The sequence below is a fragment of the Melozone crissalis genome, unplaced genomic scaffold, assembly GCF_028551555.1.
Source record: "Melozone crissalis strain CALT ecotype California unplaced genomic scaffold, PUWL_Pcris_2 ptg000006l_1, whole genome shotgun sequence".
Lineage (NCBI taxonomy): Eukaryota > Metazoa > Chordata > Aves > Passeriformes > Passerellidae > Melozone > Melozone crissalis.
In genome coordinates, this window is record NW_026535784.1 from 159,453 (window position 1) to 299,765 (window position 140,313).

Consider the following 140,313-nt stretch of genomic DNA (forward strand, 5'->3'; position numbering starts at 1 on the left):
CAGGAGACACAGGGACAGGTGAGGGGACATTGGAAGGGGGGGCAGGGGGTGTGCAGGTAGGAGGGGGTGGGGGACCAGGGTTGGGGACAACAACGGGCAGGCAAAGGGGGAAAGGACAGGGCTTGGGGACAGGGGCTGTGTGAGGAGTTGGGGACAGAACAGGATTTGGGGACAGGATCTGTACCTGGGATTTGGGGACAGGGGCTGTGTGCAGGATTTGGGGACCTGACAGGGACTGGGAACAGGGGTTGGGGACAGGATTTGGGGAGAGGACAGGATTTGGAGACAGGGGTTGTGCCAGGATTTAGGGATGGAATTTGGGGACAGGACAGGATTTGGGGATGGAATTTGGGGACAGGACAGGATTTGGGGACAGGGGCAGTGTGCAAGATTGGGGGATGGGATTTGGGGACAGGGGCTGTGCTGTGATTTGGAGACAGGACAACGTTTGGGGACAGGGGTGTGTGCATGGGCTGGGGACAGGATTTGGGGACCAGGACAGGATTTGGGGACAGGGGCTTTGGAAGGATTTGGGGATGGGATTTGGGGACAGGGGCTGCGCTGGGATTTGGTGACAGGACAGGATTTGGGACAGGCCCCTACAGGTGCCCAGGCAGGCGCTGCTCGGGTGGGAGGGGACAGAGGGACAGGGCAGCAGTGGCCGTGCCCGGGGGTGTCCCCAGCCTCACCTGCTCCTCGGCGCTGGTGACAGAGGCCAGGTGCGCGTGTGTCACCGCGCAGGCGGCCTCGGCCGCGGCCCAGGGCTGCCGCTGCACCGAGAACAGGTAAAGCTTGCCCCGGTGGTAGCGCCAGCCCAGCGCCAGCGCCTGCAGCCACCGCCCTGTGTGGGACACGGCCATACCAGTGTCACACCCCGTGTCACACCCCTGTCACCGCCCTTGTCACCTCCCCGAGCACGGCGCCCCACAGCCCTGCGCGGGGACACGGCCACCCCCGCCACACTCTGTGTCACACCTCTGTCACGCCCCTTGTCACATCCCCCTTGTCACACACCTCTGTCACTGCCCTTGTCACCTCCCCGAGCCTGGCGGCCCACCGCCCTGCGCGGGGACACGGCAACACCCCGTGTCACACCCCTGTCACACCCCCCGTCACTGCCCTGCCGCAGCAGTGTCACACCTCTGTCACTGCCCTTGTCACCTCCCCGAGCTCGGTGCCCCAGAGCCCTATGCAGGGACACGGCCACACCCCTGCCACACCCCGTGTCACACCCCTGTCACCGCCTTGTCACCTCCCCGAGCCCCGGCAGCCTACTGCCCTACGCGGGGACACGGCCACACCCCTTGTCATACCCCTGTGTCACATCTCTGTCACCGCCCTTGTCACCTCCCGAGCCCGGCACCCCACAGCCTATGCAGGGACATGGCGACACCCTTGTCACCACCTTGTCACACCCCGTGTCACCGCTTTTGTCACCTCCCCGGTCACCCACCGAGCCGGTCCTGCCGCCGCTGTGCCGCTGAAGGGGTGTCACCTGTGGGGACACGGGGACAGCGACAGGACTTGGTGCTGGGGACAGGGACAAGGGCTGGGGACAGAGTTTGGGGAAGGGGACATGGGCTGGGACAGGGTTGGGACAGGAGCTGGGAACAGAGTTTGGGGACAGGGGACAAGGTTTGGGGACAGGGACAAGGGAGGGCTGGGGACAGACTGTGAGGACAGCGACTGGGGCAGGATATGGGGACAGGTTAGAGACAAGGGATGGAGACAAGATTTGGGGACAGGGGCTGTGAACAGCATTTGGGGACAGGACAGGATTTGGGGACAAGTCAGAGTTTGGGGACAGGACGGGGGTTGGGGACAAGGGCTGTGCATGGCATCTGGGGACAGCGGGGGCAGCACGGGGGCTGCAGGCAGGGTCTGGGGACAGCTTGGGGACAGTGCCACTCTCGGGGGTCCCTCACCGTCGGGGTCGGGTCCCAGGGGGTCGGTGACCGCCGCCAGCTCCGCCCGCGCCGCCCGCAGCTCCCCCCGGCTCTGCACGTCTGGGGAGGGGGGACAGGGTGTGACAGGACCCCCGACCTGCCCGGGGTCCCTGTCCCCTCCTGACTCTGTCCAGGGTCCCTGTCCCCTCCCGACCCTGCCCGGGACCCCCAATCCCTGCCCGGCACCCCCAGCTCATCCCGACCCCTGCCCAGGACCCCCGACCCAGACACCCCCCCCTCCCCGAAGCTCGGTCTGGCGGTGCCCATTTTGGGGTGGTGACAGCGCCGGGAGGGGACACGCGACCCCTGCCCGGGGACCCCCGGCCACCCCCGGCCCGTGCCCAGAGCCCTCTGCCCGCTCCCAGCCCCAGCCCCATCCCTGCCCCTTCCCAGCCTCCTTCCCACCCCCAACCCCTCTCCCACACTTTCCCAGCTTCTTCCCAATCCCAGTCCCAATCCCAGTCCCAATCCCTCCCTACTCTCATCCCCTCTCCAGCCCCCTGCCCTTTCCCAGTCCCATTCCCCTTTCCCTTCCCAGCCCCCTCCCCATCCCGCTCCTGACTCCCAGCCCCTCTCCCAAACCTTTCTCAGCCCCCTCCCCACTCCCAGCCCTTCTCCAACCTTTCCCAAGTCCCCAGCTCTTGTCCAGCCCCTCCTCAAACCCCAGCCCCTCTCCCAACCCTTTCCCACCCCCTGCCCACTCCCAGCCCCTCTCCCAACCCTTCTCCCAATCCCCGTCCTCTCCCAGTCCCTCTCTAAACCCCTGCCCGCTCTCGTCCCCACTCCCCAACCCCTCCACAGACTCCAGCCCCTTTCCCAACCCCTTTCCCACTCCCAGCTCCTCCCCAAACCCCAGCCCCTTCCTGGCCCCTCTCCCAGTCCCTTTCCCACCCCTTTTCGCAACCCCTCTCCCAGCCCCTCCCCATTCCCAGCCCCTTCCCCAACCCCTCCCCAGCCTCTTGTAACCCCATTCCCATCCGCTCCCAACCCCTCCCCAAACCCCTCTCCCAGCCCCACTGCCAGTCCCTGTCCCAAAGCCCAGCCCCTTTCTAACCCCTTTCTCGCTTCCATCCCCTCCCAGCCCCTTTCCCAAACCCCTCTCCCAACCCTTCCCCAAACCCCAGCTCCTTTCCCAAAGCCTCTCTCACTCCCATCCCTCCCCAGCCCCTCCCCATTCACAGCCCCATTTTCCAACCCCTCTCCCAAACCCCGGCCCCTTCCTAACCCCACTTCCAGCCCCTTCCAGTCTTTTTCCCAGCCCCTCCCCAACCCCTCTTCCACTTCCATCCCCTCCCAACCCCTCCCCAAACCCCAGCCCCTCCCTAACCCCAGTCCCTGTCCCAAGCCCCAGCCCCTTCCTAGCCCCTCTCCCAACCCCTCCTCAAACCCCAGCGTCTTCCAGGCCCTCCCCAGCCCCTCTCCCACTTCCATCCCCTCCCAGCCCCTTCCCCAACCCCTCCCCAGCCTCTTCCAGCCCCATTCCCATCCGCTCCCAGCCCCTTTCCAAAACCGCAGCCCCTTTCTAACCCTTCTCCCACTTCCATCCCCTCCTAGTTCCTCTCCACCCCCTTTCCCACTCCCAGCCCCTCTCTCACTTCCATCCCCTCCCACTCCGTCTCCAACCCCTCCGCAAACCGCAGCCCCTTTCTAACCCCATTCCCAGCCCCTCCCCAAACCCCAGCCCCTTCCCAACCCCTCTCCCACTTCCACTCCCTCCCAATCCCTTTACCAACCCCTCCCCAAACCCTCCCCCAAACCGCAGCCCCTTCCTAACCCCATTCCCAGCCCCAATCCCTTTCCCACCTCATTCCCAGCCCCTTTCCAAACCCCAATCCCTTTCCCAATCCCTCCCCAAACCCCAATCCCATTCCCAGTCCCTTCCCAGCCCTTCTCCCACCCTTCCCTCCTGTCCCCCCTTCCCCGGCTGTCCCCATGGCTGTCCCCACTCACAGAGGGTGCCCAGCGCCGCCAGCCCCGCCGCCAGCAGCAGCAGCGCGGCCGTGCCCAGCGCCCGGCGACACGCGCGACACCGCGGCGACAGCGCCGGCGACAGCTGGGGGTCCCCGCGGGCCCGGGCGGGCGGGTACCGCACCTCCAGCGTCTCGTACAGGTCGGGGCTGCTGGCCATGGCCCCGGGGACACGCTGGGGACACGCTGGGGACAGGGACGGTGCTGGCCCCGCTTCCTGCCCCGTGCCAGCCAGGGAAGAGGAACCGCGCTGGTGCCACCCGGGCGGCGTCACGCGTGTCCCCACGCCCACGGGGGACAGGCAGGGGATGAGGGCGCTGGACCCTGTGGCCAGCCCTGACTGTGTCCCTGTGTGTCCCTGACCCTGTCCCCATCCTTGTCCCTGTCCCCAGTCCTGATTCTGTCATTGGGCTGGTCCCTGTCCCTGGCTCTGTCCTGATCCTGTCCCCATCTTTGTCCCTGGCTCTGTCCTTGTCTGTGTCCCTGTCTGATCCTGTCCCCATCCGTGTCCCTGTCCCCAGTCCTGATTCTGCCACTGGGCTGGTCCCTGTCCCTGACTCTGCCCCTGATCCTGATCATGTCACTATCCTTGTCCCTTGTCTTGTCCCCATCCTTGTCCCTGATCCTGTTCCCATCCGTGTCCCTGACTCTGTCCCTGACCTGTCGCTGCACTTGTCCCTGTGTCTGTCCCTATCCTTGTCCCTGATCCTGTCCCTATTCTTGTCCCCAATCCTGTCCCTGTCCCTGACTCTGTCCCTTACCTGTCACTGCACTTGTCCCTGTGTCTGTCCCTATCCTTGTCCCCGACTCTGTCCCTGATCCTGATTGTGTCCCTGTCCTTGTCCCCAATCCTGTCTCTGATCCTGTCTTTGCCCCTGACTCTGTCCCTGTCTGATCCTGTCCCCACCCTTGTCCCTGTCTTTGTCCCCAGTCCTGGTTCTGCCACTGAACTTGTCCCTGATCCTGTCTCTGATCTTGTCCCTGTCCCCGACTCTGTCCCTGATCCTGTCCCCATCCTTGTCCTGATCCTGGCCCTGTCACTTCTCCCTGTCCCTGATCCTGAACTTGCCCCAGTCCTTCTGTCCCCAGCCCCATCCCCGTGTCCCTAAATCCCTGTGTCCCTGTCCCTGTGAAAACCATCCCAAAATTGGGAAATGTCCCCCACACTGGCCAAATTCACCCCAAAACTGGATCCAGTCACCCCAAACTGGGTCTGGTCACCCCAAACTGTGAAAACCATCCCAAAGCTGGGAAATTTCCCCTACACTGGACAAATCCACCCCAAAACCGGGCAAATCCACCCCAAAACCGGGCAAATCCACCCCAAAACTGGGAAAATTCCCCCAAACTGGGAAAATTCATTCCCAAATGGGGAAAATTCACCCCAAACTGGATCCAGTCACCCCAAACTGGGAAAATCCATCCCAAACCTGGGACATTTCCCCCAAAACTGGGCAAATCCACCCCAAAACTGGGCAAATTCACCCCAAACTGGATCCAGTCACCTCAAACTGGGTCTGGTCACCCCAAACTGTGAAAATCTATCCCAGAACTGAGAAATTCACCCCAAAACTGGACAAATTCACCCCAAAACTGACCAAATCCACCCCAAAACTGGGCAAGTCCAGCCCAAACTGGATCCGGTCACCCCCAAACTGGGAAATTTCATCCCCAAATGGGGCAAATTCACCCCAAACTGGATCCAGTCACCCCCAAACTGGGAGATTTCCCCCACACTGGCAAAATCCACCCCAAACTTGACCAAATTCACCCCAAACCATACGAATCCTCCCCAGCCCGGGGTATTTGGGTCTGGGGTCGCCCTGGGCACACCCAGGCCCCCATTTGGGGTCCCCTGATGGGAATTTCATCCCCCCCACCCCGAGTCACCCTCTGTCCCCACCCCTCTCTTGCTCAATTCCCGTTTCCTTCCCCATTCCCCGTCCCGGATATTGGGGAACCTCCGGCCTGAGTCACACCTGGGGTGTCACCAAAACCCCTCCGAGGTCCCCACGGGGAATTCCCAAGGGGAAGGACAAAAAGTCCCAGAGTTTCAGCCCAAACCTGAGGGTTTTGGGGTTTTTAAAATTTTTAAAAAGCTTTTTTAAAAATTTAAAAAAAACAATTTTTAAAAATTTTTTCCCACCCCAAACCATTCTGGGATGAGGGGGTTGATGGAAACCTCATCCCAATGATCCTGGGATCTCCATGGGATTGGTTTGGGGTGACTTTTCCTGGTTTGGGGGTGAATTTTCCCAGTTTGGGACGACTGGTTCCAGGTTTTTGGTGACTGGATCCAGTTTTGGGGTGAATTTTTCCAGTTTTGAGGTGAATTTTCCCAGTTTGAGGGAATTTTCCAAGTTTGGGATTACCAGTTCCAGTTTTTTGGTGACTAGATCCAGGTTTGGGGTGAATTTGCCCAGCTTGGAGTGACCAGTTACAGTTTTTGGGTTTCCTTGCCCCATTCTTGGGTGTCTGCCCCCAGTTTGGGGTGAATTTGTCCAGTTTTGGGGTGCTCAGACACATTTTGGGGTGACTGGGCCAAGTTTTGGGGTGAATTTCCCCAGTTTGGGGGTAACTGTATCCATTTTTGGGGTGAAATTTCCCGGTTTTGGGATTAATTTTCCCAGTTTTTGGATGATTTTTCTCAGTTTTGAGAGACTGAACCCAGACTGGGCTAAATTTTCCCAGTTTTGCTGTGAATTTGTCGAGTTTTGGGGTGACCAGACCCAGTTTGGGGTGACTGGATCCAACTTTTGGGATGTCAGTGCCCAACTTTGGGGTGAATTTGCCCACTTTGGGGTTTCTGTGCCAAGTTTGGAGTGAATTCACCCAGTTTTGGGCAAATTCACCCAGTTTGGAGCAAATTTGGAGAGTTCTGGGATTCACTGTCCAGTTTTGGGGTGAATTCTCCCATTTTTGGGATATCAGTGCCCAGTTTGGGGTTTTCTGTGCCCTTTTCTGAGGCACAGAACTTTTCCCATTTTTGGGGTGTCTGTGCCCAGTTTTGGGGTGTCAGTGCCCATTTTTAGGGTTCCAGCGCCCAGATTGGCATGAATTTATCCAGTCTGGGGTTTTCTGTGTCCATTTCTGGGACACAGAACTTCTCTCATTTTTGGGGTGTCAGCGCCCATTTTTGGGGTGTCAGCTTCCAGACTGGGGTGAATTTACCCAGTCTGGGGTTTTCTGTGCCCATTTCCGCGGCACAGAACTTCTCCTATTTTTGGGGTGTCTGTGCACACTTTTGAGGTTTCAAAGTTCATTTTGGGGTTTCAGTGCCCATTTTGGGCTTATCTGTGCCCATTTTTGGCGTGGCTGTGCCCATTTTTGGGGTTCCAGCACCCAGACTGGGTTGAATTCGCCCACTTTGGGGTTTTTAACCCCATTTTGGGGTGACCCCTGCCCGTACCCTGTCCTCACCCAACGTGGCCGCCGCGGGGCTCTGACGTCACACCGGGTGTGCCCCTGACGTCACCACGTGGACGTGACCCTGACGTCACCACCCACGCACAGGGCGCCCCCTACCGGGCCACCCGGTCAGTGCCGGGGTGTCCCCGCGGTCCCCCGGAGGTGGCAGCGGACAGGGGGGGTGGCACTGTCCCCTCAGCCCTCGGGGTCACCTCTGCCACCCCCAGCGGGGTTTGGTGGCCTTGAGGTGGCCCTGGGAACGTGGGGAATGAGCCCCCACCCCATTCCCGATGGGAATCCTGTGGGATCAAGCCGGGCCCCCCAGGGACCCCGAATCCCTCCCCCGTTGCTGTTTGGGATCCTCCGGTGTCCCCCCAGCCCCGCTGTCCCCATTGGGGACATTTAGGGCACAGATCCCAAAGGAGCCCATGCCGGGAATCCCAATGGGAATGGGAGTGGGGAGAGGAGGGGACGGTCCTGGGGGAGCGGGGTGGGATGGACAGTGGGGTAGACAGATGAACACTGGGATGGAGGGATGGACACTGGGAATCATAAATGGACACTGGGATGGACAAATGGACACTGGGATGGCTACATGGACGCTGGGATGGAGGGATGGACACTGGGATGGAAGGAGGGATGGACACTGGGATGGTAAGACAGAGAGATGGACAGTGGCATAGACAGGGTCGTGGACTGATGGACAATGGGATGGATGGACGGATGGATGGATGGATGGATGATGGATGATGGATGGATGGACACCAGGATAGGCAGGGGCAAGGAGAGGAGAATGTTGGGATGGACAGGGTCATGGATGGATGGACAAATGGACACTGGGATGGAGAGATGGACATTGGGATGGAAGGATGGATGGACATTGGGATGGACAGGGTCATGGATGGATGGACGCTGTAACAGGTGAATGGATGGACATGGCAGATGGACACTGGAATGCACGGAGGGATGGATGGATGGATGGATGGACGGACACTGGGATGGACAGGGGGATGGGTGGATGGACAGATGGACATAAAGAGGGGTAGGGGCATGGACAAAAGGACACGGGGATATATGAACACTAGGATGGACAAATGGATGGATGGATGGATGGATGGACGGACGGATGGATGGATGGATGGATGGATGGATGGATGCTGAGATCAGTGCAGCTGTTGTTGGATGGACACCAGGGTGGACAAGACCATGGACAGATGGACACTGGGATGGATGGGGACAGAGATGGATGGACATTGGGATGGACACAGGGACAGACAGAGGGACACAGGGATGGACAGATGGACATTGGGATGGACACAGGGATGAACAGAGGGACACTGGGATGGATGGGGACAGAGATGGACACAGGGACACTGGTATGGACGCAGGGACATTGAGATGGACAGAGGGACACAGGGATGGACGAGGACATTGACACCTGGGGGACCCCTGGGACCTTTTTGGGATCCTCCAGGGGTGTCTCTGGGGATTCATTGGGGTCACTTTGTGCCATCCCCAGCACCCCTTTGGGGACACACTGGGGTCACTTTGTATCATCTCTGGCATCCCTTTGGGGTCCCCCCAGGGTGTCTCGGGGGACACATTGGGGTCACTTTGTGCAATCTCTGGTACCCCTTTGGCGACACACTGGAGTCACTTTGTGCCATCCCTGGCACTTGTTTGGGGTCCCCCCAGGGTGTCCCTGGGGACACATTGAGGTCACTTTGTGCCACCTCTGGTACCCCTTTGGGGACACACTGGGGTCACTTTGTGCCATCCCCAGCACCCATTTGGGGACACATTGAGGTCACTTTGCTCTGTCCCTGGCACCCATTTGGGGTCACTCTGGGGTGTCCCTGGGGACACATTGGGGTCACTTTTTCCCACCTCTGGCACCCCTTTGGGGACACATTGGGGTCACTTTGTACCATCCCCAGCACCCCTTTGGGGACACATTGGGGTCACTTTGTGCCATCCCCAGCACCCGTTTGGGGACACCCTGGGGAGTCCTTGGGGCTGGTTTGAGGTGTCCCTGGGGTATCCCTGGGGACACATTGGGGTCACTTTGTGCCACCCACGGCACCCCTTTGGGTTCCCCCCAGGGTGCCCGGGGGGACACATCGGAGTCACTTCTCGCCGTCCCCGGGCCCCATTTGGGATTTCCCCGGGGGTCTCTGGCGGGGGTCTCCCCTCGGGGTGCCCGGTGCCCCCCTGGCGGAGGGCGCGGGGAGGGACCGCTCCTCCCCGGAATGATGTCAGCCTGGCCGGCCGCGGCCCCCGCCTCCCCCGGCGGCTCCGGCCCTGCCTCCCCGGGGAGGCGGCGGCGGCGGCGGCGGCGGTGCCGGGATGGCCCGGGCCGGTGGGGCGGCGGCGGCGGCGGCGGCGGCGGCGGCGGGGCGGCGGCAGCGAGCCGGGCTGCTGCTGCTCATGGTGCTGCTGCCCGAGCCGGGCGGCCGGGGCCGGGCCGGGGGGCGGCGGAGGCGGCGGGGAGAGGGCGGTGATGGCGTTGCGGGGACCCCCGGGCCGCCCCCCGGCCGCCCGCTGCTGCTGCTGCTGCCGCTGCCGCCGCCGCTGCCTCCGCCCCCCCGCGCCGCCGCCGCCGCCGCCCGCCCGGTAATAACGGAACCGAGCCCCCGCCCCCGGCCGGGCCCCCCCGGCCGCCTGCACTCCTCCCCTGCGCCTCGGCCCTGCCTCCCTGCGAGCCTCCATCCCTCCCTCCCTCCGGTGCCGCGCTCCATCCCTCCCTCCCCCGAGCCTCCCTCCATCCCTCCCTCCCTCCGCCGAGCCTTCCTCCAGCCCTCCTCTCCCTCCTTCCTTCCATCCCTCCACTCCTCCTCCAGCCCTCCCTCTCTCCATCCTTCTACTCCTCCTCCGGGCCTCCCTCCATCCATCCCTCCACTCCTCCTCCGAGCCTCCCTCCCCATCCCTCCCTCCACTCCTCCCTCCCCATCCCTCCCTCTCCCCCCGCGCCTCCCCCCGCCCCTTCCCCTCCCCTCGCTTGGCTCCGGGGCTCCTCCAGCTCCAACTTCTCGGGCTCTGCCCCCTCCCGCCCCCTCCTCCCTCCTTCCCTCCCTCTCCCCTTCCCTCCCTCCCCTCCCATCCCTCCCTCCGCAGATGCCGCTTCCCCGGCGGCCGGGACGGCGGCCCCCGGCACCTGCCCGGTGCTGATCCCGGGGGTGTCCGGGGGTCCCCCTGAGCCCCCCGGTGATGTTCTCGGTGCAGGAGGCGCTGCCCCGCGGCGGGGTCCCCATGAAGGAGGAGCCGCTGAGCGCGGGGCTCCCCGCCGGCCGCTGGCTGCAGGGGGGCACCGGCATCCTGGACGCCAGCACGGCGGCGCAGAGGTAAGGGACAGCCTGGGGACAGCTCGGGGACAGCCTGGGGACAGTTTTGGGGCAGCCTGGGGACAGTTTTGGGGCAGTTTTGGGGCAGCCCGGTGGCTCCGGGGGCTGCGGGATGGACGCAAGCCCAGCTCCGCGGGCATCCCGGGGTCCGCGGGAATTCCAAGGGCTGTGGGCATTCCAGGGGTATTCCAGGGGCAGTGGGCATCCCGGTTTTCATGGGCATCCCGGGGGTCTGGGCATTCCACGGCTCTGGGCATCCTGAGCTCCTCGGGTTTCCCAGCTTCCATGGGCGTTCCAGGGGCTGTGGGCATCCCGGTTTTCATGGGTATCCCGGTTTTCATGGGCATCCCAGTTTTTATGGGTATCCCGGTGTTTCTGGGCATTCCAGGGCTTTGGGCATCCTGAGCTCCTCGGGTTTCCCAGCTTCCGTGGGCATTCCGTGGGTGTGGGTATCCCAGGGCTGTGGATGTGCCAGGCTCTGTGGGCATCCCAAATTTCCACGGACATCCCGGGCTATGCTGGCATCCCAAATTCCAGAGGCATCCTGGGCTCTGGGAGTGTCCTGGGATCCATGGGAATGGGAATTCCAGGTCCTGTGGGCATCCTGGGCATCAGCTGTGGGCATTCCAGGATATTCCAGGGACTGTGAGAATCCTGGGCTTTGGGAGTGTCCTGGGATCCATGGGAATGGGAATTCCAGGTCCTGTGGGCATCCTGGGCATCTGCTGTGGGCATTCCAGGGTATTCCATGCCCCATGGGCATCCTGGGCACTGTGGGCATCCCAGGTTCCATGGGCATTCCGGTGTCCTGGGTCTCACAGGCATCCCAGGGTGTGCCCCCCCCCATTTTTCCTGGCATTCCTTGGGCCTCTGGATCCCCTATCCCGGTGCCCTGGGCATCCTGGGTTTCAGCTGCCAGGGGTTTGTGCCAATGGGATTGGGGTCTGTGCCCATCCGTGCCTTTTCCTGCGAATTCGAATCCCATTCCCTGCCCTTTTGGGGGACTCAGGTCCCATTCCCTGCCTCTTCCGGGGGGTTCAATTCCCATTCCTGCCTTTTCCAGGGGGCTCAAATCCCATTCCTTCCCTTTTTGGGGGACTCAAATCCCATTCCTTGCCCTCCTGGTGGATCGAATACCATCCCTGCCCTTTTGGGGGTTCAAATCCCATTCTGTGCCCTACTGGGAACTCAAATCCCATTCCTGCCTTTTCCAGGGAACTCAAATCCCATTCCTGCCTTTTCTGGGGGGCTCAAATCCCATTCCTGCCCTCCTGGGAAGTCAAATCCCATTCCTGCCTTTTCCTGGGAACTCAAATCCCATTCCCTGCCTTTTCCAGGGGGCTCAAATCCCATTCCCTGACCCTTTGTGGGCTCAAATCCCATTCCCTGCCCTCCTGGAAACTCAAATCCCATTCCTGCCTTTTCTGAGGGGCTCAGATCCCATTCTTCACCCTTTTGGGGAAGCTCAAATCCCATTCCTGCCTTTTCCAGGGGGCTCAAATCCATTCCCTGACCCTTTGGGGGCTCAAAGCCCATTCCCTGCCCTCCTGGGAACTCAAATCCCATTCTTTCCCCTTTTTGGGGGTTCAAATCCCATTCCCTGCCCTCCCTCAGTGTCCCCTCTCCCCTGTCCCTCTCTCCCTCAGTGCCACCCCTGTCCCCTGTCCTGCTGTCCCCTCTGCCAGCTTTGGGGTGTCTCTAAGGGGTCATGGTGGCTCCCTGGGGTCCCCCCAAAACTTTGGGAGGCTGGAAAACCTCAGGGAATCCCCCAAACCCCAAAGGGACGCCAAAGCGCGGCCACCCCCGGGGGGTGACAATGTGACACAGCTGAGGGACAGCAGTGCCAGGTCCTGTGTCCCCAAAACCTCCCTGGGACAGAGAGACACACCCGGGGCTGGCAGTGGTGACAAGGACGTGTCACCGAGCGGGCAGTGCCACCCTGGTGGCAGCTGGGCGTGTGCCACCGTGCTGGCAGTGCCACTCGTGGGGACACTGTCTTTGAGGGGAGGTGTCACCCTCACCCCATGGCCACCGCAGTGTCCCCATGGCCACCGCAGTGTCCCCAAGGGGGTGGCACCGAGTTCCTGCTCCGTGGGGTGGCACCGGGACCCTCTAAACCTCCTGTCCCGCAGTGTCCCCAAAGGTTTGGCACCGTGTCCGGGGTGTCCCCGCTGTGGGGTCCCCAGAGCCCCCCCGGAGCCGCTTTGGGGCCGGCGCCGCTTTCCTGGAAGCGCCGGGGCCGCGGCTGCTTGGAAATGCTTGATTGCCTTTAATAATTAATTAACGCGGCGGGCGGGGCCGGCAGCGCGGGGGGGACACGGCGGGGGACAGCGGGGGACAGCGGCGACAGCCAGAGCCACCCCCGCTGTCACCGCGGCCCTTTTGGGGGAATCTGTGGGGTTGGGAGGAGCCGCGGGCGCCGCTGTCCCGTTGTAAAGGGGGGACAGTGAGGGGACAGAGGTGTCCCCGCGGGGGTGGGAAACTGAGGGCGAAGCCACCGGTGCGGGGAGGGGACAAGGGACACGCTGTGGTGTCCACGGCAGGTGTGGGGACATGATGTGACCCATTTGGGGTGGCCGTGCACAGGAATTGTCACCTCGCCAGGTGTGGCCCCGCTGGTGTCCCTGGGGACAATTTGGGACCCCTGTGGGTGACTCTGGGGACACTTTGGGACCCCGTGGATGACCCTGGGGACACTTTGGAACAGCTGAGGGAGCTGTCCTCGGGAAATGTCCCCAGAGTGTCGCCAAGGGGCTGGGTTGGCGTGTGGCTGTGGCAGGGGTGACACTGGGGATCCGCTCTGCTGCCACCGGGGGGACACCGAGGGGACAGGGCCACCAGCGGGGTGGGGACACAGTGACAGGGACTGTGCTGGAGCCATCGTCCCTGATGTGGCTCTGCTGTCACCGTGCTGTCACCGCGGGTGTCGGGGCAGGGACAGCAGCGGCGAGCCCAGAGGCGGCACTGAGGGGTGGCCTGGGCGGGGAGGGCTCAGGGATGTCCCCTCTGTCCCCTTCTGTCCCTCGTGTCCCCGGTGACAGGGGCAGGGTGTCCCCAAGTGTGTCCCCTGCCCTGGACAGGGAGGGGGTGCTGGGTGTCACCCTCGTGGGGTGCTGGGGACGGGCTGGTGGCCTTGTGGACAGACTGGTGGCCCTGGGGACGGGGTCCTGTTGGCCTTGGGGACAGACTGGTGGCCTTGGGGACAGGGTCCTGGGGGTCTTGAGGAGAGGCTGGTCGACCTGAGGACAAGCTGGTAGCCTTGGGGATGGGGTCCTGGTGGCCTTGGGGACAAGCTGGTGGCCTTAGGGACAGGGTTCTTGTAGCCTTGGGGACAGGCTGGTTGCCCTGGGGACAGGGTGCTGTAAGTTTTGGGGGGTCCCAGGCCAGGGTGCTGGGGGTCCCAAGGACTGGATTTTAGGGTTTTGGGACTTTGGAGTTTTGGGATTTTGGGATTCTGGGAAGGGGTGCTGGGAGTCCCATGGAGGAGGGTCTGGGGGTCCCGGTGCTCTTTTGGAGTGTCCCAATATTGGGGTGCTGGGGGTCCCCGGGATGGGGCGCTGGTGTCCCATGGAGGAGATTTGGGGGGTCCCTGGGACGGGGTTTAGGCGGTCCCCAGGATGGGGTGTTTGGGTTCTGGTGTCCCACGGAGGGGGTTTGGGGGGTCCCAGTGCTGAATTTCTGAGTGTCCTGGAAATGGGGTGCTGGGGGTTTCTGGTAATGGGGGTCCCTAGAATTGGGATGGGAATCCTGGTCATGGGGTTTTGGGGTTCCTGGTAATGGGGTGCTGGGGGTGTTGGTGTCCCATGGAGGAGGTTTTGGGGTTCCTGGTGCTGGGGGGCCCCGAGATGGGGTAGTGGGGGTCCCCAGGATTTGGGTTATCAGGGATGGGGATCCCCAGGATGGGGTGCTGGGGGTGCTGGGGTCCCATGGAGGAGGCTTTGGGGTTCCTGGGAATGGCGTTTTGGGGGTCCCCCGGGATGGCGGACTGGGGATCCCAGTCCTGGTAATGGGATGCTGGGGGTCCTTGGGGCTGAGTTTCCACATGTCCTCATGTTGGGGTGCTGGGGGTCCCCAGGATTTGGGTTCTCGGGGATGGGGATCCCCAGGATGGGGAGCTGGGGGTGCTGGTGTCCCATGGAGGAGGTTTTGGGGTTCCTGGTTCTGGGAGTCTGCGGAATGGGGTGCTGGGGGTCCCGGTAGTGGAGGTCCTCAGAATTGGGGTTCTTGGGGATGGGAATCCTGGTGATGGGGTGATGGGGGTGTTGGTGTTCCGTGGAGGAGGTTTTGGGGTTCCCGGTACTGGGAGTCCCCAGAATTTGGGTTCTCGGGGATGGGGATCCTGGAGATGGGGTGCTGGAGGTCCCCGGGATGGGGCACTGAGGGTCCCAGTCCTGGGGGTCCCCCGGACAGGGTTTTGGGGGTTCCCGGTGCTGGGCGTCCCCAGGATGGGGAGTTGGGGGTGTGGGTGTCCCTTGGAGGAGGTTTTGGGGTTCCTGGTACTGGGGGTCCCCTAGATGGGGTTTTGGGGGTTCCCGGTGCTGGGCGTCTCCAGGATGGGGATCTGGGGGTGTGGGTGTCCCATGGAGGAGGTTCTGGGGTTCCTGGGAATGGAGTGCTGGGGGTCCCTGGGGCTGAGTTTCCAGGTGTCCTCATGTTGGGGTGCTGTGGCTCTCCAGGATTGGGGTTATCAGGGATGGGGATGCCCAGGATGGGGATCTGGGCGTGTTGGTGTCCCATGGAGGAGGTTTTGGGGTTCCTGGTTCTGGGAGTCCCCGGAATGGGGTGCTTGGGGTCCCGGTACTGGGGTTGCCCAGGATTGGGATTTTCAGGGATTGGGATCCTGGGGATGGGGTGCTGGGGGTGCTGGTGTCCCTTGGAGGAGGTTTTGGGGTTCTTGGTAATGGGGTGCTGGGGGTATTGGTGTCCCATGGAGGAGGTTTTGGGGCTCCCAGCACTGGGGGTCCCCAGAATTTGGGTTCTCGGGGATGGGGATCCCCAGGATGGGGAGCTGGGGGTGCTGGTGTCCCATGGAGGAGGTTTTGGGGTTCCTGGTTCTGGGAGTCCGCGGAATGGGGTGCTGGGGGTCCCGGTAGTGGAGGTCCCCAGAATTGGGGTTCTTGGGGATGGGGATCCTGGGGATGGGGTGCTGGGGGTCCCCGAGATGGGGCACTGAGGGTCCCAGTCCTGGGGGTCCCCAGGTTGGGGTGTTGGAGGTTCCCAGTGCTGGGGGTGCCAGTGTCCCATGGAGGAGGTTTTGGGGTTCACGGTGCTGGGGGTCCCCAGAATTTGGGTTCTCGGGAATGGGGATCCTGGAGATGGGGTGCTGGAGGTCCCCGAGATGTGGCACTGAGGGTCCCAGCGCTGGGGGTCCCCTGGATGGGGTTTGGGGGTTCCCGGTGCTGGGGGAGCTGGGGGTGCCGGTGTCCCACAGAGAAGGTTTTGGGGTTCCTGGGAATGGGGTGCTGGGAGCCCTCGGGATGGGGGACTGGGGATCCCAGTCCTGGTAATGGGGTGCTGGGGGTCCCCGTGTTGGGGGTTCCCAGGATTGGGGTTTTTAGGGATGGGGATCCCCAGGACGGGGAGCTGGGGGGTCCCTGGGGTGGGGTCCTGAGGGTCCCAGTGCTGGGGGGTCCCCAGGTCTGAGGTCCTGGGGATGGAGTGCTGCAGGTCCCAGTCCTGAGGGTCCCCCAGACGGGGTTTTGGGGGTTCCCGGTGCTGGGGATCCCAGGACTGGGGTTCTTAAGGATGGAGATCCCGGGGATGGGATGCTGGGGGGTCTCCGAGAGGGGGTCCTGGGGTTCCAGTCCTGGGGGACCCCCCGACGGGGTTTGGGGGGTTCTGGTGCCTGGGATCCCCAGAACTGGGGTTCATGGGGATGGGGATCCCCAGGACTGCGTTTTTGGAGTTTGGGGGTTCCGGTGTTGGGGATCCCCAGGACTGAGGTTCTCGGGGTTTGGAGGTTCTGGTGCTGGGGGTCGCCGGGATGAGGCGCTGAGGGTCCCAGTCCTGGGGGATCCCCGGATGTGGTTTGGGGGGTTCCGGTGCTGGGGATCTCCAGGACTGAGGTTCATGGGGATGGGGATCCCCAGGACTGGGGTTCCCAGGGTCTGGAGTTCCTGAGGTCTGGGGCTCTCGGGGTTTGGGGTTCCCAGGGTTTGCAGTTCCCAGGGTTTGGGGTTTTTGGTGTTTGGGGTTCTTGGTGTTTGGGGCTTGGGGTTCTCGGGATTTGGGGGTTTGGGGTTCTCGGGGTTTGGGATTCTCGGGGGTTTGGGGTTCTCGGGGTTTGGGATTCTCGGGGGTTTGAGGTTCCTGGGGTTTGGGGTTCCCGGGGTTTGGGATTCTTGGGGGTTTGGGGTTCTTGGGTTTTGGGGGTTCCCGGTGCTGCAGTTCTCAGGGTTTGGGCTTCCCGGGGTTTGGGGTTCCTGGGGTTTGGGGTTCCTGCTGGGGGGGGTAGCTGTGCTGCCGGGGCTGTGGCTGTGGCACTGTCGCGGCTGTCCCCACACCGTGTCACTGTCGCGGCTGTCCCCACACCGTGTCGCTGTCGCAGCGGGGTGTCGCTGGCCCGCGCTCACTTCGAGAAGCAGCCCCCGGCCAACCTGCGCAAGTCCAACTTCTTCCACTTCGTGCTGGCCATGTACGACCGCCAGGGCCAGCCCGTGGAGGTGGAGCGCACCTGCTTCATCGACTTCGTGGAGAAGGAGCGGGTGAGAAACCCCAAAAAACCCCAAAACTGCCCCAAAAACCCCCAAACTGTCCCAAAAACCCCCGCGTGGCTGCAGTCACGGTGAGGTCGGAGTGCAACCCCAAATCGTGGCACGAGTGACCCCAGAACGGGGTGGGAGGGACATGGAGTGACCAGGAGGGGACATTGAGTGACCCTGGCTGTGAATTTTGTCCCCAAAACCCCTCAAGGAGCAGAACGGGGAGAAAACCAACAACGGGATCCATTACCGGCTGCAGCTGCTCTACAGCAACGGTGGGTGAGAGGGTTTGGGGGGATCCGGGGGGGATTTGGGGTGTCCCCAAGGGGAGGTGACAAGCGGGGTGACCCCTCTGGTGTCCCCGCAGGGCTGCGGACCGAGCAGGATTTGTACGTCCGCCTCATTGACTCCATGTCCAAGCAGGTACCGAGACCCCAAAAATCCTCCCCAAATCCTCCCCAAAACTCCCCCCCAAAAAAATCCCCCCCCCAAAAAAATCCCCCCCCAAAAAAAAGATCCCCCCCAAAAAATCCTCCCCAAAAAATCCTCCCCAAAAGTGCCCCCAAAAAGCCCCCCGAAAAGCCCCCCGAAAGTGCCCCAAAAATCCCCCCAAAAATCCTCCCCAAAAATCCTCCCCAAAGTCCCCCCCAAAATCCCCCCCTTAAAATCCCCCCAAAATCCCCCAAAAGTCCCCCCCAAAAATCCCTCCAAAATCCCCGCAAAAATCACTCCAAAAAATCCCCCCCAAAAAATCTGCCCAAAAATCCCTCCAAAATCCCCCCCAAAATCCTCTCTAAATGTCCCCCCCAAAATCCGCTCCAAAAAATCCCCCAAAAAATCCCCCAGAAATCCCCCCAAAATCTCCAAAAAGGCCCCCAAAAATCACTTCCAAAACTCCCCCAAAATTCCCCCAAAGTGCCCCCAAAACTCCCCCCAAAAATCCCCCAAGATCCCCCCCCCAAACTCCCCCAAAATCCCTCGAAAATCCCCCAAAAGTCCCCCAAATCACCCCCCAAATCACCCCCCAAATCCCCCAAAAATCCCCCCGGCCCCACCCGCGGGTGACATCTGGATGTCCCCGCCGCCACATCTGGCCGGGGGCGGGGACTCCCCGGTGCCACCCCGGTGTCGCGGCTGTCCCCTCGGTGTCCCCTCCAGGCCATCATTTACGAGGGGCAGGACAAGAACCCCGAGATGTGCCGGGTGCTGCTGACGCACGAGATCATGTGCAGGTGACAGCCCGGGGGTGACAGGGGTGTCCCCAAGGTCCCTTCGGTGCCAGCTCGTGGTCACCGACCCCTGGTGCTAATTAACGAGCCGAGGCAGCGCCGCTAATTAACCCCGCGACAGGGGACAGGCCACCCCCGGTGTCCCCTCGGGGTCGGGGACTGCGGGTGGCCCTGCTGTGCCACCTGGAGGTGACAGGGACGGGTCCCCAACCCCTTCAGAGCCACCCAGGGTGATGCAGATGGGTCCCCAAGCCCTCCAGAGCCATTAAAGGGTGACAGGGATGGGTCCCCAACCCCTTCAGAGCCACCCAAGCATGACAGGGACGGGTCCCCAAGGCCTTCAGAGCCACCCAGAGAGGACACGGAGCCCCCAGGACCCCCAGAACTGTCCCCAACCCCATAAAGGGGTGGCAAAGTGCCACCCCTGAGTGTCCCCCCTGCTGTGTCCCCTCCCCACTGTCCCCTCTGTCCCCCACCCCTGAGTGACGGGGCGGTCCCAGGGTGGGACACGGGGACCTGGCGCGCCCCCCCCCCGGGGTTTGGGGGTCCCTTTGTCCTCGCTGTCCCCTGATGTCACCTGCTGTCCCCTGATGTCACCTGCTGTCCCCGTGTCCAGCCGCTGCTGTGACAAGAAGAGCTGCGGGAACCGCAACGAGACCCCCTCGGACCCCGTCATCATCGACAGGTGCTGGGGACACTGGGGACATTGGGGGACATCAGGGGACACTGGGGGACTTTGGGGGACACTGGGGACATCGGGAGACCTCATGGTGACCGGGCAGCACCGGCGGTGTCCCCAAGCTTGGGGACATGATGCTGATGAGCCAAGGGACAGCAGAGGGCACTCCGGGTGCCCCCAGGGGGTGACAGCGGTGACAGATGTCCCCAGCCGTCACATCAATAATGGAGGTGGCACTGGTGCGTTGGGGACATCTCAGGGTGGCTGTGTCCCTGTCCCTGAGGTCCCTCTGTCCCTGTCCCCACCGGGGTCCTCCTGCCTGTCCCGGTGTCACCTCCCTGGTGCCACCAAGCCAAGCGTGGGGTTGTCACCTGTCCCCTTGTCACTGCCGTTGTCCCCGTGTCCCCTGTCCCGCAGGTGTCCTGGGGCTGTCCCCATCATGGCGCTTTTGGGGGTGGCGTCCCCTTGGGAGGTGACACCCCGATGGTTGGTGGCCATGTCCCAAATGTCCCCTCCTCAGCCGCAGGACTTTTGGGGGGTCCCCCAGTCTGCCCCCAAGGACTTTCGGGGTGTCCCCAACCCCCTGTCCCCATCCATGGGCCTTTTAGGGGGTCACCCAGTGCCAGGAGAGTCCCCAACCTGTCCCCCCCCCTCCCCAGAACTTTTGGGGTGTCCCCAAACCCACCCCAGGACGTTTGGGGTGTCCCTGGTCCCCCTTCACAGCATTTTGGGATGTCCCCAATCCCCTGTCCCCATCCCCAGCACTTTTGGGGGCGTTACCCACTTCCAGGGGTGTCCCCAGCTTGTCCCCAACCTGCCCCAAAACTTTTGGGGTGTCCCCAACTCCCTCTCTGCATCCCCAGCACTTTTGTGTCAGCTGTGTCCCCAACCTGTCCCACTCATCCCCAGAACTTTTGGGGTGTCCCCAACCCGCCCCAGAACTTTTGGGGTGTCTCCATTCACAGCACTTTCAGGGTGCCCCCTGTCCCCATCTCCATCACTTTTGGGGGGTCACCCACTTGCAGGCGTGTCCCCAACCCACCCCAGGACTTTAGGGAAATCCTCTCTCCTCATCCTCATCACTTTTGGGGTGTCCCCAACCCACCCCTGGACTTTCGGGGTGTCCCCAACCCCTCTCCCCATCCCCATCCCTTTCGGGGGTCATGCAGTTCCAGGCGTGTCCCCATCCTGTGCCCCCCGTCCCCGTCACTTTTGGGGTGTCCCCAGCCTGCTCCAGGACTTTCTGGATGTCCCCATTCCCATCACTTTTGGTTTGTCCTCTGTCCCCATCCCTGTCACTTTTGGGGTGTCCTCTCTCCCCACTCACATCACTTTTGGGGTGTCCCTGACTGCATCACTTTTGGGGTGTCCCCTTTCCCCATTCACAACACTTATGGGGTGTCCCCATCACTTTCGGGGTGTCCTCTGTCCTCATCCCCATCACTTTTAGGGTGTCCCCATTCACAACACTTTTGGGGCGTTCCCAACCCACCCCAGGACTTTCTGGATGTCACAATTCCCAGCACTTTTGGGGTGTCTCCTGTCCCCATCCCTGTCACTTTTGGGATGTCCTCTGTTCACATCCCTGTCACTTTTGGGGTGTCCCCAAATCCCCTGTCCTCATTCTTGTCACTTTTGGGATGTCCCCGACCCACCCCAGGACTTTTGAAGTGTCTCCATTCTGATCATTTTGTGGTGTCCCCCATCCCCTGTCCCCATCACTTTTAGGGTGTCCTCTGTCCCCATCCTCATCACTTTCGGGGTGTCCCCAACCCACCTCAGGAATTTTGGGGTGTCCCCATCCCCATCACTTTGGGGTGTCCCCTCTCCCCATTCCCATGACTTTTGAGGTGTCCCAATCCCCATCAGTTTTAGGGTGTCCCCAGTCCCCTGTCCCCATCTCTGTCACTTTTGGGGTGTCGCCAGCCCCCAATCCCCAATCTTATCACTTTTGGAGTGTCTCCAATCCCCTGTCCCCATCCCCATCACTTTTGGGGTGTCCCCTGTCCCCATTCCTGTCACTTTTGGGGTGTCCCCATTCCCAGTACTTTTTGGTGTCCCCAACCTTCCCCAGGACTTTTGGGGTGTCCCCTGTCCCAAATCACAAGACTTTTGGGGTGTCCCCAACCCACCTCAGGACTTTTGGGGTGTCTTCATCTCCATCACTTTCGGGGTGTCTCCTGTCCCCATCCCTGTCACTTTTGGGGTGTCCCTTCTCCCCATTCCCATCCCTTTTGGGGGGTCATGCAGTTCCAGGCTTGTCCCCAACCTGTCCTCCCCATCACTATCAGGGTGTCCCCTGTCCCCATCCCCATCACTTTTGGGGTGTCCCCAACCCACCCCAGGAATTTTGGGGTGTCCCCATTCCCATCCCTTTTGAGGTGTCCCCAACCCGCCTCAGGACTTTTGGGGTGTCTCCATTCACAGCACTTTCAGGGTGTCCCCTGTCCCCATCTCCATCACTTCTGGTGGGTTGGGGACACTTGCAGAAGTGTCCCCAACCCACCCCAGGATTTATAGAGTGTCCCTTGTCCCCATCCTCATCACTTTTGGGGTGTCCCCATCCCTTCTGGAGTGTCCTCTGTCCCCATCCCCATCACTTTTGGGGTGTCCCCACCCCTATCACTTTTGGGGTGTGGCCAACCCCCTGTCCCCATTCCCATCACTTTTGGGATGTCCCCTCTCCCCATCCCCATTACTTTTGGGGTGTCCCCAATTCCCTGTCCCTATCTCTGTCACTTTTGAGGTGTCCTCAATCCTCTGTCCCCATCCCCATCACTTTTGGAGTGTCCCTTGTCGCCATCCCCATCACTTTCGAGGTGTCCCCATGTCCCCATCCCCGTCACTTTTGGGGTGTCCCCAATCCCCATCCCCATCACTTTTGGGATGTCCCCTCTCCCCATCCCCGTCACTTTCGGGGTGTCCCCATCCCCATCAGTTTCGAGGTGTCCCCTGTCCCTATCCCCATCACTTCCGGGGTGTCTCCCATCCTCTGTTCCTGTTCCTGTAATATTTGGGGTGTCCCCATTCCCATCACTTTGGGGTGTCCCCTCTCCCCATTCCCGTCACTTTTGGGGTGTCCCCATCCCCGTCCCTTCCAGGGGGTCACGCAGGGCCAGCCGTGTCCCCATCCGTGTCCCCATCCCTGTCGCGAACCCCCCCTGTCCCCCGTGTCCCCGTGTCCCCCCCCGGGCCAGCCCTGCTGGTTTGAGAGCGCGCTAAGTGCCCCTCTCGCGGCGTTAATCAAATTACCCGGCTGCGAAAATTGACGCTTCTCATTAATTAGCCACGATTATGCTAATTGCGCATTCAAATTTATGCGCCGCGAGCACAAGGTGCTCGGCAGCGGCGCCGGGCATTTGCATATTCAATGGTAATTAGCGATGCTAATTAATGCGCCGGCCCCGTATTTTTAACTCGCGGGGGTTCAGCCCCAGCCCCCCTACCTGGGGCTGGGATTTGGGGGGTTTAGGGGGGATTTTGTGGGGTTTTTTCGGGGGTTTGGTGTTCCCCCGCGGCTGCGATGTGCTGGGCGTGGCGGGACCGTTTTTGGGGCGTTTTTGGGGCGTTTTCGGGGCGTTTTTGGGGTGTTTCCCGGCATTTTCCAGCTTCTTCCTTGCCCTGATTACCACCCGCGGGGCGGGAATGGGATTATGGGAATGTGGGGAATGGGGGGAGCCCCCCCTTTTCCTGTGTTGTTCCATAAGGTGGGACCCCCTTTCTGTGGGGTTGGGACCTCCTCAGTGTGAGATCCCTTTTTATGGGGTCTCCCCTTTTCCATGGGGTCCTAAAAATGAGACCCCTTTTTGTGGGATCCTCTTTTTATGGGATCTCCCTTTTTGTGGGATCTCTCTTTTTTTGGGACTCCCTTTTTATGGGATCCCCCTTAACATGGGGAGCCCCTCGCTGTGGGGGGTCCCCCTTTTCCACTGGTCCTCTAAATGAGACCCCTTTTTGCGCGATTCCCCCTTTTTGCGAGATTTCCCCTTTTTGCGGGATTCCCCCTTTTTGCAGGATCCCCCTTTTTTGGGATCCCTCTTTTCCATGGGGAGCACCTCGCTGTGGGAACCCCCATTTCATGGGATCTGCTTTTTGTGGGATCCCCCTTTCCATGGGAAACCCTTTTTTTTGTGGGATCCCCATTCCCTGGGACCCCCTTTCCATGGGATCCTCCCCTCCCTGGCAGTTCCTTTTTATGGGATGCCCTCTCCATGAGATCCCTTTTTGTGGGATCCCCTCACCCATGGGATCCCCTGATTTGTGGGATCCCCTTTTTCCTGAGATCCCCTCATCCATGGGACCCCTTTATTGTGGGATCTCTTTCCTTGGGACCCCCTCTCTGTAGGATTAACTTTCCCTGGAAACCCCTTTCTGTGGGACCCCTTTTCTATGGGATCCCCATTCCCTGGGATCCCCCTTTCCATGTAACCACTTTTTTGTGGGATCCTTTTCCCTCATGACCCCTTTTTTGTGGGATCTCCTTTTTTGTGGGATCCCCTTTTTTCAGGATCCTCTTTTTATGGGATCCCTGGGATCCTTTTCCCCCTGGGATTCTTTTTTCCTGGGATCCCCTTTTTGTGGGATCCCCTCTCCCTGAGACCCATTTTCCATGGGATCCCCTTTTTTGGGGACCTGCTTTTTGTGGGATCCCCTTTCCATGTAACCCCTTTTTGTGGGATCCCCATTTTTGTGCGATCCCCATTTTTGTGCGATCCCCATTTTCTGGGACCCCTTTTTGTGAGATCCCCTTTCCATGTAACCCCTTTTTGTGGGATCCCCTTTTTTGTGGGATCCCCTTTTTATGGGATCCCATTTCCATGGAACTCTTTTTTTGTGGGATCCCCATTCCCTGGGACCCCCTTTTTTATGGGATCCCCTTTCCATGTAATGCCTTTTTGTGGAATCCCCCTTTTTGTGGGATCCCCGTTCCCTGGGATTCCCCTCCGTGTCCCCCCAGCCTCACCTGGGGCTGACCCCACTTGGGGTCCCCCAGATGTCCCCAAACCCCGTGTGACCCCAAGGACAGGCCCGCAGGTCCCCAATGTTCCCAGGGACCCCGGTGTCACCCCCAGCGGGATGGGGACACTGGGATGGGGACGGGGACACTGGGATGGGGACAATAATGGGGTGGTGACAAGAAAGGACAGCAGAACAGGGACAGAATAGGACATTGGGATGGGGACACCAGGATTTGGGACAGGATGGGGACAGAATGGGGACACCAAGATGTGGATGGGGACGGGAACACTGGGATGGCAATGGGGACACCAGGATGGGGACACTGGGATGGGGACCATGATGAGGTGGTGAAAAGAAGGGACAGCAGAACGAGGACAGAACGGGACATTGGGATGGGGACAGAATGGGGGCACCAAGATGTGGATGGGGACACTGGGATGGGGACAGGATGGGGACACTGGGATGGGGATGGGAACACCAGGATGGGGACACCGGGATCGTAATGGGGACACCAAGAATTGGATGGGGACAATAATGGGGTGGTGACAAGAAGGGACAGCAGAACGAGGACAGAATGGAACATCGGGATGGGGACACCAGGACTGGGGACGCCATGGGGACAGGGTGGAGACAGAATGGGGACACTGGGATGGAGACAATAATGGGGTGGTGACAAGAAGGGACATTGGGATGGGGACAACAGACAGGAACACTGGGATTGGAGACACCATGGGGACACTGGGATGGGGACACCGAGATTTGGGGACACCATGGAGACACATTTGTCCCCCTCTTTTTTTCACCCCGTTTCAGGTTTTTCCTCAAGTTTTTCCTCAAGTGCAACCAGAACTGCCTGAAAAACGCCGGGAACCCGCGGGACATGCGGCGCTTCCAGGTGACACTTGAGGACATCACCAAGAGGGTGGAGGGGACACTAAAAAGGGGTGTAGGAGACCCCAAAAGGATTTCCCAAAGGGGCCGAGGGGAATCTTTTTGGGGTCGCCTGCACCTCAACCCCCCTTTTAGGGATTGAAATTTGGGGTGTTTTATAGGGTGGCGGTAGATTTTTTAGGGTGGTGGGAAATTTGGGATTTTCAAAGGGGTCGCGGCAAACTGGGGACTCAATTCCACTCAACCCCTTATGGAAATCCTTTTTGGGATCACCTACACCCCTTTTTGGGGTCAAAATTTAGGGGTTTTTGGGTGGTTTATAGGGTGGTGGTAAATTTGGGATTTTCAAATTAATCAAGAGGAATTGAGTCCCCAAACTCGCTCGACCCTTTGGGGAATCCTTTTGGAGTTGCCTGAATCCCTTTTTGGGATCTCCTCCTTGATGTCCCCAAGTGTCACCTGGAAGTGTCACCTTTTATAGATCGGTGGTGGATTTGGGATTTCCTAAAGGGGTCAAGGCAAACTGGGGACTCAATTCCCCTCAACCCCTTTAGGAAATCTTTTTTGGGTTCACCTGAACCCCTTTTTGGGGTGTCCTCCACCCTATTTGTGATGTCCCCAAGTGTCACCTCCAAGTGTCACCCTTTATAGGGTGGCAGTGGATTTTTTAGGGTGGTGGCGGTTTTTTTTAGGGGTTCGAGGGGAATTGGAGACTTGATTCCCCAAATTTCTTGAAGTTGAGACTTGAAATCCCAAATTTTCTGCTACCCTAAAATTCCCACTGCTGTTCTATAAAAAACTCCAAATCCGGCCTGAAAACCCCAAAAATCTCAAAAATTTTGACCCCAAAAAGGGGTACAAGTGACCCCAAAAAGAATCCCCAAAAGGGTTGAGGGGAATTGAGCCCCCAATTCCCCTTGACCCCTTTGAAAATCCCAAATCTGCCGCCACCCTAAAAATTCCATTGCCGCCCTATAAAAACCACAAAATTTGACCCCAAAAAGGGGTGCAGGTGACCCCCGAAAAGAATCCCCAAAGGGGTTGAGAGGAATTCCCCGTTCAGGGGGAATCGAGTCCCAAATTCCCTTCAAACCCCTTTGAAAAACCCCAAATCCGCCTCTACCCTAAAAATCCCACCGCCTCCCTATAAAAAACCCCAAATTTTGACCCCCAAAAGGGGTGCAAATGACCCTAAAAAAGTTTCCTAAGGGATTGAGGGGAATCGAGTCCCCAATTCCCCTCAGCCCCTTTAAAAAATCCCAAATCCGCTGCCACCCTAAAAATCTACCGCCACCCTATAAAAATCCCCAAATTTTGACCTCTAAAAGGGGGTTTGAGATGCAGGGGACCCCAAAAGGATTTCCTAAAGGGGTCGAGGGGAACTGGGGCCTCGATTCCCCCCAAATGGGGGGAATCGAGCCCCCAATTTCCCTCTACCCCTTTGAAAATCTTAAATTTCCTGCTACCCTAAAAATTCCCTTGCCGCCCTATAAAAACCCCATATTTCAACCCCTAAAAGAGGGGTTTAAGTGCAGGTGACTCCAAAAGGATTTCCTAAAGGGGTTGAAGGGAATCAAGTCCCAAATTCCCTTTGACCCCTTTGATAAATCCCAAATTTCCCGCCACCCTAAAAATTCCATCACCACCCTATGCAAAACCCCAAATTTCAACGCCTAAAAGGGGAGTTGAGGTGCAGGCGACCCCAAAAAGATTCCCCAAAGCGGCTGATTTGGGATTTTCCCATCTGGGGGGGAATCGAGCCCCCAATTCCCCTCGACCCCTTTGAAAATCCCAAATCAGCTGCTACCCTAAAAATCCCATGATGATCACCCTATAAAAAACCCCAAATCCGGCCTGAAAACCCCAAAATTCTCCGCTCCCCCCACAACCCCCCCCCCCCCCCCCCCCCCCCCACCGGTCGCAGCTGGGTCCTGGCCCCCCCCGAGGTTCATCAGGGCTCGCTAACGAGATGTTAATTATGACATTTCGGTGATTAACGACCCCATTTGCATCGCGGCATCGGCGGCGGGAGAGCGGCGGGAAAAGGGAAAAGGAGGGGGAGGATTTGTGGGGTTTGTGGGGTTTGTGGGATTAGGGGGGGACGGGAATGGGGGGGGGGTTCCCTTTTAGGGGATGGGGGATTGGGGGTGGTCCTAAAAGGGGTTTAGGGTGCGCTGGAGGGGTCCTGAGGGGGGTTCAGGGGGGTTTGGGGGATTAGGGGGTGTGGAGGTGGCCCCAAAAAAGGGGTTTTGGGGTCCTCTGGGGGGAATTAGGAGGAGTGGGGGTGACCCTAAAAGGGGTTTGGGGTCCCCTGGGGGGAATTTGGGGGGGCTGGAGGTGACCGTAAAAGGGGTTTGGGGTCCCTTTGTGGGGCCAGGGTGGGTTGGGGGTGGCTCTAAGCGGGTTTGGGGTTCCCTGTGGGGAATTTGGGGGATTGAGGGTGGCCCCAAAAGGGGTTTAGGGTCTCCTGGAGGGACTGGGTCAGGAAGATCTGCAGGAATTTGGGGGGTTGGGGGTGGCCCTAAAAAGAATTTGGGTTTCCCTGGGGGAAATTTGAGAGAGTGGAGGTGACCCTAAAAGGGATTTGGGGGGGGGTTCTGAGAGGACATCAAGGGAGTTTTGGGTCTCCTGGGGGATTTGGGGGACTGGGGGTAGCCCTAAAAGGGATTTGAGGTCCCCTGAGGGGAATTTGAAGGAGTGGTTGTGACCCTAAAAGGGATTTGGGGGAGGTCTCTGAGGGGGGGGCCCTAGAAGGGGTTTGGGGGGTAACCCTTAGGGGGCGGCCCTAAAAGTGGTTTGGGCTTCTCTGAGGGGAATTTGGGGGAGTGGGGGTGACCCTAAAAGGGGTTTGGGGTCCTCTGGGGAATTTGAGGGAGTGGGAGTGACCCTAAAAGGGGTTTGGCGTCACTTGGAGGGAATTTGGGGGCCTGGAGGTGACCCTAAAAGGGATTTGGGGGTTCCCTGGGAAGAATTTGGGGCACTGGGGGTCACCCCAAAAGGGGTTTGGGGTCCCCTGGGGGGAATTTGAGGAAGTGGGGGTGACCCTAAAAAGGATTTGCGGGGGGTCCCTTACGGGGTGGCCCTAAAGGGGTTTGGGGTCCTCTGGGGGGAATTTGGGGGGTTGGGTGTGGCCTTAAAAGGTGTTTGGGATTTACTGGAGGAGCTGGGGCAGGGAAGACCTGGAGGAATTTGGGAGATGACCCTGAAAGGGGTTTGGGGGGTCCTGAGGGGGCTTCAGGGGGGTTTGGGGTGCCCTCGGGAATTTAGGGGCACTGGGAGTGGCTCTAAAAGGGATTTGGGGGAGGTCTCTGAGGGGGTGGCCCTAAAAGGGGTTTGGGTTTCCCTGAGGGGAATTTGGGGGAGTGGGAGTGACCCTAAAAGGGATTTGGGGTCTCCTGGAGGGGCTGGGGCAGGGAAGACCTGGGGGAATTTGGGGAGTTGGGGGTGACCCTAAAAGGAGTTTGGGGTCCCCTGGGGGGGAATTTGGGTAACTCAAGGTGACCCTAAAAGGGGTTTGGTGTCCCCTTGGCGGGGCTGGGGTGAGGTTGGGGATGGCCCTAAAAGGGGTTTGGGGTCCCCTGGGTGTCCCCTGGGGGAAGGAGCTCGGCAGTCTGGGGGTCCCCTGGGGGAGCTGGTGACCCCAGGCTGTGCGGGCCACCCTCGGGCCACCACTGGGACACTGTGGGGACACCACAGCTGCCACCTCCTGTGGTGTGACAGGACTGTGATTGGGATGGGGACAGCACAGGGACACCACATACAGTGTCCCTGCAGTGTGACAGGGCTGTGACAGGGGAGGGGACGTCATGGGGACACTACAGGGACAGCACAGGGGGACACCACAGACAGCATCCTTGCAGTGTGACAGGGCTGTGACAGGGGAGAGGACATCATGGGAACAGCACATACAGCATCCCTGTGGTGTGACAGGGGTGGGGACACCATGGGGACATCATGGGGACAGCACAGGGACACCACATACAGCATCCTTGTTGTATGACAGAGATGGGGACACTGTGGGGACATTGTGGGGACACCACACACAGCGTCCCCGCGCTGTGACAGGGGAGGGGACACCCCTGGGACACTAAAGGGACACCACACCCAGTGCCCCTGCAGTGTCCCCAGCCAGGCCACCACGGGGTGAGCGTGTCCCTTGTCCCCGCAGGTGGTGGTGTCCACCACGGTGCACGTGGACGGCCACGTCCTGGCCGTGTCCGACAACATGTTCGTGCACAACAACTCCAAGCACGGCCGGCGCGCCCGGCGCCTCGACCCCTCCGAAGGTCAGGGGACACCTGGGGACATCTTGGGGACATGTGTTGGGACCCTGCCAGCATGGCCTGGCACCCCCCTGGGTGATCCCTGCTGTCCCCACCATGCTGTCCCCAATGTTTGTGCCCATCCATGGTTGGGTGTCCATGGGTTCCTCCCCGTCGGTGTCACCGTGGCCACCTTGGGGACATCTTGAGGATATCTTGGGGACATGTTTTGGGACCCTGCCAATGTGGCTGGCATCCCCAGGGTGATCCCTTTGTCCCCACCTGCTGTCCCCAAATGTCTGGTGGGCCCATCCATGGGTGTCTGTCCCCATCCATGTCACTGTGGCCACCTTGGGGACATCTTGGGGACAAGTTTTGGGACTCTGCCAGCGTGACCTGGCACCCCCGGGACGATATCTGTGTCCCCACCCTGCTGTCCCCACCCTGCTGTCCCCAGTGTCTTTGCCTGTCCATGGTTGGGTGTCCATGGGGTGCCTCCCCACCTGTGTCACCATGGCCATCTTGGGGACATCCTGGGGACATGCCATGGGACCCTGCCAGTGTGGCCTGGCATCCCCCAGGCGATCCATTTGTCCCCACCCTGCTGTCCCCAATATCTGGTGGACCTATCCATGGGTGTCTCTCTTTGTCCCCACCTGTGTCACCATGGCCACCTTGGGGACATCTTGGGGACAAGTTTTGGGAGCCCCCAGCCTGACCTGGCACCCCCAGGTGATCCCTGTGTCCCCACCCTGCTGTCCCCAAGTGTCCGTGCCCATCCATGCTGGGTGTCCGTGGGTGCCTCTGTCCCCACTCGTGTCACCATGGTCACACGTGCGTGTCCCCAGCCATGTCCATGTGGCCACCTGTGATTGTCCCCATCTGTGTCCATACATCTGTCCCTGGTCACGTCCCTGTGGCCACTTGTGTGTCCCCAGCCATACCCATGTCCCTGTGTCCCCATATCTGTCCCAATCCATATCCCCATGCCCCCATGGCCTCCTGTGTCTGTCCCAGTCCATGCCCTCATGTCCCCATCCATGTCCATGTCCCCATGTCTGTCCATGTCCATGTCCCCATACCTGTCCCTGTGTCCCCATACCTGTCCCTGTGTCCCCATGCCTGCCCCACATCTGTCACGATCCACACCCATGTCCCCATCTATATCTGTGTGCCCATTCTGGTCCCCATGTCCCCACATCTGTCCCACTCCATGTCCCCATACCTGTCCCTGTGTCCTCATGTCTGTCCCACTCCATGTCCATGTCCCCATTCCTGTCCCCTCTTCCCTGTCCCCCTCCACCCCTCTGTCCCCACCATCTCTGTCCTTGTCCCCTCTACCCCATTTCTATCCCTGTCCCTCCCCACCCCTCTGTCCCTGTCCCCATGTCCCCGTGCCTGTCCCCTCTTCCCTGTCCCCCTCCACCCCTCTGTCCCCACCATCGCTGTCCCTGTTCTGCCACCCCTCTGTCCCCACCTTCTCTGTCCCTGTCCCCTCCACCCCGTTGCTGTCCCTGTCCCCCCCACCCCTCTGTCCCTGTCCCCTCCACCCGATCTCTGTACTTGTCCCCTCTATCCCTGTCCTCCCCACCCCTCTGTCCCTGTCCCCATGCCTGTCCCCATGTCTGTCCCACTCCATGTCCATGTCCCCGTGCCTGTCCCCTTCACCCCTCTGTCCCTGCCATCGCTGTCCCTGTCTTGCCACTCCTCTGTCCCTGTCCCTGTCCCACCCCTCCCTCCCTGCCATAGCTGTCCCTGCCATCGCTGTCCCTGTCCCCCTCACCTCTCAGTCCCCACCATCCCTGTCCCCTTCACCCCTCTGTCCCTGTCCCCTCCACCCCATCACTGTCCCTGTGCCCCCCACCCCTCTGTCCCCACCATTGCTGTCCCTGTCCCCCTCCTCTCTGTCCCTGTCCCCCCACCACGGCTGTCGCTGTCCCCTCCAGCAGCCACCCCCTGCATCAAGGCCATCAGCCCCAGCGAGGGCTGGACCACGGGCGGTGCCACCGTCATTGTCATCGGGGACAACTTCTTCGATGGCCTGCAGGTGCTCTTTGGCACCGTGCTGGTGTGGAGCGAGGTACGGCCGGGGTGGCGTGGGGACACCTGGGGACACCCTGGGGACACTGCTGAGGCCGTGTCCCCCCGCAGCTCATCACCCCCCACGCCATCCGCGTGCAGACGCCCCCCCGGCACATCCCGGGGGTCGTGGAGGTGACATTGTCCTACAAGGCCAAGCACTTCTGCAAGGGCGCCCCGGGACGCTTCGTCTACACCGGTGAGGGACACAGGGACATGGGGACATTGGGGATGGGGAGGTGACATTGTCCTACAAGGCCAAGCACTTCTGCAAGGGCACCCCGGGATGTTTCGTCTACACCGGTGAGGGACAATGGGGACAGGGACAGCGGGGATGGGTGGGGACAGCGGGGATGGGGAGGGGACATTGGGATGGGGACATTGGGACTGTGGTGGGGACATCAGGACTGGACTGGGGACAGTGGAACTGGGGACATCGGGATTGGGACTGGGACATCAGGACTGGGGTGGGGCCATTGGGGCGGGGCCATTGGGACTGGGGTGGGGCCATTGGGACTGGGGGCATTGGGGCTGGGGTGGGGATATAGGGCTTGGGGAGGGGACATTAGGACTGGGGACATTGGGGCTGGGGTGGGGACATTAGGACTGGAGACATTGGGATTGGGGACATCAGGATTGGGATGGGGACACCTGGGCTTGAGATAGGGACACCCATGAATGGGATAAAGACCCAATCCTAGGAGCCCAACTGGTATTGGCATAGAGACCACTGGGAATGGGATGGATTCACCTGGGGCTGGGATGGGGACATCAGGATTGGAATGGGGACACCCGGGAATGGGATAGAGACTGCTGGGGTTGGGATGGGGACACCTGGGTTGGGAATTGGGACACCTGGGAATGGGATGGGGACACCTGGGAATGGGATAGAGTCTTGGGATTGAGACCTGGGAAGGGGACACATAACCCCAAAAAGGGGTGGAGAACCCTGGGACTGGGATTGGGATGGAAAGTCCTGGGTTGGTGACACCTGGAATTGGGATGGGGACACCTGGGACTGTGTCACGGACTCGTGGGATGGGGACGCAAACCCCAGGAAAGGAACACAGACCCCGGGAAGGGGACGGAGCCCCTGTGACAGTGACACAGACAGCCAGGACAGTGCCCTGGACCTTGGGACAATGTTCCAGCCCATGGGACACTGTGACAGTGGCGGCGATGTCCCCTGTCCCCAGCCCTGAACGAGCCCACCATCGATTACGGGTTCCAGCGGCTGCAGAAGGTGATCCCGCGGCACCCCGGGGACCCTGAGCGCCTGCCCAAGGTAGGGGACAGTGACAGTGACACCCCGGGAGGACAAGAGGGACACCCTGGGGACACAGGGACTCCCTGGCAGTGCCCCAGGGGCAAAGGGCAGGGAGGGGGTGACAGTTGTTGTGTGCCCTGGGTATGGCAGGGGTTTGGGAAATGGGGGGGTCATTGGGGACACAAAATGGGGACATGGGGGAGTCGCTGGGGACACAAAATTGGGGCGTCAGGGGTGGTGACTGGGGGGACATGGTGGGGACACGGGGGGACCATGGGAGGGCCAAGGGAGTGGTCACTGGAGGCACAGAATGGAGACACAGGGGGGCTCATTGGGGACACAGAATGGGGGCATCAGGGGTGGTGACCAGGGGGACACAGTGGAGTCGTTGGGGGCACAGAATGGGGGCACGGGGTGACCATGGTGGGGACAAGGGGGTGGTCTTTGGGGGCACAGAATGGGAACATGGGGGAGTCATTGGGGACACAGAATGGGAACACAGTGGGGTCGTTGGGGACACAGAATGGGGACACGGGGTGACCATAGAGGGGACAAGGGGGTGGTCATTGGGGACATAGAATGAGGGGGGCAGGAGGGACACAGGGGGGTCTTTGAGGACACAGAATAAGGACATGGGGGGACCATGAGGGGACACAGGGGCATCATTGGAGATACAGAATGGGGACACAGGGGACCGTAGGGGGTGGGCTGGGGGTGCAGCACCCCCTGACCCCCCGGTCCCCTCCCCTGTCCCCTCGCTGTCCCCAGGAGGTGCTGCTGAAGCGCGCAGCCGACCTGGTGGAGGCGCTCTATGGGGTCCCCCACAGCAACCAGGTGTGTGGGGACCCCTCTGGGACCCCCTTGGGGACCCTCTGGGACACCCCTGAGACCCCCTCCCCCTGGGACCCCCCTCAAGTCACCCCCCGGTCACACCTGGAGGGTCCTGGTCCCCTCCCCAGCCCTGGGAGGTGACACCAGCTGGGACAGTCCCAGACACCCCCGGCCCATCCCGGTCACCCCAGGCTCTGTGGGTGGTGGGGTGACACCGAGGGGTGGCACTGTAGGGTGACAGCAAGGGGTGACACTATGCTGGAGGGTGGCTCTGCAGGGAGACATCAATGGGTGGCACTGTGGGGTGACACCAAGAGGTGACACTGCGGGGCACCATCGGGGGGTGACAATGAGAGGTGACACTTGAGGGTGACGCTGTGCTGGAGGGTGACACTGTGGGGTGGCACAGAGAGGTGACACTGATGGGTGACACCAAGGGCTTACTCTGTGGGATGACACTGAGGTGACACTGAGGGGTGGCACTGCGGGGTGACACCAAGGAGTTACTCTGTGGGGTGGCACCATGCTGGAGGGTGACACTGTAGGGTGACACTGTGAGGTGACACTGCAAAGTGGCACTGTAGGGTGCCACCCAGAGGTGCCACCAAGCAGTGCCACCCTCCCTGGGTGGTGACACCGCTGCCGTGTCCCCAGGACGTGCTGCTGAAGCGGGCGGCCGACGTGGCTGAGGCGCTCTACAGTGTCCCCAGGGCCCCCGCGCATGTCACTGTCCCCTCCTTCGGCGGGGGACAGCTTGGCCTCGCCATGGGCGACTCCCCGCAGAGCTCCGAACAAGGTGCGCGGTGGCCTCGGGGTGGCGGGAGGGCTTTTGTCACCTCCCCGGATGGTGGCACCTGTCGCTGTCCCCTCAGGGCTCCCCGTAATGTGTGAGGTGGCCTTGAGGTGACCTCGGGGTGGCAGGAAGGTTTTTGTCCCCTCCCTGGGTGGTGCCACCTGTCTCTGTCCCCTCTGAGCTCTGTCCAAGGTGCGCGGTGACCTCGGGGTGGGGAGGGAGGTCCGGAGAGTCTCTGTCCCCTCTTCAGGAGGTGCCACCGTGTCATTGTCCCCTCAGGGCTCCCCATAAGGTGCACGATGGCCTCGGGGGTTGTGTCCCCTGTGCAGGCGGTGGCACCGTGTCCCTGTCCCCTCAGGTCTCCGCATAAAGTGTGGGATGGCCTCGAGGTGACCTCGGGGTGGTGGGAAGGTTTTTGTCCCCTCCCCATCAAATGCCACCCGTCTGTGTCCCTTCAGGTCTCCCCATAACGTGCGTGGTGGCCTTGGGGCATTGTGTCCCCTGTGCAAGCAGTGCCACCGTGTCGCTGTCCCCTCAGGGCTGTGACCAAGGTGCGAGGTGGCCTTGGGATCACCTCGGGGTGGCAGGAAGGGTTTTGTCACCTCCCCGGTGGGTGTCACCTGTCCCTGTCCCCTCAGAGCTCTGTCCAAGGTGCAAGGTGGCCTTGAGCTGGCCTCGGGGTGGCAGGAGGGCTTTTGTCCCCTCCCCGGGTGGTGCCACCCATTGCTGTCCCCTCTGGGCTCTGAGCAAGGTGCACGATGGCCTCGGGGGTGTTGTGTCCCCTCCCCGGCAGGTGCCACCTGTGGCTGTCCCCTCAGTGCTCCCTATAAAGTGTGCGATGGCCTTGAGGTGGCCTCGAGGTGGCGGGAGGGCTTCTGTCCCCTCTCTGGGAGGTGCCACCTGTTGCTGTCCCCTCAGTGCTCCCCATAAAGTGTGCAATGGCCTCGAGGTCACCTCAGGGTGGCGGGAAGGTTTTTGTCCCCTCCCCGGGTGGTGCCACCTGTCCCTGTCCCCTCAGAGCTCCCCATAAGGTGTGCACTGGCCTCGGGGCGTTGTGTCCCCTGTGCAGGCGGTGCCACCGTGTGGCTTTTCCTCAGGGCTCTGACCAAGGTGCGGGATGGCGTCGAGGTGGCCTCGGGGTGGCGGGAAGGTTTTTGTCCCCTCCCTGGCAGGTGCCACCCATCCCTGTCCCCTCAGAGCTCTGTCCAAGGTGCGCGGTGGCCTCGGGGGGTTGTGTCCCCTGTGCAAGCAGTGCCACCGTGTCCCTGTCCCCTCAGGGCTGTGACCAAGGTGTGAGGCGGCCTCGGGGCCACCTCCGGGTGGCGGGAAGGCTTTTGTCACCTCCCTGGGTGATGCCACCTGTTGGTCCCCTCAGTGCTCCCCATAAGGTTTGCGATGGCCTCGGGGTGGCAGGAGGGCTTTTGTCCCCTCCCTGGCAGGTGCCACCATGTCGCTGTTCCCTCAGGGCTCCCTTTCAAGTGTGCGATGACCTCGAGGTGGCCTCGGGGTGGCAGGAAGGTTTTTGTCCCCTCCCCAGTTGATGCCACTCGTCTGTGTCCCTTTAGGGCTCCCCATAAGGTGCGCGGTGGCCTCGCGGGGTTGTGTCCCCTGTGCAGGCGGTGGCACCGTGTCGCGGTGTCCCAGGGGCGTGGTGAGGGCGGTCCGGAGAGCCCTTGTCCCCTCACCAGGAGGTGCCACCGTGTCGCTGTCCCCGCAGGGCTGTCACCAAACCCCGGGGCGGGGTGGGGGCAGTCTGGAGAGTCTCTGTCCCCTCACCAGGAGGTGCCACCGTGTCGCTGTCCCTGCAGTGTCAGGGTTCCCCATTAGGTGCGCGGTGGCCTCGGGGCGTTGTGTCCCCTCGGCTGGCGGTGCCACCGTGTCGCTGTCCCCGCAGGGTTCTCGCGCAGCCCCGGGACGCCCCCGGCGCGGGGGTTCGGCCCCCCGGGCTCGGCCCCCCAGCCCGGCTTTGCCGGGGCCACCGGCGGCTTCGGCGGGGCCACCATGGCCGGCCTGGGCGTGCCCGGGTCCCCCCCGAGCTTCCTGAACGGCTCCACCGCCACCTCCCCCTACGCCAGTGAGTGACACACCTGGGGACACCCGTGGGGGTGGGGGACACGGGTTCAGGGGGGTCCCCAAAGCCATGTGACAGCCCTGGGGGGGTCCTGAAGTCACGGCCTCAGAGTCACTGTGTGGTCCCTGTGAGTCATGGGCCAGCCCTGTGGGGTCCCCAAAGCCGTGTGACAACACTGGAGTGTCCCCAAAGCCATCACTGAGAGCGGGAGAGGGAGTGGGGACATGGTCAGGTGAGGTGGGACAGCGCTGTCCTTGTCCCTGTCCCCATCCTGGCCCATCGTTGTCATTGTCCCTGTCTCTGCCTCTCTCCCTGTTCCTGTTCCCATCCCTGTGCCTGTCCCTGTCCCCTTCCCTGTCCTGTCCCCTTCCCTGTCCTGTTCCCATCTCGGGCCCCATCCTGGCCCTGTCCTTGTCCCTGTCTCTGCCTCGCTCCCTGTCCCCATCCCTGTCCCCACCCCCATCCCTGTCCCTGTCCCCATCCCTGTCCTTGTCCCCTTCTCTGCCCCCATCCTTGTCCCCATCCTGGCCCTGTCCTGTCCCCATTCCTGTCCTGTCCCTGTCCTCACCCTGTCCCCATCCTGTCCCTGTCTCTGCCTCTCTCCCTGTCCCCATCCCTGGCCCTATCCTGTCCCTGTCCCCATCCCTGTCCCCATCCCTGGCCCTATCCTGTCCCTGTCCCCATCCGTGTCCCCGTCCCACCCCCTCGCGGTGTCCCGTGTCCCCATCTGAGCCGTGTGTATGGCTTTCCCCTCAGTCCTGCCTGCCAGTCCCCCTCTGGGCTCCTCATCCGTCGCTGTCACCTCGGGCGGGGGCACTGCCACCTCTCCGGGTGGCTTCTCCTTCTCCCCGGTGACGATGATCTCGGCCGTGAAGCAGAAGAGCGCCTTCGCCCCCGTGCTGCGCCCGCCGGGGTCCCCCCCGCCCGCCTGCGCCAGCACCCTGCAAGGTCAGCCTGTTCCCAGGGCCACCAAGGCCACCGCGGTCCCTGGCACCCAGCCCTGGGTGGCTCCTGCCACATTGAGGGTCCCCAGTGTCACCACGCTGTTGGTGTCCTGTGCCTGGGTGTGGTTGGGGCTGCTCTGTGCCACCCGTGTCTCTCTCTGTCCCCAGTGTCCCCACTGTCCCTTGCACCCTGCTGGGTCTCTGGTCAGGGCTCTGCTCTGTGCCACCCCTGTCTCTCTCTGTCCCCAGTGTCCCCAGGGTCCCTGACACCCCTTCCCAGCCCCATGGAGTGTCCTTGGTGTCTACCGTGTCCTTGCACCTTTCTGGGTGTCTGGTCAGGGCTTTGCCCTGTGCCAGCCTTGTCCGTCTTTGTCCCCATTGTCCCCAAGGTCCTTGATATCTGTACCCTGCCCCATGGAGGGTCCCCAGTGTCACCACACTGCTGATGTCCTGTGCCTGTGTATGACTGGGGCTGCCCTGTGCCACCCTTGTCCCTCTCTGTCCCCAATGTCCCCAGGTGGTCCTTACCCCATGGAGGGTCCCTGGTGTCACCATGTCCCTTGCACCTTTCTGGGTCTCTGGTCAGGATTCTGCTCTGTGCCACCCTTGTCCCTGTCCACCTGTGTCCCCACTGTCCCCAGGGTCCCTGACATCTGTCCCCAGCCCCAGGGAGGGTCCCCAGTATCACCGTGCCCCTTGCACCATTCTGGGTCTCTGGTCAGGGCTCTGCTCTGTGCCACCCTTGTCCCTCTCTGTCCCCATTGTCCCCAGGGTCCCTGACATCTGTCCCCAGCCCCATGGAGGGTCCTTGGTGTCACCACACTGCTGATGTCCTGTACATGGGCATAGTTGGGGCTGCCCTGTGCCGCCTGTGTCCCCAGGGTCCCTGACATCTGTCCCCAGCCCCATGGAGGGTCCCCAATATCACCACACTGCTGATGTCCTATGCCTGGGCATGGCTGGGACTGCCCTGTGCCACCCTTGTCCCTCTCTGTCCCCAGCATCCCCAAGGTCCCTGACACGTGCCCCTGGGTGGCCCTGTCCCACAGAGTGACCTCGGGGTCACTGTAATCCTTGGACCTGCTCAATGTCCCTCCCATGAGCGTGGCTGGAGCTGCCCTGTTCCACCCTGGGGCCTGTCCCCCCGTGTCCCCAGTGTCCCCAAGGTCCCCTGTGTCCCCAACACCCACCCCAAGTCCCCCTGCTCAATGGAGGGTCCTTGATGTCCCTGCCCATGTGATGCCCACGCCTAGGATTGTCCCATGCCACCTGCATCCCTGTCCCCAAGGTCCCGCTGTGTCCCCAAGGTCCCCAGTGTCCCCAACACCCACCCCGAGTCCCCCTACCCCACAGAGAGTCCCCAGTGTCACCGCACTTCCTTCCTGGTGTCCCTGTCCATGTGACACCCATACTTGGGGTTGTCCAATGCCACCCGTGTCCCTGTCCCACTGTGTCCCCAAGGTCCCCAGTGTCCTCAACACCCACCCTGAGTCCCCCTGCCTCACGGAGGGTCCCCGATGTCACTGCACTCCCTTCCTGATGTCCCTGCCCTGTGCCACCCGCATCCCTGTCCCGCTCTGTCTCTCCAGTGTCCCCAATGTCCCCCGGCTGACGCTGTCCCCACCCTGTCCAGACCCAGCTTTCGAGGACTCGGACAAATTCCACGCTCCGGCGCGGCCGCTCCAGGGATTGGCCTATTCCTAAGGATGGCGTCTCCGGAGGGGCTCCGGATCCCCCATCCCGCCGGGACAAGGACTGGGAACATCCCTGTCCCCTCCCCTTGGAGCTGGGCGGAGCCGCCAGGCCCAGAGGGATGAGGGGACCCGGCCCCCCGATGTCCCCACCCCGGGTGGCCCCGGCCTGCCCCAGCTGAGAGGGGACTTGGGGAAATCCTGGAATGAGCCAAAATTCCTGGGTTTGGCCTCGGGAAGAGGCGGAGAGAGCTGAGAATGGGGCAGAGGAGGGAGAGGGGTGGAGGCGCCGGGATGGGCGGGAGGGGTGGTCCAGAATGGGAAGGATGATCCAGAAAAGGATGGATGATCCAAAGTGGGATGGAAGCTCTGGAAAAGGATGAATGATCCAAGGTGGGATGGATGCTCTGGGTTGAGATGGACACTCCAGGATGGGATGGAAGCTCCAGGTCGGGATGGATGTTCTAAGGTGGGATGAATCATCCAAGGTGGGATGGATGCTTCAGGTGGAATGGATGATCCAGGATGGGATGGATGCTCTGGAATGAGATGGGTGTTCCAAGGTAGGACGGATGTTCCGAGGTGGGATGGATCATCCAAGGTGGGATGGATGCTCTCAGATGAGATGGACACTCCGGGATGGGATGGAAGCTCTGGAAAGGGATGGATGTTCCAAGGTGGGATGGATGTTCCAAGGTAGGATGGAAGCTCTGGAAAAGGATGGATGATCCAAGGTAAGATGGAAGCTCCAGGATGGGTTGGATGATCCAAGGTAGGATGGATGATCCTGGTGGGATGGAAGCTCCAGGTCAGGATGGATCATCCAAGGTGGGATGGATGCTTCAGGTGGGATGGATGTTCCAATGGGGAATGGATGCTCTGGAAAAGGATGGATGATCCAAGGTGGGATGGATTCTCTGTGTTGAGATGGATGCTCCAGGTTGGGATGCATGATCCAAGGCAGGATGGATGATCCAGGTGGGATGGATGTTCCAACATAGGATGGATACTCCAGAAAAGGATGCTCCAGGTGGGATGGAAGCTTAAGGATGGGTTGGATGTTCCAAGGTGGGATGGATGATCCAAAGTGAGGTGGATGATCCAGGATGGGATGGATACCCCAGGATGGAAGGGATGTTCCAGGTGGGATGGATGATCCTAGTGGAATAGATGTTCTAATGATGGGTGGATGCTCCAGAAAAGGATAATCCAAGGTGGGATGGATGCTTCAGGTTTGAAGGGATGTTCTAGGTGGGATGGAAAGTCCAAGGTGGGATGGAAGCTCTGGAAAAAGATGGATGATCCAAAGTGGGATGGATGCCCTGGAATAGGGTGGATATTGAGGATTAGAGGGATGATCCAAGAGAAGATGGATGCTCCTGGGCAGGGGGGATGGTCTGGAGTGGGATGGATGGATGGATGGATGGATGGATGGATGGATGGATGGATGGATGGATCCTCCAAGCCAGGAGGGCTGATGTGGGACAGGATGGACGCTCCCAGGACAGATGGATGCTCCAAGGTGGGATGGATGCTCCGGGTGGGAATATCCTGGATCCCCCAGGACGGGATGGATGCTCCGGTGGGACCTGGCTCCTCCTGCCTTTCCCTGCTCTCTCCCCACTCCAATCCAGAGCCTCACCCACAATTCCAGAATCCGATCCTGGATCTCTGCCTGTCCAGGATCAGGATCCTGATGCCACCTGGGGCATGGGGACACCGCTGTCCCCTGCCATTAATTATTGCCATTACTATCGATATTAATTACCAGAACTGTTTTGACCACGGGGAGGGGGGAGGTCCCTGGGTGTCGGTGTCCCCTCCCCCAGCCGGGAATTTTGTACATAAAACGGGAAGGATTCCCAACATTCCCCCTTTATCCCCGCTCGGGGGTGGCTCGTGTCCCTCCCCTCCGTGTCTGTCCCCTCTCGGTGTCACCGCGTGTCCCCCCCACGCCGGGCTGGGGGGGTGACCCTTGGGGACAATGTTCCCCCCACTCGCGGAGGTGGCGCAGGGCATGGCCGGGGGCCCGAATGGGAATTAAAGACCTCGTGGAAAAGCTGCGACTCCCGGGATTTGTCACCCTCCGGGATGGTGACACCGGTGTCACCCCGCTGTCCCCACCCCTTGGGGACGCGGCGGGGATGTCCCCACGCCCGGCCCCGGCTCATTCCCAGCGCTGGAATCCCGGGAATGCTGCAGGCCCCAGCCCCCCAGGCCAGCCCCGGTCCCCTCCAGCTGCGGTGTCACCTCTTGTCACCTCCCCCCGCCCCCGCGCGCCGGGATGAGCGCAGGAGGAGCTGGAATTAATTGCGTTAATCAAGAAAGGTTAATGAGGAGGCGGCGGTGCCAGCGCGGGGAGCGGGGGGGGGGGGGGGGGTGGCACAGCTGGCACCGGCACGGGGATGGCGACACCGGGCGGGGACACCGAGCGGCGACACGGGGCTGGGAACACCACGTGACCCCCATGGGGACAGCTAGGGACCCCCGTGGGGACGGGGGTGACACCGTGACCAGCCTGGGGTGGTGGCACCGTGAGTGAGCACGTGTGGCAGGGGTGGTGGGGACAGTCATGGGTGTTGGGGGCACATGCAGGTGTTGGGGACAGTCACAGGTGATGGGGACATGCACAGGTGTTGCGGACAGGCACGTGGCACAGGTTGGGGACAGTCACAGGTGTTGGGGACAGTCACAGGTGTTGGGGACAGGCACGTGGTACAGGTGGTGGGGACACACAGAGGTGATGGGGACAGGCAGGTGGCACATGCCATGGGGACACTCTCAGGTGTTGGGGACATGCACAGGTGGTAGAGACACACGTGGCACTTCCCATGGAGACAGTGACAGGTGGTGAGTTCATGCACAGGTGTTGAGGACTTGATGTGGGGACAGTCACCGATGGTGGAGACACACACAAATGTTGGAGACAGTCACAGGTGGTGGGGACAGGCATGTGGCACATGCCATGGTGACACTCCCAGGTGTTGGGACATGCATAGGTGGTGGGGACACACACAGGTATTGGGGACACATAGATGGCACACAGGGACATGTAGCACATGCTGTGGGGACACTCACAGGTGTTGGGGACACGCACAGGTGTTCGGGACACACGTGTGGCACTTCCCATGGGGGCATTGACAGGCGGTGAGTTCATGCACAGGTGTTGGGGACATGAGATGGGGACAGGCACATGGCACAGGTGGCTCGGACACATTCAGGTGTTGGGGACACACAAGTGGCCCATGCCATGGGGACACTCCCAGGTGTTGGGGACATGCACAAATGGTGGGGACATGTGGTGGGGACACTCATATGGCACAGGTGGTGGGGACACACAGAGGTGATGGGGACAGGCAGGTGGCACATGCCATGGGGACAGTGACAGGTGGTGAGTTCATGCACAGGTGTTGGGAACATGAGATGGGGACAGGTGATGGTGGCACAGGTGGTGAGGACACACAGATGGCACACGGGGACACACATGTGGTACTGTGGGGACACTTCCAGGTGGTGGGGACACATATGGCACTTGTCATGGGGACACTCAGGTGGTGGGAACCTGCCTGGGTGTTGGGGACACATGTGTGACATGCTGCAGGGACACACAGGGGTTGGGGACACTCACAGGTGTGACACATGTGACACGCTGGGGACACGCTCAGGTGTCGGGGACATGCACATGTTGTGGGGACACACAGGTGGCAGGGACGTGGTGGGGACATGCACAGGTGTTGGGGACATACGTGGCACTCGCTGTGGGGTTGTGCAGAGGTGTTGGGGACACATGTGGAACATGTTGGGGACACACATGTAGCACTTCCCTTGGGGACATTGGCAGGTGGTGAGTTCACGCCCAGGTGTTGGGGACACACATGTGACACACTGTGGGGACAGTCACAGGTGCTGGGGACATGCATATGACACAGGGGTTTGGGGACATGCAGTGGGGACATGCATGTGGCACAGATATGGGGATACGTACGTGGCACTGGTTATGGGGACAATCCTGTGGTGGCACCAGTTGTGGGGACACTCACAAGGGCTGGGGACACTCACGTGGCACAGGGGCTGGGGACATGCACCTGTGGCCCCTCCCATTCCCATGGGTGCCCTCGGCTTTGATCTCTCCCAAATCCCGAATTTCCCCCAAATCCCAAATTTCCCCTAAATCCCGAATTTCCCCCAAATCCCCAGGTCCCAATCCTGGCTCTGCAGGGTTTGAGGTCGCAGCTGATCCTGGGATTTGGGGCTGGGAAAAATGGGAAGGGACAAAGCCAAGAGGGAAAACTGGAATGGGATAAACCCAAAGAGGGAAAAGTGGCAATGGGATAAACACAAAGAGGGGAAAGCAGGAATGAGGGGATGGGACTGGGGGGGAGTATCAGGGAAAAGGGGGATCCCAGATTCTGGATCCTATCCTGGTTTGGGGCAGGATCGGGGATCCCAGACTCCAGATCCCATCCTGGTTTGAAGTGGGACTGGAGATCCCAGATCCCATCCCGGTTTGGGGCAGGATCAGGGATCTCACATTCCATCCCAGTTTGGGGTGAGACTGGGGATCCCGGATCCCATTCTGGTTTGGATTGAGATCAGGGATTCCAGATCCCAGATCCCATCCTGGTTTTGGCAGGATCAGAGATTCCAGATCCCATCCCGGTTTAGGGTGAGATTGGGGATCCTAGATCCCGAATTCTGGATCCCATCCTGGTTTGGGGTGAGACTGGGGATCCCAGATCCCATCCCGGTTTGGGGCAGAATCGGGGATCCCAGGCCCCAGTCCTGGTTTGGGGTGGGATTTGGGATCCCAGATCCTGGATCCTATCCCAGTTTGGGGTGGGATTGGGGATCCCAGACCCCATATCCCATCCCATTTTGGGCCGGGATCAGGGATCCCAGACTCCAGATCCCAGATCCCATCCCATTTTGGAGTGAGATCAGGGATCCCAGATCCCAACTCAGTTTGGGGCGGGATTTGGGATCCTAGATCCTGGATCCCATCCCGATTTGGGGTGAGATCAGGGATCCCAGATCCCAACCCCATCCCAGTTTGGGGCAGGACTGGGGATCCCAGATTCTGGATCTCAATTCCATCCTGGTTTGGGGTGAGATTGAGGACTCCAGGTGCCAATCCCATCCCAGTTTGGGGCGGGATCTCCCGGGGCTGCTTTCTGGGAAAGGCCGGGGCTGGAAAGAATTCCCAAAAATAGCCGGGGGCGGGGCCAGTCCCAGCTGTTCCCGCTGGGAATGCGAATCCCATAACGGGAGTGGGGACCCCAAAATCCCCCTGGGGATACAAAAAGGGAAGTGGGAACCCCAAATTCCCATTTCAGGGAAAACTGGGGAGGTGGGGATCCCAAAATTCCCTCCTTAGGCATAAGGGGGGGTTGAGGACCCCAAAATCCTTCCCTGTGTCCCCAAAGTGGGGGGGGAGACCCAAAAATTCCCTCCTTGGGGATAATGGGGGAGTGAGGACCCCAAAATTTCCCCCCTTTGGGACAATGGGAAAGTGGGGACCCCAAAATTCCCTCCTGGGGACAATTTAGGACAAAGTAGGGACCCCAAAATCCCCCTGATGTCCCCAAAGGAAGGGTGGGGACCCAAAAATTCCCTCCTTGGTGACAGTGAGGGGGTGGGGACCCCAAAATTCCCTCTTGGGGAAATGGAGGGGGTGGGGACCCCAAAATCCCTCCCGATGGCCCCAAAGAGAGGGTGGGGACCCCAAAATTCCCTCTTGGGGACAATTTAGGGCTATAGGGGTCCCAAAATCCCTCTCGATGTTCCCAAAGGGGGGTGGGGACCCCAAAATTCCAGCCTTGGGGACAATGGGAAAGTAGGGACCCCAAAATTCCCTCTTGGAGTCACTGAGGGAGTGGGCACCGCAAAATCACTCCCAGTGTCCCCAAAGGGGGAGGGGGAACCCCAAAATTTCTGCCTTTGGGGCAGTGGGAAAGTGGGGACCTCAAAATTCCCTTTTTGGGACAATTTGTGGCTGCTTTGTCCCCAAAACCCCCGCGATGTCCCCAAGGGGGGGGGGGTGGCGCCGCAGCCCCGCCCTTCCCCCACCCCCGGGGCCGGGTCCCTTTAAGGGGGCGGAGCTTTGGAGGGGGGAGGGGGGGGATCCCGGGAATTTTTTTTTTTTTTTTTGGAAGCGGGGGGATGCAGAGGGGTGGGGGAGGGGACGATGCTCCGCGTCTTCGTCCTGCGGGCCGAAAATGTCCTCACAGGCGACAGCGACATCAGCGACACCTACTGCTCCTCCACGTTCCAAGGTGGGGAAAGAAACCCCTCGGGATTTGGGGTGGATTTGGGGGATCTTGGGGGGAATTTTGGGGGGAGGTTCGGCCACGCCCTGCTGGGTCCTAAATGGGATGAGGTTGGAAGAGCCGCGGGTGCCCCCCTGTCCCCGTTGTCGCCGCCACCTCTTTGGTGTCCCCTCCCCGTTCCGAAATGTGAAGATCCAGAGGGGAAAAAAGTCGGGATTTTGGGATTTTTTGGGGGGATTTTGGCGGCCCTCAATGTTGGGATGGGGCTGGAAGCGCTGCCAGTCCCCCCTGTCCCCGTTGTCACTGCCACCCCTTTGGTGTCCCCTCCCCGTTCCAGCGTCAGAAACTCTGGGGGGGGGGGGGCGGTGGGGGGAATCGGGATTTAGGGGAATTTTGGGGTTTTTTTGGGATAAATGTGAGGGAATTTTGGCCCGAGAAGTCGGGATGGGGTTGGAAGAGCCGCGGGTCCGCGCTGTCCCCTCTGTGGTGTCGCCACCCCGCTGGTGACACTTGGGGACCCCCCTAAAGCCACCCCCGGTCCCCGCCGCGGATATTTTGGGATTTTGCGTACGATGGGGGGGGGAGGGGACGATCCCAAATTTGGGAATTGTCCCTTCCCGGGGTCCTTTCCCCACTGGGGACAAAAGTGACACTGAGGGGACAAAGGACAGAGTGACGTCACGGATTGGTTGGGATTTTAAATTTTTTTTTTAATGGGAAAAAGCGGCTTTTTGGGATTTCTTGGGTGTTCGTGGATGAGGGAGCGGTCCCGGTTTTCCATGGGATTCTCCCGGTTGTGGGTGTGGCATTCCCAGATTTTGGGGTTTTGGTGTTCCCAGGAATTCCCAAATCCCAGCATCCTCAGGCCTTGTAGGATCCTGAAATTCCCAGGGATTTTTTTCCTATCCCTGAGGTTCCCAGCATTCCCAAATCCCAGTCCTGGGATATCCTTGGGGTTTCCAGAATTCCTGGATCTCGATGTTTTGATTTCTCATCCCTGGGAACTGTGGGATCTCTGAATCCCAGGGATTTGTGCCCCATCCCTGGAGTTCCCAGCATTCCCAAATCCCAGGGTTTGAGGGATCCATGGGGTTTCCAGAATTTCTGAATCCCAGGATTTTATTCCTGGTCCCTGGGGTTTCCAGCATTCCTGAATTCCCAAGGATTTAATTCCCCATCCCTGGGAATTGCAGCATTCCCTGGATCCTGGTGCTGGGTCATCCTCAGGCCTTGGAGCATCCCTGAATCCCAGGGATTCATTCCCCATTTTTGGGGTTCCTGCATTCCCAGATCCCAGTGCCAGGTTATCCCTGGGGTTTCCAGAGTTCCTGGATCCCAATTTATCATCCCTGGGAATTGTGGGATCCCCAAATCCCAGGGATTCATTCCCCATCTCTGGGAATTGCAGCATTCCCAAATCCTGATGCTGGGTCATCCTCAGGTTTTATAGGATCCTTGAATCCCAGGGATTTATTCCCCATCCCTGAGGTTCCCAGCATTCCCAAATCCCGGGGTTTGAGCATCTCTGGGGTTTCCCGAATTTCTGAATTCCCAAGGATTTAATTCTCCATCCCTGGGAATTGCAGTATTCCCAAATTCCTGTGCTGGGTCATCCTCAGGCCTTGGAGCATCCCTGAATCCCAGGGATTTATTCCCAACTCCCGCCCTCCCCATCTCCCCCCAATCCCAGCTCTCTTCCCACGATCCCGGTTTTTTCCCAGCCCCTCCAGGGGCGTTCCCGTGCCGGGATGGGCCGGACCGGGAAAAGGGGGTGGGAATGGGATAAGGGAGAGCGGATCCCGACCCCGGCTTTCCCCATCCCGGCTTTCCCCATCCCGGCTTTCCCGATCCCGGCCATGCTCCGCTGCCTGCTCCAAAGGGCTTCCCAACTTCCCAACCTGGAAAAGCGGGATAAACAAAGCGATCCCGTGGCCAGCCTGACATTCCGAGGTGAGGGAATCCCGATTTTGTTTTTTTTTTTTTTTTGGGAAGGAAGGGAGGGTTTGGAATGTTTTTAGCAGCTCTCAGGAAAATTTGGGATCTGGGAAGCTCCTAAATCCTCGGAAAATCTTTTGCTTTGCGCCTTTTATCCCCCTGATCTCAAAGTTTTTAAATCCACGCTGGAATATCCCTGGGAATTCCATCCCTTGAAATCCTTGAATTCTGCACTGGGATGGATATGAATAATCCCACATGGAGCAGGGGTTATCCCATTCCCGAGGGATGGATTTCCTGGGAAAACTGAGGGGTTTGCACTCCCAAAATTCCCTCTGGAGGACGGCGCTGCCCTGGCATTTTCCTGGAGTTCGAAAAAATGGGAGAAAAAAAATCCAGTTTTAAACAAAAATTAGGGAAAAGGGCGATCAGCTCCCGATCCAGGTTTTCCATTTGCTGCTGATCCCATTCCCACCGGGATCCCGCTGGAGAATCCCGGGAGCTCCATCTTCAACCAAATCCCGATCCAGGGCAATTCCAGGGGACTGAATCCCGGGAAATACCAGGAACGAGATGGGAATGAATCTCTGGATGAGGAAAACCAGCGGGATGAGTTTTCCATATTCCCAGAGCCGGGAAGTTCGGCTCTTCCACAGTCCCAAATAGGGAAGGGGTCGCTGGACGGTGTGAAAAGAGCGGAAAACCGGGAATATTTGGAATATCCTGGAGTCTCCCGGGATCTGAGTCACCTCCATTGTTTGGCCTTTTCCTTTTCCTCTTCCCGCGGGGGTCCCTCCCTTGGGATGCGGCGACATTCCAGGAGGGATGAGGGGGGCGTGGCTTTGGGAAGGGGGTGGGTGCATTCCCGGGATTGGGAATGTTGGATTTTGGGGGAATCCCGAGATTCCCGCCCGCGGCATTTGGGAGATTCTGGGGAAACTGAGGCACGATCCCGAGGTTTGAGAATGGAAGGAATGGAATGTTTGGGATCTCCCCCGGCTCTTCCCACCCTGAATTCCCAGTCCTTGGAAACCTTTGGATGCTGCTGGGGAAACTGAGGCACGGCAAGGAGGATTTTCCAGTGCATTTTCCAGCCTGGAAGGGCTGGGGATCCAAGTGGGATCTTGGATCCAATCTCTGTATTCTCAGCCCTGGGAAGAGGGAATGGGGCTTGATCCTGATCCTGGGGATTGTGGGAATTTCTGGAAGCTCAGCCCTTCCAGAAGCTCTCCAGTGAGGAGAGAATGGGATCCAGTCCTGGTCCTGGAAATTTCTGGAATTTCTGCCCCACCTGGGATCAGGGATTGGGATCCAGTCCTCATCCTGGGAATTTTTGGAAGCCCAGTTCCAGCTGGGAGGAGGGAAAGGGTCCTGATCCTGCTCCTGGGAATTGTGGGAATAATCACTGGAAGCTCACCCCTAGCTTAGATCAGGGAATGGGATCTGATCCTACTCGTGGGAGTTGTGGGAATTTCTGGAGGTTCAGGTCCAGCTAGGATCAGGGAATGGAGCCTGATCCTGGTCCTGGGAATTTCTGGAGGTTCAGGTCCAGCTGGGATCAGGGAATGGGATCCAGTTCTGGTCCTGGGAATTCTGGGAATCCCTGGAAGCTCAGCCCCAGCTGAGATCAGAGTTTCATTGTGGGATCCTGATCCCTGGGAAGCTCCCAAACCCCTGGAAGATCCCAATCCCATTTTTTTTTCCTTCCAGGTGTCAAGAAGAGGACAAAGGTCATCAAGAACAACGTGAATCCTGTCTGGAATGAGGTGAGAATTCCCAGTCCCTGGATTTATCCCTGTTCCCAGAAAATGCCCGAGTCCAGATGATTCCCTGGGGCTTCTGCCCCATGGGAAGTTTGGGATCGTTCCCTTTCTGTTCCAGAATTCCAATCTCTTCCCCTTCCAGCAAAGTCTTATCCAGACTTGGCACAAATGTTTCAAGGAATTTCCATGGAATGGGAATTTTTCCAGCACCTTTTCCCTTCCAACACTTTTCTTGTGCTCCCATAGGCCAAAATTCCAAAAAAAAAAGGGAATTTGGTGCGAACTCAGGCACAGATTTGGGGCTGGAGCAGCTTCTGGGATTTGCTCCTTCCCGGTAATCCATGGCCAAGGAAAACTTTGTCCCAAGGCAACTTTTCCCGGTGAATTTGCTGGGAAATTTGGCTTTGGGAATGCTGTGATTGTGATGGAGTTTGGGATTTGGGTTCTCCACTCCAGACACTGATCCTGGCCTCTCCCTCCTCTTTTTTTCCAGGGATTCGAGTGGGATCTGAAGGGAATCCCTCTGGATCCCGATGCCGAGCTCACCGTGGTGGTCAAGGACCATGAAACCGTGGGGAGAAACAGGTGGGAAAAATTCCGGAGCTGGACACGGCTCCTTCTCCCTTTTCCCATTCCCGGGATTCGTCCGGCTCTTCCCAGACTCCGCGGATCCCCCTTGTGGGACGGCCGTGGGAGGCTGGAGCTGCATTTTTGGGCTGCTTTACTCAGAATCCGGGGGAAATTCCAGCGTTGGAAGGTCGGGAGGACACAGGGGGTGGTTGTTTGGGGACAGATGGACGGACACTTCAGACACTTGGCTGGGATTTGGGAAGGGCTGCCAAGATCATTCCCAAGGCGCCGGCAGTGCCGGGAACGGTGGCGGGAGCGGAGCCTCCGGTTTCCTTCCTCCGGCTGATCCCGGTGCCTCCCCCATTCCAGGGGTTCCCCACGGATCGGGGGCTCCTGCTGGGTGAGGATGGAAGGGATTCCGGTGATTCCTGGCCTTTCCCGGCTTTGTGGGGAGGGAGAGCTGCTTGGAAAAGGGAAAAAAATAGAGGGAGGGATTTATTTTTAGGGGTAAGAGGTTGGGAGGGAAGGATCCTGATTCCAGGGCTGGAGCTGAGGCTGGAATTGCTGCTGGGCTGAAATCCAAAGGGGGTTGGAATTTGGGGCTGCTCCAACTGCTGGGTGCCCATAAATAGCCACGGGAAAATGGGAGGAGGGTCCTGGATCCCGGAGCAGGAAGATTCCGGCTGTCACCTCCCAGGCTGCTCCAAACCCCATCCCAACCTGGCCTTGGGCACTGCCAGGGATCCAGGGGCAGCCACAGCAAATCTGGGAATTCCAGCCCAGCCCCTGCCCACCCTCCCAGCCAGCAATTCCTTGCCGAGATCCCAGCCCAATCTCCCCTTTCCCAGTGGGAGCCATTCCCTGGCTCCTGTCCCTGCAGGCCTTGTCCCCAGTCCCTCTCCAGCTCTCCTGGAGCCCCTTCAGGGATTCTGAAGATTCCCTGGATTTTTTCCCTTCTCCAGGGGAATATTCCCAGCCTGGCTCCATCTCTGTGGCCCCCTCCAGACTCCCATCCTTGTCTCTGGAATGGTTTGGATGCCCTTGGAGCAGCACTGATCCCTCTCCCTGTTTCCTGCAGGTTTTTGGGAGAATCCCGGGTGCCTCTCCGGGATGTGCTGGGCACTCCCAGCCTGGCAGCCTCGTTCAACCTCCCCCTGCTGGACTCACGCAAGGAGAGCACTGGGGTGAGCGCCCAGCTCCAGTCTGGGACCAGCTGGGGCTCCCAGTTTGGGACCAGTATGAGCCGTGGCGTGGCCAGTTAGGGCTCCCAGTTTGGGACCAGTATGAGCTGTGGCGTGGCCAGGGGGGCTCCCAGTTTGGGGCCAGTACAAACCATGGTGTGACCAGTTTGGGCCCCCAGTTTGGAGGCAGCTGGGGCTCCCAGTTTGGGGCCAGTACAAGCCATAGCATGGCCAGGAATCCTCCCAGTTTGGGCTCCCGATTTGGGCTCCCAGTTTGGGACCAGTTGAGGCTCCCAGTTTGGCGCCAGTCTGAGCAATGTCCCTCCCAGTGGCAGCTCCCAGTTGGAGACCAGTCTGAATCCCTTCCCTCCCAGTTTGATCCCAGTCCGAGCCACATCCCTCTCAGTCTGATCCCAGTTTGAATCCTGTCCCTCCCAGTATGGGACCAGTCTGAATCCCTTCCCTCTCAGTCTGGGACTAGTTTGAGTCCTGTTCCCCTCAGCTGAAGCTCCCAGTTTGAGACCAGTCTGAATCCCTTCCCTCCCAGTTTGATCCCAGTCTGAATCCCTTCCCTCCCTGTTTGATCCCGCTTTGAGTCCTGTCCCTCCCAGTTTGATCCCAGTTGGGGTCCTGTCCTTCCCAATCTGAGACCAGTCTGATCCTTTCCCTCCCAGTTTGATCCCAGTTCTCCCATCCCGGCCTCTCTGACATTCATTCCTTGTTTTCCAGGCCTCCCTGTTCCTACAGGTGTCCTACATCCCCCCTCCGGGCGCTATCCCGCTTTTCCCTCCTCCGGCCCCTCCGGAGCCGGCCCCGGCTGCAGCCGAGCTGGACACAGTCACCGGTAACCACAGCCCCTCCCCATCGCGGATTTTGGGATCCAAACCCATTCCCAAATCCCACATTTTCCTTCTCCCGCCGGGCAGAGACGGCTGGAGAGGAGGACATGGAAGATCCGGAGGCCACGGGGGACACGGAGCCCTCGGCGTCCTCGGGAGCACCGGGCTCGGAGCCGCCCTCGCTCCCAAGGAAACCGTCTGGGAATCACATCCAGGGGGTGAAGAGGAGGAGGAGGAGCTCTCCCAAAAAACCTTTATCCAACAAACCACAGGATTTCCAGGTGGGATGAGCTGTTCCCGTAAAATCCTGCTGGTTGTCCTGGTGATTCCCTGTCCTCCATCCTATGGGATGATCCTGATGATTCTCATCCTGGTGATTCTCATCCTGGTGATTCCCTGTCCTCCATTCTGTGGGATGATCTTTGTGATTCCCTTCCCGGTGATTCCATATCCTCCACCCCATCCCAGATCCGGGTGAGGGTCATCGAGGCCCGGCAGCTTCCCGGGATCCAGATCCGGCCGGTGGTGAAGGTGACGGTGGCCGGACAAACCCGGAGAACGCGGATCCGGAAAGGGAACAGCCCCTTCTTTGATGAGGTCAGCAGGAATTCCCACTCCAACGATTCCTGGGAGAGGCTGCGATGTGGGAATGCGCTCCGGGTGGAAAACTGGGATAACGCCTCATCCTCATCCTGGTTTTCCACAGACTTTTTTCTTCAACGTCTTTGAGTCCCCATCGGAGCTGTTCGATGCTCCCATTTTCCTCACGGTGAGTGTTGGGAAATCCTGGAATCCTCCCCTTCCCAGGGAAACCCCTCCTGTTCCCCAGGATTCCTCCATCCCGGCAGAATTTGGGCTGGATCGCACATTTTTCCTCATTTTCAGGTCGTGGATTCTCGGTCGTTCCGCACGGATTCGGTGATCGGGGAATTCCGGGTAAGATCCCATCCCCTTTTCCCAGCGTTTCCTGTTCTGGATGAACTCTGGCATCTCCTTTTCCTTTAATCCCGCAGATGGATGTGGAGACCGTTTACTCTGAGCCAAGTGAGCCTTGGGAAATTTCTTCGGGATTTCTTTGGGAAAAGCGCCCACACATCCCAACTCTTCCATAGAGGAGCCCCAAATCCCAGATCCATTGCCATGGAATCCCAGAATGGTTTGGGTGGGAAGGGACCTTAAGGATCATCTGGTTCCATCCAGGGAAAAATTCCACCATCCCAGGTGGATCTAAGTCCATCCAACCTGGCCTTGGACATTTCCAGGGATGGAGCGTCCATAGTTTTTCCAGGAATTTTGTTCCAATTACCCTTCCCTCTTCCCTGGTCCCTTCCTGGGAAAGGAACTGAAATATTCCCTTATCCCATTGCATGATTTCCATTTAAACCCCACCCAGGAGCATCCCTGACCTCCCTGCACATCCAAGGAGTAATTCCCAGTTTCCCACGTTTTCCCGCAGAACACGCTTTCCGCAGGAAGTGGCTGCTCCTCTCGGATCCGGAGGATTTTTCCGCGGGAGCCAAGGGCTACTTGAAGGTCAGCGCCTGCGTGCTGGGGCCTGGAGACGAAGCTCCCGTGAGTATTCCTCCTGGGAATGGGGGGACATTCCAGCCCTGGGGCATTCCAGCCCTGGGATATTCTGGCCAAGACCCACCAACCTCCATGGCCATTCCCAAGGAAGCCACAGTTTGGATTTTCCTCTGTTTTGGGGGAAAAGTGTTGCATTTTATCATGGAATCCTGGAATGGTTTGGGTTGGGGGAGATCTTAAATCCCACCTCTTTCCAGCTTAGGGACACTTCCCACTGTCCCAGGTGGATCCAACCCTGATGTCCAACCTGGCATCCAGGGGCAGCCACAGCAAATCTGGGAATTCCAGCCCAGCCCCTGCCCACCCTCCCAGACAGCAATTCCTTGCCAAGATCCCAGCCCAATCTCCCCTTTCCCAGTGGGAGCCATTCCCTGGCTCCTGTCCCTGCAGGCCTTGTCCCCAGTCCCTCTCCAGCTCTCCTGGAGCCCCTTCAGGCGCTTTGAGGATTCCCTGGATTTTTTCCCTTCTCCAGGGGAACATTCCCAGCTCTCGCAGAGGAGAGGGGCTCCAGAATCCTGGAATGGTTTGGGTTTGGAGGAGACTTAAATCCCACCCCATCCATGCTCAGGGACACCTCCCACTATCCCAGGTTGCTCCAAGCCTTGTCCAACCTCACTTTGGACACTCCCAGGGCTGGAGCATCCACCCACCCTCTCTCTTTTGGGATTTCCCTGCCCATTCCTGGATCCAGGGTGACTTTTCCCATTGTCCTGTTCCCACAGCTGGAGAAGAAGGAGGTGTCCGAGGACAAGGAGGACATCGAGGCCAACCTGCTGCGCCCCACCGGGGTCACCCTCAGGGGCGCCCAGTTCTGCCTCAAGATCTACAAAGCCGAGGATTTGCCCCAGAGTAGGTTTTTCCTTTGGATCCCTCGGAATCGCGACATTCCAGGCAGGAATTAGGGCCCGGAGAAGGAAACGATCCGTTATTATAATCCAAGGATGTCGGGCAGTTTTATGGGAGAGGAGTTTCTTACTGGTCCAAACTGATTTTATCCCCCTGCTTTTCCCGCCTGGAGAGCGTCTCCTCCATGGGAATGCTCATCCTGCTGGGGGGACAGCTGGGACCCTCTGGATGCTGTGGAATTCCATGGATTTTGGCATCTCCCTCTCTTCCCAGTGGATGACGCCGTCATGGACAACGTCCGGCAGATCTTCGGCTTTGAGAGCAACAAGAAGAACCTGGTGGATCCCTTTGTGGAAGTCAGCTTTGCCGGGAAAACGGTCAGTGGAGCGGGATCCGCCAGGATCCCGGGAATGGCAGCGGGAGGAATCCGGGATTGGGATGGCAGTGGGGTGTTCCTGGGGCTGGGATAACAGCAGGATGATCCTGGGGTTGGGAATGGCAACAGCATGATCCTGGGATTGGAGTGGCAGTGGGATGATCCTGGGATTGGGAATGGTGGCGGGATGATTTTGGGATTGGGAATGGCAGCAGGACATTGCCACCCAGGTATTTGGGATTGAGATGACAGCAGGATGTCCTTGGTATTGGGATTTCAGTGGGATGACCCCTCCTGGGTCTCTGGGACTGGAATTTCAGTGGGATGTCCTTGAGGCTGGAATGGCAGTGGGACATTCCCTCCCAGGTCTTTGGGATTGGGATGGCAGTAGGATGTCCTTGGGGTTAGAATGGCAGTGGGACATTCCCTCTGGATCCCTGGGATTGGGATTTCAGTGGGATGTCCTCAAGGCTGGAATGGCAACAGGACAGACCCCAGGAATCTGGGGTTGGGATGGCAGTGGGACATTCCCTTTGGATCTCTGGGACTGGGATTTCAGCAGGATATCCATGGGGTTGGGATGGCAGCAGGACAGTCCCCAGGAATTTGGGATTGGGATGGCACTGGGACAGTTACTCCCAGATCTTTGGGATTGGGATGGCACTGGGATGTCCTTGGGGTTGGGATGGCAGTGGGACATTCACTGTGGATCCCTGGGATTGGCATTTCGGTGGGATGTCCTTGGAGCTGGAATGGCAGTGGGATATTCCCTCCAGATCCCCAAGCCTGGAATGAGGAAATTCAGTCTTTAAATGGAGGAATTTGGCCTTGGAATGGGGAAATTTGCTCCTGGAATGGGGCAGATGTGATCCTGCTGGTCCCAAGGCGGGAAGATCCCTGGGAAATCTGAAGCATCCTCTGCCTCCTGCACCAGGGGGTTCAGGAACCCCATGGAATGGGGGATTGATTTTAGGGAATCTGAGGCTGGATTTTAAGGAGTCTGAGACTAGATTTTAGGGAATTTGGGGACAGATTTTAGGGAAACTGAGGCTGGATTCTGAGAAGCCTGAGATGGCATTTTGGGGAACCTGAGGCTGGATTTCAGGAACCTGAAGCTGGATTTGGGGGAATGTGAACCTCAACTTTTGGGAATCTAAGACTGGATTTTGGGGAACATGAGGATGGATTTTAGGGAATCTGAAGTTGGATTTGGGGGAATCTGAGCCTCAACTTTCTGGAATCTGAGACCAGATTTTAGGGAATCTGAGACCAGATTTTAGGGAATCTGAAGCCAGATTTTAGGGAATCTGAGGCTTCCCAGCTCCATGCACTGGGCCAACAGCTGCTTTCCTGGGACAACACCAACTTTTCCCTCTTCCCACCTCTCCTTTCCAGCTCTGCTCCCGGATCCTGGAGAAGAACGCCAACCCCCAGTGGAACCAGTGCCTGACGCTGCCGGCCATGGTGAGCCCTGGTGTCCCCAAGGTCCCCTCCCAGTGTCCCCAGCGCCGCTCACCCTCTTCCCGTATCCCTTTTCTCAGTTCCCTTCCATGTGCGAGCGGATGAGGATCCGTGTGACCGACTGGTGAGCGGGAAGGGCATTCCCAGTGCCCGGAATGGTGGGATGGGCGTGGGGACATTCCCTCCCCCACGGTCCCCAAAGTGACGTTGTCACCTCGCAGGGACCGCCTGACACACAACGATGTCATTGGCACCGCTTTCCTCGGAATGTCCAAGATTTCGGCCCCCGGCGGGGAGCTGGAGGGTAAGGGCGGGAAGCAGGCCGGGATTTGGGATGCATGGCCTTGGAGGAGCTGCATGGCACGGTTGGAGGTTGGTGGTGGCTCTGGGGACGTCACAGCTGTCACCATCCCTGCTTGGGGACGCAGGGTCCTGTGGTCACTTCAGGCTGTGCTGCATTTCCAGATTGGATCCAACCCCTCTGGGTTCTTGGGATGTGGTGGATTCTTGGGAATGGGGGACAGTAGTTGCAGGTCCATGGCATGGCTGGAGGTTGGTGGTGGTTTTGGGGACATCACAGCTGTCACTGTCCCCGCCTGGGGACACAGGATGGGGTCCTGTGGCCACTCTGAGCTGTGTTCGCTTTCTGGATGGATCCAACCCCTCTGGATTCTTGGGATTTGGTGGATTCTTGGGAATGGGGAAAGGGAGTTGCAGGTCCATGGTGTGGGTGGAAGTTGGTGGTGGCTTTGAGAATGTCACAATTGCCACTGTCCCCACCTGGGGACATGGGATGGTGTCCTGCAGTCACTCCAAGATGTGCCCCCCTTCCAGATTAGCTCCAACTCCTCTGGATTCCTGGGATTTGGTGGATTCTTGGGATTTGGTGGATTCTTGGGAATGGGGGATGGAGGCTCCAGGTCCATGGTGTGGCTGGAGGTTGGTGGTGGCTTTGGGGATGTTACAGCTGTCACCGTCCCCACCTGGGGACACAGGATGGGGTCCTGCAGCCACTCTGAGCTGTGCCCCATTTCCAGATTGGATCCAACCCCTTTGGATTCTTGGGATTTGGTGGATTCTTGGGATGTGGTGGATTCTTGGGAATGGGGGATGGAGGCTGCAGGTCCATGGTGTGGCTGGAGGTTGGTGACACGTGGTGGTGGTGGCACCGCTGCTGGCAGCCGCGTCCCCCTGAGGTGTCCACGCCCCTGAGGTGACATTTAGGAGCTGTCACAGGGTGAGAATTCCCATTCAGCCTGTGCTGTTCCAAATCCCGGGAATTTTCTGTGGTTAAGCACCCCCAGGCGTGGCAGGGCTCAGCCGAGTGTCACTGTCACTGGTGCCAGGTAGGAGAGCGGGAATTTGGGACGTGGCTTTGGACCTGCTGAGGGCTTGGAGCTTCCACCTGCATGAACTTTTCCTGCTGCCAGTGCTTCCGTGGAATCTGTGATCCCAGTGGGAATTCTGCACTTGGCTTTGTGACTTCCCCATGAGCTGTAGGGACACAGGATGGCCATGCTGGAAAAAGCTTGGAGCATGCTGGGATAGTGGGATGTGTCCCTGCCCATGGAATGGGATGAGCTTTAATGTCCTTCCAAGCCATTCCGTGATTCCATGGATCAGGACATGATCCAGAGGCTCCACCCGTGTCCCACCCCTGACACTGTCCAGTCCCCTCTTCCTAATCCCAACACAAATCCTGGGATGGGCTGGCGAGAGAGAGAGAGAGAGGCTGGGAGGGAGGATGGGAATGGTGGGATCCAGGATTGGCATCTCCCTTTCCCACCACTGGGATCTGTTTGATCCCAAGGAAATGCCTGGGAATGCAACTCAGGGATGCTCCAACCCCGCTCCATCCCAGTCCCACAGCCTCTGGAATTGTCCAAGACCAGATTGGACAAGGCTCGGAACAACCCGGGATAGTGGGAAGTGTCCCTGGATGCACCTGGATGGGCTTTAAGGTCCCTTCCCACCCCAACCATTCCATGATTCTTTGATTCCATGATTCCATAATTCCTTGACTCCATGATTCCATGAGAAACCTCTCCCTTTCTCTCTCTGTCTCTCTGTGGGAATCTCCCCGCTCATTCCCGTCTCCATCCCTTTTCTGTGCTCCTCTTCCAACCTTTCCCAACCTCTCTCCCTCTCTTTGTGCCTCAGATGAGTTTCCTGCTCCTGTGAAGCCTCTGAAACCCTCGGACCGTACGTTCCCAGTGCATCCCAGTTTTCCAGCACCTCCTGGGACTGGTTTTACTGGTTCCACTCTCTGGACTGGGGGAGGATCTGCTGGGATGAGTTGGGCACCTTGGGAAAAGGGAATGGCTCCGGTTTGGCCCTTTGGGGATTCCCGGGATGCTGTCGTGTCTGGAACGTGTAGCCAGATGGGCGCATGGAGGGCAGGATTCCTGCTAAAAATTCCATAAAAATGAGTGGTTCTCCTCATGGAATCACAGGATTGGAAAATCCCTCTGATCCATTGGCTCCCAAGGCCACCCCGTATCTGTGTCCCCAAGTGCCACCTCCATAGGGATGTTCAGTCCCTCCGGGGATGGGGACAGCCCTTTCCAGGAAGGAATTTTCCCAAAAATCCAACCTAAACCTTCCTGGCACATCCTGAGGCTCTTTTCTCTCTCCTGTCACTCTTACTCTTGTCTGACCCCTCTCTGACCTCACTCTTTTCCATGGGGACTTTTCCTGGGATTGGGAATTCCCAGGATTCAGCACCACGCCCTCCGTATTGTTCTCCTGCTCCAAGGTGAGGTCGTGGGATTCAAAATGGGTGGAAATTCCGGGATTTTGGTGGCCTCCAGCTGTGTGATCCCTGTGATGCTCCAGCGAGCGTGACGCATTCCCAAAGTGCCTCCAGGAATCCCTAATCCCTCTTTTCCCTGCCATTCCCAGTGGATGACGGGCTGGGATTCCTGCCGACCTTCGGGCCCTGCTACATCAACCTGTATGGCAGCCCCCGGGAATTCACCGGATTTCCCGATCCCTACGAGACGCTCAATCTGGGAAAGGTGACATCGGCTGCTTCCTGGCGCATCCCAAAATAACCTCCAGCTCCTCTTTTCCCAAAAAAAGCTGCTTCTAACTGCACTTAGCTTTGTCATCATGAGCCTGCGCTGTGTTTCCCACTCCTGGTTATTCCTGCTAACGCCTCCCGATCCCGCTCTGCTCCCAAAATTCCACTTTGGAAGCGCCAGCTGGAATTCTTTGCCTGATCCCGCTGCTCCGCAATGAAGCTCCTTGGAAGCAAAGGCAGAACTTGGCCTCAGGAAGGGAATTCCGGGATCCTGACTCCTGTTCCTGGTCTATCCCAAGGGTGAGGGGGTTGCGTATCGGGGCCGGATCCTGGTGGAGCTGGAGACCAAACTGGTGGAGCACATGGAGCAGAAGGTGGAGGAGATTCCTGCTGATGACATCCTGAGGGTGGAGGTATTGGAATTTCTGGAAAATCTCTGGGATTGGCATGTGGGACACTATGGAAGGGATGTTGGCCATGGGTGAGGGTTGTCCCATGGTCTGTGAGCTCCTGGAGGGGTCTCCTGTTGGATTTTTATCCCAAAGTATCCAGGTTGGTCCATCCGAGCTGATCATGGTGAGCATGGAATTGTGGGACCATGGAATGGTTTGGATGGGAATGGGCCTTGAAGCTGATCACGTTCCATTGGCAGGGGCAGCTCCCACTATCCCAGGTGGATCCAAGCTCAATCCAGCCTGGCCTTGGGCACTGCCAGGGATCCAGGGGCAGCCACAGCAAATCTGGGAATTCCAGCACAGCCCCTGCCCACCCTCCCAGCCAGGAATTCCTTGCCAAGATCCCAGCCCAATCTCCCCTTTCCCAGTGGGAGCCATTCCCTGGCTCCTGTCCCTGCAGGCCTTGTCCCCAGTCCCTCTCCAGTTCTCCTGGAGCCCCTTCAGGCCCTGCCAGGGACTCTGAGCTCTCCCATGATGTTGTGGGAGATTTCCCTTCATACTGGCTCTCTCAGATTTCCTCCTTTGACTCCTTTTCTATGAGAAGTTGTAGCCTCCTCTTCCATCTGGTTTTCCTAAAATTCCCCCAAGATTCCCATGCTGCAAAGTTTGTTATTTCCCCTGCAAGAAAATTCCCATCCTGGGCTCACTGAGTTTGGAAAATCTTCTGGGATCATCCAGTCCAAGCTGTGCCCGATGCCCACCCTGGCACTGAGTGCCACACCCAGGAATTCCTTGGGCATCTCCAGGGATGGGCACTCCAAACCTCCCTGGGCACTTCCTATCCCTGACCACGCTTTCCACGAGGAAATTCCTGCTGGTGTCCAACCTGAGCCTCCCCTGACCCAGCATGAGTCTGTTCCCTTCTATCCTGTTATTCCCTGGGATTAGATCCCAACTCCCAACTGGTTCCAACCTGTCAGGAAGTTGTACAAAGCCGGAAGGTCCCTGTGGATCCTCCTTTTCTCTGGAATGAGCCCCTTTCCCAGCTCCCTCAGCTTTTCCTGGTTCTGCAGCCCCTTCCCAGCTCCCTCAGCTTTTCCTGGATCTCCAACCCTTTCCCAACTCCCTCAGCCACTCAGGATTTACCCTCCAGCCTCTTCCGGCTCCACATCGTGGAGATCATTGGCAGCAGCTCCTCCACATCCAATTCCTGTTTGTATTCCAGAAATACCTGCGCCGACGGAAATATTCCCTCTTCGCCGCCTTCTACTCGGCCACGATGCTCCAGGGCGTGGACGGCGCCGTCCAGTTCGAGGTCAGCATCGGGAATTACGGCAACAAGTTTGACACCACCTGCCTGCCCCTGGCCTCCACCACCCAGTACAGCGGGGCTGTCTTCGATGGTGAGTGCGGATTCCGTCCCTCGGGATGATCCAAACACGGCTGGTGGAAGAGAACCCTGGAATTATGGAATGGTTTGGGATGGAAGGGGCCTTAAATCCCATCCTGTTCCAGATTAGGGACACCTTCCACTATCCCAGGAATGGATGCAAGCCCCAGTGTCCAACCTGGCCTTGGGCACTGCCAGGGATCCAGGGGCAGCCCCAGCAAATCTGGGAATTCCAGCCCAGCCCCTGCCCACCATCCCAGCCAGCAATTCCTTGCCAAGATCCCAGCCCAATCTCCCCTTTCCCAGTGGGAGCCATTCCCTGGCTCCTGTCCCTGCAGGCCTTGTCCCCAGTCCCTCTCCAGCTCTCCTGGAGCCCCTCCAGGGACTCTGAGGATTCCCTGGATTGATTACTTCTCCAGGGGAACATTCCCAACTCTCCCAGAGCAGAGGGGCTCCAGAATCCTGGAATGCTTTGGGTTGGAAGGGACCTTGAATCCCATCCCATTCAACCCCATCCATGTTTAGGGACACCTCCCACCATCCCAGGTGATTCCAAACCCCAATATCCAGCCTGGCCTTGGACACTCCCAGGGATCCAGGGGAAGCCCGAGATTGTGTCCAGGTGATCCTGGTGAAGGTGTCCCTGCTTGGACCAGACAGCTCCAGAGGGTTTTCCTGCCTCATCCATGGGGAATTTTTGTCTGGGAAGGAGCAGGGAAGCTGTGACATCTCTCATCTCCATGAGGTGGTTTTTGGGAGTGTCTTTTCCTGGCTCCCATCTCATCCCACCAGGAATGCTGAGCTGGTTTCTGGTCTCACTGCCAGAGCCATGGAGTCAGATCCCATTGGATCTCGGTGGGATCTCAAGGATTTGGGGAACACCATTCCCATCTTTCTCCCAAACACCTTCTGAGGGGAATTCCCATCCCAATCACACTGTTCTCCCTTCATCCCCGCCCCCGAGGGGTGGATTCCGTTATCCCACCATCCCGAGGTGACGCCGTGCTGTCCCCCAGGCTGTCACTACTATTACCTGCCCTGGGGGAACGTGAAGCCCGTGGTGGTGCTCTCCTCCTACTGGGAGGACATCGGCCACCGCATGGACGCCCAGAACCTGCTGCTCCACGGGGCCGAGCGGCTGGTGAGTGACTGGGACATCCCTGGGGACATCCCTGGGGACACTGGGAGGGGACAGAGGCCACCTCCAAGCAGAGAAGTGTCCAGTGACATCCCTGGGGACATCCTGGGGACATTTGGGGACACCACGAGGGGACCAGGGCCACCTCCAGGCTGGGGGGTGACCGGGAACATCCCTGGGGACATCCCTGAGTACACTGGGAGGGGAAAGAGGCCACCTCCAAGTTGAGGAGTGTCCAGTGACATCCTGGGGACATCCTGGGGACACTGGGAGGGGAAAGAGGCCATCTCCAGGCTCTGGAATGTCTGGTGACATAGTTGTGTATCCACTGGATGAGGAACTTCATGGAATCATGGAATTACAGAATGGTTTGGGTGGGAAGGGACCCTCAATCCCATCCCATTCCCACCCCATTCCATGGGCAGGGACACCTCCCACTGTCGCAGGTGGATCCAAGCCCCGATGTCCAACCTGGCCTTGGGCACTGCCAGGGATCCAGGGGCAGCCACAGCAAATCTGGGAATTCCAGCCCAGCCAGGAATTCCTTGCCAAGATCCCAGCCCAATCTCCCCTTTCCCAGTGGGAGCCATTCCCTGGCTCCTGTCCCTGCAGGCCTTGTCCCCAGTCCCTCTGCAGCTCTCCTGGAGACCCTCCAGGGACTCTGAGATTCCCAGGAATTTTCCTTTCTCCAGATGAATGTTCCCATCTTTCCCAGAGCATCCATTCCATCCTGGAATGGTTTGGCTTTGGAGAAACCTTAAATCCCATCCCATTCCATGTTCAGGGGCACCTTCCATTGCGTCAGGTTGATCCAAGCCTGTTCAGCCTGGAGACAATTCCAGCAATCCAGGGGCCGTCCTTCAGCTCCTGAGTGATTTCTGAGGTTTCCCGTTGGATTTTCCTGTTGGTTCCTCTGGAGCTCCAAACATTTGGGTGCAGATCCTTGCTGGGACCCGGAGTGGAATCTCTGATCCCTGGGAGTTTCCTCTTGCTGGGAATATCCTGGAAGCGGGATGGGATTCCGGGCAATTCCTCAGCTCCTGATCCCTACTTTTCCTACAGGAAGCAAATCTGGAGAAGATCCATGTGGCCCTGAAATCCAACCGCTCTCCGGTCGAGCTGGAGGCCCTGGGGTCCCAACTGCTCGATGATGTCATTGCCGACTGCAGGTACTTTGGGAATTCGGGATGGGAAACCTTTCCTGATGTTTCTTTGTTTCTTCTTGGTCTCAGAAAGGAACACTGCCTCTGCCCCTCCCCTCCTTTCTTCATCCCCTTTTTTCCCCCCTTTTCCCCCCGTTTCTCCCTTTCCCCTGTTTTCCGCTCTCTTTTCCCATTTCTCCCCATTTTTTCCACTTTTTCCTCCCTTTCTCCCCTTTTCCTTTCTATCCCTTTTTGTTTGTTCCCTCCTTTTCCCCACCTTTTTTCCTTTTTTCTCTTTTTTCTCTCCCTCCTTTCCCCATTTTTCCCCTTTCCCCCTTTTCCCCCCTTTTCCCACTTTCCTTTCATTCACCTTTCCCCTTTATTTCAGTTTTTCCTTTCCCCTCTTTTTCCTCTTTTTCCTCCTCCCCTTTTCCCCTTTTTTGCTTTTTCTTTTTTTCCCCTTCTCCCTTTTTTCTATTTCTTTCTTTTTTATCTTTTTTCTCTTTTCCCCCCTTTTCCCCCTTTTTCCCTTTCCCCCCCTTTTTCTCTCTCTTTCTCTCTTATAATATTTTTCCTTTCCTCCCCTTTTCCCTACTCCCCTTTCCCTTTATTATTTCCCATTTTTTCTGTATTTTTCCTTTTTCCTCTTCCTCTCCTTTTTTTCCCATTTCCCCCTTTTTCTCTTTTTTCCATTTCCCCTTTTTCTCCCTTGTTTCTCTTTTGCCTGGTTTTTTTTTTATCTTCTTTTGTCTTTCCCCCTTTTATTCTCTTCCCCCTTTTTTCCTCTTTTTGCCTTTTCTCCCCTTTTTTTCTTTTTTCCCTTTTTTCCTTCCCACCCTTTCTTTGTCCTTATTTCCTTTCTTTCCTTATTTCCCTTTTTCCCTTCTCCCCCTCCTTTTCCCCCCCTTTTTCCGTTTTTTTCCCATTTTCCCACCTTTTCCCTGCTCATTACCCCTCACTCCAAATCCTCATCCCTGGAAGTATCCAAACCCAGGCTGGACAGGGCTTGGAGCAACTGAGGAGCGTGGAAAATCCCAAACCATTCCCTAATTCCATGTTCTCCCTATTTACCTGCAATAAAAAATGGGATTTACAATCCCAATTCCTGAGGTGAGAATGTCGCATCCTTAAAAATCTCCTTCCAAACCTCTGCACAGCCTAAAAATAAATTTATCTTTCTCTCCATCTATTTTTTCCGGAGGAAATCCTGATTTGTGGCTCAGGAGCCGGGAGCAGGAAGTTAATTTATAGCAGCGGATCCATAAATCCTTGAATTTTACAGGAAAACCTCCCAGTTTGGCACCTGATCCATTTTTCCAGGAGCTTGGATAATGGATATTAAAATGTGGGTGTGGCTCATTCCCATCCTGATTCCCGGGGGAATTCTGGCCTTGGTTTGAAACTCTTTTGCTCTTCCCATTCCCAGATATCTTCGCTGGCTTCTCAATTCCTTTGATATTTGCTGAAAATATGGAAAAACCAATTAAAAAGGCTGGAAAATCCCACAAGAAGTTGGATGAGCTATTGGGGGGGGGGGTGGGAAATTGGGATGGATTAATGATCATTAATGATGATTAGTGACCATTAATGACCTGCAATGATCATTAATGACCATTAATGACCATTGATGATTGGTGACATTAGTGACCATTAAACACCATTAATGATGACTAGTGACCTTTAATGACCTTTAATGACCATTAATGAACAATTCATGATGATTGGTTACCATTAATGACCATTAGTGACTCTTAATGAACTTTAATGGCCATTAATGACCTTTAATGATTATTAATGACCATTCATGATGATTGATAACCATTAATGATCTTTAATGATCAGTAACAACCATTAACGACCTTTGATGACAATTGGTGACCATTAATGACTATTAATCACCATTAATGATGACTGGTGACCATTAATGACCATTAATGATCATTTAGGACCATTGATGATGATTTGTGACCATTAGTGACTGCTACTGACCAATAATCACCATTAATGACCATTAATCACCATTAGTGATCATCAGTGACAATTAACAACCCTTAATGACCTTCAAGGTCCATCCCAATCCAACCCAATCCCGGATTCCCGCCTATCCCTGCAGCCTGAAGCTTCCCGATGTCCTGGGGAGGGCATCCAGCACCCACCTGGATCAGAACCTGTTCCGCTTCCGGAGCACCCACCTGGAGCAGATCCTCAAGGTGGCCCTGAGGCTCAAGCACGAGAATTCTGGCCTTTCCCAAATCCTGGATCAGGCGGAGGATTGGCTGTGCCGGCTCCGGGCCATGGCGGAGGAGGTGACGCTTCCTGGTTTTCCCATCGTGGTTGTGGGGGGAAGCAAGCGGGGGGGATGTTCCATCCCGGCTCCCAAATCCATGAATTCTCCCATGGTGCCAGGTTTGGCTCCGATGGTTGAGGTTGGTCTTGCTCATGGATAGAGAGCAGCCGTGGGAGAAGGACTTGGAATGTTGGTGGGTGGGAAGTTCCACGTGCTCCAGCAGATCCCACAGCAGGAAAAGGGGGAATTCTGCCCCTCTGCCTTGGAGCCAGGCTGGGAGAGCTGGGAATGTTCCCCTGGAGAAGGGAAAAATTCAAGGAAACCTCACAGCACATTTCAGAGCCTGAAGGGACTCCATGAGAGCTGGACAGGGACGAGGGACAAGGCCTGCAGGGACAGGAGCCAGGGAATGGCTCCCACTGGGAAAGGGGAGATTGGGCTGGGATCTTGGCAAGGAATTGCTGGCTGGGAGGGTGGGCAGGGGCTGGGCTGGAATTCCCAGATTTGCTGGGGCTGCCCTTGGATCCCTGGCAGTGCCCAAGGCCAGGCTGGATGGAGTTCGATCCATCTGGGATAAGACCCCTCCCAACCCAGCACAACCCGTTCCATGATTTCACAATCCCATTCTGGGCTGTGCTGGTGGATCCTTCCTAATGGGATCCTATGGATTTGTGTTTTCCAGCCCCAGAACAGCCTCCCGGACATCGTCATCTGGATGCTCCAGGGGTACAAACGTGTGGCCTTTGCCCGCATCCCGGCCCACCAGGTCCTGTATTCTCGGAACATCCCCAACTGCTGCGGCCAGAACTGCGGGAAGCTCCAGACCATCTTCCTCAAGGTACCTTTGGAGGCCTCTCCTGGTGGAATCTTGATTTTCCAAACAGTTTTTTCCCCTAAATATAATTGAAAAGATGGAAAATCCAGCAGGGAAAGTTCAAATCCCATCACAATGTTCAGCCCTGGTTTTATGGAATCATGGGAAGTTTTGGGTTGGAAGAGACCTTAAATACTTGACCTTGTCTGTGTTCCTGTCCCTCTCCCTGTCCTTGTCCCTGACTCTGTCCCTGTCCCTGACCCTGTCTTTTTCCTTTTCCCTCGCCTTGTCCCTGACCCTATCTATGTCCCTGAACTTGTCCCTGTCCTTGACCTTCTCCCTGTCCTTCTCCCTGTCCTTGTCCATGTCCTTGTCCCTGACCTTCTCCCTGGCCCTGTCCTTATCCTTTTCCCTGACCTTGTCCCTGACTCTGTCCTTGACCTTGTCCCTGTCCTTGTCCCTGACTTTGTCCCTGTCCCTGACCTTCTCCCTGACCCTTTCGTTATCCTTTTTCCCTGGCCTTGTCCCTCACCGTGTCTTGTCCCTATCCATGTCCCTGAACTTGTCCCTGTCCTTGACCTTGTCTGTGTCCATGTCCTTGTCCCTGACCTTGTCCTTGTCCCTGACCTTTTCCCTCTCCTTGACCTTGTCCTTTTCCCTGTTCCTGACCTTGTCCTTGCCTCTGACCTTGTACATGTCCTTTTCCCTGTCCATGTCCTTGTCCCTGACCTTTTCCCTGTCCCTCTCCCTCTCCTTGTCCCTGACCTTTTCCATCTCCTTGATCTTGTCCTTTTCCCTGTCCATGTCCTTGTCCCTGACCTTTCTGTGACCCTGATCCTGTCCCTGATCCTTTTCCTGGTCCTGTCCAAGACCACTGGAATTTTGAAGCTCCTCCAGGTCACCTGGGGTCACATTTTAGGGATGTAGATGGTGGCATTGGGATGATCCTGAAGGTCTTTCCAACCTCAATTCCATAATCCCAGAGCGCTCCACGTGAACCACTCACTCCTGACATCATCCCATGACTGCTCCATGTCCCACCTGCCCCATCCAGGGATCTTCATTCCCACCCTTCCAGCCTCCCAGAATTCCCGTTAATCCCTCTCCGGGGGCCTTTTCCTTGGCAGTACCCGCAGGAGGAGACGATGGGGCCGCGGATCCCAGCGCAGATCCGGGTGCGACTCTGGTTCGGATTGGCTGTGGATGAGAAGGAATTCAACCAATTCGCCGAGGGAAAACTCTCCGTCTTCGCTGAAACCGTGAGCATTCCCAAGGGATCCTCATCCCGGCGGGAAAAGGGGGTGGGCTGGACCTAAAACCTCATCACATTCCCAAAGGATCCCTGTCCTGGTGGGAAAAGGGGGTGGGCTGGGCCTAAAACCTCATCATTCCCTAAAAACTGTGGGAAGGGGGAGCTATTCCCACCATCTCAGACTGGAATGCTGAGGGGAAAGTTGGGAATGAGTCATGGAGCTGTGTTGTCCCTCACAACAGGAAAATTGGGATGCTGTGGAATGGGTTGGGCTTTTCCCAGATCTGTCCCTCTGCTGGGATTATTCATGGGATTCTATGGGATTATTCATGGAATTCTGTAATTCTGACCCCAAATCCATCTTTTTCTTGGCTCTCCCAGTATGAGAACCAGACCAAGCTGGCACTGGTGGGGAACTGGGGCACCACCGGCCTCACTTATCCCAAATATTCCGATGTCACCGGCCGGATCAAGCTTCCCAAGGACAGCTTCCGGCCTTCTGCGGGATGGACCTGGGCTGGGGATTGGTTCATCTGTCCGGAAAAGACGTGAGTGGGGCTTTTCTGCTGGGAATTCCTGGGAATCCCAAAATCTGGTGGCAAAATCTGGGATGCCTCCGTGGTTCCTTGTCTGTGCCCACGGATGTGATTCCCCCTCATCCAAATCTTGGGATGCTCCAAAACTGAGGATTTTTGGGGTGGGATTTTCATCCTGGTTTTGGTTTTTCCTACGGAGGAATTTTGCTCGGAGAGGTGGGAGAAATTTGGGAGCGTTGAGGATGGCACAGGAGGAAGGTGGGATGGAGAATCCCTGATTTTGGGTATTCCTGGGATTCAGGCTGTTGCACGATGTGGATGCTGGGCACCTGAGCTTCGTGGAGGAGGTGTTTGAGAACCAGGTCCGGCTTCCCGGAGGCCAGTGGATCCACATGACCGATTCCTACACGGATGTGGTGAGGGAAAACTGGGAATTCTGGGAGCTGGGCTGGAATCCCAGGGGAAATTTAGGGATTGGTTTGGGTGAGAATTCCCTGTGTCCCACAGAATGGGGAGAAGGTCCTGCCCAAGGATGAGATCGAGTGTCCTCCAGGCTGGAAGTGGGAAGATGTGGAATGGGACACGGATCTCAACAGGGCTGTGGATGAGAAAGGTACGAAAGATGGAATTTTGGGATCTGGGATTTGGGAATTTTGGGATCCTGGAATTTTGGGATCCGGGATTCGGGAAGTTTGGGATTTCTTTCCATGATCTATGGATGCAAACATTCCCATGGCTGTGGGAACTGGATCAGGAGAAGGGATCAGGCTCTGGGGGATCCTTTTCCCTTGTCTTCCTGAAGCTGTGGGATGGGAATTCCCAAAAGCAGTGCTGGGATAATCTGGGAAGATCCTGGTGGAAAAGAAACGGAAAACACCGGGCTGGAGAGTGCTGGGATGGTCCGGGGGGTTGGAATGGCTGGAGGAAGTGAGGGAAGCATCCCCAGAGTGGGATTTGGAGCCAAGGACACCATGGATCCATCCCTGGGCATTCCAGAGGGATGGATTGTGCTGTAAGGAGGGAAATTTTGCTGGATTCAGCCACACCTTCACTGTTGTAAATTCCTGGTGGGAGTCAAGGTGTGGGGAGGGAGCCTCTTCTCCCGCCTCCACCAGGTATTCCCTTCTTCCCAAGGCTGGGAATACGGGATCACGATCCCACCGGAGCGCAAGCCCAAGGCCTGGGTGCCGGCAGAGAAGATGTTCCACACCAACCGGCGCCGGCGCTGGGTGCGGCTCCGCCGGCGCGACCTGGAGCACATGGAAGCCGTAAGAAAGGTGGGATTGGCCGGGAAAAGATGCCACCGGATTGGGATGTTGCCCTGTCCCTCTGGATGGGTGCCTGGCTTGATCCAGGCAGGATCCGTTTTTCCTTGGAGATTGAGGGAGGCTCGTCCTGGTTTCCAATGGAAAAAGCCACATTCCCGGGGTGGAGAACATTCCAGAGGGATTGACTGGGATGTGGGGTGGGATGGGGACATCCAGGAAAGTCTGGGAGTGCGGGAAATGGGGGAGGGCCGGTGTCCCTAGCCTGTCCCTATCCCGCTTCCCTCTAGATGGTGCCATTGGACCGGGAATGCCGCTTCTGCTCCTCAGCACCCCCTGCCGCTTCCCAGGGCCACTTGTCTCCCTTCCCAGAAAATTTTTGGGATAATTGTAGCCACTGTCGCCCCATTTGCTGTGGGTGTCACTGGGAGAAAAACCTTCCAGGGCTTGGGGTGGATGATCCAGGGAGAAATTCCAGAGGTGGCAGAGTCACGGGAGGGGTCGGGATGATGGCAAAGGGAAAAGTGGGATCTTGGCAAGGAATTCCTGGCTGGGAGGGTGGGCAGGGGCTGGACTGGAATTCCCAGATTTGCTGTGGCTGCCCCTGGATCCCTGGCAGTGCCCAAGGCCAGGTTGGATGGGGCACACTGGGATGGTGGGAGGTGTCTCTGGAAGTGGCTGAGCTTTAAAGTCCCTTCCATCCCAAACCATAATTCCATGATTCCATGACAATCTCCAGGGCCTTTCCCAACTGAAACCAAATGACCTCAGAAATCCTTCCCAACCTGAATATTCCTATGATTCTCCAAATTATTCCATGACTCCATTCCATGACTCCAATCTGGAGGAGACACAGGGAAAACCTGGGGTGGAACAGCCATATCCAAAAACATCCCGAAAAACCCTAAACCCAGCTTTTGGGTCAATCCTGGAAAACCTGATCCCTGTGATCCCTGTCTGGCAGCACAAACAGGAGGAGCTGGATGGGGATGGTTGGGAATACGCTTCCCTCTTTGGCTGGCGCTTCCACCTCCAGCAGCGCCGCTCGGACGCCTTCCGCCGGCGCCGCTGGAGACGCCGGATGGAGCCTCTGGAACGCACCGGCCCCGCCGCTGTCTTTGCCTTGGAAGGGGCTCTGGTAGGGAACAGCTTCTCTCATTCCCAAATTTCGGCCTGGAAATGTTATCTGCCACTCGTTATCTGTTTCCCGTTATCCTGTTATCCTCCCTGTTTGTTCCTTGCTTTCCCTCTTTGCTCCTGACTTTCTCCACACTCTGGGTTTTCCAATCCGCTCCTTTTGCAATGATTCCCTGAGAGCCAAAGCAGCACAAAGCTCCCATTCTATGTTTTTATGGAATTTTTTCCTCTCCCGTTTGGCTTTTTTCCCCCCTTTTTCCTTGCTCTGTCTTTCCCTCCAATCCAGAGTTGATCTCTTTGGGATCAAAGCGGCTCCATGGTGTTTTCCATGTGCTGTTCCCATCTTGGGGGATCCCGGCTGCCTCTCACCCCCAGAGCTCCTGACGGGACTGTTCCTATTCCCCTTTTTCCCATGGGATCCACAAACGGGAATTCTCAGCCTTGGAAATCGCTCCTTTTCCCACAAATATTCCAAGGCCAATGGGGAATTAGGAGAACTCGGGAATCTCCAAGACCTTTTCCAACCTAAATTTTAGGATTCTGGGGAACACTGGAAGCCCAGACTCCTCTTGGACACCCCAGAGAATTCCATCCCATGGGGAATCCTGGCTCTGGGGATGATCCCAGCATTCCCGACTTTCCATTGTTTTCCTTGCAGGGAGGAGTGACCGATGACAAGAGCGACGACGGAAAATCTGATGGAAAATCCGCATCCACCCTGAGTTTCGGAGTCAACAGACCCACGATCTCCTGCATTTTTGACTGTAAGGACCCCAGGGGAGTGGGAAAGGCATTTCCCATCCTTTTCCCAGAAAAAGATGGAAAAATAAAAATGGAAAAAGGGTGGAGGGGAGGACAGTGCTTATGGGAACATCCACAGGCTCCGGGATCGGAGCCGGGGATATCCTGGGGGGATTAAGCCAGAATTCTCTCAGATGGGAGATGAGGAATGATGAAATCTCCCTGGGATCTTTTCCATGTTTCCTGTTCTTCCCCCAGCCGGGAACAGATTCCACCTGCGCTGTTACCTGTACCAGGCACGGGATCTCATTGCCATGGACAAGGACAGCTTTTCTGGTGAGTCCGGATCTACACCGGGGTGGAATTCCAGAAACAGAGGGGAACCATCTATGGGCCCGGACACTTTCCCTGATCCCAGGTGGATCCAAGTCCATCCAACCTGGCCTTGGGCACTGCCAGGGATCCAGAGGCAGCCACAGCAAATCTGGGAATTCCAGTCCAGCCCCTGCCCACCCTCCCAGCCAGCAATTCCTTGCCAAGATCCCAGCCCAATCTGCCCTTTCCCAGTGGGAGCCATTCCCTGGCTCCTGTCCCTGCAGGCCTTGTCCCCAGTCCCTCTCCAGCTCTCCTGGAGCCCCTCCAGGCCTGGAATGGGCTCCAAGAAATCTCTGGAGCCTTTCACTCTCCAGGCTGGATATGATGGAGCACAGGGAGACACTTCCATGGGATTTGCCCAGGGAAAATTCCAGAGGGTGACAGGATTTAATCAGAACCTTGGCACAGTCCGGCCCCTTCTTCTCCAGCATCCTCAGGAAATTCCTTGTTGGATTAGATCCAGTGAAAGGTTTCCAGCCCATGGGGTGGATCCAGATGATCCATAAGGTCCTTTCCATCCCAAAACAGTCTGGGATTCCATGATTCCATATTTCCTTAGCATCCCCCTTCTCCCAGCTGCACAGGGGGGCAGCAGTCCCTGGGATTTGGGATTTAGGAAGGGAATTTCCATGGAAAGAAGGGAATCCAGGTGGAAAACAGGGGCTGGCCTTTGTGGAGGAGTTTTCCACGTCGTGCTGCTCCACCCTTTCCCAGCATAACTCCACAGATTTCTGAAATTCCCAGGATTGTGCTCGTGCGGTTGGGACTTCCCACGCTGGGGATTTTTGGGATAAGAAAGAAGCTAGAATAGGAGAAATCCTTTTATCCATGGGATTTCCGTGCTGGAGGTGCTTGGATGGTTGGATGCAGGTGGAACATCCGTTTGGAATGTGGTTGAGGGGAGATGGAATGCTGGAAAATCCCACATCCTCATCCCTGGAGGCTGGGTCATCCCAGCTAGGAATTCCCATTAATGCTTTGGAGCTGGAAAAGCAGGAAAAGGGAATGTCACCTCCTCTAGATCAGAGCTGGAATAATGTCCCAAATCCCGGGAAAAGAGTCCACTGGTGGGAGAGCTCCAACATCCCTCCAGGGCTATCCCTGCTCGATTCCCATGAGAATTTACAGAAGGATTTGGGTGGGATTTCCCTCCAAATTCTGGGATTTCAATCCCACTTGGAACAACACATCCCAGGAATGATGGGAAACAGGGTCAATCCCAAAATTGGGGAAGCAGCTGGACTGTGATCCCGAGGGAATCCTGCTTTTCCCTGTGGTTGGAATAATGTGATTTTTGGGAATAAACACCCCAGAACATCAAAAAAAAAAAAAAATCCCCCAGTGCCTGTTCCCACCTGGAATTCCCACAAAAGGCTCCTTGTTGGGATGAGGAGGTGGGAGCGAGGTGAGCTCATGGCCCGGGAGGGGAGTCCGGAATCGTTTTCCTTTGGAAAAATCCCGGCCAAGGACAACACGAGCAGCAACGTTCCACAATGTGGGATTGTGATTCCCGCTGCCGGGAATAAAGGAGTTCATTAAAGGGGCTTGGCAGTTGGAAAAATAAACATTCCCTGCTCCCAACAAAGGGGCTTTAGAGAGGCTTCCATGGAAAAAAAAAAAAAAAAAAAAAAAAAAGGAGGAGAAGGGAGGGAAAAATGGGGAAAAAAAAGGGAAAAGCAACTCCAAATCCAGGGGTTTTTGTTTATTGTAATGGATTTGGCTGAGGAGAAGTGAGAAAGGCTCTTCCCAGAGTGGGTTTTTGGGAATGTCTGAGTGGTCCTGGATTGTTGAGTGTGGATAGAGGGAGAAATCCAGCCCCTGGTGCTCCAGTTCCTTGGAAAACGGGGGGAAAAGGCGGAATGCTGCTGAGATCAGCTGGCCCTGCTTCCAGGGGGTGTGGGATCATCCTGGGATCTCAATCCAGTGGTTTGTGGGATAATCCTGGGATCTCAATTCAGTGGTTTGTGGGATCATCCTGGGATCTGAATCAAGGGATGTGGGATTTTCCTGGGATCTGAATCCAGGAATGTGGGATGTTCCTGGGAGCTGAATCCTGGGATGTGTGTGGGGTGTTCCTTGCATCTGAAACCATGGGTTTGGGATAATCCTGGGATCTGCGCCCAGGGATTTGTGGAATAATCCTGGGATCTGAATCCAGGGAGGTGTGGGATAATCTGGGGTCTGCATCCTTTGCCTCCCATTAAAGCCCCCAGGGATATGTGGGATGTTCCTGGAATCTTCATCCAGGGATGTGGGGGATGCTCCTCTACCTTCCAGCCAGGAATTCCTTCCCAAGATCCCACCCCAATCTCCCCTTTCCCAGTGGAAGCCATTCCCTGGCTCCTGTCCTTCCTTCCCTTGTCCCAAATTCCTCCTCAGCTCTCCTGGAGCCCCTTTAGGTCCTGGCAGTGGCTCCAAGATTTCCCTGGATCTTTAGAACAATCCCAACTCTCAGACTGAGCCTTTCCAGCTGGAAAACCACCTGGAAAACCTGGCAGTTTAAGCTTGGAATGCTGAATTCCAGGTGGGATACACTGGGCAGCTCCTTTCTCCTCAAGCAAGACCTGAGGGAACTCAGGGTGAGATGGAGCAAGCTGAGAATTCCCAAATTCTTTGGGAGCCGGTTCTGGATGGAGCTTGGAATTCTGTGAGAGCCAGAGCTGAGATCCATCCCTGAATCCCAATCCTTGAATCCCCTTCCCGCAGATCCCTACGCCATCGTGTCCTTCCTGCACCAGAGCCAGAAGACGGTGGTGGAGAAGAACACCCTGAATCCCACCTGGGATCAGACCCTGATCTTCTACGAGATCGAGATTTTTGGGAATTCTCAGGATGTGGCCGAGTCCCCTCCCAACATCCTTGTGGAAATCTATGACCACGACACCTATGTGAGTGTGGCGATTCCCGACGGGAATTCCCAGCCTCTGGAATGTGTGATGTCCAGCATCTCTGGGTGGCTCAGGCTTTGAGGTGGACATTCCAGAGGGAGAAAATTCAAGGGAAAACCCTGTGGTGTCCTTGGGGTCTCATTCATTGAGCTTCCTCACTGTCATTTAAAGTGGAGAAATTAATGGAGTTTCCTCATGGAAAAACTTTGGGATAAAGTTGGATGCAGTCATGGAAGTAGGGAAACGCCCTCTGCTATTTGCCATGTCCAAAGGACTTGGGAATGGTGGAATTTTGGGGGGTCAGTGGCAGGAACTTGAGATTTTTCCCAGAAAAACCAAGCTGGAAAAAAAAACTGGAAAAACCAAGTGCAACAGGGAATTCTGTGGAAAACCACTTGGAATACACCTTGGGAAGGGCTTGGGAATATCTCAAGAATCTTTTTACCTCTCTCCTGCTCCTTCCCAGCAGAAAAGATTCAAGAAATCCGAGTGCGGAGCAAGGAATGGGATTTTAGGAGCTGATGAAGGCTCCGTGTTCCTGCTGTGGAAAACATAGGATAGGAATTCCTAAAAAGGTGTTTTTCTCCTAAAAAGGTGTTTTTCCAGCCTTAGGAATTCCAGGGAGGAGTTGGAAAACTGGAGACTCTATGAGCACCAATCCTTTTCATTTTCCCTGCCCTCATCCCATAATGGGATCATCCCTTGCTCCCGATTTTTGGCTGAAAGGGAATGGATTTCTCTGGGAAAAGGGATGGGAAGGAAGACCCCAATTCCCATGGTTCCCAATTCCCTGGAATTCCCTTTCCAGGGCGCGGATGAATTCATGGGACGCTGCATCTGCCGGCCCAGCCTGGAGCGCTCGCCCCGGCTGTCCTGGTATCCCGTCCTCAAATCCGGCCGGAATGTCGGGGAGCTCCTGGCCGCCTTCGAGCTGATCCAGAGGGAAAAGGTGAGATCCATCCCTGAGCCTGGAATGCTCCGGAATTCCATTTCTTCCTCAGGATCCAACTTTTCCAGGCGGTGGGTTTTCCATTGGTGCCTTTGGAGCCTGTGAAGAATTGGAGGGATTTGGGATTTGTCCCTTTTTGAGGGATAATTCCATAGGAAGAGCTTTTCCAGGAGGGAAAAGAGGTGGTTTAGGGTTGGCCTGATGGAAAACTGCAGAATTCCAGGTGGGATGGGCTGGATGGATCCTTCTCTCCTTGGACAAGTCCTGGGGAGGTCTCATGGATATCGAGGGAGCTGGGAATTGCCAAATCCCTAAGGAATGCTGCCCTTTCCTTGGAATTATTTCTGGAGGGGGTTTAGGAGAGCTGAAGCCACTCCAGCTTTTCCAATGGCTGCATCCCAGATGTGCCAGGAAAAAGGGATGGATTGGGATATCCCACTCTTCCTTCCCAGCCTTGAGGTTTATCTGGGAATACCACAATTCCCTCTTCCCTGGAAATCCCAGCCCAAACACGAGGACAAGGACCCAAATATCCACATGTAGCTTCTTCCTCCTCCTCATTCCCTCAGAAAGGGGTGGGAAAGGCCTTGGAAAAGCCTTGGAATGGGATGTGCTCCCAGAGGAGCTGTTTGATCCCAGTGGGAATCATCTGGGTGGATTTGGTCCTTCCATGCTTGGATGAGAATCCAGGATTTTTAGAGCTTGGAATGGAAGGGGCTGAAGTTTCCCTCCTGGAAAAAGAGGAATTAGCAGTGGGAATGTTAATGGGAATTGTGTTCTCTCCCTGCAGCCGGCTGTTCATCACATCCCTGGATTTGAGGTAATTCCGGACTCCTCCTTGCAAATCCAGCACTATTCCCAGCTTTCCCAGGGATTTGGAGGTGTTTCCAGCCCTGCAGCAATCCCTCCACCCTGTCTTAGGGAATTCTTTTAGGATAAAAGAAATCCTAAAGCATAGATATTCCGATTTTCCTCAGCTGATAAGGAAAATTGGGAGTGGGGCGGCTCCTTCCCGACAGGGCAAACTCATCCCATTCCAGGATGATCCAGAGGATGCCATGGAGATGCTCCAAAGGCTCTGGAGCCAGGCTGGCAGAGCTGGGAATGTTCCCCTGGGGAAGGGAAAAATCCAGGGAATCCTCAGAGTCCCTGGAGGGGCTCCAGGAGAGCTGGAGAGGGACTGGGGACAAGGCCTGCAGGGACAGGAGCCAGGGAATGGCTCCCACTGGGAAAGGGGAGATTGGGCTGGGATCTTGGCAAGGAATTGCTGGCTGGGAGGGTGGGCAGGGGCTGGGCTGGAATTCCCAGATTTGCTGTGGCTGCCCCTGGATCCCTGGCAGTGCCCAAGGCCAGGCTGGATCCACCTGGGACAGTGGGAGGTGTGGGATCCCATCCTGGATGGGATTTAAGGATTTTTCCTCCCCAACCCATTCCATGATTTCCTTTGGATATCAGCTCCAGTTATAAACCTTGGGATGGGTTTAGGGATGAGAATTCCTCTAATTCTGTCCTCTCATCTTTTCCAGAGTGAGCTCTCCTCCAGTCTGGATGAGGTGAGTCTTTGGGGATTCCATATTTTCATCTTGGAATTGTTCAAATTTGTTTCTTTGGGAAATCCTCTTTTTGCCGGATGGGTCAAGCTGGGAGCATCAGGATTTTGGGAATATGAGTGACCTCTGGCCAGCTGGGCTTTTCCTCATGGCCGGGAATGTTGGGATCCATTTACCCTCTGGAATGAGGTGTCCCATCCTTTCAACCCAGGCGTGCCAAAGCCGGAATGCTCCCAATTCCAAACTTTCCACAAGGAATCCCAATTCCAAACTTTCGATAAGGAATTTGCTGTGAATCGAGGATGCGCTGGACTATTCCAGTTGTTCCAAAGGAAATTTTTGTCCCTCATCCTGGGAAAAATTCAGGGAGAGGTTGGATGGGGCTAGGAGCTACCTGGGATAGTGGAAGGTTCCCTGCCCATGGAATGGGATGAGTTTTCCAATGGAAAGTATTCCATGATTCCATCATTCCCATGATTCTTATTCCACACTCAGGATCCCAAGACTACATCCCATGGAGCCAATCCCAGGCTGAACCAACAATTGGGATCTTGGAAAACTCCAGGCAGGGAAAGGGAACAACTCTTGGAATGTTGTGGTGGCCCTCGGAGCCGTTAATCCCAAAATTTGGGAGATGAGCTAGGAAAGAGCTGAGCCACATTCCCAGGAAAGGTTGGATTGGATGACATAAACACATTTTTTCAAGATTTTTTCCCACCCAAACCGGCTTTCCTGGGAGCTCATCCCACTGTTCCATATTGTCCATAATCATCTCTCTCCTTTTTTTTCCTCCATTTCTTCCCACTGCCGGAATTCCGGGATGGGGCATTCCACAGCTCTGCATCCCTGCCTTGTTCTCGGAGGGGCTCCTCCAATGGGTATCGCTCTCTTCCCTCTCCTTCCCTTTTCCCAGAGTCCAAGAAAATCCTGGCAGAGCCTTTCAGGGAGAGCAGGATTGCAGGAACCCCATCCCAACAAAATTCCTAAGGATTGGTGCCACCTGGAGCCTCCGGTGCCCCATGAATGCTCCTGAAGAACCGGGATGGCTCCATCCTTATCCATTTTTTCTTGGGAATGGCCTTTTGTGGCTGAATTCCCTCTGAACTCTGGGATTTATGTTTGGATCGCATCCCAGCTTCCATTTAAACTGGGAATCTTTTCCAGCCTTTTTTTTTGGCCTCATCCATGTTGATTTTCCCGGATACAAATCCAGGATGGAATCAATGATCTCCAGAGTTCCCTGCCACCTGGATTCCCTTGGGTTTATCCTTGTTCAACCCATCCTGGCTCCCAGCAGGATTTTCATGGATTTTCTTCCCTCCAGCCAGCTTTGTCTGGGAATTTTTTTTCCCACTCCCATCCTGATCCTTCTGTGCTCCCGCCTCATTCCTGGCATTCCCTGCTCATTCCCATCCATTCCAGCATTCCATCCTCTGACATTCAGCTGGAATCCAGGAGGATGCCTGGAAAACCACTGGGAGAGCAGCAGGAAGGACTTAAAAAAACCCTGGAATGATGCAGGGTTAAAATCCAAGTTGATCCTGGAGAGGATGGACGGGGCAGGAGCTCTTTCCCAAGGATTTCCGACTGGATTTGCTGAAGGATTGATCTCTAAAATCCCTTCCAACCCAAATCATTCCATGATTTCGGGCCTGAGCAGCCTGAAATGAATTTTTTTGGGAATTAGATTTCCCAGGGAAATCCCAGAGGTAACCCAGGGAATGTGGGAATTCTCTTCAGCTCTCCCTTCTCCTTCGGGTTATCCCAGATAAAATTCCCATTCCCTGACAGCACTAACCCGCGCTGGGAGCACGTGGATCATGGAATGGAGGAGTGGCTGCTCCGTGTGGGAATCCCAGGCACCTCTTCCCACATGGAATTCCCAAAAACCTCCTTCTAACAAGCAGCTGGACTCAGGAACCAGCAATTCCCAAGGAAAATTAAAACTTGGAATTTTATGGGAAGGGGAGTTGGAATTGGATGATCCTTAAGGCCCTTTCCAACTCCAACCATTCCATGATTCCATGTGGAAAATCCCTTTGGAGAACCAATCCCTCACCCAGTCCCGTAATTAAAACACACCCACACGTCATTGAATCCAATAAAATTCCAGCTGGGAGAAAATTCCATGCTCCTGGGATGGATTTCCAGAGGTTTTGCTTTCATTCCGGCCTTTCCGGGGGCTCTGGGGGATGCAGGAAAAGAAAAGGGGAGGAATTCTGGCTTCCACTCTCCTCCTCCGGAAAGGCAAGTTTGGAATTCCTCAGCTGCCTCGCAGATTTGGGATGATCCCAATGGAATTCCCAGGTAGTTTCTCCCGAGCTCTATCCCATGGATTTCTGGATTATCCATGAAGTGTGGGATGAACCACAGCCCCTTCCCAGATCCAGAGGTGATGCCAATCCCCCATCCCACGGTGCTGCTCCCACTAAACTTTTTGGGAATTGCCCAACTACAAACCCGCTGCTGCTGCTTCATCCCTTTCCTCATCCCACTGTGATCCCGGGATGGGATAGAGGTGATTCCATCCCGTCATTCCCTAAAAAAGGTTTAACCTTGGAGGGCAGATCCTTTGTATTTTTTGATCCCTGGGAAAACCTCAGGAATGTTGGATCTTCTCCAGGATGGATTAAAGAGATTGAACCACTTTTCTGGCACCTCCATCCTGCCATTCCTCACCTCTCTCCTCTGGCTGTCCTGGATTTCCTGGGAGATATCAGTTTGGCAAGGATGGAGATTCCGAGTGGATCCAACCTGGAAAGGGATTGGACGTCCCATCCTGGTGCTTCCTGACATTTTCCTTTCCCTCTCTGCTCCCACAGTCCGCGGATTCCGACCTTCCCTACCCGCCACCGCAGCGGGAGCCCAACGTTTACATGGTCCCGCAGGGAATCAAACCCGTCCTGCAGCGCACGGCCATTGAGGTGAGCCACGGATTCGGGAATGACAGCCGGGAATGGGATCCAAGATGGATTCTGGGGTGTCATTCCAAAAAAAAAAGGAGGCTCCAGGGGGAACTTCTGGTTATTCACAATTCCCTGACAGGAAGGTGGACCTGGGAGTGTTGGGGTCTGCTCCCCGGGAGCCAGGGATGGGATAAGGATGAAGTTCAGGGAACAAGGAATGGGAAAAGGATAAGGATGAAATTCAGGGAACAAGAGATGGGATAAGGATGAAATTCAGGTTGGATATCAGGAGGAATTTCCTCATGGAAAGGGTGGTCAGGCATTGGAAGGGCCCAGGGAGCTTTGGAAGTGTCCAAGGAACTCCTGGTGCTGAGGTGGGGATCAGTCAAAGGTTGAATTCCATGACCTTGGAGATGTTTTCCAATCTCAAGGATTCCATAATTCCCACTGCTGCTTGTGTTGCTTGTCCTGGAGGTTCTCCTCCACTGCCGAGGAGCTCCATGGAAGCCTTGGCTCAGGATTTGGTGTCCCCTCATCCCACAGATCCTGGCCTGGGGGCTGAGGAACCTCAAGAGCTTCCAGCTGGCCAGCGTGACCTCGCCCAGCCTGCTGGTGGAGTGCGGCGGGCAGCGCGTCCAGTCCGGCGTCATCAAGAACGTCAAGAAGAACCCCAACTTTGACATCTGCGTGCTCTTCATGGAAGTGGTGAGGTTCCAATGGGACTGGGGTGGTGCAGGGGCAGGGGAAGGTCCTCAAAAATGGGGTGAAGTTCCTTAAAATCCTGTAAAAATGGATCTGGTGAAGGACCTCAAAGTTCCATAAAGGAGGATCTTGTGAAGGGCCTGGATGTCCCATAAAAATGAAGCTTGTGGTGAAGGACCTCACAGTTCCATAAAAATGGATCTTGTGAATGACCTGAAAGACCCATAAAAAGGGATCTTTTTCCAAAGGATCTGGAGGTCCCATAAAATTGGATCTTGTGGTGAAGGACCTCAAAGTCCCCTAAAAATGGATCTTGTAGTGGAGGACCTCAAAGTCCCATAAAAATAAATCTTTTGAAGGGTTTGGAGGTGCCATGAAAATGGCTCTTGTGCTGAAGGACCTGGAGATCCCATAGAATTGGATATTGTGGTGAAGGACCTCAAAGTCCCATCAAAGTGGATCTTGTGAAGGACAGTCCTGTAAAAACAGATTTTATGGTGAAGGACCTCAAAATCCCATAAAAATGGATCTGGTGAAAGACCTTAAAACCCCATGAAAATGGACCATGTGGAGGTGTCATAAAATTGGTTCTTCTGGTGAAGGACCTCAAAATTCCATAAAAATGATTCTTCTGGTGAAGTTCCCTCTGCCCTTGGTTTTTTGGGGAATGGTGCAGAACCTCTGCCCTCCCTTTCCAGCCTCATTCCATCTTCCTTTCCCTCTTCCCGCAGCGTCTGCCCAAGGAGAGCCTCTACAGCCCCCCCATCATCCTGAAGATCATCGACAACCGCCCCTTCGGCCGGAGACCCGTGGTGGGACAGTGCACCATCCGCTCCCTCCAGGAATTCTACTGGGATCCCTCCCAGCAGGACACGGGGGCGCCCCAGGAGCAGCCAGGTACGTGGGAATGCCGGGATTTGTGTCCTTCGTGGAGTCATGGGATGGTTGGGTTGGGAGGGAACTTAAAGATCATCCGGTTGCACCCCATCCATGGGCAGGGACACCTCCCACTGTCCCAGGTGGATCCAAGCCCCAATGTCCAACCTAGCCTTTGACACTTCCAGTGATCCAGGGGCAGCCACAGCTGCTCTGGGAATTCCATCCCAGCCTCTCCCACCCTTCCCAATGGAATTTTTTCACAATATTCCATTGAAATCTCCCCTCCTTCAGTTCAATCCATTCCCTCTTGTCCTGGCACTCCGTGTCCTTGTCACAAGCCCCTCTCCTAACTCCTTGGAGCCCTGGATGGGATGGGGATCATGGGCTCGGGATATTGGAGATGAGCTTTGGGTGGTGAGAAAAGTCTGGATGAGTTTGGAATCTTGGAGATGAACTTTGGATGGTGGGAAGGGTCTGGGAGATGTTGGGATCATGGAGAAGAATTTTGAATGGTGGGAAGTGTCTGGGATGAGTTTGGGATCATGGAGATGAACTTTGGATGGTCTGAGGGGCCTGGATGGGATTGGGATCATGGAGATGGGATCAGGGAGAAACTGGGATCACTCCTGGAGGTAGATCCCACAGTTTCTGGGCTCTGGGATTCCCAAATCCCGGGATCACGGTGCCGTCCTGCTCCGGTTGCAGATGACGTCAGCCTCACGCCCAGGGACGACGTCCTCATCGACATCGATGACAAAGAGCCCCTGATCCCCATCCAGGTATGGAAAACGTGCTGGGAAAATCCCGGATTCTTTCTGTGGGTCTGGTGAGGGTGGATCCGAGGTGCCGATGTGAGGCCGGATCCGCTTGGATCCATCCTTTTCCAACTTTCACGCGTTTTTCCTTCCTCTCCTCACCGGCGCAACCCCAAACTCCTCCTCATTCCCTCTCTTGGGAATGAGGGGCTGGATTTGCTTTCCCGATGGAGAGAAATCCATGCCAGGTTCTTCCCAAGGAAAGCAAAAATTCCCTGAGGCTGCGTCATCCTTGCTCCATGGCCGGATCTCCTTTTCCCAGTTTGGCTCCTGGTTAGCAGGAATTTTACTGAACTGGGATTGTAGAATCCCAAATCCCAAATCCATTGTGGTGGGAGTGGGAATTGGTGCAGTTCCAATGAATTTGAGGGATCTCAGCATTCCCTTGGGAATGGATCAGGATGGACACACCCCTGGAGCTTCCATTCTTCCAGAAACTTCCTGTATCCACAGTCCTTGGGTTCCTTCTCCAGCAGAAGGAATCTTTGGGATAAACCTGTGCCAAGATGTGAGTGGGATGCACGGATCCCAAGGTGATCCCGGTGCCTCTGGAGCAGCTAGGAATGGTGTCAGGAATGTTTGGTGGAGCTTTTCCCAGTCTCCCATGCCTTGGTGGGATATCAAGGGCCAGAATTTCCCTTCTCCCTATTCCTGGATGCCACAGGACTGGAAAAGCTGGAGTTTCCGGAAGGAATCAGCTTTCCAGGTGTTTCCTGTCTCAGTTTCCCTGGCCTTGAGTGATTCCAGGGATGGAGGACCTGCTGAATCCAAGATGTCCAACTTGGGCATGGATCCTGCTCTTTATCCACATCCTTGGTGACTCCTGGGAGTTTCTATTCCCAAGGATTTTCTGGTGCTTTTGGATATTTGTGGTGTATCCCAAGCCAAACACGGGCTGAGTCCCACATCAAGCTGGGAATCCGGAATTTGGCTAATTCCTCCAAAAAACTGTGGATGGGGCCCTGCTCATTCCCACTCATTCCAAATCCTCATCCCTGGAAGTATCCAAGGCCAGGTTGGATGGAGCTTGGAGAAACCTGGGACAGTGGGAGGTGTCCCTGCCCATGGAAAAGATGGAATGGGATGAGATTTAAGATCCTTCCCACCCAAATAATTCCATGATTCCATGATCCTATTCACAGCTCCGTTGGGATCTTGTCCTGAAATCCTTCAGCCTCCATTGGGAACAGGACAGGAGAATTGGGAAAAGTTGGCTCCGGTGAAAAGTGTGGAAAGGGAAAAGCAGCTCCCGAAAATGCTCTTGATTGGAGCATTGGGAAATTGGGAAAGCAGCCTCATTCCCTCCTTTTTGCTTCCCATTTAGGATTTATCCTTAAAATTTACAGCTGGGCTTCATCTTTTATCAGGGAAGTAACTGGAGCGTGTCCATGGAAAACATGGAATTTGGGAAAGGGGCTTGTTGTAATAAAATCCCTATTTTTTAAGTCAGAGAAACATGGGAGAAAACTGAGGGAATAATGTGGGAATCTGTGGGATCCCAGCTTGAGATGTGGAGCTTGATCCCAGCTTCCCATGACCTGGATCTGGGGTTTCCCATGATCTGGAATTGGAATTTCCCACAATCCAGTGCAGGAAGAACGTGGACATTCCCACCGGTGGGATTCCCAGTTTGTCCCATTTTTCTGAGTGATCAGGATGGGGGGAACACCCTGGGATATCCAGAGTGGCTTTGGCCATGCCCACGAATCCCTGGAATTCTCTGCTCAGATTTCCATGATTTATTCATGGAAAGCCATGTTGGTGGCAAACCTGCTCCCATTTTTTCCTTTGGGAATAAATCCTCTGGATAGGGACTCACCTCCCTTTATACCCCCTGGAGCTCTGGGAGCTGCTCCCAGGAATGCGGGATCCCATCCCAAAGATTCCAGAGGAAGGAATGAGAAGGAGCTTTGGAATCCTGGAGCTTTGTTCCCTGGGATAATTTTATTGGAAATGTCTCCAAGCTTGGATCAAATTTAGGGAAGAGTTTAGACAGTAGGAAAAGGGGGAGAGGTGACAAAACCATTCCAAAGTGGAAAATTCCAGCATTTTTTTCCAGGAAAAAGCATTTCCCAAACAATTCCCCCTGACACCAATGGAGTTCTTCAGTTTGACCCCGGATTCGTCCTTCTCCGTTTGTTTCTTCCCTTGTTTTTCCTGTTATTTTGGGAGAGGAGGGAGCTTCTTCCTGGAAAGCCAACCCAAAATTCCCACCTGGGAATTTTGGCCCTGGAAGCTGCTCCACTCCTGGAGGTGGGCATGGATTGAGGCGTGGATGGACCATTGGGATCATTCCGCCCATCCCGGGCCAGATTTGGCAGGTCAAGGAGTAGTCCCTGGTCTGCTTTCCTGGGAAAAGGGAGGGATCCCAGGCCAGCAGCTCGTGCTCAGGGCTCTTTGGAAGCAGGAGCCAGGATTTTTTATGGATGCGTTTCCTTGTGTGGCTCTGGAGATTTTCTTCCTCCTTGCCAAGCCTGGCTTTGGTCCCTGCTCCAAAGGATGGTTGGAACAAAGGATCCCTTTGTTGCTTTCCATGGAAAATCGGGAAAACAACCAGAGGTGAAATCCCTCTGCTCCAAGGTTTGGGAGTGCGTTATCCATCTCATCTGAGCGGGATCAGGAGTTCAGCTGGAGTTTAAAACCAGTTTAAATGCACAGGAATCACATCCTGGTCACCCAAAGCGAGGAAAATCCTAAAAAATCATGGAAAAGCGATTTTTCCTGGCTAATCCTGTCTAGATTGGTTCTTTGGGAAAAGGACACGGAGCGAGGTTTTGGAAAGGTGGAATTTATGGAAGAGGCTGCTGGGTCAGGCCTTGTCCTGCCTGCTCTGCTCCCAGTGTTTTCCGAGGGCTCATTCCCATGGAAAGAGTCGGGAAGGACTTCCACAGCTCCATGGGATTTGTTCTGTCTGCTCATGGATAAACCAGCTGGAAAGGAGCTGTTCCCAGAGCCACGAGGGAATCCTGGTGGAAAATGATCCTCAGGGAAAGTTTTCTCTATGGGAATCCTGATGGAAAATGATCCTCAGGGAATAAAACATTCCCCGGAAATTGTGGAGTTTGGCCCAAGGCTGCCGGTCTGCATCTGGTTAGATCAGAGAAGGGTTTTGGGAAAAAGCCTGAGCTGGATAACTGGGAATGCTGTTGGGATTGGCCTGATCCTCAAACCTGGCTGTTTTCTGGGAAGAACCTCTCATTCCTCCCCCTTTTCCACTTCCAAGGGATCCTTGGAATCCTGAAACAGCGCTGCCGCTTCCTGCCCATGGATGCGATGCCGGCTTTTGGTTTGCCCAGGATGAGCTGGGCTTGGACCTGGGCTTTGATCCTGAGCATTCCCAATCCTATTCTAAATCACCCTGGCTCAGATCCTTCTCTGGATTCTGGGATAACTCCTTGAGTTTGCAGCTCACGGTATCCAGGGAAAAGCCTCTCCTCCACTGGGAGTTACTAACAGCTTTTCCATATTTTCCCCTTTAGTATCCCATTTTTCCTCTACCTCATTCCAGCCGTTTGCCGAACGTCCCTAAAAACAAGCCCTGCGCTCATCCTAAATTTGCCTCATCCTGGGAAACCCCAGGGTTGGGAATATTAGTTTGGATTAATCCCATTAATTGTTGCTTTTGCTGCTGTGCATTCATCCCGGGTCCTGGAATCCCTTGGATAACGGATCATTTTAATTTGTAGCTTCCTGAGGGTTTGACGAGCTCAGCACTAATTAACATCCCGGATTCCCGGGCCCTGCCTCATGTAGGTATCGCTTCCTTTCTAATTGCTAATGAATTGCTTAATTAATTAATCGCTTAATTGATGACCTGAGTCCATGAGGATATGCGGATAAAGCCAGAAGGAGGCGTTTTCCTTCTGGGAATGATCCCGCTTGCTGCTTAGGAAAATGGCAATTCCAGCTGGCTGCCCCCGTGTCCTTGGGTTTTTCGTTAATTCCAAAGGGAATGAGGGGGGGTTTTGAAGGAATTCCATCCCAGATCGGGGATCCCAGCACAGGAGGACATGGAAATGTGGGAGTGATCCAGAGGTGGGACCAGGATGATCAGAGGGATGGAACAGCTCTGCTGGGAGGAAAAGCTGGGAATGTTCCCCTGGAGAAGGGAAAATTCCAGGGAATCCTCAGAGTCTCTGAAGGGGCTCCAGGAGAGCTGGAGAGGGACTGGGGACAAGGGATGGAGGGACAGGAGCCAGGGAATGGCTCCCACTGGGAAAGGGGAGATTGGGCTGGGATCTTGGCAAGGAATTGCTGTCTTGGAGGGTGGGCAGGGGCTGGGCTGGAATTGCCAGATTTGCTGTGGCTGCCCCTGGATCCCTGGCAGTGCCCAAGGCCTGGTTGGATCCACCCGGGATCAGGGAATGTGTCCCTGCCCATGGATGGGTTGGAATGGAATGTGATTTGAGGCTCCCTTCCCTTTTCTTGCTCCCTTTTTGTCTGTTCCATGAGAAAAGTGGATGTTGAGATTTTCCTGGGTTTTATAGGGAGGGCAGTGGAGCTTCTTTGCCTTCTCAGGGATAACACTCCAGAGGGGTAGTTCCCTTCATCCCAAATTCATCCCGATTAGGTTCTCCATGGAATCATGGAATGGTTTGGGTTGGAAGGACCTTAAATCCCATCCCATTCCGCAATTTCCATGGGCAGGGACACCTCCCACTATCCCTGGTGGATCCAAGCCCCAGTGTCCAGCCTGGCCTTGGACACTTCCAGGGATCCAAATATTGTCCAATGGATGCATTTCTCCATCCCAGAGAGGTGGCAGTGCTGGGATCTCAACTATGGAAGCAAAAATTCCTGAAATAACCCCCCCATCCTGCTGTCCATCCACATTTTTAATTTCCATGGATGTGTTTTTGGTATAGGACAAAGAAAATCCAGGAGAAAAAAACAAAAAAGAGGGAAAAGCTACAAAGCGTTAATTTAAAATCAAACTATGGGAATATTAGGTGGGAATAAACCATCCAATTGTCCTGGTTCATCCAGGATTCTCCAGGAATGGCAGTCAATGTGATAAACCCCAGTTTGCAGAAAGATGGGAATGTTTCCTTGGGAAAACCATCCTAGTTTGGAAAATTGGGTTCCCATCTTCCTTCCCAGCTCCTTTTCCTTTATGGCTGAGGAGCTCCGCACAAAAGCAGGAGCAGGGAATGAGGCCCAGGGGCTGCAGCTGGGGAAATCTTGGAAAAAAGCTTTTCCAGCCAAAAAAATCCAGCTCCGTGCAGAGCGTGTGAGGGAGGTCCTGGATTTCACCGGGATCTGCCTCGAGCTGGGGCGTTAATGAGGAGGGGGAAGAGTTCAAAGTGCCAGAGGGCAGGGATGGGTGGGATATTGGGGTGGAATTCTGCCCTGGGAGGGTGGGAGGGGCTGGGATGGAATTCCCAGATTTGCTGTGGCTGCCCCTGGATCCCTGGCAGTGCCCAAGGCCAGGTTGGGCATTGGGGCTTGGATACACCTGGTGTAGTGGGAGGTGTCCCTGCCTATTGATTGGGTGGGAATGGGATGGGATTTGAGGTCACTTCCAACCCAAAACATTCCAGGATTCTGGAGCCCCTCTGCTCTGGGAGAGCTGGGAATGTTCCCCTGGAGAAGGGAAAAATCCAGGGAATCCTCAGAGTCCCTAAAGGGGCACCAGGAGAGCTGCAGAGGGACTGGGGACAAGGCCTGGAGGGACAGGAGCCAGGGAATGGCTCCCTGGGAAAGGGGAGATTGGTCTCGGATCTTGGCAAGGAATTGCTGGCTGGGCTGGAATTGCCAGATTTGCTGTGGCTGCCCCTGGATCCCTGGCAGTGCCCAGGGCCATATTGGATCCACCTGGGACAGTGGGAGGTGTCCCTACCTATGGGGTGGGATGAGTTTTCAAGTCCCTTCCCATTCCATGATTCCATAATTCCATGATTCCTGGGCACCTCCTGGAGGAGAGGAACTCAGGAGGGACTCTTGGACACCTCTGCTCCACCATTCCCTGCTGAGGAGCCCTACAACGCGGTTACTCTGCCGTTACTCCACTGTTACTCCAGCTTGTGCTGCTTTCCAAATCCTCCATCCCAGGACACGTTAACAGAGCCCAGCGGAGCCAATTCGAGCCAAATCCATGTCTGTAAACTATTTGGGATAATTGGTTGTTTGCTGTGTTTGCTGCTTCCAAATCCAAGTCCACATTTCACGGCTTCTCCGGTTACTGTTCCTTGGAAGGGCTCTGGGTGTTGGATGGCTCCTCCTGGGAATGGTTCCCATCCCAGTGCTGCCCCCCTGTAATGTTCCTGATGGTTTTAATATTCCCAGCTGGGAGCCAGCCCATGGCACTGCCACTGGGGAGGGGGAAAAGTATTCCCAGAGAAAACGACGGGATTTCCACAGCTGGGGTTTGTAGGTTCATGGAATGGTTTGGGTGGGAAGGGAGCTGAAAGCTCATCCCATTCCATGGGCAGGGAGACCTCCCACTGTCTCAGGTGGATCCAAGCCCCAGTGTTCAACCTGGCCTTGGGCACTGCCAGGGATCCAGGGGCAGCCACAGCAAATCTGGGAATTCCAGCCCAGCCCTGCCCACCCTCCCAGCCAGGAATTCCTTGCCGAGATCCCAGCCCAATCTCCCCTTTCCCAGTGGGAGCCATTCCCTGGCTCCTGTCCCTGCAGGCCTTGTCCCCAGTCCCTCTCCAGCTCTCCTGGAGCCCCTTCAGGGACTCTGAGGATTTCCTGGATTTTTCCCTTCTCCAGGGAACATTCCTAGCTCTCCTAGAACAAAAGAGCTCCAGAATCCTGGAATGTTTTTGGGTTGGAAGTGACCTTAAATCCCATCCCATTCCCACCCCATTCCATGGGCAGGGTCACCTCCCGCTGTCCCAGGTGGATCCAAGCCCCAGTGTCCAACCTGGCCTTGGACACTGCCAGACATCCAGAGGCAGCCACAGCAAATCTGGGAATTCCAGCCCAGCCCCTGCCTACCCTTCCAGCCCGGAATTTTTTAAATAAAGGAGGAATTCTCCTTCCTCCAGCCGTGCTCTGTGCCTGTAGCTGCTGCAGCTCCTGGGATGATGGGATTGGGTGAAATGATCCGGTTATTCCCAGGATATCCAAATGATGGGTCCCTCTTGGGAAAAAAGGTTTGAGTTCTAGGGTGGCGAGAGGGAACAGGGATGGGGAGACAGGAAAACTCTGGATAATCATGGCAGCAGCTTTCCAGGTGGGAATGAACTCCTTTTCCAGGGAATTTTCAGGATTTGCTCACTTGAGGTTAAATTCATCCACAAGGGATTCTCACCTGGGGGTTGTGCCCAGTGGGATCCATGAAAAAGCTGGAAAGGGAGCACAGATCCCAATCCCAGAGATCATCTGTGCCATGGAAAAACCCCTTGAGGTGGTTTGGGATACCTGGAGGGAATTTTATCTTTCCCCTGGATAAATGAAATTCCTCAGTCCATTCTTTTCCAATCCATTGCTTTCTATGGCTTTCCATTCCCCAATGGAATCATATCCATCACCATTAACATTCCAGCTGCTCCCCTTCCCTCCTTTTTGTGTTTTCCCTGTTTTTCATTGGAATATTGGTCAAAATCCACCAAAATCTCTAATCCAGTTCTTTCTCTTGTGGCTGCAGAGGATTCCATGGGTAAGTCCTGGGTTGAACCCAAGTGTTTTCCCTGTATCCCAATACCTGTGGAATGTCGTGATGTCTGAATGGAGCCCTTGGAACAATAAAATGGGAAGTGACGAAAGGAAAATTGGGATTTCCCCTCCCAAAAAAAGGAGGTGGCAGAAGCCTCTGAGTGAATTTCTAGAATATTCCAATTAAATCCGGTGTCTATCCATTAAATCCCGTGCTGTTGGTTTCAAATATAAATCCAGTAAAACTCCATTTGGAATTCTCTGTGAGGTCACTGAGCTGGAATTCTGTGGCCTCCTAAAAGGAGACAGCAGGATTTTCTTGGAATTTTTCATGAATTGCAGGCAAAGCGATCTCAAAAATGGGATTCCTATGAAATCTATGGAATATTGAGCCCACATGGTCCTTTTTTCCTCCTGGAATGGTTTGCACTGGGAATGAGGCAATGGGAGTTGGTGAGAGCTGAGGTTTTGTGGGATTTTCCCAGGTTTTTCTCGTCCAAGGGTTGTGTCATTCTGGACACCTGAGCACTGTTGGGTTTTAATGGAAAGATGGGAATTTATTCATTTATCCGCAGGTTTTGTTGGGATGGGGAGGTTGGGAGGTGCTGAGATACAACCAGGAAGTCAATCCCTGTCTCCCAAATCCCAAAAATTTCCAGGAAAAGCCTAAAATTGGGGCATTTCAAGCTGTTAACACTGGAGTTAAATTGGTTTATTCCCTGCATGGAAATCCTGGGAAAACCACCCTCCAAGTGGCCAAAACTTCCCTAAAAATGGTCCAAATTCTTGGAATATTCTTCTTGGAGCTCTACCTCATCTTCCCATGAGGAATAATCCTCTTGGGAATATCCACAGTGGCTCTAACACCCGGATTTGGGCTGGGGGCATCCTGAAAAAAACTTGGAAATCAGGGATGGAGTTGATGCAGGGTTCACTTCCCAAATCTGGGAGCTGCTGCTGTTTTCTGGGGTTTTTTTTTTTTGGTGGAAAATGAGTAACTCTGGGATCTCTGGCTGCAGGAGGAGGAATTCATCGACTGGTGGAGCAAATTTTATGCTTCCACGGGAGAGAGGGAAAAATGTGGATATTACTTGGAAAAGGGATTTGACACCTTGAAGGTGAGTGACTTCCATCAGGTGTGGATCCTTGGAATTCCACTCTCCATGATTTCTTTGGGATTTTCGGCTTTTTTTTTTCCAGTCCGGGTTCAAAAAAACCAACACATTTTCCCCAGGTGTGGAAAATTCTGTTTCCTTTGGAAAAGCCTTTTGGGAAACTTTCAGAAATTTTCCCTTGGGAAGTGGCAGAGAGGGTGGGGAAGTGCCATCCTGGGAAAAGTTTGGGAATGAGGAAAATCAGGGATTTCTCAGGGAAGAGGGAGATTAAGGCACAAGAGATGCTAAATTTAACACATTTAAATTTAAACATTTTTTCCTTGGTTTTAAGGAAAATATTCCCATCTGGAAAATCTCCATCCATGAAAAACCCACCAGGAGACATTGGCTTTGTCTGGGTCCTTGGGATAAGCTGGAATTTATTGTGGGATTCCCAAATTCTCCTTTTCTCACTGCCTAAGAGGGAAATAGGGGTGAAAATTCCCAGAAATTTCTCCCCGTGGGATGAATTTTCCCAGGATTTAAGAATTTGGTTGGAATTTTTTCCAACGATCCATCTTTTCTTCCTCAGGTCTACGAGACGGAGCTGGAAAACGTTGAGGAATTTGAGCATCTCTCTGACTTCTGCCACACCTTCAAACTGTTCCGGGGGAGATCCCAGGATTCCAGCGACGACCCTTCGGTGGTGGGGGAGTTCAAGGTGGGATGGACCCTCTCCCCATGGATTGTGTCCGTGGGGTGGGAATTGTGGGATCTTTAAAGTCCTTTTCAGCCCAAATCGTTCCGTGAATCTGGGAATTGTGGGAGTTGAGGAATCCTCATCCATGGAAGTGGCCAAGGATGCTTGTTAGGGGCTTGGATCCACCTGGGACAGTGGGAGATGTCCCTGCCTGTGGAAGGGGTGGGAATGGGATGGGATTGAAGGTCCTTCCAACCCAACCCATTCCAGAATTCTGGAGCCCCTCTGCTCTGGAGCCAGGCTGGGAATGTTCCCCTGGAGAAGGGAAAAATCCAGGGAATCCTCAGAGTCCCTAAAGGGGCTCCAGGAGAGATGGAGAGGGACTGGGGACAAGGCCTGCAGGGACAGGAGCCAGGGAATGGCTCCCACTGGGAAAGGGGAGATTGGGCTGGGATCTTGGCATGGAATTCCTGGCTGGGCTGGAATTCCCAGATTTGCTGTGGCTGCCCCTGGATCCCTGGCAGTGCCCAAGGCCAGGTTGGATCCACCTGGGATAGTGGGAGGTGTCCCTGTGAATGGAATAGGATGAGCTTTCAGATCCCTTGCCACCCAAACCATTCCATGATTCCACAATTCATTCTGGTCATTCCAAGCCTGCTCCCATCTCCTGAATTCCCGTGTCCTTCCTAGGGTTCCTTCAGGATTTACCCTCTTCCCGACGATCCGCGTGTTCCGATGCCTCCCCGGCAATTCCAGCAGCTCCCGGCCAGGGGACTCCAGGAATGTCTGGTCCGGGTTTACATCATCCGCGCCTTCGACCTCCAGCCAAAGGATTCCAATGGAAAGGTATCCCGGTGGGAAAGCTCTGAGTTGACTCCTGTAGTGGATTCTTGTAACAGCTCAGCCCTTTTTGGTCAAAACTGGGTCAAAATTTGGTCAAAATTTACAAGTTTGCCCTAAAATTTAGGAATTTGTTCCTGGTTTCTGCTCCCCTTGGAATATCTGGGAAGTCAGGGAGGCAACTCTTCCTTTGTCTGCTGGGATTTTTCAGGATTAGTTCCATGAGTTTTGGGTTTGGTTTTATTTTGGGGTTTTTTGGTGTTTTGGGTGCTGAAGGGAATAAAATCCCGTTTTTCCCAAAATTCCTTCTTGCAAAGGTTTTCTGGTCTGGAAGAGAAATTGTGGGAAAATGGGAATTGTGTAGGTCCAAAACTCAGAGAAGGGAAAAATCCTTTTCAATTATCTTGGTTCCACTGGAAAAGAGGGGGAAATTTGAGGAATAGAGTGGGAAATATGTGAGGAAATATCTAAGAAAGATAGATGGGAAAATAGTAAATACACATGGAAAATCTATGGAAAAATAATGAATAGACATAAAAATACATGGAAAAAAGTATATGGAATATGGGAAATATATATGGAATACATGGAAAAATAGATGTAGAAATTCCAACTACTTTTGAATTTTCCCATTTTTTTAAAAGGATTTGAGATTTTAAAAGGAAATGTGAATTCCTAAGAAATTCCCCATGAGTAATTCCCAAGGATTAAAAAGAAGGGAAAAAAATGGGAGTTTTTTCATTTAAAACCTCAAACCAACTCAAATTTGATCCCAAATTTTCCCCAGGGATGGGAATTTTATGGAGGCTCACCCCAGCCCAAGGAATACCTGGGTGCGCATTACTGTTTCCCATCAATTCTTTAAAAAACAAATAAGCAGGAAAAGAAAAATCCAGGAGAAGTTATGAGAAAACTTGGTCAGGGCATTTTTCCAGGGAATTCTTGGATGTGGCTGGGATGGTGGATCCCTGTAGATCCAGTAAAATCTTTTAGGTGGAACTGGATCTTTCCCTTGAATTTTTTTTCTTCTCCTGGCAAAAAAATCCAACTTGAATTAAATCCCCCACTTTCCAAATTGATGCCGAATTCCCAGAATAATTTTATTTGGGAGAGAAATGGGATTTGGACCAACCTAAGAGGGTGGGACTGGAATCCCATGGGATTTCTGTGTTTCTTTCCGTGCCCACCTCCAGTGTGATCCCTACGTGAAGATTTCCGTGGGAAAGAAATCCATAAATGACCAGGAAAATTATCTTCCCTGCACTCTGGAGCCTGTCTTTGGGAAGTAAGTATGGATTCCATTTGGGATCCACGGAATTTTTTGGGTGTCCTATTGAGGGAATTGTTCTGGGCCAACAATCCCATTCCATTCCAACACCCAGTTCCAGGTTGGAGCAACCCGGGATAGTGGGAAATGTTCCCCATCCACAGCAGGGATTGGGAATGGGATGGATTTTAAGGTTTTTTTTCCATCCCAATCTATTCCATAATTCCCTTGGCTCTCATTCATCAATCCTGGGGATTTCTGAGCTGTGGATTGGGGAGCTGGAATTCCATAGTGGAGGAATCTGGATCATCCCATTGTTGGGAAGGAATTTGAGGAACTTCTCCTCATCCAGGAATTTTGATCCAATGTCTGAGGGAAAAATGTGAGGAATGGGGCACCACCACATGTTCTGGAAAAGGATTAGCCATGGATAATTGAGTTGTTTCCCTCAGAAATGGGATAAAATTCCAAGGTTAATGGGACCAGGGAATGGCTGGAGCTGCTCCACGGAGGATTAGGTTGGATATCAAGAAAAGATTCCTCATCCAGAGGATGGTGGGGCACTGGAACAGCTCCCCAGGGAATGACCACATTCCCAAGGCTGCCAGAGCTCCAGGAGTGTTTGGACACTGTTCCCAGGGACAGGGTGGGATTGTCCTGGGAAGGAGTCGGATCGATGATCCTTATGGATCAGGCTATTCCATGATTCTCTGATTTTCTGGGAGAACAAAACCCCATGGAGTTGAGCTTCCCTCAGTTTTCCAGATGCCCCTGGATCCCTGGCAGTGCCCAAGGCCAGGTTGGACACTGGGGCTTGGAGCCACCTGGGATCAGGGAAGGTGTGGAATGAGGTCATTAACGTGTCTCCTGATCCAAACCATTCCATGATTCCATGATAAACGAAGCCAGCACAACAGCCCTGGTCTTGCTGGATCAAGATGACCCGGAAGCTCAGGGACTCTGTTCCATCCCATCACTGGTGGGGTTGGATGAGGCATGGTTCCATTCCCATGGAATTCCAGCAGCACCGTCCTCTTTTCCCAAGCATTTCCCTGTTCCCGTTTCCAGGATGTTTGAGCTGACCTGCACCCTGCCCCTGGAGAAGGACCTCAAGGTCACACTCTATGACTACGACCTCCTGTCCAAGGACGAGAAGATCGGCGAGACCGTCATCGACCTGGAGAATCGCTTCCTGTCCAAATACGGTGCCCGCTGCGGCCTCCCCCAGACCTACTGCGTGTGCGTTCCTCCCTGTGCTGGGGATGTCCAGGAATCGCGGGATTGTGATGTCCAGGAATCCCGGGACTGGGATGCTGAAGGGGCCACGGGATCACAGCAGGGCTATCCTGGGGGACCTGGCTGGAGCTGCACTTCCCAGAGTCCTGGTTCTCCTCCAGGGAGATCCTGTTCCAACCTTGGTGGCTCCTGGTGACCTCGTGCTGAGGACACCCCCAGCAAGGCTGGGGCTGTCCCATCTCAGGAATGGAAGATTGGGCTGGGATCTTGGCAAGGAATTGCTGGCTGGGAGGGTGGGCAGGAGCTGGGCTGGAATTCCCAGATTTGCTGTGGCTGCCCCTGGATCCCTGGCAGTGCCCAAGGCCAGGCTGGACGTTGAGGCTTGGATCCACCTGGGACAGTGGGAGATATCCCAGCCCACAACACTGGATGAACTTTAATGTCTTTCCATTCCAACCCATTCCATGATTCCATGATCCCATGATTCTGTTTGGTTTCAGCTCCGGCCCCAACCAGTGGCGAGACCAACTCCGCCCTTCCCAGCTGCTCCACCTCTTCTCCCTGCAGCACAACTACAAAGCTCCCACCTACACATCCGACCGGATCATCTTCCGGGATCAGGAATACATCCTCTCAGAGCTGGGTAAGATGTCAAGGATGCTTTGGGATTGCAGAATTTCCTTGCTCCAGAGAAAGGGGTGGAGCTGGAGGTCACGGAGACATCACCAGGTTTGAATGATGGCATTGTCCCCATCCTCCTCCTCTCTGGCCATGTTTGCTCTGAACCATTCCCAAGCTTGGTCGTGCTCCAAATCCTGGGATTGAACCCAGACCTTCAATCCAGGAGCGCTGACCTTGAGTTGGACCAAACCCAACACCCCTTTATTGGGAGTGAGAAGCTCCCACTTGATGATCCAAGTGCTTCCAGAGCCAGGGGAGCTCCAAGATTCCATTGGAATCTCATTTTGGGAATGGTCACTAAGAGCATCTCTTCCATTGGAATTTCATTTTGGGAATGGTCACTAGAGGGAGACAATATCCCATACGCAGACCTGGGAATTCTTTCGGCGTTTGTGAGAATCAGGGAAGAAACCCAACTTCTACAAGGAGGAGAAAAGCCCCAGACTTTTGGGGAGGAGATTTGTGTTTGCCCATGGCACCTCCCCCTGACCCAGCATTCCTGGGGCAGAAGGATTTTTTGGGGAAAACTCTGCTTTAAGGCACAAAAAGAGGGTTTTAGTCCCAGGAGGATTTGAAATCCCACCTGGCTTGGCCCAGGAGCTGCAGTTTGGAATCATGGAATGGTTTAGGTTGGTGCCATAAAGATTATCTTGTTCCACCTGCTCCATGGGCAGAGACACTTCCCACTATCCCAGGTGGATCCAACCTCTCCTTGGACACTTCCAGGGATCCAGGCACAGCCACAGCTTCTCTGGGAATTCTCTTCCAGGGCCTCCCCACCCTCAGAGCTAAGAATTCCCCACATCCCACCTAAATTTTCATTGGATTTTTTAAAGCCACCACACCAAGGGTGTCTCCAGAGACACAAAACAAGGCACAGCCCAGGGCTGATCCCTCTCTGCGCTCTTGGAAAACAAAGCAAAAAACCCTGCAGGAATTCAGGTTTTCCCCTGAGGAGAAGGGAAGCACAGAATCCTCATTGAAAAGTTTTCCCGGGAGAGCTGGGGAGGTGTTAAAACATTTTCTCCCCCCCGTGGCAGCGCCTGCTGTCACCTTCTCCGAGTTCAAACAGCAGAACAAAGCCTGAGGCTTGACCCAGAGCAGGTCTGGAATCCAGCTGCAATCTCTGGAGCTGGACTGGGAATAAACTGGAGCTGTTAAACACGAGAGCCGGGATTTTACAAGCCCCTCCCCCCGGCCCGCTATTCCATAACTCCCAGATTTTGTTGTTCTCCAAGAGGGGCTCATTCTTTTCGCGGTGTGTAAAGCCGCACGTGTGTGCACACGCCGGAATTCCAGGGTTTGGGAAATCATTGGGAATTAGCCCAGGTGGCTGGAGTTAAGTGTGTCCTTGCCAAGGAAGGAGCTGGGATATCTCACTGGGATTTGGTGGAGTTGGAATTATATTTATGGAATATTTATGGAATAATATTTATGAAGCACTTTGTCTTTCAATTGTCATGAGTAGGGTGAAGTCCACCAACCCCAGCCTGGGATTTTGGGATTGTTTGGGTTGGACTCAGAGAATCAGGGAATTTTTAAAGTTGGAAAAGATCTTTAAGATCCTGAAATTCTAGAATTCAGGTTGGAGAAGACCTCCAAGATCGAGTCCAGCCTTGTCCAAGTGTCATGTCCAGTTGTTCCTTGGACACTTCCAGGGGTGAGGACTTCACCTCTTCCCTGATATCCAAGGACAGTTGCATCCCAGGAATGGGATGGGGAGGCAGGAGTTGGCCATTGGTGGTACGGGGATGGATGGAGGGATGGGTGGATGGATCCTGACCAGGAAGACAAGGCAGGAATGTCCATTATTGAGGAATCTTTGCCTGTCTGTGGCAGGATCAGGGATTGGTGTGGAGTAGGTCAGGCAGAGGAGATAATTCCAGATCTTCCTTGGATGGAAGACCGCAGATATCCTGGTGGGACTGGAGCAGGGACTTGGACCAGAGTAGGAACTTGGAACAACCCCAGGCAGTGCTGGTGGTGTCTCCATGTCCTTCCTCCTCCTCCCATTCCTGTCTTTCACCCCAAATCCCACAGAGACGATATGGGATCCTATCAGGATCCCATTCCTGTCTGCCCAGCTGAAGATCCTGGATGGCTTTAAGCTCTGGGATAAACTCCTGGGAGTGGGAACATCAGCAGAGGATTGATGGGAGTCCTGATTTCTGGGACTCTAGGAGAGCTGGATTCATTGGATTGTCCTTTCCATAGGATCCAGCTGGATCCTTGCCATGTTTCCCTGGCTGTGATTTGTGGAGTGGTTGCACAAGTGTCTCCATGGGTTTTCCCACTGGGAATGGCATCCCTGTGCCCAGCAGGGTTTGTGGTGATGATTTGGGAATGGAGGCTGTGCTGCTCCAGCTCTTCCTGGCCCAAATCCATCCCTGTGGGGTTCTCTCTGCTCTCTTCCCTGTGTCAGAGGTTGGAAAACCCCCGAATCCACACCTGGGCCCGGTGGAGGAGCGGCTCGCCCTGGCTGCCCTCCGGAAGCAGGGATTGGTTCCGGAGCATGTGGAGACCCGGCGCCTTTACAGCCCGCTCCAGCCAGACATCGAGCAGGTGGGTCCTGGAATGTGGCCGGGATGAGCCCAGGAGCGGCATCTCCTGATCCAGCCATGGCCAGGGGGTGAATCCTGCTGGGAATGTCTGCCCTGGGATATGGGATGTTCCCAGGGAGGGGAGGTGGTCGATCCCTTCAGCATATGCTCCAATTTTTTAAAATTAAATTTACCTTAATTTAGTTTAATTTAATTTAATTTTACATTTTTGATCTGAAAGTCCTACTCAGAATTCTTCTCCCAGAATCCCGGGATCACTGAGGCTGGAAAATCCCTCAAAGGTCATGGAGTCCAAGCTGTGCCCAATGCCCACCCTGGCACTGAGTGCCACATCCAGGAATTCCTTGGACATCTCCAGGGATGGGGATTCCAAACCACCCTGGGCACTTCCAAGCATCCTTCCATGAAGAAATTCCTGCTGATGTCCAACCTGAGCCTCCCCTGGCCCAGCCTGAGGCCATTCCCTCTTTTCCTATTTTTCCCTGGGAGCAGATTGCAGCTCCCACCTGGTTCCAACATTCCAAGAAGTTGTGGAGAGCCAGAAGGTTTTGCCTCTGATCCCTGTTTTTTCCAGGCTGAGCCCCTTTCCCAGCTCTCTCAGCTTTTCCTGGTGCTCCAGTGCCTTTTCCACCTCCCTCAGCTGCTCCTCAGGATTTACATCCATCAACACATTCCCAACTATCTCTCAATAATCTTTAATGCCCCTTTTCCATGGAGGAATCCTGCCTTTCCCCCTAAGGGTCCCAGATCTCCCCGGGGAGGTTCATGTGTTCCAGTCTGGAATCTCCCAAGGTTTCAGGGCTCTGTTTTTCCATGCAGGGAAAGCTCCAGATGTGGGTGGATCTGTTTCCCAAATCCCTGGGACATCCCGGCCCCCCTTTCAACGTCACTCCACGCAAAGCCAAGAGGTAACTTCCCATTACTTCCTCATCTTTTCCTTGGAAAAGGAGTTTGGAATGCTTGGAAGCCTCGGGTGGGGATGGATTCACCCACCTCGATGAGGGACAGGTGTGGGATCATCTCCAGGGAGACGGAAATCCATCCGTGGGACAACCAGGCTTCCAGGTGGATGAGTTTTCCACCTTCTCATGGGTTTATTCCCGGGATTTTCCAGGTTCTACCTGCGCTGTATTGTTTGGAACGCCAAGGATGTGATCCTGGATGACCTCAGCATCACCGGGGAGAAGATGAGCGACATCTACGTCAAAGGGTGAGTGTCCCGCTCCGGAGCCTCCTGGATTCCAGAGGCTGGAGGCGCAGGAGCAGCCAGGAAGGAGTTAAGGTGGTCCTTGAGTTGGTATTGTTGGGATAGACTTGGATTCTGCTGGGATGGAGGAACCATCATGGCTCTCCAGTTATGGATCCATGGATTTCCAACTGTGGATTCGTATCTCCAAGTATGGATCCACACCTCTCCAGTTGTGGATCCACCCCTTTCCATCTATGGATCCACACCTCTCCAATCATGGATCCACATCTGTTTACCTATGAATCCACTCCTTTCCAACCATGGATTCCCACCTCTCCAGCCATGGATCCACACGTGTCCAATTATGGATCCACACCTCTCCAATCATGGATCCACATCTGTTTACCTATGAATCCACTCCTTTCCAACCATGGATCCACACCTCTCCAACTCTGGCTCCATACCTCTCCAGCCATGGATCCACACTTCCAATCATGGATCCACTCCTTTCCAACCATGGATCCACACCTCTCCAGCCATGGATCCACACATGTCCAATCATGGATCCACATCTCTCCAATTATGGATCCACACCTCTCCATCCATGGATCCACACCTCTCAAATTATGGATCCACACATCTCCAGCTGCGGATGCACACATCTCCAACTGTGGATCCACCCTTCTCCAGTCATGGATCCACACCTTGCCAATTATGGATCCACACCTCTCCAATCATGGATCCACCCTTTTCCAGCTATGGATCCTCACCTCTCCATCTCTGGATCCAGAGATGGAGATGTGTCTTTTTGGAAGCTCTGCTGAGCTCACAACCTTTTTCTTCACACCTCTGGGATGATTCCATGGCAGTACTTTTCTTTGGACTACTTGGATGTCCCCACAGTGGGATAAGATGTGGGAGCAGCCTGGTCATGGGGAGAGGAGCTCATTGTCTGCTCATTCCCAACTCCTCTCCCAGACTCTTTCCATGATCATAGTTTTGATTATTTGCATGGTGATTTTCTTTGGAATTCCCTTTATTCCTGGAAACAGGTCCTCCAGCACCCCTTCCCTTCCCTTCCCTTCCCTTCCCTTCCCTTCCCTTCCCTTCCCTTCCCTTCCCTTCCCTTCCCTTCCCTTCCCTTCCCTTCCCTTCCCTTCCCTTCCCTTCCCTTCCCTTCCCTTCCCTTCCCTTCCCTTCCCTGGATTTATCTTGTGTCTAACAGTGCAATCCCAGCCAAGGGAGTTCCTTTTTTTGTGCCTTTATGGGCAGGAAGAGGCGGGATTTGGGAGCAGACTGTAAATCCATGGTTTACAATCCCAATTTTCCTCCTGTAAATCCAGAATGCCGTGCAGCTTTCCTGATATTTCCATCAAGTCGGCTGTTATCAGCACTGGTTGAGCTGTTCCTTGTGTTTTGGGGTCCTAAAAAGTTGTGCTGCTGGAAAAGTGGGAGCATCCAGGGGTTGCTCAGATCCCTTTCCCAATTTTTAGCATCCAATAGAATGCTGCAAGGCTGGAAATGAGTAAAACTTTGCTCAGCTTCCAGATCTTCCATCCCAAAGGAAAGTCATCCTGAAAAATCATATTGGGAATGGTTGAAATGATCCTTTTTGTGCCTGAGGATCTGCCTATGGATCAGGAATCTCATGGGGAATATTAGTTCTGTCCATTGCTGCCTCGGGAACAGGGGCTGGAGCCTGCTATCCTGGATTGGGTATTAAGGAAAAATTCTTCATGGAAAAGCTGTCAAGAAGTGGAAAGAGATTCCCGAGGAATGTTTAGGCTGGGAGAGCTGGGAATGTTCCCCTGGAGAAGGGAAAACTTCCAGGGAATCCTCAGAGTGCCTGAAGGGGCTCCAGGAGTGCTGGAGAGGGACTGGGGACAAGGGATGGAGGGACAGGAGCCAGGGAATGGCTCCCACTGGGAAAGGGGAGATTGGGCTGGGATCTTGGCAAGGAATTGCTGTCTGGGAGGGTGGGCAGGGGCTGGGCTGGAATTCCCAGATTTGCTGTGGCTGCCCCTGGATCCCTGGCAGTGCCCAGGACCAGGCTGAACATTGAGGTTGGATCCACCTGGTCTCATGAAAGGTGTCCCTGCCCATGGGTGGGGTGGAATGGGATGATCCTTAAAACCCTTCCATTCCAAACCATTCCATGACTCCATAATTCTGGAGTTGCTGGCCACATCACTGATTCATCTCCCATCTCTGGGACTGCTGCCTTCCCTCTCCCATCTCCAGATTTTCCCCACCCCCAGCATCCACTGGGATTGGGAATATTCCATTTCTCACTCACAAATGTTGTGACATAGAGCGAGATCCCAAATCCTTCCACGATCCTGATTTTCCATGGGCTCTGTTTATCCCTGGCAGGTGGCTGGTGGGACACGAGGAGAACAAGCAGAAGACAGATGTCCACTACAGATCCATGGGAGGAGAAGGGAATTTCAACTGGAGATTCATCTTTCCCTTTGATTATCTCCCGGCGGAGCAGATGTGCCATGTGGCCAAGAAGGTGAGTGGTCCTGGATGGAATTCCTGCATCCTTGAGGGAATTCTGGGACACCAGCAGGAATTTCCTCATGGAAAGGGTGGTCAGGCCTTGGAAGTGCCCAGGGAGCAAGTGGTCAGGATTGGAGTCCCCATCTCTGGAGGTGTCCAAGGAATTCCTGGATGTGGCAATGAGTGCCAAGGTGGGCATCAGGCACAGCTTGGACTGGATGATCCTGGAGGGCTTTTCCAACCTCAGTGATCCCATGATCCCTGTTTTTACTTAGCCTCAATATTCATGGAATATGAGGTACCCAAAGATTCCTGCTTGCAATGGGACCTTTCCTGAAACCCACTGGGATCCCAAAAAACCCCCTTGGATCCACAAAACCCCTGGCATCCCTGAAACTCACTGTGATCCCCAAAAATCGCCCATGACCCACAAAACTCACTGAGATCCCCATCCCATCTTATTTTCCACAAAACCAGCGCCTTGGCCGGGAAGATGCCGAGCGAATCCCCCATCCCAGACAATTCCCAGCTTCCAAAGCCCTTCCCAGGCAGTTCCAATGATTGACAGAATCACAACTGGGCCTATTTCACGCTTCATATCCCACAAATCCCAAGTACAGGGTGTACTACATCCAATTATCCCACTTGGAAAAAGCCAAGACCGCCCTCCATAATCCCCTTTAAGCAAATCCATCCCGCTGTGCCGATCTGGAATCTTTTCCCACCACATGGCTTCTAACGCTGGATCCGAAAATAAACACCTTGTAAAAGCTCTCTGTAAAGGCCGGAATAATGAAGGGAAAGCCGGGTGGAGCATTCCGGCCCCAGGAATTTTTTGATCTTGCCATGTGCTGTTTGAACTCCGGCTTGGCTCCTGCGGCTGTAAAAATCCCGGCTGGAAAGGCAGGCACGGGAAGGTGGAATTTCAATCAAAGGTTGGGAGCGACTGTGGGGAATTGGGAGCTGCTCAAAACCACCTGTGCCCAACTGGGCCGGGAGGGAAGGAGTTTTCCAGTGATTCTCCTTTTTTGTTCCATGCTGGAGCTCCCTGGAGTGTGGCCAGGTGGATTAGGAATCATGGAATTATGGAATAATTTGGGTGGGAAGGGAGCTGAAAGCTTAGCCAGTTCCATCCAGGGACACTTCCCACTATCCCAAGTGGATCCAAGCCCCAATGTCCAACCTGGCCTTGGGCACTGCCAGCGATCCAGGGGCAGCCACAGCAAATCTGGCAATTCCAGCCCAGCCCCTGCCCACCCTCCCAGCCTGGAATTCCTTGCCAAGATCCCAGCCCAATCTCCCCTTTCCCAGTGGGAGCCATTCCCTGGCTCCTGTCCCTGCAGGCCTTGTCCCCAGTCCCTCTCCAGCTCTCCAGGAGTCCCTTCAGGGACTCTGAGGATTCCCTGGAATTTTTCCCTTCCAATTCCAGCAATCCTAGCTCTCCCAGCCTTTCCCACAGCAGAGCTGCTCCATCACTCTGATCATCCTGATCCTTCCTCTGGATTTGCTCCAAGAGCTCCAGGTCCTTCCCATGCTGGAATTCCAGAGCTGGAATTCCTGTAGATGCAGACTCCATGGGTCATCCCAACTTGGGCTGCAAGTCAAATACTCTCTCCAAAAAAAAACAAGGATGCCCCTGGATAAGTGACTGTCCATGATATTTTTGTTTGATGTGAACACCTGGGAGTCTGGAAAACCAGGAAAAACCCAGGAAAACACAGGTGCCACTCTTTTCCCTGCTTTTCTGAACCTTCCAACCACTTCAAGATGGTTTTCCATAACTTTCCTTGCTGGGTTTATGTTATCAAGATTTTCCTTCTCTTTCTCATAGAGAATTTTCCCAAGTCCGAATTTTAAAATATTTCTGTGGAAGAGAAATATCCCCATCTTTAGGACAGCTCTTTGGAATACATGGAAATGCTTTTTTAATGCTTTTCTCATCATTCCCTTGGAATTTCCTTCTTTGTTCCCGCTTTTTTTTTTGGTGCCATCTTTCTCTTCCAGCCCTGGAAAATTCAAACCATGTTGGCTGCATAGGAAGAGCACATTCCCAGGTGTTTGAGTCCTTCAGGAAAACAGTTTCTGGGGTGGAAACTGAGAAAATCATGAAATTATTTAGGATGGAAAAGCCTTCTAAGATCACTTGCTCTGCCAAGGCCACCACTGACCACGTCCTCAGGTGTCACATCCAGAGGGATTTTAAATCATTCCAGGGATGGACATTCCATTGTTTCCCTGGACAGCCTCTGCATGGCTGGAAAACCCTTTCCATGAAGGAATTTTCCCTAAAATCCAGCCTAAACTGGAAGTTTAAACTTTGGATTCCCAGTTAAGCCTGTTATGGGATGGGTCATGGGACAACCAAGACAATCCAAGGTCACCTGGATGTGGATCCCATTTTCCCGGGCATCCACGCAGGGAAGAGCTCAACTCCCACATCCTGCAGGTGCCATGGGGTGGAAAATGATTGGAATTGCTTTTGGAATGTTCGGTTTCCTGTGCCAATTCCAGCAGCAGCTGGATGTGGTTGCCAGATCTGGATCTGGGAAGTTCTTTAGGGTAGGAAAGGGTTTGCATGGAATGTCGGAGCAAACACCATCTCCATGGATGTGCCGGGTCTGGTTCTGGGATTCTTATGGACGTGGAGGGGCTGGAGCATGGCCAGGGAAGGGAACGGAGCTGGGAACAGGCTGGAGAATTCCTGAGGGAGCTGGGAAAAGGGCTCAGCGTGGAGAAAAGGAAGAGCCAGGGGGACCTTCTGGCTCTCCACAAGTTCCTGGAATGTTGGAACCAGGTGGGAATTGGGATCTGCTCCCGGGGAAAAACAGGATAAGGGTGGGCCAGGGGAGGCTCAGGTTGCTCATCAACAGGAATTTCCTCATGGAAAAGGTGCTCAGGCCTTGGAAGCACCCAGGAAGCTTTGGAATCCCCATCCCTGGAGGTGTCCAAGGAATTCCTGGATGTGGCACTGAGTGCCAAGGTGGGCATCAGGCACAGCTTGGACTGGATGATCCTGGAGGGATTTTCCAACCTCAGGAATTCTGTGACATCCAAGGGGAGTCTTCTGCATGTCCGGGACTCCCAAATTCCTGCAGGATGCACCTGAAATGTGACTTTTTGGGACCAGACTTCCTCTCCTTCCCAAAAGTCAGGTTTCCTCCTTTGTATTCTGGAGCACATCCACAGTCCAGGAGAATTGCAACCCTGTCAACACTTTCCTGGGAATCTGAGCCCATTTTTACCCCGCTGCTTTATCTGCAAAAATCCATAAAATACCCCCGAGCCTCCCCTCACTTGGAAAACAAACCCCCAAACAATAATTCCAGCCTTTTTTCCCCATGGTTTGGACAAGGCCGGGATATAAATTTTGCGCTCCGGGTTGTTTTTATAGGGAATGTTCGGAGCTCGATTTAATCATGGAAGCGAATTTCACGCCGCCTTGAAAGGGACTCATAAACTTCTCTCGGCATCAAATTCCCCCTTCCCAATTCTCTGCTCCTTTTCCTGCCTTTCCAGCAGAGCTCTGGGTGTCCCCAGCTGGACAGGGCTTGGACCTGGGAGGTTTTGTCTCCAGCCAAATGATGTTTTATGGTGTTTTTCCATAAAAAAGGGGGGGAATTTGGAGCAATGGAGCATTGAATTCCCATCTGGAAAGGGTCAAGCCCCACCTGAGTTATCCCTGGAATGTTATTCTGAGGGATTGGGATGCAGAGGATGCAGAGCCAAGGTTTTGTTCCCTTTTTCCTTGGATATTGCAGTGGGGAGGAGGGAAGGTGGAATCCCAAAGTCTGCCGGGTTTGCCAGCAGTTCCATGGAATCATGGGATGGTTTGGAATGGGAAGGACCTTAAAGCCCATCCAGGGACACCTCCCACTATCCCAGGTGGATCCAAGCCCCAGCGTCCAACCTGGCCTTGGACACTTAAAGGAATGGGACAACCATGGCTTCTCTGAGAATTCCATCCCAGCTCCTCCTCACCATCACAGCCTGGAATTCCTTCCCAAGATCCCATCCAACCTTTCCTTCAGCTTTATTATCCCAAGGACATGGATCCACTTGGGATAGGTGGGAGATGATCCCAAGTGTGAGGTTTTCCTCAAGTTTGGCTCCTTGTGGATGGGATGGGGCAATGAGAAATTCCAACGAATCCTTGAATCCTTGGGAAGTTGCATCAGCCCAGAAGGGAGCGTGGGATGCGCCTGGGGCATGGACACATCCATGGAATGTGGGAATGATGGGTTGAACCTCTGAGCCAGGAATTCACTGGGAAGAAGAGGCACCTGGAGGACATGGAGCTTGTGGAGATTTCCTTTCCAGGGAATATTTCAGCTGGGATATTAGATGGTCTTGAAGGTCCCTTCTAGCCCAAACTGGTCTGGAATTCCATATATTTCCCCATTTTCCAAGCCAAGCTTGGGAACGTGGATTTCTCCCAGAAGGGACAATCCAAAGGAGCTGGTGATGTTCACCTTTGACATGGATCTTCTGCCACCTTGGAATTTTCCTGCGCCTCCTGAGGTCATGCCAGCTTTGTTATCGATGGATCCATGGCTCCTGGATCCCTATGGATCCCTTCTTTCCCTAGTTTCTGGGAAAGGGAAGAATCAACATCAACTCTTCCCCTTTTTTAGCAGTTTTAATTTAAAATGGCTGGAAAAGCTGGGAAAAATCCCCCTGGATAAACATCCATCCCAACCCACTGCAACCAGCAGAGGGGAGAGAGGGAGTTTTCCATGGACTTCCTTTGAGATTTCTAGATTATCCAATATCTCAAATGCATCCATAAAATGCTCCAATGCAAAATTCCTGGCACGTTTTCCCAAAACCGGGCAGGGAACAGAGTGAAATTGAAACAGAACCATCCACGGGGATCTCTTAAAATTAATCCAATGGGATTGGAGTGCCCACGGACTCCCAGCTGGAATATTTGTGTTCCTATGGAATGTGACACGTTTTTCCTCCCTTTTTATAATTTAATATTGGATGAAATAATGAATCCGAGTCTTGGGGTGAATTTATGGAGGGATGAATAACGCTGGAGTTTCCTGGCTTTAATTAAATCCTGTCATTTCTGACACTTCCAGGAGGAATTGCCACTGGGACACCCTTGGAGGGGTGTCAGGAATCCCGCTGGGATTTTCCTGCTCTTTGCTGGAGCCAGGAATAACAATCTCAACAATCCTTCGGCTTTGGGTGGGATTTTGTCTTTCTCCTTTATCCCAACATTTCTTCTTGGACATCAAGAGGAATTTTGTTAATGGAAAGGATGGTCAGGCTTAGGAAGTGTCCAGGGAGATTTGAAGTCCCTATCCCTGGAGGTGTTCAAGGAATTCCTGGATGCTGAGGTGGGGATTTGGCGCAGCTTGGACTCACTGAACCCAAAAGGCTTTTCCAACCTCAGGGATTCTGGGATTCTTAATCCTAACTCCCAGGCAACCCAACAGTGGTGTTAGATCCCTGTTGGAAAAAAATCCTGGTTTCACACATGGAAATGGTGATGTGGATGCTGCTTCCTAGGCAGTGAATATTCCTTACTCTGGGGTGCAGAACTCATGGATAACTTGGGAATGTTCCCCTGGAGAAGGGAAGGCTCCAGGCAGAGCTCAGAGCCCCTGTCAGGGCCTGGAGGGGCTCCAGGAGAGCTGGAGAGGGACTGGGGACAAGGCCTGCAGGGACAGGAGCCAGGGAATGGCTCCCACTGGGAAAGGGGAGATTGGGCTGGGATCTTGGCAAGGAATTTCTGGCTGGGAGGGTGGGCAGGGGCTGGGCTGGAATTGCCAGATTTGCTGTGGCTGCCCCTGGATCCCTGGCAGTGCCCAAGGCCAGGTTGGACGCTGGGGCCTGGATCCACCTGGGACAGTGGGAGGTGTCCCTGTGCATGGGATGGGCTGAGTTTTCAGCTCCCTTCCCCCCCAAAGTCTTCCACGATTCCATGATTTTGTTCCCCACTGTGAGCAGTGCCAGAGGAGCCCGGAGCACTCTGAGGGATGTTTTGAGGCTTGGAGCAACCAGTGTGATATCATGGGATTCCTGGGATACCATGGAATCGTCCTTTCCACATCCATGTTCCATTAATAAATTCAGGACCTGTGGATGGCCTGAAGGTGGAACAGCCATTTGATGATCTCTGATTGTCCCACTGCCTGTGACAGACCTAAGAGCAGATTAAAGCCATGGTGGATCTGGAAGGGAAGGGATCCTTGGGAATTCCCTGCTGGAAGCACTGATTTAGGTGTCAATCCCATATTTTTGCATGAATTAAGAGTTTGGTAGCGCCAACACTCCATGCTCATTGTTGTCTTCATCTTGGAGACTCATCCTCATTGGAATTGTGGGAATTTCTGTCTCTCTTAAGAATCCTGTTTGGGATCCCACGGAGCCATTTCCTAAATTGCATTAAATTAAATTATATTCTTTAAATAAAATTAATTACATTAATTTAAATCATTAAATTAAGGCATAAACTGCTGCTGACACCTTCCAGAAGCATCTTGGGTTTTCCACTGATTATCCTTATCCAAGAGTTTTCTGGAACCTGTGCTCCTGTAGATCCACAGCAGGACACCCCAGGAATTCCAGGATTTCCAGAGCCAGGCCCTACCCAATTCTACCAATTAATCTTTAATTTTCCCATGTTTTTTTTCATGGTGGGATTTTAGGAACACTTCTGGAGCTTGGACAAGACGGAAAACAAGATCCCACCCCAGCTGATCCTCCAGATCTGGGACAATGACAAGTTCTCCTTCGACGACTATTTGGGTAAGTTAGGAATTTTGGGATCCGTCCCAAAAAAAGAGGAAACATCACCAGCACAGGTTGTCCAGACTAGCTGTGGCTGCTCCTGGATCCCTGGAAATGTCCAAGGCCAGTTGGATGGGTCTTGGAGACCCCTGGGACAGTGGAAGTTGGGAGTTTGGATTGGGATGGTTGGGGTGGCCCAAACTCCATGGGATCAGGGAACATTCCATGTTTTAAGGATTTTTCCCACTGAGATGTCTCACCTGGAATGTTCTCCCCTGCAGGATCCATCCAGATGGATCTCAACAGGATGCCCAAGCCTGCCAAGACAGCGGAAAAGTGTTCCTTGGATCTTGTGGATGATTCCCTTTCCTCCGGCCGCTCCGTGTCCCTCTTTGAGCAGAAAACCGTCAAGGGCTGGTGGCCCTGCGTGGCCGAGCAGAACCAGCAGAAGATCCTGGCGGTAAAGTGACCTCTCCATGTTTTTCCTTGGATCCTTCACTCCAATTCCCATCCCCGGAAGTGTTCAAGGCTTTAAATTCCTTCCCAATCCAAACCATTCCAGAATTCCCTGAAATTTTCATTCAATTCAAGCCAGGGCAAGAAATTCCATTTCCAGCTGGAGGTTTTGTGGATCCAGCCAGATCCACTGTGGTTGGCTGGAGGTTTTCCGGCACCGTGCAGAGGAATGATTGGTTTTGTGGGATTTTCACCCTGGTTTTTGGAATGTGCCACCAAATTTTATTTTATATCACAACTATTCCCAACAATCTTGTGTGCTAAACACCTGGAAAAAATTCCAGCTGTCCCAGGGATAATTTTAAAGGTGTCTGGGCTCCTGTTCCAGGTTTTGGTGACTGTTCCATGCAGGTGAGGGACTCCAGACATGGAATTCTGTGATTCAACCAAAAAACCCTGAGCTGGTTCCCAGGAAATCGGGAATCAGGGAATTGGGAAAGACTGGATGTGGAACTCTGTGATGATGGATCACAGCTTGGACTTGATCCCAGAGGTTTTTCCAGCCTCAGCGATCCTGGGATTCCATGGTTGCCCAAATTTGGCTGTCATTGGGATCCAGGATTTCCTGGAATATGTCCAGTGACAATATCTGAAATCCTGGGATCCCCGTGGTCATTGTTGGGAGTGGTTTGGTTCTGCTCACAGCCTATTTTCTTCCCCTAATCCCTATTTTCCATCCCACGTTCATTCTTCACCTTTCCCCCTGTTTTTGGGGATAACAAATAAGTTTTTGTTTAACCCATCCAGGGCAAGCTGGAGATGACTTTGGAAATTGTGGCGGAGCAGGAGCACGAGGAGCGTCCGGCCGGGATGGGACGGGATGAGCCCAACATGAATCCCAGGCTGGAGGATCCCAAGTAAGAACATCCCAAATGGAAAAGCAGACACCAGGGCATGGAATTCTCGAGGACCAAATGGGAATTCTGTATTTCCAGCTGCGGGGTACTGGGCTGAACTGGGTTTGCGCCTGGGTCGGATCCACTCTGAACTGGTGGGGACTGGGAGGGAGGTCTGGAGAACAAGTTCTGTGGAATTGGGAAGTTGGTCTGGAGCACCAGTCCAATGGGATTTGGGACACTGGTCTGGACCGTGAATCCATTGGGATTTGGAAGCTGGTCTGGATCACCAGTTCAGTGGGATTGGGAGGCTGGTCTGGACCACGTATCCAGTGGGACTGGGAGGCTGGTCTGGACCATGAATCCACTGGGATTTGGAAGGTGGTCTGGAACACCAGTCCAGTGGGACTGGGAGGCTGATCTGGACCATGAATCCAGTGGGATTGGGAGGTCAGTCTGGACCACCAGGGAGGACACTGGTGGGATGTATCCAGGAAGATGGAAGACCTGAGATGGTCCAGGGGGATTGGGAGGTTAGTCTGGAGCATGAATCCAGTGGGACTGGGAGTCTGGTCTGGATCACCAATCCAGATTTGGGGGACTGATCTGGATCACCAGTCGGGTAGGATTGGATGACTGGTCTGGGTCACCAGGGAGAACATTCATGGGATGTATCCAGAAAGATGACAGACCTGAGAGCATTAGGATTGGGAAGCTGCTCTGGACCATGAATCCATTGGGATTGGGAGGGTGGTCTAGACCACCAAGGAGGACACTGGTGGGATGTACCAGGAAGATGGAAGAGCTGAGGCAGTCCAGGGGGATTTGGAGTCTGGTCTGGACCATGAATCTAAGGGATTGGGAGGCTGATCTGGGTCACCAATCCAGTGAGATCTGGGAGACTGATCTGGACCATGAATCCATTGGGATTGAGAGATTGGTCTAGATCACCAAGGAGGATGTTGGTGGGATGTATGCAGAGGGATGAGGAGCTAACACATTCCAGTGGGATTGGGAAGCTGGTCTGGATCACCAGTCCAGTGGGATTGGGAGGCTGGTCTGGATTGGCAGTTCACTGGGATTGGGAAACTGTTCTGGATCACCAATCCAGTGGGATTTGGGAGACAGGTCTGGACCACCAAGAACATTCATGGGATGTATCCAGAAAGATGATAGACCTGAGAGCAGTGGGATTCTGGGCCGTGAATCCATTTGGATTTGGGAGACTGGTCAGGACCACCAAGGTGGACATTGATGGGACATCCCCGGAGGGATGAGGGCTGACACATTCCAGTGGGATTGGGAAGCTAGAATGGATCACCAGTCCAGTGGGATTTTGAAGCTCTTCTGGGACCACCAAGGCAGGTGGGACTGGGGATCCAGGAGGATGAAATTCCGATATGACCCCTCCTTCCCTTGGCTCCAGGCGTCCCGAGACCTCCTTCCTGTGGTTCACCTCCCCGTACAAGACCCTGAAGTTCATCCTGTGGCGCCGCTACAAGTGGGTGCTGATCCTGGCCATCCTCCTCTTCATCCTGCTGCTTTTCCTGGGAATCTTCGTCTACGCCTTCCCGGTACGGAGCGGCAGGGATTGGGCCGAGGTCTGAGGGGTGGTGGAATCAGGGGGATGGAAAATTCCATGCTGAGGAACACAATGGGTTAAAAAGGGACTTTTTTGGATTTGGGATCCTCATGGGAAAAATATGGAGGCATTGGAGCATGGCCAGGGATGGGAATGGAGTTGGGAAGGGGCTGGAGCACCAGGAAAAGCTGAGGGAAAGGGGCTCATCCTGGAGAAAAGCAGATCAGGGGGGACTTCTGGCTCTCCACAATTCCCTGAAAGTTTGGAACCAGGTGGGATTTGGGATCTGCTCCCCAGAGGACAAGAGGGAACAGCCTCAAGTTGTTCCAAAGGAATTTTAGGTTGGATTTTAAGGAAAATCCCTCATGGACAGCAGTGTACAGCCCTGGAGCAGTGGTGGAGTCCCATCCATGGAATTATTCCAAAAACCTCCGAATGTGGCGTTTGAGGACATGGATAATGGCAAACAAGGGTTGGGGTTCTTTTCCAACCTCAACAATTCCATGATATCAGGAATGGTGGAGATCCCAAAAAAACATGGCAAGGCCATTCCTGGCATGTCCTCAGAAACACCAAGTGCTGACACTGGTGTGCCAAGACCCCAGGATTTTCTGGGATGCAGAGGGAAAAAAATCTGGGATAGCTTTGCCTGCCTTGATTGCCTTTGGGAAAATTCCATGGAGCTGCCGGCTGGATTTTTCCTTGGAATAAATGAGGATGGAGCAGGGCTGGAGGAGCCTCTCCCTGCTGGAAAACTCTGCATTCCAGAAAATTCCTGGCACAGCTTCGGGAATGCTCCAGGACCCCTTTCCGAAGGGGGCAGAACAGGTGATGTCCTGGATTTTGTGGGATCATGGAAAAAGGAGCTGTAGGGATGCAGGGCCAGGGGTTGGATGGTGAATCCATGAGATTTGTAGGAATCCCAGAGGATGAGAAGGAGCAGCGGGATCCAGAGGAGAGGAGGAGGTTCCAGCAAATCAAGGAAAACTCAGAATGCTTCCCACCAGTCGGACACTGGGATGGTGCTGGAGGGAGGGGCCAAATTTATTCCAAGTGTTTGCAGAGGTGGTAATTTATCTTAAAAATTTTGGGAAGAGCAACCAAAATCCAGGAATGACTCCTGGTGCTTGTTGAATTCTTCCAATGATTGCCTCATTTTTCCAGTGATTCCTTATTTTTCCAATCACTCCTTTATTTTTCCAATGATTCCCTCATTCTTCCAAGCATTCCTGTGTTCTTCTGGTGATTCCCTCATTTTTGCAGCAAATCCCTCATTTTTCCAATCATTCCCTTGTTCTTCCAACAAATCTTGTATTTTTCAAATGATTCCCATGTCTTCCCAAGGATTCCCTTATTTTTCCAATGTTTCCCTCATTTTCCCAGTGATTTCCTCATTTTTCCAATGATTCCCTTATTTTTCCAGTGATTCCCTCATTTTTCCAACGATTCCCATGTTTTTCCATCCTTCCAGAACTACGCTGCTATGAAACTGGTGAAACCTTTCAACTGAAGCTGCTCCCGTGCCTGCCTAGGAATTTTGGGAAGGAATTTTGGAAGTGGAGAAGGAACAACCTCATCCAGGCCTCCAGCTGCTGCCAAAGACTCCTCTTCCCTTTGGAATTCCACCTGGGAAGTGTCACCTAACCAAAGCCTCCACCAAAATATTCCTGGTTTTCCAGACGTCTGTGTTTTGTTTGAGTTTTCCTGCTGCTCTGGTTGGTAAATCCCAAAGTCCAGTGAAAATCTGAGGAGGGAGCAGGGAAAGGACCTTTCCATCCAGAAGTTGGGAATGTGCAGAGAGTCCTCAGGGGAAGATTTGGGATTTGCCAGCCTGAGCAATTCCCACAGATTCCAAGCACTTTTTGCTCTCTCATCCAGCCTCAGCTTCCCTTTTCCCTGTGTTTTCCCATTTATGTATTGTAAACCTGTGGAAAATGTGTTGGAAAATCGGAATCCCTGGGATGACACGTCGCATTCCCAAAGCTGAAATCACGGGAATGGGAAAGGTTGTGGTGCAAAACCTGGGATTTGGAGTTGGTGCTCCACAAAATCCCAATTTCTCTTGGATTTTGAGGCCTTTGCACTCCTTCATGGAATTCTGGAGCTGGTTTTCCCTTGGAGCTGCTCCACAATCCCACAGGTCTCCCATTCCAGCTGGGAGAGGAATCCCAGGAGCAGATGGGCTTTGATTTCCTCCTCTCCCGCTGTCTCCCGGCCACTTTTTTTGGGAATTATTGGTCTTTTTAGTGTCAGTATTTGCAGAATCCCAGAATCCCTGAGGTTGGAAAAGACCTTTGGGATCATTGAGTCCAAGCTGTGGTCGATCCCCACTGGGTGCCACATCCGGGAATTCCTTGGAAACCTCCAGGGATGGAGATTCCAAAGCTCCCTGGGCACTTCCAATCCCTGACCACCCTTTCCATGAGGAAATTCCGGCCGCTGTCCAACCTGAGCTTCTCCTGGGACAACCTGAGGCTGTTCCCTCTTTTCCTGTTTTTCCCTGGGATCAGATCCCAACTCCCACCTGGCTCCAAATCTTCAGAGATTTGTGCAGAGCCAGAAAGTCCCTCCTGATCCTCCTTTTCTCCAGGCTGAGCCTCACTGACATTCCTTTAGAATCAGCCATTTTTCCCTTGTATTCCCAAAGATTCTTATGGAAAACATCCCAACCCATCTTTGCTGCTGCCAGGCATTAATGGAGCGATAAACCTGTCCTGGGGCAGGATTTGTTTTCCAAACAAATCCGTGATCCACAACCTGCTCAGCCTCTCATGGATCCAATGGGAATGCTGGGGCATTCCCTCTTTTGCTGTTCCCTCCTCCTGTCCCTGGAGTGGGATGATCCCATGGGATGTGGCACTTGGGGATTTGTGACCTTGGCAGGGTTGGACTTGAGCTCAGAGGTCTTTCCCACCCTGGATGGTTCCATAATTCCATGATTCCCAGGGTTTTCCAGTGCTGGGAGGATGTTAATCCTCAAATTCTCATTCTGCAAGAAATCTTCTCCCAGTTTCCCACCAGGAAAATCCCGTTAATATCCGGCTGCTCTGGCACCTTTGCTGGTTCGGGATCTTCCCATCCTCCCTTCAGCAGGGTGAGATTTATCCTTGATTCCATGTTTTCCTTGGAGCTGTGGCTGCTCTGAACGAGCAAGGAGCTGGGAAAAGTGATCCCAAGGGATCAGTTTCCCAGGAAAAACCTCTGATGGCAGCTCCTGCCCCGCTCTGGCCGGGATTTTAAAGCTGTGCCTAAAAAATAGGGAAAAATATTTTAGTTCCTTTGTTGGATGGGGATGTAATCCATGGGGGATCAAATCCCAGGATTCTCATTGGAACATCTCCCAGATTGCATAGGGCAGCTCCTTCTCTGTGTTTTCTGCACGGAAAACGCACGGCTTTGGGATTTATAGGGATTTATAGGGATTTATAACCCCATCCCTGCTGCTGAGCTTTGGCTGATCCGTGGCCCCTTCCCAAAAGTTGGAGCAGAGGAATTGGCTCCGGATTTGCACATCCCAGGGTGGAGGTTTCATTTTCCGTCGTTAAATGCTTCGTTTTCCTTCGGTTTTTCCCTAAAAGCCTCCCAACCCCATTCCCATCCCCATCCCTGTTTATAGCCACCATCAAACCACCAGGATTCACTCCAGTTTTCCAGAGGTTTTATTATCCCAAAGGATCTGAGGAGCCAAGGACAAAAGTTGCTTCTGTTTGGCGCTTGCTGGGATTGGGAGTTTGGGTTTTATGGGAATGTTGGTCCCTGCTCCTTTCCCACCAGGATCCAGCTGTGCCAGAGGGAATCTGGAATTCCCTGAGTGCTCTCCTGGAATCCACAGTGGGAATTCAGGTCCAACATCTCTTGGATTTGTGGGGTTTCTGGGATTTCCCATCCTGGTGTAATTCCCTGTGATCCCAACCCCAAGAGCCCCAAATGGATGCATGATCCATGTTGGAATGCCAAATGTGGGATGCTCATCCCCCATCCCATTGGGAATGCTGCTGTCTATCCCAGAAAGACAAGGAATCAAAATCCATCCATGGGTTTCCTTTGGAACTTCCAAGGCCAGCTTGGATAAGGGATTGTGGAATGCCTGGAATGGGATGGGCTTGAAAGTTTGGGATTCACTCCAGAGACACTTCCAATGGGAAATCCTATTTTATTCCCAACATTCCCTTGGCTAACCTGGGTCAGCAGTGATGGGAGAGAAGGATCCAGGGCATCCCATTCCATAAAACCAGGGATTTCCAGAAGGAAATCCATGCTCCCAGCCCAGATTTCATGCCAAGAGGATCCTGTGGGATTCCGGTGGGTAAATTCAGGTGGGAACATCTGGAAGAACCAACTCCATCCTGGTTTTTTTTCCCCCTGAACAGCCACATCCAGCTCCAGGCCTGGTTGTGCCTCCTCCAAATCCAGGTGGGAGCTGTGGAAAGAATTCCCTGTGGCTTCCAGTTATCCAGGGAATTGGCTGGAATTTGTTCTGGATCACCTGTGCCTGCCTTATCTGCAATAATGCCCAAAGCACTGTGATTCCCAAAGAAATGCTCTGAAACATTCCTGTTCCCAGTGTTTTGATTGTGGGGATGGAACTGTGCCTTCTCTTGGGAGTGGGAATGGGAAAATCAGGATTGTGGAGAAGGGAAGAAATCCAGGGAATCCTCAGTGTCCCTGCCCATGGATGGGGTGGGAATGGGATGATCCTAGAATCCTTTCCGTCATAACCTGTTCCATGATTCCAAGATTCCCTGGAAGTTAATTGCCAAAAGTTCCACTGCTTGAGCATTTCCCTGATCCCAGATTTCCTCGGCCTGATGCCGGGAGTAATTCCAGCCTGGAATTCCAAAGTGTGGGGACACCTTTGGGACCATTCAGACACAACACCCCTGTTGTGTTCCCATTCCCTCCGGGAGCTGAAGGAGCTGGAAAACTTGGAAAACTTCTATCCCACAGAGGGGCTGAATTCCCTAAATCTCCAGCATCCATCCCAAAAAACCTCGGGAATGAGCGAGATGGATTTTCCTCCCCGCTAAGGACAATTTTCCAGGCAGTGCCCAGTTTTATCTGCTCCAAAGGGAGCATTTTCCACCCGCAAATTTTCACCCAAAATCCTGGCGGATTTTGCTGGAGTGGATGGAAAAGAGGGAGGCAGCACAGGGAGAGCAGGATGAGAAGTGGGATGAGAAGTGGGATCTGAGTCAAGGCGCTTCCATAAATTTTTTTTTGGAGCTGTTGGCAGCTGGATTTGTTGGTTTACGGGGCCTGCCGTGGGTTCTGCTCATTCCCTGGAATGTGGATCCAACGGGAACACTGATCCAATAGGATGCTCCCTAAAAAACACTGTGTGGCCTCCTGGCTCCCAAATCTGTGAGTTTTCCTATGGGAAGCTGGAGATTTCCCTGGATTTGAGTGACACGACTCATTTCAGCCTTTCCATGAGGCCTGACCCCTTCAGGCTTTCCCAGGATGGTGATTCCCAGTGCTGGAATTTCCCCCCTGGAAAACGCACTCGTGGAAAAGGTGGCAATGAATTTGAAGGTGGATCGATAACCTGAAATTCCTGAAATCGGCTTTTTCCATGGATAGCCCTGTGTTGTGTGACAGCTGCAGTCGGGATTCATCCCAGAAAAGCCCAAACCCTCGGATTGAGGGATGATTTGTGGGGATCTGCAGGAGACTCCCAAGAAATGAGCCATGAAACTGCTCTGGGTTTGGCTCCATCCAGAATCTGCTTCCAGAGGAAAATGAGTTGAATTTGTCCTGTCTGCTTTTTCCATTCCCATCCCAGCCTTCCCAAAGAGCCAATCCCTGAAATGTGCTGGGTATTTTTATCCCTTATGAAAAAAGAGAGGAAAAGGCTCGGGATGCATCCAGGGTTTTATTCCAGCTGCTGAGGTTGGATTGGGCCTGGATTTCCCCTCAAGGTTGGAACCTTTTCCATGATCCTTCATCTTCCCAAGCCTTCCCAGAATCATGGAATCATGGAATGGTTCAGGGAAAGGACCTTAAAGCTCCTCCCATTCCATGGGATCCATGATCCTTCATCTTCAAGCGACCTCAAGCCGTGGAATTCTGACTTTTGGGAAAGGTTCAGTGGATATTTGGGATATTGGGTTGAATCATGGAAATCATGGAATGGTTTGGGGTGGAATGGACCTTAGAGCCCATCCAGAACCTTCCCTTGGACACTTCCAGGGATGGGGGATCCAAACCTCCCTGGAAAACAGGATTTTGAAGGCTGGATTTGGATATCTTTCCCAACTTTTTGGATTCCCTGAGTGCCTCTCTTTGGCATTTGTGATGATTCCAGGGAGACTCTCTGGCCCTTGGCTGCTCCATCCCTGTCAGCATTCCATATCCCATGGGTTGAACATCAGGAATTTCCATGCTTGGCAACCTTTTCCGTGAAGGAATTCTTCCCGATATCCAAACCAAACGTTTCCCTGTGCATTTTCCCTTTGCTTTCCCTTCTTTTTTGGTCTTTTCCCACTTTTCCCTCCATCCTCTTCACCTTTTCCGCTTGTGGATTGTATCCAGGCCCCATCCATGTCCAGCATCCCAGGAAGGGATGGGAATTACAGCCTCACAAATTCGGGAAGTGGCAGCTCTCCCAAATCCAGCCCATTTTCCCCTCTTTTTCCTTCTTCCCAGAACTCATGGGAATGAAATTCATCCATTTTCCCACCTCAGTGCTGGGATCTCCTGGAGGTTTTCCCTGGAATCAGTCTAATCCCATGTTTATGAAAATCATGGAGCCAGGGCACTTTACTGGATGGAATTCCTGGGGCCGGTGGAGGAGGGAGGAACCTCTTCATCCCTGTTTTTTTCACCCTTTGGAGTAGATTCCAAAGGTTCTGCTTCTGTCCCAAGCCAAAAAAGACAAATAGGATTTGGATGATATGGAAAAGTGGGAAAAAGAAACCCCAGGATACACCAGAGGTTTACAATTTCTCTTTGCCAATGAAAAGAGTGGGAAGAATCATCCACTGGCAAATCCATGGCTGGAAAACAAAGCCTGGATTCATTGTCTCCCTCCATGGAAAACAGGGAACAATCGGGATGAGTCATTTCCAAAGGGTTGGAATGGCCTTGGAGCTTCCCAGCAAATCCAGAGAGGGACAGGGAGGTCATTGGAGAGGTTTGGAGTTCTCCGTGCTGGAATGCTGGGAAGAGCTCATCCCTCTTTTCACCCCTGGGACTGGAAGAAATCAGAGTCAGGCACCTTCAAACCATTCCTGCCTTTTTTTAGGAATTATGCAATCTGAGGGAAAACAAACAGAACAATAACACAAATGCAGGTTGGATTTTATTGCTGTTTTCCCATTGTCCGAATAATCAGGGATTGGGAATTCCATGATTTCCTTTGCAAGGAAAAAAACCTAAAAATACTCTATTCCCATAGGAAAATGGAAATTAATTTCCTTCAATTCCCGATCCATTTTTTAAGGAATACCAGAAATCCCAAATTTTGTGGGCAATGGAGATATTTGGCATTATCTCCCTCATGGTCTGAGCTCCAGAAATCCCAGTGATGTTGAAGACTTTAATAAATAAATAAATTATTATTAATTTATTATTAATTAATTAATTTTAATAAGTTAACTTGTTATTAATTAATTTTTAAATTCTTAACTCATTCCTAAAAAAATTAACTTGGAGAGAATCATTCCCCCTTTCTTACCTCTCCCACTTCCATCCCAACTAGGAATTAGCACAAAACAGGGATTTAATTTTGGGAAATTCCAACCTTCCTACAGAAGTGGATGGGAGGGAATTAGACAAGGAAAAAAGCTGGAAAAAAGACACGGAAGAGAGGTGGGGTATCTGGGAGAAGGGAGAGTCCATGTGGGATGAGATTGGAATCCAAGTCTTGTTTAACACATCTGGAACCAGAAAACAGCCAGGAATAAATCTTGGCTAAGCAGGAAAACCAAAATTTGGGATAAAACAGAGAGGAAAAGGCTGTGGATGCCTCCCAGGTTTTATTCCAGCAGGAGCAGCAGCTGAGGTGGGATTGGGCCTTGACCTCCCCTTGAGGTTGGAATTTTTCCGTGATCCTTCATCTTCCCAAGCCACGGGATCATGGAATCATGGAGTGGTTCAGAGAAAGGACCTAAAGCTCATCCCATTCCATGGGCAGGGACACCTCACACTATCCCAGGATGCTTCAAGCCCATTCCAATCTGGCCTTGGACACTCCCTGTGATGGGGAGCTGTAAATCCATGGAGAACCAAATCCCAAATTCCGACAGTTCAGAGCTCCGCTGGTGAGGACAATTTTCCATCCTCTCCTCACCATTGGGAAAATTCCCCTTGGACAACTTCTGGGCTCCATGGAAAAATTCCAAACCTTCACGTCCAAGTCCTCCTAGTGCCAAAGAGAAGCCGAGGCTGGAGAGGGTCTGGAGCAGGAATTCCACTCCTGGTGTGCCAGTGGGTGGATGAGACATTCCAGGCTGGCTAATTGCAAGAGTTCTGTTTCCCATTAAAGCGCCGGCGAGCAGCTGGAGCTCTGGAGTACATTAAATGCCACTTTTTGGGAATGGGCTTAGATTCCAGCTGTTTATTTTTATATCCAGGGAGCTGAGCAATGGATGCTGAAATAGGGATAAAAATGGATAATGGGATGTGAGATGGAAAAAACCATTGGAGTATCAAACATGGATTCCCTGCTCTGACATTCCAGGCATGGAAAAACTCTTTTAGAAATACCGGCATCTTCAGCACCTGGAGGTAATGGAGAATCCAGAATTCCGGGATTGGAATAGCCAGAAACTGTACAGGGAGGTGTGGTTCTGAATTTCCCTGGAATGGATTGCCTGGGAATAGGGATGGGGATCCTTTTTCCAAAGGTGATACTGGGGAGACATCAAAATGGGGAGAAATGGGATAGAATGAGGAAAAATGGTTCCAAGTTCATCTTTTAGGAATGAATTCCTGGCTGTGAGGTGAGTGAGGGACTGGGAAGGAATTCCCAGAGAAGTTGTGGAAGTTTCATCCCTGGCAGTGTCCAAGGCCAGGTTGGACATTGGGGCTTTGATCCACCTGGATAGAGGGAGGTGTCCTTGCCCATGGATGGAGTGGGAATGAGATGGGATTTTAAGTCCCTTCCAACCCAAACCATTACAGGATTCTGGAGCTGCTCTGCTCTGGAGCCAGGCTGGGAGAGCTGGGAATGCTCCCCTGGAAAAGGGAAAAATCCAGGGAATCCTCAGAGTCCCTGAAGGGACTCCAGGAGAGCTGGAGAGGGACTGGGGACAAGGCCTGCAGGGACAGGAGCCAGGGAATGGCTCCCACTGGGAAAGGGGAGATTGGGCTGGGATCTTGGCAAGGAATTCCTGGCTGGGCTGGAATTGCCAGATTTGCTGTGGCTGCCCCTGAATCCCTGGCAGTGTCCAAGGCCAGGCTGGATGGGATTTGGAGCTGCCTCATTCACCATGCACCTCCCAACACATTCCCAAACCAATTCCTTGGATCAGGTGGTTCTCCAGTGGACCAAATCCAGCATTTCTTTGCTCCAAGAATCCCACCAGCAGCCGGGAGCTGGGACAGCTCTGCTTTTCCACACCCCACAGAGCCGGAGCAAACGCCAGCAGCCGCTTTTCCAATAACGGTTTATGGGAAATCCACGGATTAACATCAAAGGATTTCTCCCAGCCAGGTGGGAAGGTTGAGCTCATAACCTTTTATTGCTCCTGCTCCAGGGAATTGTTCTCCCACTACCAGGCCTTGGACATCGGGAATGTGTTAAATCCAGGCCCCCCTGGAGCACCTTCTCCCTGCCTCACCATTCCATTTATACAGGGAATGGTTTCCCACTGGGAAAGGGGAGATTGGGCTGGGATCTTGGCAAGGAATTGCTGGCTGGGAGGGTGGGCAGGGGTTGGGCTGGAATTGCCAGATTTGCTGTGGCTGCCCCTGGATGCCTGGCAGTGCCCAAGGCCAGGTTGGACACTGAGGCTTGGATCCAGCTGGGACAGTGGGAGGTGTCCCTGTCCATGGATAGCGTCAGTTCTCTGGGATTTAAGGTCCCTTCCCATGGAAACTATTTCAAAATTCCAAGTCAGAGCTCTCCCAGGTGCAGAATTCCACACCTGGAAGGGGCTTCAGGTGCTCCCAGAGGGAACAGGGGGATGCGATCCAAGGTGGCTTCCCAGGGATCCTTCAGCACCATCGACAGGGAAATTTGAGAAAACCAAATAATCCTAAAATCCCAGACTGGCTTGGGTAGGAAAGGACCTTAAATCCCATCCCATTCCATGGGACGCCTTCCACTATCCCAGATTGCTCCAAGCCTTTTCCAGCCTGGCCTCCTGAACTCCTGGAAGCCGGGATCCATCAGCTGACAGTGACATCACAACCCCGAGCCGTCAGGACATTCCCGACTCCCAAAAATATCACTTCTCCAGAGGCCGGGAAGCAGCAGCAACCCATCCATCCTGTCAACACGGCTATTCCCAGTTTTTTTCTGGCTCTGGGAACACAGAGAGGGTGGGAAGTGTGAGGGAAGGGGGGGTGGTGGCACATCTGGATGCTCTCGGAGGTGGTGGCAGCTGTTCCCTCATCCCGGTCGCTCCGGGTCTGGAATCAATTTCCAATGGGTTTTTCCTGCCTAAATTGGAGCCCAAAGTCTGCTTGGCTCCTTCTCTCCCGGTTTTCCAGCTGGGATTTTATTCCTTAGCCTCGGGAGGCTTAAAAATAGAAGTGGTGGAAAAGGACACTGAGCTGCTCTTCCAGAGGGAGGGAAAGGAGGGAATTCTGGGCTCCTCGGAGCAGGGAAGGGGAGAAATTCCATCAGGAGATAACCCTGAGCCAGGTTATTCCCAAAGGGATTTAAAATCCGCCTCTCCCATTCCTAGTTTCTGCTGGAAACCACTTAAAGTGAGGTTGAATTCTGAAAGTGGGATGAAATCCAGGATTTTTCCTTGGAAAAATGGCATTGCAGGGCCTGTTGATGGAGCCCTGTGCTCTGGGGAAAAATCTGGGATGGGATTTGTTTAACAACGTCAGAAGTTTGTCCAGATAAATCCCCTGGAATTCCAGGGGGCGTCCTTGGTGTAAAAGCTGGGAAAGGGGCACCCAAAAGCAGATTTTGGGGAAGGTGGGATATGATCCAGAGTGGGAAAGGGTCTTTGTGTCTGGATTCAGGTGGAATGTGCAGCTTTATGGGAAAAAAGCTGATTTTATGGTATTGTAACCAGTGAGGGACAGGAAAATTGAGAATGGCTTCCCACTGCTGGAAAACAGGGTTGGGTGGGATATTGGGAAGGATTTTGGAGAAGTTTGTCCCAAAAAAGCACCAAAATCCAGGTGGTTTCACAGGTTTTCCATATACACAGGTCAGATTCCCCCTGGGAATTCATTCCATGGGTCCTTCTCCAGCCCCAGGAGAGGGATTAACCTAAATAGGGTCGGCAGGAGTCACTGGGAGTTCATCAGATCCGGAGCATCTGGATTTTGGGAGCAGGTGCAGCTCCCTGGTGATGTTTGTGCCTCTGGAGAGGTTCTTTCATCCCAGGAGAAAAAAAAAGTGGGATCGAGGAATGGGTTGGGATGGGAAGGACTTAAAAGCTCAGCCAGTTCCATCCAGGAATAGCTCCCACTGTCCCAGGTGGATCCAGACTGGCCTTGGGCACTACCAGGGATCCAGGGGCAGCCACAGCAAATCTGGGAATTCCAGCCCAGCCCCTGCCCACCCTCCCAGCCAGCAATTCCTTGCCGAGACCCCAGCCCAATCTCCCCTTTCCCAGTGGGAGCCATTCCCTGGCTCCTGTCCCTGCAGGCCTTGTCCCCAGTCCCTCTCCAGCTCTCCTGGAGCCCCTCCAGGCCCTGGAAAAGGCTCCAAGTTTTCCCTCGATTTTTCCCTTCTGCAGGGGAACCTTCCCACCTCTCCCAGCCTGGCTCCCAGCAGAGCTGCTCCCTCTGATCATCCTGCGCCTAAAAAAAACCTGGAGCAGTCTCTGGACACCCACTCTAAATCCTGATCTTTGCTCCTACAATGTCCATGAGGAGCCTTGGGAAAAGCTGGGCTCAGGAAAAGGTTTTTTGGAAGCACTGATGGAGCTTGGGGTGGATTTGGGATCTTCACATTCCTGCATGAATGAAAAAAATCCCAAACAAAGACCCCCTTTAAAAATCCCAAATCCCAACAAAAAATAGGTGAAAATGCTGGAAATCAAAGAATTTTCCACCTTTTCCAGCTTTCCAGCTTTCCCTCCAGGAGTCAGGGATCCACATCCCATTTTTGGGCCTGAGAAGGGAATTCCCAACAGCACCCAATCCTATTTCCTGCACTTCCAAGTGTGGGAATTCCACTGGAACAATTGAGATTTCATCCCAAAATCACTGGGAAGGACAGACAGGAGTCTTGCAATCCTTAGTAAAACTCAGAATCTGTGGGACAAAATCCATGTGGAACAAAAAATTCTTTTTAGCAGTGGTCAGGCTCCATCTGTTCTTGCCAGATTTGGGATTTAAGAATGCAGGACCTTTTTCTATCCCTGCTCCTCTCTGGAATTACAGGGTTTTTTTTTTTGCCTAAAACATCAGCTTTCCCAACAACCTTTTCCTGGTTTTTTCCCCCCAATCCAGCTCCACTTCTTCCTCAGGAAGAGTTTTCCCGTCTCTGCTCTGCTTTATGGGATTTCCATGCCCTGACGCGACCCCCATTAATTCCCAAATAAAAAATCCGGCTGAAGACAAGAACTCCTCTGGTTTTTCCACCTTTTTTTTCCCCCCTCCAATCCTTCTGTTTCTGGGCTCATAATTTTTTACGAGCTCGGTGATTCCGAACTATTTCATTTCCCAGCTCCCTTCATTATTTCCATGTTGGGAATTTTATTGGCGGGGAAGGTAAACAAATAACATTTGTTTTCCCTAAAATCCACATTCCTCCCTTGTTTTCCCGGTTATTCCCAGTCTGGCTTCTGTTTGTCTCATATCCCGTGGCCACGTGGAAGGGATGGAGATGTCAGGATATTTTGGATCCCTGTTTTCGTGGGTAAGATTTGAGTTTGGGATGGTGTGGAGGGGGGAAGGGGTTTTGGGGAAAAAATGGTTTTGGGGGATCCATGGTGGATCATTCCCAGAGAAGTTGTGGATGCCACATCCCTGGAAGTGTCCAAGGCCAGGCTGGATGGGGTTTGGAGTGACCTGGGATAGTGGGAGGTGTCCTTGCCCATGGATTGGGTGGAATGGGATGGGATTTAAAGCCCAAAGCATTCCATGATTTTATGGAAAGGAAAAAAAAGGAAAAAAGGAAAATTCTCCCTCAGCAGGTGAACTCCCAAAAGGAAGCAGCACATCCAGGGAATCCCAGAATTCCCACATTGAACTGGAGCTGTGTGCACACCCTGGAGCAGGACCTGTCCATCCCATCCCATCCCATCCCATCCCATCCCATCCCATCTCATCCTATCCCATCCCCCCCATGGGGCAGCATTCTCAGCATCATCCTATCCCAAATATCCAGATCCATCCCTGGGAAGCGGGGAGGGAAAACTTTGGAGCGAGAAACACTCGGAGCGGATTTCAACGAGCCGCCCTCGTTCCGTTGGCTAGAAATAAATCCATGGAGAACAAAAAAGCTCTCAGGGATTCACAGGTGCTTGGAGCCTGTTGAAATTTTCCGGGACTTGCTTTTTTTCCCATGAAAATGGGATGCAAATCCATGCAGGGCATGGAAGAGCCCTTGAAAAACACCCACGGAGCGCAGACATCCTGCCCCGAGCTCGGATGAAAAGTCCTTGATTGGAGGTTTCTTCCCGTTTTCCCTCTTGATCCGTAGGAAAAGCGGCTCCTCTGACGTGTTTGTCAATGCCTTGGGAAGAGGGAATGAGCGCAATTAGCTTGGGAATTGTTGCGGAATAAAGGTCAGCTCGTTAGCGCACGGAATTAATTCCTGAGTGGTTTTTCCAGGAGGCTCTCCAGGCCCTTGGGAGGCTCAGCCAGGTGAGGCAGGGGAAGGAGGGAATTGTGGCTGCTCCGCTGCCTCCGGCACAAAATGGATCCGGAATTTTCCTCTTGGAGCAGCTGCACAAGGCAAAACTAGGGGCAGCTGTGGGGGTGCAAATGTATCCCCGTTTTCACAGAATCCCGGGAAGGTTTGGGATGGGATGGATTTAAAGCTCAGCCTGTCGCACCCCGGGACAACTTCCACTATCCCAACCTGGCTTTGGGCACTGCCAGGGATCCAGGGGCAGCCACAGCAAATCTGGGAATTCCAGCCCAGCCCCTGCCCACCCTCCCAGCCAGGAATTTCTTATTCCCAAGATCCCAGCCCTATCTCCCCTTTCCTAGTGGAAGCCATTCCCTGGCTCCTGTCCCTCCGTCCCTTGTCCAGTTGTTTCCAGTTGGCTCCACACGGGATCTGATCCCAGTCCCTCCTGTCCTCATGGTTAATGGTTCCTGCCCCTGGAAAACTGAAAGGAGCTTTATTCCCTCCAGGAATTCCGAGTGGAGCACATTCCTTTTTTATTCCCACCTTTCCTACCCATTCCGGCTGGATTGGGGCAGGATCTAAACCCAGCCTAAAGCCAGGCCTAACCCCCCACTGGCCTGCATGGACATTCCATGAGCTGCTGCCTCACACCTGCGAAATTCGTCCTTGGAATGGCCCATCCCAGTGTCAAAGTCAGCTCCGAAGATGCGGAATTCAAATTCCCACAACACCCTGGGATTTTCCAGCCACAAAGAGGAAGTTTAACCTTTCCCTTACCTGGGGAGTGGGATTGGGAGCAGGGATCAAAGCCGTCATTCCTCACTTTTATCTCCATGGATTTCCTTTCTGGCTTTAAGGAAGCTCTGGAATAGCTGTTTTCTGACAGACCACAGGCACAGTCAAGCAGAATTCCCTCCAAATTCCAGGAAATGCTTTTGTGGGATGGAGCTAAGAGTAAGTAAACAAACCCCTAACCTCGGAGTTATCCGGGAATGTTGTCCTGAACTCCACCAGCTCTGGAGCGGCTCCTCTGGGATTTGCCAGCAGCAGGTTGGTGTGGATGTTGGAAATTTGAGATTTTTTCTGTCAGGAGCAGGGATAGTCCCTGGAAAGCATGGATGAAGCATTTTGGGGAGCTCAGCCCCACCTTGGAGGCGGGGTTTCCATGGGATTGTGGTGTCCATGCTTTCCTTGGATTTTAACTGGGAGAAGAACCACCCAAGGTTGGATAAGGCTTGGAAAAACCTGGTATAGTGGAATGTGTCCCTGCACATCCCATTGGAATTAGAAAATCTTTAAGGTCCCTTCCCACCCAAACCATCCCATGAGTCCATGCATCCCAAGCTCTGCCTTCACTTTTCCATCCATCCAACGCCCTGGGTCATTCCCTCCTACTCCCAGAAAGGCTCCGTGGGGGTGCTGGACAAAACATTCCCTCCTAAAATAGCTGGGAAAGGGGCTTGGGAGGCCGCAGAGATCAGAGGTGCTCCAGCAGAGGAGCTGCAGGGATGGATGCATCCCAGATGTGGAAGAGAATGCCTCCATCCCAGGAAAATTACTTTTTCCCCTCCCAAAACCAACCTGGCAAAGGAGGATTTGAGAAATCCCACTGGATTTTGTTGTTTGTTTGTTTCAGCTTTTATTATTATTATTACTTTTAAATTATTATTTGTGAATTAGGTTTCTCCTGATTACAAAAGCAAATGGAAAAACATGGAATTTTGGACGGGTCCAGGGAACGGAGCACTCAGAGAGGTCTTGGAAAAATCTTGATTCCCATTTAACCTGGGCAGGGAGAAATGTGCTGGATGAGAACAAATTCCATGATTATGGCTACGGATGGGACTGGGATTTAAAGAGACAGGAACGGGATAATCCCCATGAATGTTCTGAGGGGGAACTGCAGGAGGGAAAAACCTTTCATGGAATCATGGAATTCCAGAGTGGTTTGTGTCAGAAGGAACTTAAATCCCATCCCATCCATGGGCAGGGACACCTCCTGCTGTCCCAGGTGGATCCAAGCCCCAATGTCCAGCCTGGCCTTGGGCACTGCCAGGGATCCAGGGGCAGCCACAGCAAATCTGGCAATTCCAGCCCAGCCCCTGCCCACCCTCCCAGCCAGCAAATCCTTGCCAAGATCCCAGCCCAATCTGCCCTTTCCCAGTGGGAGCCATTCCCTGGCTCCTGCCCCTGCAGGCCTTGTCCCCAGTCCCTCTCCAGCTCTCCTGGAGCCCCTCCAGGCCCTGGAAAAGTCTCCAGGTTTTCCCTGGAATATTTGGAGAACCCTTTTATTTGGTGACCTTTTGCTGGACACTTCTCTTGTCCCTGCATCCCAAAAAGACCTTGGATACCTCCTCATGCATAGGACAGGAATTTCCTCGATCCACAGGTTGCCCTTGGAGATGATCCCGTGGTCATGGAAGCAGATCTGGAACTGCTCCATCCCAAAAATTCTCTCCAGAGTTTTCCCTAATTTTCCAGAAGGAAAAACTCCAGCTCCTGTTGGAAAAGAACTGGGATGAAAAAACCTGGGATCACAGGTTTGGTAGTAGGATATTTCTGAAGTCAGGCTCCCATCCTGCTGGACATGGATGAGATTCCCTGGATGGATTCCAAGCATGGAATTCTGCAACACTCTGAGGTGGGGATCACGGCCCTGCTTTCCCAGGGAATATTTCCCTGGCGTTTCGGGATTTGGGATTTTTGGATTCAGGATTTCAGCCTCTCTTGGGGTGCCCAAGGATATTTGGGATATTGTAACAAGGAATCGAATTTTCCTGACTCTGGAAAAGAATCGGGATGAGCTTTGTCCTTCCCTCTGGAGCAGCAAAGGTGATTTTCCTGGAAAAGATCGAGGGGGGGAAAGGAGGAAAACCGGGAAAAGCGAGAATTCCTGGTGGCACCAGAGGGAGCTCTTCCATTGCAGATGAGGCTGGAATCAGTCAAATCCTTAATCTCCCATTCCAAGCTTTTCCGGGATCAGATCCCACCTGAAACAGCCAGAGCCCCTTCCCGATCCCAAAAAATCTTTATCTCCATATTCCTGAAAAATGCCTCCACCCCTCCAAGGATCCCATCCCCATATTCCCTCTAAAACTTCCACTCCAAGTACATTCCCAGTTTTTTTTTTTTGTTGTTTTTTTTTTTGTTTGTTTGTTTTTTTTTTTTTTTGTTTTTTTTTTTTTTTTTTTTTTCCTGGGCTGGAAACAGCCTTGAAGACTGATGGGAGAGAATGATCCTGGAAAATCCTGGAAAATTTCCTCCCGATGGGACAACTGGAGCCAAGAGGATTCCAAAGAGAAATTCCCATTCCCTGCTGAGTTTGGGAAGTGGGATCATGGATCCAATATCAGGGAATTGCCAGGGACAAGTCCCCATGGAATGCTGAGTGCTCGGATCCCTCAGAGCTTTTCCAGGGATTCCCTTTCCATTGTGGAGACATCCCATGATTTCCACTTGGCTCCTTCAAAGGAATTAAAGGGAAGAAAGATCTAAAAGAAATAAAAGAAAGGAGAGGAGATTCCTCTTTCTTTTGGGATTTTAAAAAAGTGGGATCTGGTCAATTTTCCATGTGGCTCAAATACTGGGGACCATTCCATGGATTTTTTGGAAGTGTTTTCCAAATAATTTCCTTGGGAAGGGATGATAGAGGATCCCTGAGCTTTTCCTGTTCCCTCCGGAATCCCTGCTCCACATAAAAGATTTTCTGAGCATTTCCAAAGGTTTTTCCAGGTGTGGATCCATCTGAGGAATAGTTTTCTGGAGATTTATCCAATTCCCTTCATCCCAAGATCATCCCGAGTTCCTCTCTGCAGCCCTCAGTTTTTCCAAAAGCCCCAGTTCCTCATTTCCATGCCCTTTTCCCGATCCCTGTCCCAGAATCCTTTCCCAGCCATTCTGAGTATCCCACATTTCCTCTGCACAACCCATGGATCAGATTTGGGCCTGTTCCCACCTCAGTAATTCCATGATTTTATTCCTCACCTGCTTTACCCTTCCTCAGATGCAGATGGTCTCCCTGGATCTGCTCTTCCTTAACAGGGAATGTTCGAAACAACGAGCCCTTCCTGAATTTGGGAATTCCAGTGGATTTGGAGCATCCTGGAAATTTGGAACATTGGCCAAGAACGTGGAGAAGTGACCTGGAGGAGCAGGAAAAGCAGCCCGGATTCCACAGGCTCATTCCAAAGGGAAGCTCCCAAACAATTGCCCGTGGATGGGATCAGGTGGGAACAGATCCAGGTGGGATGTGGGACAGGGAATCCATAGGGAACTGCTCCATGGTTGGATTGGGATCATTCCCAGCTTCCTTGCTGTTACAGCTCCTGACTGGGGATTCTCCAGGGAATGTGGGAAGGTGCTGTGTGAGGTTTGGGATAATGGGAAGTGGGGTCACATCGTCCCTGAAGAATTAAGGATGAGGGAGGGATTGGTCTCCAGATTCCACAGGGAGCAGAACCAGGATGTTCCCATTCCCATTCCCACACAGCAAATTCCAGGGGCTCCAGGAGAGCTGGAGAGGGACTGGGGACAAGGCCGGCAGGGACAGGAGCCAGGGAATGGCTCCCACTGGGAAAGGGCAGATTGGGCTGGGATCTTGGCAAGGAATTGCTGTCTGGGAGGGTGGGCAGGGGCTGGGCTGGAATTCCCAGATTTGCTGTGGCTGCCCCTGGATCCCTGGCAGTGCCCAAGGCCAGGTTGGACACTGAGGCTTGGAGCTACCTGGGATAGTGGGAGGTGTCCCTGTCCATGGATGGGGTGGAATGGGATGGGATTTAAGGTCACTTCCAACCCAAAACATTCCAGGATTTTGGATCCAGGCTGGCAGAGCTGGGAATGTTCCTCTGGAGAAGGGAAGGCTCCAGGCAGAGCTCAGAGCCCCTGGCAGGGCCTGGAGGCGCTCCAGGAGAGCTGGAGAGGGACTGGGGACAAGGAAGATCCAAAGGTTCTGCATGGACCATTCCCACAGAATTCCAGGAGCAGCATTCCCTGCTCCAAAGGCTCCTGAAAACCCTGAACTGCTGCTCCTGCTTGGAATTTCTACTTGGTTGGCATCCCAAGGTGAATTTATGAGAAAACTCCAGGAGGCATGTGCAGTTCCCTCAGGATATTCCAGCATCCACCTCCTGCAGGTAACCCCGCTCCCAGAAATCGGAGCTGCCCCTCCAGAGAATCTCCAGATCCTGAGGAGTCTTCCCTCCAGCCAAACATTCCGAGGAATCTCCGTCCCTCATCCTCTACACCCTAAAATTCAATTTTCCCCCAAAAATCTTGGGGAAAAAAGCACAGCTCTTGGGAATTGTGCTCCAAAGTCAGACAGGGACTTTTTAACAACTCTTCCTGACCAGGTTAGAGAATTCCAAGCAGGGAGATGCTAAATCCAAGGTTTTTCCTTGGAGCAAATCCTTTCCAGTAGGATACTGTGGAATCTCGATGGGATTTTCCAAGGAAAAACCAGGAACACGAAGGCTGGAGCAGCAGCAGCAGAGCCCCAGGGACTCCATCCATCCTCCTCCTCTATCTCCACACATTTCCAGTTTTCCAAGGGCTCTGATTCTCTGCCAGCCACTGGAAATTCTACCTGGAGCATGGGGATTGAGTCCAGGCCTCATTAGGATTTGATATTCCCGCTGATTGCTTTTCCAGGATCCAGATCCAACTCCGAGGGAGCTGAGAGTTCAAAGATCCAACAAATTCTCTGGCAGATTTATCAGCTCCCAAAATGCCTTTATTTTCTCCCATCCCCCTCATTCCTGTCACGATCCAAATTAAAGGACACCAAAAAATCCAACATCACATCCCTGATTTTGTCACATTCCAAATTTTTTCTTGAGATGCTGCTCTAGATCCTGTCTGTGCAGCAGGAAGCAGGATCAGGCTGGAAAAATTCAGGAAAAAAGCTGGGACATGGAACAGCAGGGAAAGAAGAAAAGGGAAAAGGGAAAAGGGAAAAGGGAAAAGGGAAAAGTGAAAAGGGAAAAGGGGAAGGGGAAGGGGAAGGGGAAGGGGAGGAAAGGAAAGGAAAGGAAAGGAAAGGAAAGGAAAGGAAAGGAAAGGAAAGGAAAGGAAAGGAAAGGAAAAAGAAAGGGATAAAAAAGGAATTTACACCCCCTCATCCCACTGTTTTTCCCGGAATTTTCCTCCAGATTTACACCTTGGAGTTAGAGTTGCCAGAGGCCTCCAGGCAGCTCGGATTCCAGGGAATCATTAATTCCAACAAAAGATTTTCCCACTGTTTCAGCTTCCAGTCCCATTTTGGCATGCAGCTGGATGGGGAAATTTGGGAATACTGCCATAAATCCACCCCCAAAATCTGTGGATTCAAGGCTTGGGATGTTCCCAAAATTCAACCATCCCGGAGATAAAAGAGACGAGCAAGGAATTTCCTTTGTTCCCAAATTTTAGGGATGAAATGGAATCCAGGACAGACAAAAAACCTTCTCAGCTTCTCCCTCTGCCCAGGGATGCCTTGGGGATGTGCAGGAATTCCCTTTCCTCACCTCGAAAACCGAGTTGTAAACCCATCCTTTTGCCTATGGAAGTTTCCAAGAGAAAATTCCAGGAGAAATCCTGATTTCCCTGAGCCAACAGCACCTGGAACATCCCCCAGGCTCTCCAAGGCCTCAATTCCATGCGGAAAAAACTTTGGAAAAGCAGAATCTCTGTTAAAATTCAGGCCGAATTTTAGCACGCAAGTGTCTCCCACAACTTCCAAAAATCCCTCAGGTTAGATCCCACTCTTGGGATACTCCAGGAAAACATCTCCTTTCTCAAGTTTTCCCAATTCCTCTCCTCATTTTAGGACTCCCAAATGAAGGAATTTCAACCTCCCAAAATTCCCCTCTTCTCTTCCTGCTGTTTTTTCAGGGATACAGGATAGAGTGGGATAGCAATGGCCACTTCCCACCACCATCCCAGCTCCCAAAACCTCCAATCTTCCCAGAAACTGGGATAAAAATCCCTTAAAAACCCGATGTTTTCCGCATCAGCCACTTGAAAGAGCCCAGATCACCTCCAAGTATTTTTATGGAAGGAGTTTCCCTCTTATTCCTGATTGTAAATCCCTGATGTTTTCCAGCTGTTGGCTCCTCATCCAGCGGTGGAAGGTGTCGGAGCAGCTGCACCGGGCAGGTGGCGGCCACTGGGAAGCTCCACAGCTGTTGGGATGGGAAGAACTGGAAGCAATTCCCGATCCTAATGGAGATGGTTCCTCATTAAACAGGAAGTTCCGTGGGCCTGGAGAGGATTTGCTTCCAGAGGCAATTCCTGTGCAAATTTTTGGAAGCTGAAAAGGAGACAGGAGGTTTTGGGGAGTCGGGAAGGGATGGAAGGCAGCACCGGAGGGAGGTTTTGGGGTGGATTTTTGACACGAATCCATGGATGAGGGAACACTGGGAAGTTTTTTCCCGGCCAGTGGAAGATTCTGGAAGATATGAGTCAGGGAATGAGGATGGGATTGGGAATGAGGAAGGGGAAAAACTGGACCCACCTGGAGATTTAGGAGTTTAGAGGAGGGGAAATGTTCCCTCAGGTTGGGAGAATCCAGGTGCTAAATTCCCTAAATCCCACTGTGGCGCAGGATGATCCCAGCCCACACCAATGGCGGATTCCACTTCTCCTGCACTTCCCGATCCTGAGATTCAGGACCCAGTAGAATCCTGGAATGGTTTGGAAGGGACCTTACATCCCATCCAGTCCCATCCAGGGACAACTCCAGGTGAATCCAAGCCCCAATGTCCAGCCTGGCCTTGGGCACTGCCAGGGATCCAGGGGCAGACACAGCAAATCTGGGAATTCCAGCCCAGCCAGGAATTCCTTGCCAAGATCCCAGCCCAATCTCCCCTTTCCCAGTGGGAGCCGTTCCCTGGCTCCTGCCCCTGCAGGCCTTGTCCCCAGTCCCTCTCCAGCTCTCCTGGAGCCCCTTCAGGGACTCTGAGGATTCCCTGGAATTTTCCCTTCTCCAGGGGAACATTCCCAGCTCTGCCAGCCTGGCTCCAGAGCAGCTCTGGGACCTTCTCTGGATTTGCTCCAGCAGGTCCAGGTCCTCCTGAAGTTTGGATCTGGGAGCTGGGGCAGCTCTGCAGGTGGGCTCCCGCCTGAGGGGGCACAGGGACAGAATTCCCACTTTTCTTTGGGATCAGCCCAGGGCATGGAGGGGTCTGGGCTGGGCCATTCCAACTTCAACCACAACATCCCAAATCCCTCTCCCAGGGCTGCTTCCCAGCCCATGTCATGGTGGAAAGACCTCACTGAGCTGATGGTGGTGTTTTCCATCAGGATGAGATTCCATGCAGGAAAAAATTGGCTTTGGGTCATCCTTGTAATTCCATAAAAAATGTTGCGTCCTCGTCATTCTCTAATAACCAATATTGGGACTATTCCTAATTTATGGGATTTATTCCCATAGATTTTCCATGGTTTATGATCCCAAAATCTTTTAAATATTAGCATTTATCCTCTATTTCCCCCTGCTCTTCCCAAGGAGCCAGGGAATACCAGGAGAGAGGGAAAAGCCCTTTTTTTGGGAATTCCTGCCTAAGGTATTTTTGAGGGAATTATAAATTACAATAATTCCATATTTAAGTGTTTCCAAGGTTTCCTGAAGCCACAGGTTTGGATGGAGAGAGCCAGAAAATAATTCCAGGGATAGTTAAATCCATCCAGGAAAAAGAATTTCTGGTTTGGAATTCAGTGGGATTATTTCAGGTGGAGAAGAGAGATAGGAGTGAAAAGGAAAGTCCAAAAGTGAAATTCTGTGGGAATTCCAAGTTTAAAAAGTGACTCTCTGGCAGTGGGAAGCTGTTCCCACTTTTCCTGTCACTCCAGAGCCTTATCCAGAGTCCCTCTCCCTCTCCCCAATCTCTGTCCCACATTAATCCCACCCACCACCACATCCCTTCATTCCAGGAGATGGGATCTTCCCACAAAACCATGGAAGCTGCAACTTCCACAAGGAAACAATGGGAATTCCCGCTTTTGGATTTGCTGTCCCACATCAGCTGCTTGGAATGACCTCGGAATTCCCAGCTCAGCTCATTCCCTCCATTCATTCAAGATTTGGGTAGGAATCCAGGGGTTTTTTTTGAAAAAATAGATTCCATGTGGTTCTTGGCCTCCTGGGAAGGATTTGGCTCCTTTGGGAAAGGTTTGGCACCTTGGCAGCCTAAACCAGTGGGAATTCGTGGGAAATTTGTCTTCCCGAGTTTACTCCTGCTCAACTTGTGCCTGGAAAAACGTGGAGAAATTGGAGAGAGTTGGGAGAAGAAACAATAATGAAAGTGCTTTCTTTGGGAAGCAAGATTTCCATGGATCATGTGCTGGATCCGGGATTTCTGAGATTTTTGGTTGGATGGGAGATCTCAGATAAAGCTTGGATGTGAAAATGGTTTAAAAACAGGAAATGTGGAGGGGAATGTCATTCCGAGCATGGAATAATGAGGTTGGAATTATGGGGAATTTAGGCCATCCATTAAATCCGTTGGGCTTGGAATGGTTTCCAGGGAGGTGGGGTGGGAATGGTTTCCGATGGGGCAGGAATCCATGGAGACAAGGAAAGGATGATCCAATTTGGATGTGTTTGATCCCTAATTTGTTATTTATTTTCTAAACCAGGGAATCACTGCAGGGAATTGGTGACAACTTTATCCCAACTCTTCCGAAACCACTGAGAATTCTTTATTTTTTTGCCTTTTTCCCTTTTCCAGCTGGAAAAGTTGGGGAAAACTGGAACAAAAAGCATTCCAGTTTTTGAGAAATCATTATTATTAATCAAAATTAACATGGATTTCATCATCACCTACTAGGCGGGGGGATAAAAATCCCACAACTCATCCCAATTCCCTCCACATTCCAGAGGGAAGCATCTCTTTCCTCATGGTGGGGGAATAATCAGGACAAGAATGGGAAAATGCATTCCTGAAAAACCAGGGATGCCAAGGACAGAGATTTTTGGGATGGGAGAATTCGATCCCATCATAGGTGACATCTCCCATGTTTGTATCCCTTGGGGGTTTTTTTTGGGAATGCCTTTGTGGAATCTGACAGGTGCATTGGATTTGGAGCAGATTTTTCCCATTATCTTCTGGGGGAGCTTCGAGTTATTCTGGAGATCTGTCGGAGCTGGCAGAGGTTTCCAGGGAGTTTCTGGATGGAATTAGCTGCAGACTGGGGTCAGTGCCAGTGGCCTCTCCATGAACTTGGAATCCCGGCCTTGGAGAAACAACTGGCAAAAATCCATGAGGAGCTCTCCCATTTTTCTTCCTACTTCTTGGGAGATCCATTTTCTTCTCCCTTTTCCTCTTTTTTTGTGTTTTGTCCGTGGCCAGGGCAGAAATGAAGGTCGGGAATCAGGTGGGAAAGAATCCTTGGAAAGAGACGGAGCTGGAATTCCTCTTTGGATGATTTTTTATCTCACGTGGAGCTGAAGAGGACTCAAAACAAATAATCCTGCTGAGGGATGTCGGGAAGCAGAGGGGATTTCTCCATGGAAAAAGTGAATAGATATCGGAATGGGCTGCCTAGGGAGGTTTAGGTCCCCATCCCTGGAGGTGTCCATGGAATTCCTGGATGTGGCACTCAGTGCCAAGCTGGGCATCGGGCACAGCTTGGACTGGATGACCTTGGAGGGATTTTTCAACTGAAATCTTTCTGGGATTCTGGGATATTTTTCCCTGTGAGGGTGGGCAGGGGCTGGGCTGGAATTCCCAGATTTGCTGTGGCTGCCCCTGGATCCCTGGCAGTGTCCAAGCCCAGGCTGGACATTGGGGATTGGATCCACCTGGGATGGTGGGTGGTGGCCCTGCCATGGGACTGGGTGGGATTTAAGGTTCATTCCAACCTCAACTATTCCATGATCCACAGGTTGAGTTTGTTCAGCACCCAGAGATTTTTCCAAGCTCAAATTGAGAATAATCCACTTGATTGAGATGGGAAAATTATGGAATTGCCCCAAATTCTGGGTTCTGTGGGACAACCTGGATTTGGGCTTGCTCAGGTGAATTTTGGCCCCGGGCAGCTCTTGGTGCATTCCCGTATCCCAAAATTCCAGGTGGGACTTTAGGGATCTCTCCTCTGGTTCTCCCTGTGCACAGGGTGGCTCCAGGGGTGTTTTCCATCTTTTCCTTGGGATGAAACCCCAGAGACTGAGCTGAACCCCTTGTTCTGAGACGCCTTCACATTCCACGAGGATCCATCACAGGATCCAGACTTAAGGGACAAACTGAACATGGGACCACAGGAAAAGAGGCGTAAAATCATTAATCCTGGTTTATCAATGGAAAAAGTGTGTTTAAAATAATTCTGGTCCATTTTATTTAGAAGGAATTCTCTGGGAATGGCGGGAGCAGCTTGGGAAACCATGGATGAAGAGACCCCAAGGTGGGGCTTTGATCCCTGAAGTTCCTCCTCCAACCCCAAATTCAGGAACGGTTTCCTTCATCATCCCATGATTTTATCATCCCTCCCCTCCTTTGCCAGATTCCACAGGAAGCTGTGGATGTTTTCCAGCCCTTTGGGGTGATGGAAGAACTGGCACATCTATGATGGGTCCATAAAATGAGCTCATCCTGGGAATGTCTGCTGTGGTTCAGAGGAGTTCAATTCCCTTTTCCCACTCCCTTCCTCCCTCCTCCTTCCCATTTTGTGGCTTCTTTGGTGTTTGCCGGCTCCAGCTGGGATCAAAAGCAGGAAGGGGGTGTTGGAAGGATGGATGTTTCAGCAGGACAAGGAAAAATTGGGTTCTTTTGGGAAATCTCAGTCAATCCTTTCCCCGCAAAATCAAAACCAGGGATGTCTTGGAGCAAGGGATGCTTCCCCTGAGCTGATGTTTGGGAAAGATCCAGGAATTCAACATTTTGTTCATTGATGAGCTGAAGGTTGGAATAATCTCTTCCAGACTGGCTTAAAATGGCCGGGATTAGATCCAGCCCCCTTTCTTTGGGAGATCTGGGGGGTCCTGATGGATTAAAACAAAAAAATCTTAATGGAAAAGAATTCCAAGGAGGGATTGAGTCGAACATTTTAATGGCACCTCAATTTTCCCAGATTTGCTGTGGCTGCCCCTGGATCCCTGGGAATGTCCAAGGTCAGGATGGACAGGGCTTGGATCCACCTGGGACAGTGGGAGGTGTTCCTGGATAATCTTGAAGGCTCATTCCAACTCAAATCCTTCCATGATTCCATGGATGTTGTTTCATGGACAATCCAACCTTTTTTACTCCCAGGGTGGATCCTCTGCTCCTCCACATCCTCCCCGCTATCCTCATCAGGAACAAAACCTCACCTCACCCTAATCCTTTGGGAGCAATGGCTCTGCCAGGAATGCTGGATCATGGATCAACCCTCCATAGGTACTTTTTTAAGAAAGAAAATTTGGAAAAATTCCCACATTTTACTGCAGAGTGAATCCCAAAGCAGAATTAAAAATTCCAAATGCAAAAAATTTGCTAATTTATTTCTCCATGTTCTGGCTGGAGTCAAATTACCCAGGGGACATCTCCAGGACAATTAATCCCTTGATTTGCCAAGGGCTCCGTGCATCATGGAAAATGCTCCATGGAGAGATTTATTGGGAGCGAATCCATTTCTTTTCCTGGATGCCAAATTCTCACCTTCTCTGGAGCAGCCACTGAAGTGGCTTCTCTCCTTTTAACAGTCGGGAGTGTTTGGAGAGTGAGAAACAGGGAATTCAGGCCCGGAATTCAGCTCCTGGCAGCCGAGGGATCACCGGGAAGCACTGAACATTTCTAGGAAAAAAAAATCTGTGGTGTTTTCAGCTCCATTTTGGCTGAAAGGGTTTTGATCCAAACAGAGGCTGATCCCAAAGAAAATAAAATTTATGGATGTTCCCAGACAGAGGTGGCACCTCTGTGTCCCCTGAGGGACATTGGGAGGTTCATCCCTTTTTTCTCCTTGGGGGTGGGTGTGGAATCATGGAATGGGTTGGGTGGGAAAGGACCTTAAATCCCATCCAATTCCATGTACAGGGATACCTCTCACTGTCCCAGGTGGATCCAAGCCCCAATGTCCAACCTGGCCTTGGACACTGCCAGGGATCCAGGGGCAGCCACAGCAAATCTGGCAATTCCAGCCCAGCCCCTGCCCACCCTCCCAGACAGGAATTCCTCACCAAGATCCCAGCCCAATCTCCCCTTTCCCAGTGGGAGCCATTCCCTGGCTCCTGTCCCTGCAGGCCTTGTCTCCAAATTCTATCTCTCCTGGAGCCCCTTGAGGGACTCTGAGGATTCCCTGGAATTTTCCCTTCTCCAGGGGAACATTCCCAACTCTCCCAGCCTGGTTCCACAGCAGAGGGTCTCCAGCCCCGGAGCAGCTCTGGGGCCTCCTCTGTTCTTTTCCTCTCTCTGATCCATCACAGACATCACAGGAATTCCAGGATTGTGGAAATCCTTGGAGACCTGCGGCCTGGATAAGGAACCAGATTTGGGATGGGTCTGCAGCACCCATGGAGCTTTAGAGTTGCTGCTGGGAACCCAAAATTCCAATGTTGAGCTGAGGAAAAGTTCGGTTTCTGATTGCAGAGCGACATTTCCTGAGTGTCCGGACACTGGAAAATACCTCAACTTGGAGAGGGACTGGGGACAAGGCCTGCAGGGACAGGAGCCAGGGAATGGCTCCCACTGGGAAAGGGGAGATTGGGCTGGGATCTTGGCAAGGAATTGCTGTCTGGGAGGGTGGGCAGGGGCTGGGCTGGAATTGCCAGATTTGCTGTGGCTGCCCCTGGATCCCTGGCAGTGCCCAAGGCCAGGTTGGACACCGGGGCTTGGATCCACCTGGGACAGTGGGAGGTGTCCCTGCCCATGGCAGAGTTTGGAAGGTGATTTCCAACCCAAATCACTCCGGAATTCCATGACTTGGAGCTCTGGTAAGATCAGGGTTGTTCAGACCAGGTACACTCCATGAAGACTCCATGGACAACAACGCTCCAAAAAACATGGAAAAACCTCAAACCCGCCCAATCCCAGTGGGAAAACTTTCAGGACAGAGGTGCAGGAACAGGTTGACACCTTTTCCTTGGGAAAAATAAACTCAAAGGAGAACTCCGGGTGCCGTGTGGAGCCTGTGGAGCTGGGACAATGCCTTTTTCTGTCTCCACCGTTTCTCCCTCTGGTTATTCCAGCGGCACATGGAATTCTGCCACCCATTGAGTCACCGACGCCACCTCCCTGCTCCCTTCCCAACGTGCCCGGCTCCTTAATTATCCAATAAATCCTCAAGCACTTTCCTGTCATCCCGGGGCCGCGCTGGGAACGGCTCAATTCCGTGTCTGAGTGCGCCTGCGACTCCTGCCAAATTCCAGGGGCAGCCAAAACCACAGGAAGGCTGCAGTGAGAGGGAATAGGCTCAGAGCACAAGCAAATCCATGGATTTTATTGGAGATGATGCTTGCTGCTGTCTGCACAGTGGCTTTTCCACCCTGGAAAAAGAGGGAATTTTGGGTGCAAAGGCAGGGAATTTCATCCCTGGTTTTCCATAGATGTTTAGGTTTGGGATTTGTCCCTTGAACAGGGAAGGTTCTGCTGGTGCCTCTCGTACTCCCTGATTTGCTGCCAGATGATTAAAGGTCAGGAGAATTCCTGGATTTAGGAATTCTGCTCTGCCAGAAGCACGTATGGGGCCTGGAGAATGTTGGAGGCTCCTGTAGGGGTGACAGCTTTGATTGACAGCTCTTCATCCCACTGATCCCAAAGTCTGGAAGTGTCTAAGGCCAGGTTGGACACTGAGGCTTGGAGCCAGCTGGGATAGTGGGAGGTGTCCCTGAGCATGGATGGGGTGGAATGGGATGGGATTTAAGGTCACTTCCAACCCAAAAAAGTCTGGAATTCTTGAGCCCCTCTCCTCTGGGAGAGCTTGTAAAGTTCCCCTGGAGAAGGGAAAAATCCAGGGAATCTTCAGAGCCCCTGGCAGGGCCTGAAAGGGCTCCAGGAGAGCTGGAGAGGGACTGGGGA

General features: G+C 54.2%; 2 protein-coding genes across 4 annotated transcripts; both read left to right on the forward strand.

The window, feature by feature from the left end:
* The first annotated feature begins 9,668 nt into the window (after positions 1–9,668).
* Positions 9,669–40,866, forward strand: LOC128948684 (transcription factor COE4-like). 2 transcript variants are annotated; one of them, XM_054293456.1, is made up of 18 exons: positions 9,669–9,935; positions 10,545–10,663; positions 17,211–17,367; positions 17,576–17,639; positions 17,732–17,787; positions 18,523–18,596; positions 19,210–19,278; positions 25,045–25,126; positions 29,291–29,408; positions 31,331–31,464; positions 31,536–31,662; positions 32,660–32,748; positions 33,499–33,564; positions 34,216–34,357; positions 36,249–36,428; positions 37,182–37,373; positions 39,003–39,415; positions 39,907–40,866. In XM_054293456.1, exons 1-17 carry the CDS (start codon positions 9,669–9,671, stop codon positions 39,071–39,073), a joined length of 2,007 nt encoding a protein of 668 aa, XP_054149431.1. In that variant the 3' UTR covers positions 39,074–39,415; positions 39,907–40,866. The 2 variants fall into 2 exon arrangements, with proteins under 2 accessions (XP_054149431.1, XP_054149440.1); XM_054293465.1 differs by lacking the exon at positions 9,669–9,935 and having other exon boundaries at positions 10,436–10,663; positions 31,334–31,464.
* Positions 40,867–45,244: 4,378 nt separating this feature from the next.
* On the forward strand, positions 45,245–113,058 carry DYSF (dysferlin). 2 transcript variants are annotated; one of them, XM_054293425.1, is made up of 57 exons: positions 45,245–45,332; positions 48,972–49,027; positions 49,518–49,609; positions 50,673–50,778; positions 51,505–51,619; positions 51,702–51,895; positions 52,083–52,211; positions 52,321–52,383; positions 52,500–52,550; positions 52,628–52,658; positions 53,071–53,186; positions 53,924–54,050; positions 54,321–54,424; positions 55,819–55,887; positions 55,965–56,008; positions 56,106–56,188; positions 58,045–58,086; positions 58,786–58,901; positions 59,206–59,319; positions 60,527–60,704; positions 61,708–61,832; positions 62,892–62,998; positions 65,085–65,277; positions 65,941–66,096; positions 67,200–67,331; positions 67,706–67,872; positions 68,162–68,276; positions 68,368–68,473; positions 68,995–69,137; positions 70,090–70,263; positions 70,921–71,026; positions 71,262–71,339; positions 74,085–74,266; positions 75,075–75,215; positions 76,006–76,035; positions 76,742–76,768; positions 79,588–79,689; positions 80,215–80,376; positions 81,105–81,270; positions 81,958–82,031; positions 85,754–85,816; positions 89,665–89,676; positions 90,692–90,790; positions 91,359–91,487; positions 92,157–92,312; positions 93,500–93,591; positions 94,642–94,812; positions 95,310–95,452; positions 97,913–98,052; positions 98,871–98,959; positions 99,166–99,261; positions 101,614–101,755; positions 108,402–108,501; positions 108,765–108,943; positions 109,747–109,856; positions 111,262–111,409; positions 112,889–113,058. In XM_054293425.1, exons 1-57 carry the CDS (start codon positions 45,245–45,247, stop codon positions 112,925–112,927), a joined length of 6,312 nt encoding a protein of 2,103 aa, XP_054149400.1. In that variant the 3' UTR covers positions 112,928–113,058. The 2 variants fall into 2 exon arrangements, with proteins under 2 accessions (XP_054149400.1, XP_054149409.1); XM_054293434.1 differs by lacking the exon at positions 45,245–45,332 and adding an exon at positions 47,147–47,276.
* Positions 113,059–140,313: the final 27,255 nt, after the last annotated feature.

Excerpts from the sequence above, each read along its gene's own strand:
- DYSF (XM_054293434.1), top strand. The coding sequence starts at position 47,183 with ATGCTCCGCTGCCTGCTCCAAAGGGCTTCCCAACTTCCCAACCTGGAA. Across the intron at positions 58,902-59,205 it reads AGACGCTCAATCTGGGAAAG|GGTGAGGGGGTTGCGTATCG; the intron begins GTGACATCGGCT and ends GTCTATCCCAAG. Across the intron at positions 99,262-101,613 it reads AGCGACATCTACGTCAAAGG|GTGGCTGGTGGGACACGAGG; the intron begins GTGAGTGTCCCG and ends TATCCCTGGCAG.
- LOC128948684 (XM_054293456.1), top strand. The coding sequence starts at position 9,669 with ATGGCCCGGGCCGGTGGGGCGGCGGCGGCGGCGGCGGCGGCGGCGGCG. Across the intron at positions 31,465-31,535 it reads CCGTGCTGGTGTGGAGCGAG|CTCATCACCCCCCACGCCAT; the intron begins GTACGGCCGGGG and ends GTCCCCCCGCAG. Across the intron at positions 31,663-32,659 it reads GGGACGCTTCGTCTACACCG|CCCTGAACGAGCCCACCATC; the intron begins GTGAGGGACACA and ends CCCTGTCCCCAG.